The sequence below is a fragment of the Lemur catta genome, chromosome 16 (assembly GCF_020740605.2).
Source record: "Lemur catta isolate mLemCat1 chromosome 16, mLemCat1.pri, whole genome shotgun sequence".
NCBI classification, from domain to species: domain Eukaryota; kingdom Metazoa; phylum Chordata; class Mammalia; order Primates; family Lemuridae; genus Lemur; species Lemur catta.
Genome location: NC_059143.1, coordinates 23679007 through 23813309, shown reverse-complemented (window position 1 = coordinate 23813309; position 134303 = coordinate 23679007). Strand labels below are relative to the sequence as shown.

The 134303-nt window shown below is 38.9% G+C and overlaps 2 protein-coding genes, 1 long non-coding RNA gene and 2 pseudogenes across 4 annotated transcripts; 2 read left to right on the top strand and 3 right to left on the bottom strand.

Moving 5' to 3' along the window:
• Positions 1-27610: 27610 nt before the first annotated feature.
• LOC123621715 lies at positions 27611-27886 on the bottom strand (annotated as a pseudogene).
• Positions 27887-33404: 5518 nt separating this feature from the next.
• Positions 33405-35306, bottom strand: LOC123621614. Its single transcript, XR_006729199.1, has 3 exons — positions 35101-35306; positions 34579-34784; positions 33405-33527 (listed from the first exon to the last, which is right to left on the bottom strand). It is a non-coding gene; the product is annotated as an uncharacterized LOC123621614 (long non-coding RNA).
• Positions 35307-36119: 813 nt separating this feature from the next.
• On the top strand, positions 36120-131299 carry KLHL14 (kelch like family member 14). Its single transcript, XM_045527478.1, has 8 exons — positions 36120-37176; positions 65396-65517; positions 107618-107707; positions 115900-115978; positions 122817-123007; positions 123091-123249; positions 126962-127119; positions 129179-131299. Exons 1-8 carry the CDS (start codon positions 36227-36229, stop codon positions 129317-129319), a joined length of 1890 nt encoding a protein of 629 aa, XP_045383434.1. The 5' UTR covers positions 36120-36226; the 3' UTR covers positions 129320-131299.
• LOC123621613 lies at positions 113369-113869 on the bottom strand (annotated as a pseudogene). Its single transcript, XR_006729198.1, has one exon. The product of XR_006729198.1 is annotated as a 60S ribosomal protein L27a-like (transcript).
• On the top strand, positions 118945-119195 carry LOC123621919 (cytochrome c oxidase subunit 7B, mitochondrial-like). Its single transcript, XM_045528002.1, is given in 2 exon segments — positions 118945-119002; positions 119005-119195. Coding segments are annotated over 2 exon segments (249 nt in total).
• Positions 131300-134303: the final 3004 nt, after the last annotated feature.

Genomic DNA, 134303 nt, shown 5'->3' with positions numbered 1-134303 from the left:
AGGCAGACTCAGTCCACTCCGGGCACAAACCCAGAGGAGGCATGGCAAGCTCTTCAAGCAGTCTTTGAAGTTGTCCCTCACTCTGTTTGCATAAGGGCAGTGATGTCCCAGCCCTCCTCCCTCCCAGTGGAAGAGGAGGCTCCCAATGCAGGTTTCCCATAGAAATGGTCCTCAAAAGTGCTCTCCCTTCGGTCTGACTTCAGCCCAGGAAACTGAAGAGCAGGAGAGATGTGTTGAAGAGCTGCTTCAGCAGCTGAGCACACTCTGAGATTGTGGCTGGAGCGTGGCACAGCTGGCTCCTTCTTTCCTAGGCTTTTCAGGGCTGCACAGAACCTGAAAGCAGACAAGATTTCTCACTGCTCTGCCTCCCTACCTGACGCCCGTGGGGTAGGGAGAATCTACAACTGCAAAGCTATTACCCACTCCACATCCACCACTGAGGAAATGCCCCATGACCAGGTCACCACAGCTCCACTGTCCCCCAGCTTAAACCATAAAATTCTGAGATAACCTTAGTTTATCTACAGATGAAGAAATTTTATCTAATTGTGGAACAAGCCAAAGACGATGTTAGCTTTTAGGACAATGGCCTCCTTGTCCACGGGCATTTAAGTTGACCCCACACTCCATGTGACACTAGCATACAGGCAGCACAAATGAGCTAGGGTTCAGAAATGGGTGTGGAGAACGCTACTGAAGCCCAGGCAGCAGGAGTAGGTAGCAAGAATCAGAACACAAGCACATGTAGAAAAAGAGAAAATTCCTTTCAGAAACTTCTCAAGAGCCTATAATAATCCAGGCTCAGGTCTAGGCCAGAAAGTAGGAATTTGTCTTTTATGTGACGTTACTTTAGCATTTTTAGTAGTGTGTTATGAAAACCCAATGTGAAGAGGGAAGAAAACTGATTTTTTTTTCTTCATAATGGTATCTATTAGTTTCTGCCTCAGTCTTCTACTAATAGCAACTCATGGGGAGTAGTTAAAATAAGAATTAAGTTGAAATACATTCTGGACAATTCCACAATTGAGCATCCACTTGGTTTAATTCCCAACCACATATGTTGTTCCCATATGTACAAGCAAAAATGTTATTAACTTGATTCCCATATAGGAAATTCAAAGAGTCATATAGGAACTAATTTTTGCATGGTTTGGGGATAGTGATAATGTAAAATATTTGCTCCATGATGACTCATACTTAGCACAAGACAGAGAAGGATTTATATTTGCTCTCCCTAGACACCCAGTTTGCTGGTGTTTGAATCTATGTTACTAGGTGGACATCTCTGAGTGTATGCTTAGAAATATTTTCTGTAGAATTTTTATTTTCTTATGAGCTTGTGCTATTGCTGTCTATAGGCCCATTAAACAAAACAAGCAAAGAAAAAAATTGACTGACTGGGTTTTTAAAAAAAAATCAATGGTAATAGAAGATGTTGACTTTATACATTAAATAAAAATATTAATATATTACTTGCATTCTGAAAGGGAAAAATGTTTGGATAAAGTTCCTCAATAAAAAATCCAAGTTTGTAATGATGATGATGATGATGATGTCTACAACTAATAATTTTGCATCTATTATTTTTATATGATGAATATTTTGAACTCTAAGATGGGCATTATCATCCTTATTCTACACTTGAAGAAACTATGTCTTTTGAGATTAAGTACCTTACACAGGTTCACAGAGCTTATAAGAGCATTACATGGACGCAAACTCAAATCAACAAATGCTAAACCCTGGGTTTCAGTACCATATTTTACTGCCTAAAAATAAAGTGGCAGATTTAATCCCTAAGGAATATATAAACTCAGAAGTCCAGATTTGCAAACAGCTTGCAAATGCTGTATTTTAATGTTCTCACGGAATATCTAATTCTCTGCCCTATCCTTCATCTAATCCAAAAATCGTCCACTTGTGGACTCAAATAGACATGCCCATCCCTGCAACCAGCTCTGGCCCTAGTTCAGAGCCATGCGAAGGGCTGAGAGCCACAGAACCACTCAGCATCAAATTCACGCTTTCTGTTGACACCCTAGGCTTGCTATTCAGGCCTTTTGAATGGCTCCTAATCTCCTGTGGTTGAAGGGTTTTGACCCGGACTCATGACCCCATGTTTCAAAAAAACTCTTATTCACCCCCTGACCTTGTGTGTTCCGGAATCCTAACCTCAGTAGCTGATCCCTGCGGCCTGTCTCCCTGGATTCTGTACCTCGTACTTTCTAATCTCTCCCTCAGCTGACCTCTCTGGAATTAATCAATGATCCACCTGCCAGTACCTTTTGTGCCTAACCAACCAACTCCCAGTCCTGGCCCCTCTGGCTTTATCTCTGGTTTATTGTCTCCCAACCCCTGTTAGAACATGCTTTGAAGAAATGGTTTGATTTTCAAAGATCCAAAATCAGTTTGAAGCTTTATAAAACATGACCCTTGAAAGGAAGCCTCTGTATAAAACTCCAAAACTGAAGACATTAGCATGCTAATTACATGTCAACAGACCAGGAGTCAAAAGAAGAAGGTGAGCAGGAGGGAGTGTAGATCTCAAGGAGCTTTTGTATTTTCAAAAGCATAGTTACCTATGTCTGGCTTATCTCTCCTACTAAATTATGATCTCCTTGAAGGCAAAGATTTGAACTTCATTCCATTTTACACTCACACAATGTTTTACACTAGTCACGTGGTTCAGGTATATTTACCAAAGGGGAAAAAAAAATCCTTCAAGGTGTATCTGAACAGATTAAAGTGAATTACATACAATTCAAGGGAAAATCAAAAGAGAGCAAAACATTCTGCTTCTAATATACATTTGGGAACCAGTGGAAAATAATACTGAGACTTTGAAAATGAAGAAGGTGGCTGTGAGGATTTCAAAGTGGGCTGCCTTCCTTCTGCGTGAACAGAGGGACCCCACAACCGAACAAAGAGCTGTGGGCTGTGTTCTGTCCCGGAGCCCCCACACGTCTGCATTAGCGAGGTGAGCGCTCAGAGGGGGGACTTGAAAGAAGACTTGCATTGTTCGTGGAGCCTCTCAAGCATGGCAAGGGTGGAATTCCATCTGTTCAGTTCAGTTCGGTTCAGTGAGCCGGTTCACTTGTAATGGTTCACTGAGTTGTGACACCTAGTAGAAATTACAACCAATGTTTTTAAAAACCTGTATGTTATCATTTATGAAACTGTGTGGCTTGATCACTTTAAAGTTTCAACTCCTTGTGTTTCTGATCTGTTTCCAGGATATCTCTCTCCCGTGGTTTAAAAAAAAAAATAAGGTGAAAAAAGAACATTAAAAATGCCACTGAAAAAGAGGAATATATTTGTTGAGCTCTGTTTCGCACACTGGCTTAATGTGTGCATGATTTCAGGCAAACACAGGAAGTTACAAAGCTTTCACTCAGGGTTCACATTCACTTTGCCTCCTAACCTTGAGCTCTAGACCAGCAGAAAGAGCTACAAATGCCTAACAGTCTTTGCAGCAGCTTAGCAGATTCTCTACCTTGAGGAACAGGTAGAATTCCACTCTATTCGCTTGAATGACTTGCTGAACAATACCAAGTTATTAAGTTTTTCAGGCCCGAGAAGGTGATGGGGGAGGGCGCTCCATCTGATATCTGCCCAGTGGCGTCTTACGAAAGGTCTGTGTGCTCGCCGGGACCTTTGCAGGAGGCCAAGTACTGAGCAGCAATGATTACGATCTCAGTCAGATCATCATTTGCACTTACCTCGAGGAGAAACAAAGTGGTACAACGCGACAATGATACAAAGTGATGGAGGCTTATTTGCAGCGCACTTTGCAAACTGCACAGTGGGCGTGATGAAGGAGGACCTTTGTATGAAGTTCAACGAATAACAGAAGACATTCCCGCTACATTTTGAGTAACCTGCCAGATCTATTTCCCAAAGGCTAAAGGAAGCATACAACCTATTGAGAAGGAAAAAAAGAGAGAGAGGAATGCCGAAGGAGGATACCCACTGCATGCACTGGAGATCTGAAAAGAATGAAAGTAAATCTCTAAAGCAGAAATCTAAGGGACATGCAAACAGGCTGAGCCCATCAGGCACCAAGCCCAGTTGGTTGTGCCTCCATCATTATATACGACTGATGTTTTTGTCTCGTCTCATATCATATGCCCAGTTCACTCCAAAAAGTAGCTCCAGTATTTTCATCTGATCATTGCTCAGAAAAGGAAAAGTAGATAATGCACAACAGAAAGGCTTTCCCTGGGTCTCAACAGTAAAGAGTTTCCTATTGGAAATATCATTTTTTTAAGTAAAAGGATCTTGATTTATTTGCCAACAAAGGAAAGAAAATAATTCACAATAGAGAGCTCATTTAAATGATACTTTTGCTATTTTTTTTACTTCCTATAGATCTCTGGGATTACCATATTTATTCTTGAGTTTATTAATCATTTACCATACTACTCATCCTGAGACTGTTCCTTTGAACTGTATCCTTGCCTTTCTTCAACATCACTCCAGGTATCATCACAGCTACATTAAAGGGGGTGGGGTAAGATATGTTTGCTGCACGTAAACAATCTGATGTGTGCTTTGCTTTTTTAATGTCTACTCATATGTCGGGGAAAATTCCCTCCTCTGGATTTTTTGGCTGTTGCTTGCCGAACGTTTTTGTCTTGGCTGTGTCCATTTGCATTTGTCTCAGGCTCTAACTCTCTTAACTAGTCTCAACTAGTTTCATGCTTTGCATGAAAATCACTCCAACAAAAACAGTAAGCACTAGAAAAAATATATACTGTAATGAGGCCTGAATGTTTATTAATATCTATAATAAAAACATGCTTTCTCTCTAGAAATGAATATGGAAATAAAAGGAGAAAACTGACATACATACTAAAAAATAATAATAAGTTGCTTTGGAGGACTCTCTGGAAAGTAGTTATTTACGCAGCTGTGGGTTAAATCTTTGTTTGACTGTTGCAGAAACTAACCTGGGTGGCATGTAGAAAATCACAGCACGATTAAAGATTGCTGGCATGCTTGACTGGAAAAAAAAAAAAAAGAGGAAGGTCAAGGCTCACTAACTTCTTGGAATTTCTGGAAGACACAACTGACCGTGGAGACCAGAATAGAATGAACACTCTATTCTTTGAATTTGTTGTTGTTGTTGTTAAGAAAACTTTTGATAATGGTCTGTGTTAAATACTATGAAAAGTTTTTAACTGGGTAAACTCATTAAGATGTAGGGAAGAGGTTAGAAAATGTCCAATTGTTTCCTGGAAAATGAGTCCATTTTCCCATCCAAAAGGTAACAAATGTCAAAATGCATGTGTGCAAACTTCTAAAATAGAAAAAGAAAATAGGCACTTAATGGGACACCTCCTGTGTCCTAGGCATGTCACAGGCTTACTCTCATTGCATCTTCACTCAGCCCTGCAAGGTGGATGCGATTGTCCTCATTTACTACTTGAGGAGGCTGATGCTCAATGAGATTAAGTAGATTGCCTGAAGTCACCCAGCTGGTAAGTGAGTGGGGGACAGGATCCAAACTCAGGCCTAGCTGGAACCACCCCTCGTGCTCTTGCCATTGCACCACGCAGGATCCTAGGCACACTAACGCGGGTGTCTCTGGCCCTCGAATCTTCCAGCTGTCTTTCCCCACAAGACAGGCCTCTGCCTCTGAACCACCCTGAAGTCACTGCCTTCCAGCCTCTCCTTCCAGATCCCTCCTCAACAGATCCTGGATTTCTCCCTTCACAGTAAGGTACAAAAGTGCTATTACCACTCTGCAGGTATTTGGATTTCCCCCAAGTTTTGAGGCTTAAGCTGAAGGAATTTTGTTCTAAGAGGAAATTCTGGCATCTACAGGGAATGGAAGGGAAGGGAGGATTTCCTACTCCTTGTGACCTACTCCTGGCTCTGCACAAGACCTCCCTTGTGCAGGTATAACTTTAAATATGTGTGTGCAGTGCACCGTGCAGAGTTCAGCAACATCTTTTGGCTAACTAGCTGACATTTGGGTGCTTAATAAAAATGGACAGAGCCTGGGGGAGTCAATTACCAAAAGGGTACTGAGCTAGAACCTTGCTGGGAAGGAAGAGGAAAAACAAAAGAATAAAGTGGCTGGAGTTGAGGGAAAAGTGTAACAGGTGAGCTTCAGTCATGATTATATTAGTTCATGTCATAACCATTGTCCCTACAGCCACAAGATGCCTTTTAACGTTTTAAAGTCCAGACCCCTCAGCTAGTAAATTTTAGACACCAAACACACACACACACACACACACACACACACACACACAAACACATACCCACACAAACACATACACATCTCTAAAAAACAATCCTAAGTCCAATGTTTATAAACTTTTTAAAAATTAAAGCAAAATTAAAGTTATTTGACACAGAGTTTTTATAAACATCCCTTGAGATAATTTTTTACATCTTAGGGTATCACAAAATCAAAGTACCTTATGCTCCAGTGCTAGAAGCATTTTGGCCTTAAGAGAATAAATGGCCTGAGGAGTTTACCAGAGGGACTTGCTTGTAAGGGAGAGTCACTTCCTGCAGCTCTGCAGAAAGTCCCTTAAGGATCCCTGCCCCTGCCCCACAGGGCTCCTCGATGATATTCAACACAGCACTTTTAACCTTGCCCTGTTAGGCTCACACACGACATTTGGCCAAGATTGTTGAGATCTTCCTAAGAGAGTGTACTGAGAAATCAAAATGTTACCAATATTTTCTTATACTTCACACTAGTGAGTCTCACCATTTGCTTCAGGAAACTTTTACACTCTTAAAGAATATTGAGTGCTCCAAAGAGATTTTAGTTACATGGATTATGCCTGTTGATATTGACCTCAGTAGAAATGAAAAGGAGACATTTAAAAATGTTTATTAATTCATCCAAAGATAATAAACTTGTTACATGTTAAAATGAACCACGATTTTATGAAGAGTAACCATATCATCCCAAACAAAACTTAGTAAGAATTGTGGCATTAATTAGTATGTTTGCAAATAATTTTAATGTCTGGCTTAATAAGTGACAACCAGATTCTCATGTCTGTTTCTGCGTTCAATTTGTTGTAATATGCTGCTCTAGTAGAAGCATATGAACAAAATTCAGACTCACACAGACATGTAGTTAGAAGAGGGAGAACTGTCTTAGTAGCCATTTCAGATAATTTTGGATACCTTTTTTGATACTACATCAAAACTCAAGTGGTAGTTTTCTATAGATTAGTTGCAATATTAAATATGAAATCATATTAATTAACTTTTTTTACTCTGTTACATTAAAATCCATTGGAACATCTTGCATATTTCCTGAATCCTTTACTATTGTGTGATTTCTGTATTACCAAGCATCAGTGTTTGGAAAATATTGCTTCACTGAATTATGTAAAGCTTCTAAATGTTGACACATTATAAAATATCAAAAACTCATCCATTAATAATACCACCAATCTAATTAGAAAAATGTTTAAGTCAGGTTCATAGTGGTAAATACAGATTTGTCAAAATTTTAGTTTTCACTGGAACGTTCAAATTTTATCATGGGTAATAAATACTATCAGTTGTTTTCCTTGAAGTGGCAAGTTCACTTTATTCATTGTCAAGAAAATTTCTACCATATATTCAAGCTTGAATAATATCTGTTAGTTATTCTTTCCAGTAAAATCATGTTCCATGAAAAAGTGGCTAGTTTAGTTTGCAACTCAAATAATTGCCCGAGTGTTTTTCCTCAGTGCAACCATCATACTTCAGTGTACAGGAGGACTTCCCATTTTGTTACACAGACTATGAGAAAGATACGTATTCAATATTAAGATTTAATAAAATCAACCTTTTTATTGCTTCATCAAAGGTTTTTTTCAGTGCGACTGACAAATGTTTCAAGCAGAAGCATTTAAGAATACAATGATTACTAGTTCAGTTTGGTGTCACTGCCTTGATTTTCACTAAGGCACCACCAATTTTACCCACCATTGCTTTTCCACCATCACTATAAATGTCAATACAGTAAAAAGGGCAAATAAAATCTTTACACTATCATAAAAATAGTTTTGACCTCACGGATCCCCTGAAAGGATTTCAGGCACTTCAGAGGTCTAGGGACCACACGTTAAGAACCACAGTTCTACATAGATAATCGCTTGTGCCCGTAACTACAGGAAACATTAGGGCCTCATGGCTATTAGAAGCTCTGAATTCTTGCCTTTAAGCCTTCTCTGACTGGTTTATCTGTGGTATTATTTATAAGGTATCTATACTGTGTATGTGTCATCATGAAGGTCCGTCCAGGTGAGCGTGTTTTAACTGGGTGCTTTGTCTGCTGGCTATTTGCACTTGCCTGATTTCAGCTCCGTAGTCAACAGTTACCTGGGTTCTTACAGTTATCTGTCCTTCTTTTACATCCTGCCGACGTGGATTGCTGAACTAGTCAAGAGCAGATACTGTGCCTTATTCATCTTCAAAATCCTAGCACATGATACTTAGGTCAGGCGAGGTTGGGGTTCAGTGAAGTAAAGGATAATAGGATAGTTTTCTTCCAAGATGATATTGCTTATTTAGAAAAAGTATTAATAATAGATGGTGATGTGGAAATTATTGAAGACCCTAAGGTAGGATCATTTCTGGACAACATCACTTACTTGCTTTGTCAACTTTATTTTTTGTCTAAAAATCTGAATGCCACACTCATGTTACTAAATAAAAGACACGCGGGCTATCTGAATGTGCCTATCTATTATAGTTCCTCGTCTTTTAGAGTACCAGAATTCAAGAGATGGCAAGGGGGGCCAATGACCCCTAGTATAAATGTAAGTGTTCCTGTATGTGTGTGGATGTTTGCCTGCACTTGTGTGGTTTTTTTAGATTATGTTTATCTCTCAGATAGACAAACTTCCTTTTTAATTACTAGGGAACTGTGTATGAGTTTCCATTATACAAATTGGTAAAAGACCTTGGTATTTCCTCAAATTCTGTGTATGCCTTTAGCTGGACTAACTAAGGAAAGTCATATAAATAAATTTGTTTGAATTTGTCTAAATGTGTGCTTACAAAGAGTAATTCCCCAACTATAATTGTATTTCACTTTGTTTTTGGCAAAAAATTAATGCAGTTGGCCCTTGAACAACATGAGTTTGAACTGTGTAGATCCACTTACATGCAATTTTTTTCAATAAATATATTGAAAAACTTTTTGGAGATTTGCAACAATTTGAAAAAAAAAAATCTAACAGATGAAACAAGTAGCCTAGAATCATCAAAAAAACTAAGAATATGAAAGTCAGGCTGGGCGCGGTGGCTCACGCCTGTAATCTTAGCCCTCTGGAAGGCCAAGGCGGGTGGATCGCTCGAGGTCAGGAGTTTGAGACCAGCCTGAGCGAGACCCCGTCTCTACTAAAAATAGAAAGAAATTATCTGGCCAAATAAAAATATATATAGAAAAAAAAAATTAGCTGGGCATGGTGGCGCATGCCTGTAGTCCCAGCTACTCAGGAGGCTGAGGCAGTAGGATCGCTTAAGCCCAGGAGTTTGAGGTTGCTGTGAGCTAGGCTGACGCCATGACACTCACTCTAGCCTGGGCAACAAAGTGAGACTCTGTCTCAAAAAAAAGAAAGATTATGAAAGTCATTCTATAAAAAGGACACCTGCACCTGAATGTTTATAGCACCACAATTCACAATGGCAAAGATGTGGAAACAACCCAAATGCCCATCAATTCATGAATGGATTAGTAAAATGTGGTATATGTATACCATGGAGTATTACTCAGCTATAAGAAATAACAGGTGACATGGCATCTCTTTGGTTCTCCTGGAGAGAGTTGGAACCCCTTCTATTAAGTGAAGTATCCCAAGAATGGAAAAATAAGCACCATATGTACTCACCAGCAAATTTGTTTCCCTGATCATCACCTAAATGCACATTTGGGAATAATACCAATTGGGTATTGGACAGAGGTGGAGGATGGGGGGAGGGGATGGGTGTATACCTATTTGATGAGTGTGATGTGCACTGTCTAGGGAATGGACACGCCATGAGTGCATGAAATATATGTAAATTCGAGTCTGTTTTATCATTTACTACTGTACATAAATCTATTATAAATATACATAAATCTACTATAAAAAGTTAAAATTTATCAAAATTTACACACACAAACACTTATAGACTGTACATGGCACCATCAGTGTTGATATAAATGTAAACAAATGTAAAGATGCAGTATTAAATCATAATTGCCTAAATTGACTGTAGTACATACTGTATTATTGTAATAATTTTGTAGCCACTTTCTGTTGCTACTGGGATCAGCTTAAGTGTTGAGAGTATCCACTTAAAACACCACATGATGCTAATCATCTTCTTGTGAGCATTTTGTTTCTCCAGTAAATTGCATATCGCAGTAAAAAGTGATCTTTCATGGTTCTCACATATTTTTCATTGTGTTTAGAGCAATATCATAAACCTTGAATGATACCCTTGAATGATCCCCACAATATCATGAACCCATAAAAAATGCCTGTAGTGATGATGCTGGATGTGCTCCCAAGAAGCAGAGAAAGTCATGACATTACTAAAAATACAGTTGAGTTGCTTGATATGTACTGTAGATTGAGGTCTGCAGCTGTGGTTACCCACCATTTCAAGATAAATGAATCCAGCATTAAAGACCACTGTAAAAAAAATTAAAAAAGAAAGAAAGAAAGGAAATTTGTGAAGTCGTCACTGCAGCTACAACAGCAGGCACAAAACTTTTGCACGTTTTGTGAAATACCTTTTTATTTCATATTGAAAATGCAGCTTTAATGGGGGTGCAGGATTGCCATAAGAAAGGTACTCTATAGTCTCTAATATGATTCAAGAAAAAGCAAAATCATTATATGACAGCTTAAAGCAAAAGGAAGGTAAAGGATCTAAAGCTTGTGAATTTGATGTCAGCAAAGGATGGTTTGATAATTTCAAAAAGAGGTTTGGCTTTCCAGATGTCAAGATAACAGGAGAAGCAGCTTCTACTAACCAAGAGCCAGTAGACCAATTTTCCAAATGTCATTAAGAAAATAATTGAGGAGAAAGGATATCTGCCAGAATGGGTTTTTAACGCACAAAAAATGTCCTATTCTGGGGGGCAGGGGAAGTTGCAAAGGACATTTATTAATAAAGAAGAGAAGCAAGCATCAGGATTTAAGGCAGGAAGGGATAGACTAACTCTATGGTTTTGTGCAAATGCAGTTGGGTTCATCATCAGGACTGCCCTTATCTGTAAAGTTGCTAACCCTCAAACCTTTCAGGGAAAAGATAAACATCAGTTGTCAATCTTTTGGTTGTACAATAAGAAGGCCTAGACAGTGAGAAACCTTTTTCTGGATTGGTTTGATTGATGCTCTGTCTCTAATGTCAGGAAGTACCTTGTCAGTAAGGGACTGCCTTTTAAAATTCTTTTTCTATTGGACAATCCCCTCACAGCTGCCCAGAACCCCATGAGTTCAGCACCAAAGGTGTCAAAGTGGTCTACATACCCCCAAATCCAATATCTCTAATTCAGCCCTTAGATCAGGGGGTCATAAGGACCTTTAAGGCTCTTTACAAGAGGTAGGCTATGGAAGGGATTATCAACTCTATGGAAGACAAGCCCGATAGAGAGAACATCATAAAACTCTGGAAGAATTACACCATCGAAGCTGCCGTCATTGTTACAGAAAAATCTATGAAAGCCATCAAGCCTGAAATAACAAATTCCTCATGGAGAAAACTGTGTCCAGATGTTGTGCATGACTTCACAGGATTTATAACAGAGCTAATCAAGAGTATCATGGAAGAAATTGTGGATATGGCAAAAAAGAGGAGAGGGTAAAGGATTTCAAGATATAGGTCTTGGAGAAATTCAAGAACTAATAGACACCACATCAGAGGAATTGACAGAAGACAACTTGATGGAAATTAGTGTTGCTGAACCAGTGCAAGATGATGAGGAAGGAGGCTTAATAGAAGCACTGCCAGAAAACAAATTGACAGTAGACAATCTGGCAGAAGGGTTTTAATTATTCAAGGCTGCTTGTAACTTCTTTTATGACATGGACCCTTCTATGATATAAGCACTGAAACTAAAGCAAAAGGTAGAAGAAGGATTGGTAATGTAGGGAAGCATTTTTAGAGAAATGAAAACAAGAAATAGTCAAAGAGAAATTATGATGTATTTCCATAAAGTTATACTCACTGAATGTTCCTTCCTCTCCTGCCTCCCCTCACCTCTCTCAACTCTACCACACCTGAGAGAGCAAGACCAACCCCTCCTCTTCCTCCTCCTCTTCAGCCTACTCAACATGAAGACAATGAGGATGAAGACCTTTATGATGCTTCACTTCCACTTAATGAATAATAAATATATTTTCTGTTCCTTATGATTTTCTTAATAATATTTTTCCTCTAGCTTACTTTATTGTAAGAATACAGTAATTATAGTATATAATACATACAACATACAAAAGATGTGTTAATCAACTGTTTATGTTATCCGTAAGGCTTCCAGTCAACAGTAGGTTATTAGCAGTTAAGTTTTTGGGGAATTAAGAGTTACCTGTAGATTTTTGACTGTGCAGGGGAGATTGGTTCCCCTAACCACCCCCCACCATTGTTCAAGGGTCAACTGTATGTCAATCAGTATTTATGTATCTTTTTATGTTTTACAAACTATTTCATGTACACTGTAATTTTCTTTTATAATAATAAGAGCTATTGTACATGGAGGAATTTCTGTTTGCCAGTCACTAGGCTAGAAAATTAATACACATAATTTGGTTTGATGTTAAAAAGTCTATGAGGCAAGTATTATTATCACTCCCAATTTACAGATGATAAAACTGAGGTTTAGGGGGATAAATAACTTGGCTTATAGCTAGTAAATTACAGAGGTAGAACTTGAGCCTGATTTTCTAACTTCAAAGCTTGGATCTTTTCCACTAAAGCACACTTTTGGAAATTTAATTTTACATTACTCTTATTGAAAATACTCCAAATTCTTTATCAGAAGTTTGCTTCAAAACACTGTGGTTTGGGATTTGCTGTTTTTGGAAAGCTTATGAAAAGATTAAGAGTCTTAGGATTGATGTTATTTTTTAAGAGTCTCAGGCTAAGAGAAAATATTATCAAACCCTGAAATATTTGGTTAGGATGATGATCCTGGAAAAGGACTTGGTTAATGCCTTTAATAAACTTAGCATTTAGCTAGGTATTAGGGTTTTATAGAGGTTCTTTGCTTTGTTGTACTTTCCCCCATATATTAGCTATTTTTAATCTTTATTTTTAATATAATTTGTTAAATGCTATTTAAGCTATATTTAGTAAACTAATGAAGCATAGTATCCCAATTCCTATTACAGGTACAATAAAAATATATTTAAGAATTCTTTAAATCAATGCCAAAATGTTACAATTATGTGCTTGAAAAATTATATTCTCCCATATAATGATATTTAATAATAACACAAAGAAATAGTGGCCTCAAGAGTGTGACCCAATAACTATCATGGGTTCATGTTTTCTATTAAAATGAAGACAATAAGTCAATCCTTGCAGTGGCATCTGTAAGTCAGTAAATATTAAACTTTGTCAGATGTCTTAGTGTCAAATTTATAGTTAGAAAATTGAAACTTTTTTAATAAAATCATCTCTCTGTGCAAATGGAGTTGGCTTGAGATTCCCATCAACTTCCCCCTAATTCATTAGCAAATCATATAATACTTACATATTATTCATTCAGGTGTTCATTTATTCAGATATATTTATTTTACCAAGTATAGTTTCTAATGCTAGAGAAGCAGAGACATAGAGACAAAAAAAATATGTAGAATAAGACATGGCCCTGTAACAATTTGTGTTTATTATTCCTTTCCTGCAATTAAATTGTATTGACTCAGGCATATATTTGAATCTATTGCATAATCAAATGAAACTTTATATGTGTCAGCACTTTGAAGACTGAAAAAATTCTGTACAATTTAAGGTACTGTTGTTGTTAGTGCTATTTTAGTACAAATTGACTCATCTTATTGCCTGGCCCAGTTATCTATAGACTGAAGATGGATGAGATAAGAGTATAATAAGAAAATTAAATGTTTGAGAGCCAACATGTGAGAGTCTCTCTAGGATTTCACTTGAGTGGATGCATTAAGGAATATTAACCTTTAAGCATTCTTGGTGGATTGATTTGAAGATTATGCCTAGACTCACTCCAGAGCACTGGTTCTCAAACTTGAGCAGACCATCAGAACTACATAGAAGGCTTGTAAAAACACAATTTGCAGGCCCCAACTTCAGAGTTTCTGATTCAGTAGGTCTGGGGTGGGATTCAAAAATTTGCATTTCTAGCAAGTTCCCAGGCAATGCGGACGCTGCTGGTCCAGGGACCACACTTTGAGAATCCCTGTTCTAAGATAAGCAGGTTACACCAGATACTGGAATGTGAATTTTAGTAACAAATTATTTATGCATGTGAATCTGTTGCCATCCCATTCATCAATGTATCAGTAAAGGTAATTGTGTTAAAGGTTATATAACTGCTTCATAGTAGAATGAAGAAGAAAAGAAACACAGGGGGGAGCCTCCAATAAATGACTTCAAATAACTGAGCAAACATGAGTGAAGGAAACAGAGAATCTTACCTTGCTGTGTTTGCACATCATCTTATCTTAAAAGTCAATACAGCTTAGAAGTGCCATCACTACACAAAGATAAGGACTTAACAGCATCATATTTGGAAACAGAAGAAATAAAAAATATTAATGGGAGAAAGGAAATACAATCTTTTCTTCCTCAAGGTAAAAGGAACACTTTAAGCTTCGATTATCTTTAAGACACTGCATTTCATCCATATGTAACAGCGCTAGCCTTAAGTCTGATAAAGGTTAACTTCATGGAGCATGGAGGGCACCACTAAATGATCAATTACTTTAACAGGCAATCGAGATTCTTGTGTGTACAGCTGTCCTTGGGGCTGCCATCCTCTCTAGAGCCCCCTTGGCCAGTTGGGTGGCTGCAAACCTACCTCCTTCCTGCGGGCAACAGCCAAAGGTACACACAACTTTCTGAAATTGTAAGCAAGACCAGGAGTGCCCCTCTGACTCCTGAGCCCACAGAAACTTCACAAAATCACTACTAATATTCAGACACAGCTCTCACCCTCATGGTCAATTGTGATGCTTGGGAAATGTTGAATTAGGATCCTGAAGTGAATGTATAATCCTAAATAGGTTTCTGTACCAATTAGTAGTCTCATTCAGCTGTGTATTACAATGACCACCCATCCTGCTCAACAAGGGATAAAACATACATTTCATTCTTTCATGTAAAAGAGATCCGGTCACAGACAGTCCAGCACCACGTGGTTTCCTGAAATCATCTTTGTGACCCAGCAATCCCAGGTATCAGCTGTGTCTTTTTGGTCCAGGATGTACCGTGGGGGCTCCAGCATGTGCCACGGGGGCTCCAGCTCATATAGGCACATTGTAGGCAGCAGGTTGAAGGAAAGAAGAAAAACGCCATGCTCCCACCCTTTGGGACTTTGTAAGGCTCATGCAAAAGCCCCTCTTACATCTTGCTGTCAGGGAGGTTAGGGAATGTGAACTCGGCAGCAAGGAGCTCAGGTAAAAATTAAGTTTCTATTATTAGTACTAAAGAAAAAGAGAAATATGGAAAATGGATAAGCATATAGTAATCTTAGCCATCAGATCCAAGAACACTAAAACTCTTATTTTCTACCATAGAAAGTGTTAAAAGGCGCAGCATCTCAAAACACGCCAGTATTACGCTGTGATCTCACATTTTGGGGAACAGAAGAGCTACTTGGAGTACTTGTTAAAGTTCAGAATCCCGAAGTTGGCTCCCTAGCTCAGGGGTTAGAGCACTGGTCTTGTAAAGTTCAGAATCCTGGAGCCCTTGAGATTCTACATTAGCGCTGGCAGGTATGGTGATTGAGGAGGTGCCAAGGACCACACTTTGAGAATGGCTGCTTTACCGCTTCATTGCCATTTGGCTGTTGCTGCCTGGGAGGTGTCATTGATCACCCTTGGTAACGAAGTCTGTGTTCTGTCCTTTTAAAACTCTTTTACTCTCCGTAATAGACCTTGCAAATGGGTTGGACTTACTCCCCAACTGTTCGTTCCATCATCACAGCAAAGTTGCAACAATAACAACAGATGGATTTTAGCAATGCTTTGTAAGTCCTTCCTTGAAGGCGGGAGGCAGAGAGCCTCCCCAGGAGGAGTTAACCCGGGTTCAGAGCGCAACCCCTTTCGGTGACTTCGACGGCTGGAAGCAGCCCGGGTCAGCCACAACAGTCAATCTAACAGTGAGAGATTTATAGCCAAGTAGAATCTCAGGAGCTTTATTCCCCAGCCCCTGCTCGGCCTCCTCTTTAACACTCAGGTAAATGTCAAAAATGGACCTAGGGATTATAGCTGACAAGGGGTAAATGCCTTCATGTCGTCCTCCAAAGGTTAAGGTTTCCCAGACTTAGTTGGAAGCCCCAATCTCCAATAACCATTAATCCACTCTACGCTGGTAGGAGTGAGCATATTTATGACTACAGTCACTAAAGGGTGAAATAAAGATTAGTTTTTAGTTAGGAACGCAAAGCTTTTGAGATCAATACAAATTCACTGCTGAAATCAATCTAAAGTTTGGAATTTTTAAGTAAAGATTTACTAGGCTTCCTTGTACAGTTAATTTTCCAAAGGGAAAATCAGCTCAGAAATGTAACACAGTAATCAAATTGAGTAAACACTAGTCAGTTTGGGAACTGATCTTGGTTATGTACCTATCAAATAAGTGTGTAAAGCAATAAAAATGCCCATAATGTGGATTGTAAATTTGCCAATAAGCAGGTAAAACCAAAATACACATATAGGTTTACATGATAAGAATACTAGCAGCTACATTTGCCTATTTGAAAACATAAATAATCAATAGACATTAATAATGAAGTTATCCATGCATTTCCCTATTACTGTGCATATTAAGTGTTTCAATTATTTTTACTTAGTTTGATAGATAAATGTATAGCCATATTTTACGAAAGCCTTCAAAAAGGATATAGAATTGTGCTTGAAAACAAAAGCTACTGTTTGGATGAAAAAGCAAGTGGACTGGAAATACATAGCTTGTTATAGTCCTCTACTGTTCATGTTTGATGCATGTATACAATTTATTATGCAATTTCTTGAGATTTGACAAAGTAATTGTCTGGCAAACCACAGCTTTAATGATTTTTTTCTGTTTCATATGAAAAGGCTGTAGGTATTTTAGGAAAATGGCTTAATAGATCAGTGTCCATAAGTACTCTTTTGCTTGTTATATATCTGTAGGTTGTGGAGACCCAGAGACATTTTCAGAGGAGTGAGATTCCATGTAGTAAATTCATTTTCTTCAGCAGAGTAAGTGCAGGAAAGCTTACAGTAAGCTATAACTTCAGAAATTATTTAAGCTACCCTTGGGCCCTTATAGTGGAACTGCATATCTTCTCAGTAGGGTATGGAGGAGAGGGAACACGAGAGCACCTCCAATTCGAAGAAGATACAGAAAGGCAGGCACAGCCTCCAGTTAACTTCTGACTAGGCTATTGTAATAACAGGTTGGTGTTATCTGCAGTTGTTAGCGGGTGGAATTATCAATTAGACTCTAACTGACTCTGCAGCTAAGATTCCTTTGCCACTGTTTGCTGCCTGGATGCCAGAGTCAGACTCTTAAAGCGCATTTGTCTAAAACATACTCCTTCCATTCACTCTGTGCTTCCGGGCAGAGCTGTACAGGAATTTGGGTTCTGGGATTGATGTCGTCCTCTTTGAAACATTTAGAGGGCACAACGAAATATTTTTATTCACTTAATGTTGGCATCTGCCACCTGGTGCCACACTCTTGTGAAATATACAAAGCCACTGACCAAATATGAGTACCTATCCTTAAATAGTAAAATCCACATGGGCTATAGGAGACAGGTAATATTTTTTACTTCACTAAAGGAAAGCTATTACCTACATCCTAAAACAATATTTTAACAGGTCATACTCTCCCAGGATAGGTAAAGTAATTCTTAAGTTTTAGAAATTGGACATATACAGTAATTACACATACTCCATATATGTGTGTCTACAAATACATAGGCATGTATTATGTGAATATGTATATTTGTGTGTAGCATGCACAACACATATGTGTGTACACACATGTACATACATACATGCAGATCAAATCACCACGTCTACATCAGGATAGAGAACTAGACCACTTAAATTGTTGTTCAGATGTTTTGATCAATAACACACTGTCTTCCAAAATAATATCGCAATTTTTAAATTCCTTTGGTAAATTTCATTTTAGATAGAGGATTCATTTAGCAGCCATGATCCACCCTCAGATTCTGAGTGTGGATGTCAGGTAACCACTCGAATAATGCAATTTGGAGTGAGAGTAGCTAGGTTGCCATCATGAATCTGTATGATTTCAGAAAAAGCCAGATTAGAAGTTATGACACTGGAAGAGTTTCTGATTTTCTGCAGATTTCAGAACCACACTGATGAGAGACAGAGTGCTTAGATGATCAAATTTTCTAGCAGTGCCAGTTCTTCCACTGTACAAACCGCAAAACATTTGTTCTAAAAATCAATACATGAGCACAAAAGTCATCTTACATGTAACATTAAATGTTTTGTTGAATGATGAATGCATAGCAAGATCCATTTATATATCAGCACAACTGGAACAAGCAAGTCCCCAGTGGTGACAACCTAATTTCCTACGTGGCTCCAAGTAGTGAATTTGGCCCTTGGGGGCTATAGGATCCTTCTAGACCAGTAAGGGAGGGACCTATACAAACAGAAGAAGTTCTAAGAGCCCAGGACTTCTAAGGGGAAGAACTGTGAAAGTATTACTCTAAGAACTTCAAATCTTCATTTCACAAGAAAAGATTCCTGAAATACAAAGAATCTAAAGAAAAATCTATATTCAGTCCTACATCTTTGTGCATCGGAAAAATCCATCTATTTCCATGGCTACTTGTTACAGACTGGACAGGATTCTCAAAGAAGCATAGATGGGTTAGATATAGAGGCAGATACTCCTTCTATGGTGTTTAACATTACAAATTTTTAAAATTAGCAATACCACAAACATCGCAAAATCCAGAAAAATAACATAATGTTAACTAATTAGCTCCCTGGCACACCTCTATAATACTCTTTTCCCAGAAATTTTGTCTTTCACTGCACAATGACAAAGATTTTGTAATATCATTTTCTAGAGAAAAAAAAAAGAGAGAGAGAGAGAGAGAGAAATCAGCTAGTCTTTCTCCTAAGATGATTGATCAAAATTTGCTTTTCATTATCAATAGCTTAGAAAATTTCTTTCAGCTTCCCAACAAGTTTCCCTACGGTCTCCCTACAGTTTCATGTCTTGATGCTGTGTAAGTCAGCACTGTAGGAGGTCAGAATATTCCTGGTATATACCAGGGCAGCTGGCAACGACTTCACTCTACATGGAAGTAATCATGAACCACAGAAATACATCCTACTACATCAATGCACACTACATTCTCAAGTCCACTTCCCTTTAGTCATGTTTCCAAAATATTTACAACCCCTCCAAAGCCATCTGACATGAGGAGAAGTCAAAGTGGAAGATAAGAGCAGTCTTAGTTGATTGTAGCAAAATGTCTCATTTTTGCAAATTTTACACATAGCTAGAGCGCCCTCCCAGAGCCTTGGAAGGGGCCATGAGAGTGAAGGGCTTTCCAGGTGAATAGCCATCTCCAATCACTCAGTTCAGATATAGTTTATCTGTGGTCCCCCATAGCTGAATTGGGAAGCCCAATACCTCTGCTTATTTCAAGAGAATTCACCCAGGCCCTGCATTATGAACTGGGAGCCCACATCCCATGCACCAATTAGTGTTCCAAGAAAATAAAGATTCAGAATATGAACTTTTGTTTGGGGAAAATTCTGGGACTGTATAGAAAAACCATTCTCTGAACTGAGATGGTGCTGAGAGACCAAAGAATGACTCAGTCAAGTCCAGCCTGGTGAGTTAAATGAGTTTATTAGAGGTCACACACAGAGCATTCACTCCTGGGCAGCTTCAGACTTCTCCAGGGAGTAAAGTCCCTACTTCCCATTGGGGTGCCTTAAATTTCTTATTAGTGAATGACATGAAGTCTTCCCTGATGCCATTGTATGTACACAGGCTAAACATATTAAGCATGTGCAGCATATCTAGTGTGTGTCTTTATGCTACCCATGTTAAGTTAATGATATAATTTTCCTCTGGGTGGGGATTTTAGCAGTAAAATGAGCTAACGGGTATTATAGGACAGCAAAAGTGGTTACAAGCAGTCTCAGGTGGTTTACAAGGATGTGCTTACCGGTGGCCTCAGCACCTTGCAATTTTCCTTGGTATTTTCTGTGTTTATCTTAAGGCATTGTTTTCCTTAGATGTCAACTTTTCTGGTGAGGAACCTCTTTCTTTTCCCTCAGCTTTAGAGCTGGAAAGGACATTAGCAATCACACAATCCTCTTCCCACCCCACAGATGATTAAACTGAAATCCAAGGAAAATTAACATGTGGACAGACTTATTTCTCAGTTCACTTGTGAATCAAACTGACATTGAGCATTTTCCATGTATACAGCATTTTCCCACCAAATCCTCACAATTAGCTTATGGGACAAGTGAACTCCATTTTACCTATGAGAAAACTGAAACTCGGAGAAATTAAATGTCTTGCCTTCTCACAATTAGTAAATTGTGTAGTTGGGATTTTAACACAAACACTCTTTCCAGAGTTTCCAAAGTACACATTCTTTACATTCTTTTTTTCTTCTTTTTTTGTAAAGACAGTCTCACTCCATCACCCAGGCTGCAGAGTAGTAGCACGATCATAGCTCACTGCAGCCTCGAACTCCTGGGCTCAAATGATCCTCCCAGCTCAGCTTCCTGAGTAACTAGGTTTATAAGCACACACCACTGCACCCAGATAATTTTTAAAATTTTTGTAGAAATGGGGTCTCTCTTTGTTGCCCAGGCTGGTCTCAAACTCCTGGCCTCAGTGATCCTCCCACCTCAGCCTCCAAAAGTGCTGGGAGTACAGGTGTGAGTTGCTGTACCTGGTCCAGAATTCCCATTCTTGACCACTACACTATACCACTTCCAATTATCTACTTGGGCATGATATCCTTCCACTGAAGATAATGTAAATAATGTTCTTTTTTGCATTGTTTTATTGTTTTCCTTTTCCTTCTTTTTTTCTGTATTGTTTTATTACTTCACAAATTATTTTCACATTTCACAGCTCTTTTGATCATTACACTGCCCCTGAAAAAATAAATGTTGCAGGAATTAAATTTATCCAGTTTACAAATGAGAAAACTAAGGTTTTGAGACACTAGGATACTTAGATTACCAGTAATGGTGGAGGTGACACTCAAGTCCCTTTTCTTTCTATTCTAGATCCTATGTGATTTCTCTCTACTCCCACTAGGCACTGAACTGTTAGGTGAACTGAAGCTACAACTGCTCCTGTTATAAGACCTTCCAATGGCCATCAGGAACCATGGCTTACAGAAGTAGTATCAGGCTAGACTGGGATACTTTTTCTTATAGCTTTTTCGCAATAGGTCTGTATTTGAAGTCTCCCTCTAAGGTTCCAGTATCCTGACATTTCTTTTATCCTATTGAAGATGTTGGAATGAAATGCAAAGTATTCACTTTTTGCATGTTACACTAAAAGTATTTGAAGTATAACCCTAGTACATAGTAAATCTGAAAAGTGTTACTAAAAGATGTAGTTTATTCTTCCATTAGAGTATTTGCTTACATCGTGTGAAAGCTCAGTGTAGTCTATGGTCTCATCAACCCCAAAGTAGGGACCCTGTCATGCCTGGTCTTCCTTCATTTCATGTTTTTCCCATATAAACATGTTAGGTTATAATAAAGTTAACAAGTAATACATTAGGGTTGGAGACATTAGTATGAACTCATGTTTAGCTTAATATAGATATAGATGGTTACATATAGAAACATGTATAGATATGTATGCATACAGTATTTGTCTTTCAGCTCAAAGGATCAAAAAGAAACTGCACCCCAGTAGCAATGAGTACACCTAATGTACAGATCTTTATTTCTAATACCATTCTCCAATAACAGGAAGCAGCATTCCTTGGAGAATTAGTTGATTCTAAGCTTGGGGCATAAAATATACAAGATGAGCCCACAGTGTCTTGCTGTGCTAGAAAGTAAGGATGTGAAGAAAGAGAGAGAGAGAAGGAAGGAAGGAAGAAAGAAAAGGAAGGAGGAAGGAAGGAAGAAAATGATATAATTATTTCAAAGGGATACAGGATCCAACTGAAAGAGATCCCGATGGCCAAAGCTGCAATAGTTTGAGCAGGAAAATAAATGAAGTTGTATTGGATTATAACACAAAGTATAAAATAAATATCCATGAGTTCATATTAATGTAAACAAATGATCAAATAAATAAATAAATGGGGGAAATAGACAAATTTCCCTTGCAGAGGAACATCAAATAATTTATGCAGATATTCCACCCTTAAGGAACTGAAGTATTACTCTCCACTCCTTACTGGTGGGCTATGTGTAGTGACTTCTTTCCTAGAAGTACAGCATGGAAAGAGAATTTTTTTAAAAGAGTACCTTTACTGTGGAGAAAACTAGCAAACAGTATCTCAGCCAGGTCATCAAGTTTAACATCAGCGGTGATAAGTCATATTGATCACATGTATCCTTGATTTTGCATGATGAAAATAGGACTTTATCACTGTGATCCTTCTCTCAAAAACCCATAACCCCAGTCTAATCATGAGAAAAACATCAGACAACTTTCAGTTGAGGAACATTCTTCAAATTATCTAACTGTACTACTCAAAATCATCAAGGCCATTAAAAACAAGGACAGTCTGAGAAACTGTCCAGCCAAAAGGAACCTAAGAAAACATGACAACTAAATGTAATATGGTCCCCTGGATGGGATCCTGGAAGAGAAAAAGGACATTATATAAAAACTAAGGAAATCTAAATAACCTATGGGCTTGGGGTAATATTAATTTATCAATATTATTCATTAATTATAACAAATGCACCATATTAATGGAATATGTTAATAATAGAGGAAACTGGGTACCAGGTATATGGGAAATTTGTGTTATCCTCTTAATTTTCCTGTATCTAAATCTGTTCTAAAATTTAAAAAATTTATTCAAAAGTACTCCATATCTTAGAAAACAACTAAATCAATTTTTATATTAATAATAGTTTCAAAAAACAAACTTGGCACATACCAACAGCTACCCATGCTGAGAAATATTAACTTTGGGGAACAATGACAACAAATGTGGGGGGAGGGGGGATAGAGAGAGAATTTCACCTTCAAAATTAAATTAAGCTACACATGTAACCTAAAATCATTATACTTGAGTTTTCCCCCAAACACCTACAGTGCATGTTCATTAATGGGAAAATAAGCATTTACATATAAGATTCAACTGACAAATTTTACCCAGCTCAGAGATGCTATAGAATTTTGTGTCAATAGTATATACATTTCAGGTTTATGAAGACAGTTACAATGGAAAGCATGTCTTAAAGACGAGAACTCTAAAGATCTGCATTTTACACAATAAGAATGTTCTTGACATTCTTTCTGGAAGTATTTGGCTTTTTTTTTTTTTTTGACAACTGTTAGAAAGCCAAGGAAGTTGATACACATAAAATGGGATAAAGCAAAACCAAATATTCGAGCAGGTGGAATTTAAATCCCCACAGAAAACTTAAATCAGTCCTTATGTCGACTCCTGTTTTACTCTATTATTGAGCTCAATAAGATGTAAAGACAAAATGAAAAGCATCCCTGTAATCCTAGCACTCTGGGAGACCAAGGCAGGAGGATCGCTTGAAGTCCAGGAGCTCGAGACCAGCCTGAGCAAGAGTGAGACCCCATCCCTACTGAAAATAGAAAAAATTAGGTGGACATGGTATACATGCTTATAGTCCCAGCTACTTGGGAGGCTGAGGCAGGAGGATGGCTTGAGCCTAAGAGTTTGAGGTTGCAGTGAGCTATGATGATGCCACAGCACTCTAGCCAGGGCAACAGAGTGAGACTCTGTCTCAAAAAACAATAATAATAATAATAATAAAAAACATCCAAGTCAGATTCACCATGTTGTAGTAGCTGTGGCTACATGTCCCTGTTGGATTTTGAGAAAATATATTCTTTAATTAGTGGGTTGTCTTTAAACACATGGAATACTCATCAGAATTCTTTAATGATTTGTCTCCTCAGCCAATCAACTCCCAATATTTATCCAAACTTTCAGACAATACTGCAACAATATTATAATATTAACTCATAGAATTTGAACAATTTGGATAACTTTACTGAAATACCATGAAATATGGTATTATAAAATAAAAAATAGTAATAGGATAAGGTATACCAGAGTGGGCTGGAGGAATAAGGAAGACATGATAAAAGGGATAAGACAAAACAGCAAATGCTGATCTACTGAACTTGTCTTTTGCAGCAACATAGATGGAACTGGAGGCCATTATCTTAAGTGAAATAATTCAGAAACAGAAAGTCAAATACTGCAGATTCTCACTTACAAGTAGGAGCTAAATAATGTGTACAAGTGGACATAAGTGGAACAACAGACATTGGAGACTCAGAAAGGTAGGAAGGTGGGAGAGGTGTGAGGGATGAGAAACTACCTAATGAGTACAATGTACACTACTCAGGTGATGGTTACACAAAAAGTCCAGGCTTCACCACTATGCAACATATCCATGTAACAAAACTGCACTTGTACTTCCTAAATCTATAAAATTAAAAAAAAAATAAACAGAGCAACAGAGGAAGATTATTCTGAAAATGGAAAGTTGGAGAGATTTGCACTAATGTCAAAGAAACTGAGAGCAGTAACAAACACCTCAAGGTATGAACAGGTCACCTGTGAGGGAATCTAGCACTGCAGTCAAGGTGATATGTTCTTAGAATGATATAACATTTGATTATTGGGCATGTAGGTATTTGACTAAGAAACTTAAATAATTTCTTTCCATTAACTATAAAAAATTTCAATGGGCTGTTGAATATTCCAACACAGCCATACATATCTTCATTTTTAAGAATTAGTAAGAGAAAAGAAAAGACTATTTCCACAAATTTTAAAAATTTGAGAGTGGAGAAGATGATTTTAATAATTTGTGAATTTGGATGATAACTCTTTATGATAAAGATGCATTGTCTTGTTTGTAGGGAAAGAGTTCCACACCTTTCTTTAATGAGCATTCAGAATATGACATTTCTGCACTAAAACCAATATTTTCTAATAAACTCTAATTCTTTTAAAACTTTTGATGCATGTGAAATAATTTGTGAATATATATATAATATAATTTCTGTCAATGTACACAAAAAACTTTCACATTTTTTCATTTGCTGTTTATATCTGACTACTTCCACAAATATGACTGGGTAAATACTTCACGCCTCAAGGATGTAAACAGATAGAAAACCATACCATGCTTGTGGGTCAGCAGAATCAACATTGTTAAAATGTCTATACTATCCAAAGTGATCTACAGATCCAATGCAATTCCATTAAAATACCAACATCATTTTTCACAGATCTAGAAAAAATAATTCTACGCTTGGTATGGAACCAGAGAAGACTCCATATAGCCAAAGCAATCTTAAGCAAAAAGAACAAATTGGGAAGCATCGATTTACCAGACTTCAAGCTATACTCCAAGACTATGGTAACTAAAACAGCATGGTACTGGCACAAGAACAGAGACATAGACCAATGGAATAGAACTGAGAACCCAGATATAAAACCATCCTCATATAGCCATCTAATCTTTGACAAAGCAGAAAAAAACATACACTGGGGAAAAGAATCCTTATTCAGTAAATGGTGCTGGGAAAATTGGATAGCCACATGTAGAAGACTGAAACAGGATCTGCACCTTTCACCTCTCACAAAAATCAACTCACAGTGGATAACAGACTTAAACTTAAGTCATAAAAGTATAAGAATTCTAAAAGAAAATGTTGGAAAAACTCTTACAGACACTGGCCTAGGCAAAGAATTTATGAAGAAGACCCCAAAGGCAATCACAGCAACAACAAAAATAAATAAATGGGACCTGATCAAATTAAAAAGCTTCTGCACAGCCAAGGAAACTATCACGAGAGCAAACACACAGCCTACAGAATGGGAGAAAATATTCACATGTTACACATCCAATAAAGGGCTGATAACTAGACTCTATATAGAACTCAGGAAAATCAGCAATCAAAAATCAAACAATCCTATCAAAAAGTGGGCAAAGGACTGAACAGAAACTTTTCAAAAGAAGACAGACTAATGGCCAAAAAACATATGAAAAAATGCTCAACATCTCTAATCATCAGAGAAATGCAAATCAAAACTACAATGAGATATCACTTATCTCCAGTGAGAATGTCCTTTATCAAAAAGTCCCAAAACAATAAACGCTGGCATGGATACAGAGAGATAGGAACACTCCTACACTGCTGGTAGGACTGCAAACTAGTACAACCTCTGTGGAAAGTAATATGGAGGTACTTTAAAGAGATACAAGTAAAACTACCATTTGATCCAGCAATCCTATTACTGGGCATCTACCCAAAAGAACAAAAGACATTCTATAAAAAAGATATCTGCACTCAGATGTTCATAGCAGCACAATTCACAATTGCAAACATGTGGAAACAACCCAAGTGCCCACCAATACGTGAGTGAATTAATAAAATGTAGTATATATATATATATATATACCATGGAGTTCCACTCAGCCACAAAAAACAATGGTGTTTTAGCACCTCTTGTATTATCCTAGATAGAGCTGGAGCCCATTCTACTAAGTGAAGTATCACAAGAATGTAAAAACAAACACCACATGTACTCATCATCAAATTGGTATTAACTGATCAACACTTGTGTGCACATTCATCGGGTGTCTGGCTGGTGGGAGGGAGGAGGAGGGGATTGGTATATTCACACCTAATGGGTGCAATGTGCACCATCTGGGGGATGGACATGCTTGAAGCTCTGACTCAGGTGGGGCAAAGGCAATATATGTAACCTAAACATTTCTACCCCCTGTAATATGCTGAAATAAAACAAAATACCTCTGGCCTCCACCCTCTGAGCAGTTTTCAGGGGAAGAAGAATATGTTTCTTTTCCTTCTACTGTATAAACCTTCAGCTTATTCCAAAAATCACTAGGAAAGTTTCCAGTTATACTTTGAGGAATATTCACTCTAGTCACTTCTCAATACAGCTAAATGAGGGGAGTGCTGTCTCTTCCAAATATGGGAAAACTGAGACCTGAAAAAGAAAAGTGATTTGTCTAGAGTCACAGATAATGTCAGAGACAGAAGCCAAAGTGTAACATCTTCTTTCATCTCAGTCATTGTTATGACGGCCTGGTGCCAAAAAGCTACTTTTCAGAGTCAGGAATATATTCAGCAACCTATCATTAATAATAAATAGACTTGATTTTTTAATATCCCAAATGTGTTTATTGGGATGGTTTCCCCATGATCTTGATTCAGGGTGCTTTTAGTGTTGCTGTGTTTTGTGGGAACATCCTTCTGTAAGCTTTGCTTTTCCTCCTGTAAGCTGGCAGAATAGAGTGGTTCAGCCAACACACAAAACCACCCTTTGTGCATGGCTAAAGGCCATGGTGATTTTACAGCATTCTGGGCATTTCACATCCATGAAGTAGGAATTGGACTCCTGCACCAGGCACTTCTTGTGTTTCCTCCCCTCTTCTGAAGAGAGATGAAAGAGATCCTTTGCAAGAGGCACATTCTCCTGGGGAGGTCATTGCCTTTCAAAAGCATAAATGTCTTTAATTTTTAATTTCTTAGTTACCCAAGACATGTGCATAAAACATCAATGTCCTCAAAGGTCAAAGAGTGGTGATTTTTAAAACTATAGTTAAACAAAATGAATCACAATATCTAAAAAGCAAAGCCAAACATAGTGGTACTTCTGTTAAAGTGACAAGTTGCCTCTTGCATGGCATCATGAATCATTACAATCCTAAGAAAAGTAAATTTCTTTATTCTTTCCTCCACCCAGTATTTGTTGAACACTAGGCATAATCTGCAGGAGAGAAAAAAGGGAAAGAAAACTAAGAAGAGAATTCTCTAGCTACATCTATTTATTTTTTATTTAATAAACGTTCACATAGCACTCACTGTGTATCTGGCACTGTTCTAAGTGCTTTACAAACATTTACAAAAGTTTAAACATCATATAATCCTTTGAGATAGGTGCTATAATTATCCTTTTCTCAGATGAGGAAAGTGAGCAGAGACAGGTTACCCACCCAAGGTCACACAGGAAGTGGCGGAGCTAAGATTCAAACCTGGGGCTGGAGGCAGGGCTGAGGCTGCTTCCAGATTCCATTCACAGAATCACAACGCTATGCTATCTTTGTTTAGTAGTAGAATTAATATTTCCATAAAAGTAACTACTCTTTTCAAATTTTTGGAGGTTTTTTCTCACTAAGTTTCTATCAAGCTCTTAGCTACAGGTTGTAAATAATAATTTCACAATAATACAAAGATTTTATTAATTTTAAGACAGTAGATTAGGATAATCAGGAGATTGACTAACACCTTAGTTAAATGTCCAACACAGTGTCTAATGGTGACATGTCCCCCTTGTTCTTTCTGCTGTTTTTCTGATAAACTTGAAAATTCAAATTTAATAGTCCATCAACATATTTATTGAATAACTACTATGGGCAAGGCACAAAACTATGTTCCATGGGAGATTTTTGTCAAGCAGAAGGCTCCTTCTCCCCTGGAAGCTTATAATCTAGTTGAGATGATAAATCAGATTTCCCTAAATAAGCAATTAACAAAGCAGTAAATAACAAATGTCGAAAGAGTACTACAGATAATAAATACTATGAGGAAGTTAGGGAGGGGCCTGCTTCTTTCTACTTGACTAGTTCCTTATGCATACCCTTATAAGAGCAATTTTCAATTGTAATATTCACTTGCTGAGTCTAATTTACCAGCCTGCCTCCTCTACTAGAATGTAAGCCTCTTGAGGATGTGGTTTTATTCATCATTGTGTCCTCAACGTTTAGCATGTTGTTTGGTATATAATAAATACTTAATATGTACTTGATGAAGAATGAATGAATGTTTAAGGGAGGCAGGCATTTCTTTTGTGGTCAGTGTAGTAGAATGGTTAATCTCTGGAGTCAGGCTGTGTTGATATCAATCTCAGCTCTATCCTCAAAAAGTTGTATGATCCTAAAAAACTTACCTGACTCCTTTGCACTACACTTTTGCTTATCAGTAAAACAGTAATAATGGTACCTTTCCTTATTAGCTAATTTGGCTATGGAACAAATCAACCCCAAAACTAAGGACTTGAAAGAGCAGCTTTAGCTCAAGGTTCTGTGGATCAGTAATTTGGACTATGCCTGTTCTTCTGTCTTAGCTGGGCTCACTCATGCATCTGAGTTCAGTTACCAGTGGAGCTGGGGAACATCTTGTCCATGTGGTGGTTCATCTTCTACCAGGCTATCCTGGGCTTTTTCACATGGCAGATGGCAGGAATCCAAGAGGGAAGGTTGAAACACAGAAAGCCTCTTGAAGCCTAGACTCAGAATGGGCACAAAGTCATTTCTGGTACATTCTATCGATCAAGGCAAGTTACAAGGCCAGCTCACATTCAAGGTATGGGGAAACAGACCCCACTCTCAATGGGAAGAGCAACAAAGCCACAATGTGATGGAGGGTGTATACCAGGAGAGTTGGAGCCATTTTTGCAAATGGTAGAGAATGGTATCTGCCATACTCTCTCATAGGATTAACAAGAGGATTAAGAAAACAAAAGCATCTAAAGGATTTAGAATAGCATCCACTACACAAATAATGAACTCAGTAAGTAGTAGCAATTATTATTCTGCTTGAGATTGCCAGGAAAAGTTTCAAAGTGGAAAGAAATCTGAGTTTAATCTTGAGAGATAGGTAGGATTTCTAGGTGTGGAGAACCAAGGCCTCTCATAAGAATACAACCTAGGCAACTAACAGAAAAAAACTGCCCAGAAAAGCTAGAGCCAAATACTGGGAACCTGGAATGCTGGCCAAGGAGATGGACTTGACCCTGGAGCAATAGCAAACCATTGGCTTTTCACTAAATGTTAGCCAGTAGCACCATTTCTTGCCTTTTATTTTTATTTCAGATTTTTTTGTTCTTCAATAAGCTTCTCAATGCTGATGGTCTTGTGATATCTTTGGGGGCCATGTCTACCCAAGATTTAAAACAAAAACCTAGAAACCTATGAGTTTTGTCTGGGTTTTATCACTCACTGGCTTTGAAGGAGCCACATATGATCCTTCTTTACTCAATTTTATTCCCTATGTAAAGTGGAATAATTTCTGCCTTTATCCATCCATTTCACAATGATGGCAATCTTAAAGATCAGGCCACATTGAACTAGTATTTGCCAACTAAAAGAAACACAGGGGAGGCCAGGCTCTGATGTTTATCCAATTTGGTGACAACCCATAAAACCTAAGCAGAAAAGTCAAGAATGAGGAAAATAAAGATCCAGTGCGGCTGCCCCTTGATGTTAAGCAGCAAAACACTTTACGAACTGCTCTAAAGATAACCTCCAGTTCCTCCAGTCCAGCGAGATGGTCCTGAGCAACTGGAGCCCCTGGTCTCCCTGGTCTCTGCTACCTGGAAGCCTGGCCAGACCTCTCAGAGCTAATGGCAGCCCTTGTAGACTGCTTAGTGGCAACAGTTTCAGAATCTTTCCATTGTACATAGCTTAAATACAGATTCACTGATGAATAATTTTGATAATTCTATCGAAGTAGGAAGACGGCTTGAATTAGATGACTACGTGAGTATATTTAATTTTTTTTTTTTTAAAAAGACAATTCTGGCTTTTCTTATGCCATGTGAAATCCATCCTGCTGAGTGCTCTTGACTAGTCACGTCCTTCCTGCCATTTTAAAAACAATAGTGGCAGAGATGCAAGCTGCTGAGAGTGCTCAGCAGGACAGATCAAACACACAGATGCAATTTCTGTACGTTGAACAGTGAAGTAGGATAAAATTCAAATACTTACAATCGCTTAGTAGCTAGCATCTGATTGCTGCAAATTGAATCTTTCCTAACGGGATTTATTGTAAATAGTGTCATAGTATTTGTGAGTTCTGCCATAATTTCAGTCAAAGCCAGTACAAGATATTGGCAGTGTGAAATCTACATGACATGTATGTTGGTTTATGCATAGATTATGAAGGGACTTTTTGTCATCAATATCCTTTTTTTAATTGCCTACCAAATAACAACAATTGTAATTTTTCTCTGAAATTTTAAACACTATCTAATAAGGTAACTTTAAAATGCAGGGGGGGAAAAGTCTTATCCACTTCATTTCAACAGCTGTTTTAGAACTGCAAGCCCCAACCCTATTCTTCCTCTTCCACTCTAGTTGCTAAATAAGCATTAAAATTATAGGTAGTTAAATTTTTTGAAATGTAGCTTTTATATTGTTTGGAAGCAATAAAGAGCTTAGTAATCATAATTAGTGACCAATATACCCTATCAGTAAAAAAAAAAAAAAATCAGATTTGCAAGTAAGCTACTTTGAGGCCTACAAAACATACTTTAATTCCTTTATGATAAAATGGGAAGTTGGCCATTAATTTAAGGGATCAATAGTATTATTCACCTTTGGGCTTAATTCTAAATTCATAAAAGATCAACATCAAAAGCATAATATAAAAATTGTACTTTGCATGTATGAGAGTTTGATGACACTCCACATACTTGATAGCTTTAATTGCTAATGACACAGAACCCCGAAAAGGCCCTATCTTACAGTCACACAATCATCCCATTCAAGACTCACATAAAGGAAATTTTTTTTTAAAAAAGCAAACCAAATACTAACACTAGAAGATTTGGATAATCTATTCTTTTTCTTTCCCTTCCCCTAAACAACAACCAAAAAAAAAATCCTTTTCTATTATTTCATCGTGTATTTGGGATTTCCTATTATAAATATGAATATGAAAATGCATCATCTCAGCAGGATCTGAATAAAGAAGTCTTACTCTCAGATAACCTAAGACCTTGATAGAAAAAGACCTTTGTGAGGGGTAAGTGCTTCAGTCTGATGTTTCTTTATTTATTTAAGAGTAAATATCCTATATGCATGTTAATGTCCATCATGGTAAATGGGGAATTCCTTACGTCTGAATCTGAGAATTTCGGTTTTCCCCCCTCCCTTACACAGATGTCTTTCCATCTCTCAAAGGTGGTGTGAAAACACAGACTTTCAGTGGTGCCCTGATGTATATTTTAATAAGTTTACTAATCAGAGCACATATAAATTAGAATGGATCATATTCATATACTTAATAGCAATCAAAACTCAATTTAATTCATGTCCAGCTTTCTTTCATGTTCATTCTATTCAAGGGCATACCTGCCTTTTTCTGCTTCTTTTTTTTCTTTCTTTCTTGGACACCTCCAACCCCCATTGACAACTGAAATGCAGGGCTATAAATGTAAGGGCACAATACATCATGAGGTAAGTCTGGAGAACATGTCCTCTACCAAAATGCACATGAATCTCTGGTACAGCTAAAATTCCAGAAACATGCTGGGCTTCATTTTGCATGCTAAGCAGGGTCAAACATGTGAGCACTATGTGGTTGCCCTTATGTATCAGATGAGCTCCAAAGTGGAACGGTTACATTTGTGAAATTGCAGCTGGGTTTCCTAGGACTTCATTCTAGCTTCTGCAAATCAAATATTCCTAATTGAAACACAAATCTGACAATATGATAATGTTCCAACAAAAAAAGAAATGTGACTTCTGAACCCTTATCTGTCGAAGAGCTGACAGAGAACTGACAGAGGCGGTTGTTTAACCAGACAAAATGATAGACAAAATATGTTTTCAAACAAGATCATAAAGCTTGAATAGTGCAGGGAAACAAATGTAAAGTGAAGAGCTTACTCTATTCTGTCTACCAGCTCTCCTTCCTCCACCCCTGTTTTGTATCCTCAGCCATTCACCTCTTAGAGGCAAGGGCTAGCTAGTGTCTTCCAAGTCAGACCCAAACCCCAAACCCCAAGAGAGGATAAAGTGGCATCTTAGCATACTTTGAGATCAGACAGTCTCTGCATTCCACAGTGTTGGGGGGGGGGGGGGAGGGAAAAGCAGCATACCAATGTAGTGAAATCTGGAGACAACAGCATATATACAGACACAAAAAAAAGTTTGCATATTGCACAGAGCGCTTGAAGATCATAAATCTATGCATGAGAAAGATGTAGTGGAAATTTTGGGGGGGATTAGAGTTTATTTTTGTCATCTCTGTGAGACAGCTACTCATTCATCCAGATCACAGCTAAGAAAAAAGCTGGTCACAGAAATTAGCAGTTTCAGCTCAGCAGCGAAGTCGCCAGCCTGTGAAGGCAGAGAGAAATTGACTAATTAGCAATGCGCACTAAAACTTGACGGTTCTTTATAGAGAGAGAGAAGAGAGAGGGAGAGAGAGGGAGAGGGAGGGAGGGGGGCTCGCTTTTTCCCCTTCTTTCTTCCAAAGATGTTTGAAATCGCAGTCATTTACGCTCGACAATTTTTACAATAGCCTTGAGCCATAATTTTGCGAGTCTCTCCAGCATCCATCCCCCTGTATGGTCTCTCTCTACTGGCCAAGCACGACCGTTTCTCTCCCCAACCGTGGATTTCCTATTACTCTCGTTACGACTCACTGAGCCCCAGGCCCAAGGATAATGATGTGTTGTTTCTTGGTAGCATAATTTGTCACACGTACATTTTTTCTTCTTCTTCTCTTGCAGAAAGCTCTGCTCCCTCTCTCTCCCTCTCTCTCCTCTCTCTCTCCCTCTCTCTTTCTCTCTTTTCTCCCTCTCCTACATTTTCTTGCTGTTGCTAATTCATGGTGATCAAATGATGTACGACAAAATAAATTGTAAAGAGTGACTGCCTGGAGTTGGGAACCAGAAGGTGTTTTCCCCCCTCCCAAGGAGAGAGCAAACCTTTAAAAAGGAAGGACAATTGATTTTGGGGGGGAGCTTAAGTGAGCCTTGACTTTGCAGCTGGTTGAGAGCAGGTAAGTTTCTGGCCTTGTGTCTGCCTTGTGTGTATTTTGTTCTGTCTTTTGGGTTGTTGGAGGGGGGAGGGACGGGGACAGAGTCTTTCAGAGGGGTGGGGGGGTAGTTGTGTGGCAAACGCTCATAAAGAATAAAACTCCTATTGCAAGAAATAAACAGATGAGGGGGAAAGGCAAAGAAGGAGAACAAGAAGGAAGGGGAATAGGAAAGATGGGGGGGGGGAAGACAACGAAGCGGGGAGAGCGAAAGAGAGAGAGAGAGAGAGAGGTATGACCGGGTCCACTTAAAGGCAGAGACTGTAGGATGTTTCAGGCAAGCCAGAGCTGCGGGGGCGGGGGTGGGGTGCCGCCGGGGGAGGGAGCGCGAGGGAGGTTAGGGTCCACCTGGAACGGGATGGTAAAGTGAGTGGAGAGGAGCCCGGTCCCGTATAAATAGGAAGCCGGCGATCCAGGACTGGCGCCAGGCAGGGCAGAGCGAGCCGCAGTGGAAGGGGCAGGTCCGGGGGCTCCCTCTGAGCCGGGCGGCGGCGGCGGCGGCTCTCCCGGGCGGGCGGGCGGGATGTGAGCAGAGGGTCCCTTTCTGCTCAGCCCTGGAAGGTGCAATTACAGGTTAAGGACCCGGCGGATCGATTTCGCCTCGCCTCCCCCACCCTGCCCTCCTCCACCTAGATGCAGGCGGCTGAGACTTTTTACAGAAGTAGTTCCAGGGCCGGGGGAGTGGGGGTGCCTAGTGGGGGCCGCTGGGGGCTGTACCGAGGGGCTCGGAAGGAAGCTGCGGCTGCCGGTGACCCGGCTGGGTGGGACGCAGAGACCTCGCGCCCGACTGCGCACCCCCCCACCCCACCCATTGGACACCCCCACCCCTCCCCCAACACCTGTCTTCTAACTTGAACTTCTCATAGTTACTGGAGTTAAAGCGACTGCGCCTGGTGCCCGGGAAGAACGGCCGTCCACACGAATCCCTCCGGGCCTCCCAGCTCTCGCTCCAAATCCACCCTAGCGGCCTCCCTTCCTCCCTCGTCTTCCTCGGTGCCGCCCCGCGCTGGAAGGGGAGATAGATGTGTGAACTTCCGTGCTTTGAAATGCGAGAGGCGGGGGAGACGGGGCCGAGGGGGTGGGGTGGGGGTGGAAGGATTCTCCTGCCAGGTTTAAAGGCGTCTCTGGAAAATTAGCAAAACTGAGTGGTGGCGGGGAAGCCAACAGTTTGCGAAGCAGGGAAGCGGGCAGGGCCGGGGTGAGGGAAATGAGCTGGAATTGATAAGGACAGCTCCCGCCTCTGCCGAGTCCACGGAGCGGGTCCTCGCCGCGCCCCGCTGCACTTTCCCGGGAGAAGAAAGGGCTTTATCTCCTCCCTCAGACCATTAGCCTAGGAGTTTCTCGGGGCAGCACGGATAATCGAAGGGGTTCCCAGCTTTGGGGGAGAGCTAAGATTCGCCTACTCGCACGCCTGTCCGGCCCTCTTTCCTACCCCCCAAAACTGGGCCAACTGCGGAAAGCAAAGCTTCCGGCACAAGTTGGCCTGGCACCTTCGCCGTCGGTCGCCTCTGAGCTTTCGGGGCACCCCTGGCTCCCCACTCCCCGGCCTTTCCCTTCCTCCGGCCCGGCATGGACACGAGCTCACGAGGTGTCTCGGCCTCAGCCGCCACTTTGCCGTCGCTGCTGCCACCGCTGTAGCTGCCAAGAGCCGAGCTGAGGTGGTTTCAGGAAAGTGAGGGACCAAGTGTGTGGGAGGTGGCGAGAGGAGTAGCAGCAAGCAGAACCCACGCCTGGACCCCAGACAGGGCCCTTCTGGTGGCGCTCACGGATCCAGTGTCTTCAGACCTTCCTTCTAGGGTCGGGGTCTGGAGCAAGCCGGGAGGGAGCCAAGTTGAGCACTGATTCTTGTTCTTCGCCCTCCCCTCCCCTCCACACCCTTCCCCACCCTGACCACACCCCACCCCCTCCATCACCCTTCTCCCCTCCCTCCCATCCCCCACCCTTGTCTGCCAGGTTGGAGGAGGGTTTAAAGCCAGGTGCACCGAGTCAGCTCGCCATGTCCAGATCCGGGGACAGGACCTCCACCTTCGACCCCAGCCACAGCGACAACCTGCTGCACGGCCTCAACCTGCTGTGGAGGAAGCAGCTGTTTTGCGACGTGACCCTGACGGCCCAGGGCCAGCAGTTCCACTGCCACAAGGCCGTGCTGGCCTCCTGCTCACAGTACTTCCGATCGCTCTTCTCCAGCCACCCCCCTCTCGGGGGAGGGGTCGGCGGCCAGGACGGCCTGGGGGCCCCCAAGGACCAGCAGCAGCAGCCACAGCAGCAGCAGCCGTCACAGCAGCAGCAGCAGCCGCCGCAGGAGGAGCCCGGGACTCCTTCCTCCTCCCCCGACGACAAGCTGCTGACCAGCCCCCGGGCCATCAACAACCTGGTGCTGCAGGGCTGTTCGTCCATCGGGCTGCGCCTGGTGCTCGAGTACCTGTACACGGCCAACGTGACCCTGTCCCTGGACACGGTGGAGGAGGTGCTGTCGGTCAGCAAGATCCTGCACATCCCCCAGGTCACCAAGCTCTGCGTGCAGTTCCTCAACGACCAGATCTCGGTGCAGAACTACAAGCAGGTGTGCAAGATCGCCGCGCTGCACGGCCTAGAAGAGACCAAGAAGCTGGCCAACAAGTACCTGGTGGAGGATGTGCTGCTGCTCAACTTCGAGGAGATGCGCGCCCTGCTGGACTCGCTGCCGCCCCCCGTGGAGTCGGAGCTGGCGCTTTTCCAGATGTCCGTGCTGTGGCTGGAGCACGACCGCGAGACCCGCATGCAGTACGCGCCCGACCTCATGAAGCGCCTCCGCTTCGCCCTCATCCCGGCCCCGGAGCTGGTGGAGCGGGTCCAGTCGGTGGATTTCATGCGAACCGACCCAGTCTGCCAGAAGCTGCTGCTGGACGCCATGAACTACCACCTGATGCCCTTCAGGCAGCACTGCAGGCAGAGCCTGGCCAGCAGGTAGGAGACAACAAAGAGGAGGGCGGGGGTGGGGGGGAGCCCGAGAGGCCGGAGGGAGGGGAGGGGGCATGGAGGAGCGGGGAGAAGGGTGGGCTGGGCGGGAGGCGCCCGCAGACAGAAAACAAACGCAAACAGTTCAGACTGTGCGGGGAAAGTTGATTTCAGAGTCCCTGGAAGGTCAGCAGGGAACTGGCCTAGCAGCATCCCTGAGCGCTGGGAAGCCCAGGTTCTCGGTAACCCCAGAGCGGTAAACAGGGGAACTGTGGACGCAGACTGAAATTGAAAAGGCAGGTGGGGCCAAAGGCCGGAGCAGTTAGAGTGCAGCTTTGAACCAGCCCTCGCTCCACACCTCAGGATGGGCTTGCTCAAGGAAAAGGATCCTGTGAGAAGTCCGCACCCCACCCCTCCTCTTTCCTGCCTTGGGCGAGCAGAAGGGCCCAGGCGATGATGCTGGCAAAGGAGAGCTTTCATAGTCCCGTTGTCACACACTCAAGTTGTTTTTTCTTGACTGGCGTCTGCTCTCTTTGGAGGCCAGAGCTCCCAAATGCTTTGTCTATTAGGGTCGCTATCGGAAATGCTGGCATCAAGTGCCCAAACTTTTCTACCTTGTGGAAGGCTTTTCTTTTTCACTTTCAAAGGAGAGCAAAGCAAGAGGGATTTCAGGGTGATGGGGTGAATCTTGCCTAGTAACTCCCATGTCAAAGAGGCGTGCAGTTGAAAACTGGGATTCGGGGGGGAGTGGAAAGAGTCTTCTGGCTCCATCTGGTCTGTGTGCCTGTTCATGAGTCACAGGGAAGTTGGGGAGACGCTGTTGTTGCTAGTTAGAATGTGTCTGCGTCTGTGTTGCAAATAGGAGAAATGATGCCTTTTTTAAATGCTGCTGAGATAAAAAGGCTGGAGGAATTGACAATCGTGTTTTATTGGCTCCAATTTTAAAACCCTTTTTAATGAGCCCTAGCAAAGGGTTTCTTTCTCTTTTTAGAAAAGAGAAACAGTATCCTCTCAGTTTCTCATGATAAAACATCATGATTCCAGATGCCAGTCTACTCCAGCCTGAAGCACCAAAAGCGTAACATTAGGAAAGTACATGGTTTGAAAATCTAGCATGGCATTTTCCCATTCAGAATGATGTCTAAAGGATGGGTCTACCTTGCTCACTCAGCCTTATGAAATTAAATGTTTTGGGTGGTGTTTTTTTTTTTCATTATGTTCCTACCAAATCGAGGTAACTAAACTTTTAAGAAATGAGAAATACTCTCCACAGTTGTTTAGGCAGCACTAGTGTTAAGTCAAGGCCAACAGGAGGCATGAGAAATCTTGAACTTGTAGCAAATCCTGTAAGTTGATTTTTCTAATATCACCGGGAGATGAGTTAATGAATAGTGGTGTCAAAAAAAATGACAGTACAACAATAGCAAAAGCAATTGCAAATCCAAACCCCCATGTGCTTGAACAGTGAGCACAAGCATCCAAGTGAGAACAAGAACATGAAATGCATTTTTATTTTGTAAGAGTTTTTCATTTGTCTAAAGATCAAAATGGCAAGCTCAATGTGATGGGCCAATGTTACCACACCAATGGGCATTGGTGATTAATATGCTGTTATTCTAATTTTGATCACTTTTAAATGACCTACCAGTATACCTCATTTAGCATATATCATACATAGTCAATAATCCAGGCAACATATAGTCCTAAACATACATTTATTCATATTTTGAAGGATATGTATAAGCTAGTATAAAGTCAGAAACCCAGAGGGATAATAAAATTAAGATTTAACTTATTCTGAGAGTAATTTTGGCAGATGAGCTTTGTAAATTTTATTCAGTAAATAATTTCTGAAGCCCTCAATGCACTTTTATCTAATAAGTATGTCCTGAGATTCAATGTTAGAAGAGTTGATTTTTAAAATGCAAAATCTATTTCCCACCTTAGTCTGAATTCAGCACACCAGCTGGGGCCTGCTGGCTCTGTCCTGGTGGATGGCTGAGATACCAGGCTGCCTGGCTCCATGACGACACCTCCCAGCTTCACTGGGTCATATCATTTGAAGGATATGTAGTGGTGTCTGACCACTGAATGCTTACAAGTGTCATGGATGCTACAAGAATCTGATACTTCTGCAGTAGGAAGAAAACTGTATTTTCCTTTAAAAGAGGAAGATATATGAAAGAAAATAGTTTATATGAACCTACTGTTGATCTCAAAGTAATATAATTTAGATTTTGTTCCATGATTAGTAAATATAGCCTTTAAAATTTTAGGGACTAATCACATTATTCTAATTTTAATTCACAGGAAGAATGCCAAAATACCCATCAAGATCTTAACTTTAATGTAGACAAAAATGTCGTAAGTTGCAACCAACACTATTAAATCAGCCCATTTATTATAGCATCAGCATAATATAAAAAAATTTCCCTCAGCCTTACATGTAGTTTAACAGGGAGATAAATGTGTTAGCCAATTGTTTTTCAAATGACATCACTTTTATTCAAGACAATTAAATAAAAGGACATTGTATTTGTTACTTTTTGTCCACCTGTAGTTTTTAAAGTCTAAATATGAAAGAGTTCCTCAAATTCAGAGAGAGAGATGAAAAATTAAAACTGATCAATTTGTTGGAATGAGTACAAAATATAAGCAAATAGAATAACTTCAAAAGAGAATTTACTTGTTTAAGAATATATGTTATCTATAGAAAGTAAGAATATTAATATAATAACAGTAATATAAATGTGATTTTAAAGATTATCAAATAATTTTGAATTTTTAAGTCTAGAAAAATAAAGCAACCCAAGCATAAAGTCTTATATAAATACTCAAATTAATTTTACATTTTTGCTCTTGTTGCTTAGTTTTCCTGAATATGCCATTTACACTCAGATTCATATTCCATTTTAACAAACTAAACATTAGGACAACAAATAAAATAAACCAAGAAACTTGTTACCATTGTATTCAAATACGTACATAAGTAATTTAAGAGGACAGGACCTGACAAAGAATATAAAGTTTCAATTGGACAGGAGAAATAAATTTTAGTGATCCATGGTGACTATAGTTAATAATAATGTATCGTATATTTCAAAATTTCTAAAAGAGTAGATTTTAAACATTCTCAACACAAAAAATTATATGTAGGTGAAGTAATAGATATATTAATTAGCTTGATTTAATCTGTCTGCAATGTATACATATCTCAAAACATCACATCGTATGCCCAAAATATATACAATTTTTATTTCTTGTTAAATTTTTAAAAAAATTTTAAAGATGACAAGACAAGTAGACAGAAATTAAAATATTTTGAAGTCTTATTTCTTGGTTACTTTTTGTTTGTTTGTTTTACTGCAAAAAATATGAAACTTAAGAAATAAGTTCTTGGAAAAGTTCCTGGAAAAGTCAATATTAAAGTCTTCTAACACATGAAAATTTAACTTAATAAAGTGACATTATACGTAATGTTTAATACGTTAAAAAGCAAATATCAAATAACTTAGAGTCTAAGTTTAGCTTATATAACCCAGAAAGATTTTTTATTTTTTTAAATTCTAATATATAAATTTGTAATTATCCCAAACAAATCAAATTAGAATGGGTTAACTTCTTTTTTACATTTTCATTGCACCTCACACAATGTGACTTGTTAAATAAATGCTTATTGAAAGTTGAATGAATTAAGATTATGAAATAAGAAAGACTCATTGTTGCCCTTCATTAATGCATTACTCAATCTGCATTACTATGGCACATAGCAAAAGTCCATAGACCCTTTTCAAGATAAATACCTGAAGAATATCATTGAAAAACATTCATGAAAATAATTATATTTTTTTTAAACATTTAACTACCAGCTATTAAGTCCTGTGTAGAGTCCCATATTGAAGTGTAGTTTTCAGGAAATTATATTTCATAGACAATAGGAGACTACCTTATAAAGATTTTACTTTCTACAAAACATAGTCTATTTAAAGATTTCACATAAATTTATGTAAAAATTTATTTAAACATCAAGAGTACTGATTGCCTATTTGCTAAAATGACTTGCAATGATTAGAAAGCCATTAGATTTCCTAATACACAGTTTTCATTCCTGGCTTTGGTGCTTAGAAAGTGTTTCTTTAAATATAGGACAATAGTTTCTATTGGTTCTCTTTCTAAGAACTGAATAACAACCTTAACAAAGCAAACTAATTTTGTATCCATGCATTCTCTAAATTGTTATTTCCCTTTATATCAATTTGATACCCTCAGATTAGAAGTTGTTAGGTAGATAAAATTTTGTACTAGAAGTTATTCAACCATTCAGGATACAATTTGTTTATTATCTGAAACAGGACCATTGATTACAAAATTATATCACAGGTATGAGAGTCAAGTAGTTATACAAGCACAAGGCAATTAGAGTGGATATTAAGGCATTGTATTGGCATAGAGGACTCACTGACAAAAGTGGACATTTTCAAATTGTAATTTATGTTTGTTATTTTTTAATGAACATGTTGAGATTGACTGATTACCTTAGCAATTGCTAGGAATCTCAATTTTCTTAACTTAAAAACACAATAAAAAAATGTGTTGCCTTATATACAAGAGCTACTATATACCAGGTGATGTTCTAAGCACTTCACAAACATTATAATTCTTATAACAGCCCTAAAGGGAAGATACCATCATTCGATTCATTTTATAGATGGAAAAACTGGTGCACAGAGAAGTTAAGCATTATGCCCTTGATTGCACAGCTGAGCCCAGGCACTGTGGCACTTGGGTCTGTTGTCATCCACAGTGTGCTGCTTCTCATTATAACTCCTTTGATACTAAGGCTATAATCCAGTGGTTGACTGTAGAATTATATGTAGACTTAAGACTTTCCTTTTTAAAAAAAAATTGTGTGGGTTAAATATTAATATATCTGATTTTAAAAGAAGTTAGGACAGTTTTTACTGTAGGCCAAGGGTCAGCAATTTTTTTCTATAAAAAGTTTTGTATGAAAAGCCAAATAGTTATTTTTGGCTTTGGGGTTACAAGGTCTTTGTTGCAACTGCTCTACTCTTTTTCTGTAGAGAAAAAACAACCAGGACAATGTGTAAATAAAGAAGCATGGCTGTGGTACAGCAAAACTGTATTTGTGGGCACTGAAATTTTATATAATTTTCATATGTCATAAAATGTTATTCTTTTGATTTTTTTTCCACCATTTGAAAACATATAAACCATTCTTAGTTTGGGGGATGTACCAAAATAAGAGGTTTGGGGCTGTACCAAAATAAGAATGGGCTGGATTTATTCTGTGGGCCACAGTTTGCCAACCCCTGTTCTAGGCACTTGGGATATATCAGTGAACAAAATGGACGCCCCCCACCCCCAAATTTGCCCTTATTCTAGTGGAAAAAATCCTATAGGTTTTTAAGTTTTCATTCTTCCTTTTGGAAAGAACTCAAGTCTAAATAATTCTACCATGCCAAGTTAGAATTTCAAATTTCCAGAATAAGACTTAAGAATTTTCATAGTGATCCCAGGAAGCTAAATGGTGATTAATTAAAACAATGAATAAATTGCTCATTTTTTCAAACATACTGGATGTAGAACCTCTTAACATAGAATAGTCATTATTCAGAATAGGCTTAAATATTGTTTATATGGTACTTTAATGGTTTCCAGTAAGAACTCAGAGTAGGCAGATATGTTTAACATATTGTTTTCTGAGATTGTTGGACACATACCAAGTAAACTAATCTAGGCATATAAATGAGCACATGAACATTTTTCTAAATGCCGTTCTGTATCTCCAGCTGCTTTGATCAAAGGGCATGTGTTATCAGGATTCTTGACTTCTGAGTGAACCAACTGGATTGAGTATGCCTATAGATCCTTCCTGCCTTCTCCAAAGTGAATAACCTCTGGAGAAATACTTAACCCACTGTAGGTTTGCTTTGTGTGTCTATCTCCCCTACGAGACCATGACTTCTCTGAGTGTTTGTAACCAAGGCACTTAACTCAATGTCTGACCTTGATCCAAAAATGTGAATTTGTTATAAATCACTCTTTGTCTTAAATATAATTAAAATAGACACTTAGGATTTGGCTCCATTTAGCGTGCATTAACAAAGCGAATGTGAAATAAAAACGGAAGTAATTTTAAAGATGATTACACACACACATATACCTGTTGTTTGCCAATAATAATAGTAGCTATCACTAGTAGCACCTACCATGAGCTTGACATATTACTTACATTGTTTCTAATCCTTACAGCAGTCTTTCAGCCTTTTTTAAAGATTAGAAAACTGAGGCTCAGCCAAGAGAAGTAATTTGCCTGATTATCTGAATACTGTTGAGTTGGGGGATCCTTATCACCTGGAGAATACCTGTCCTTGTAAGTGTATATTGTATATTGAGTATATATTGCTACAAAAAGCAAACTCTGACCTACACCTTTCATATATTTATTTTACCACACCACAGAAATCATTAAAATTTCCTAGCTCTAACCTTTTTTCCAGCCACTCAAGCAATGAAGAAGAATGAGGGGAATATATTAGAAAGCCAGAATTCTATCCTGCTGGTCTACCACAATTAATTATTAGTTCTGAGATTAAAGGGCTAAATAATGTGGTTGCCGAGATTAGTCACTATGATATTGACTTACTAAAAATAGAGTGAACAAAAACATTTTAAATAAAAATAAGAGCTTTCAGATTAACTATGAAAAATCATTATGAAAATAAAACAAAACCTTGAAGCTTGAATTTGCACCAATATGTCCCCTGGATGTCTGTGTGCTAGAGTACTTACTAGAAGGGTATCAGATTTGTTTTTATTACAATTAAACACTATTCATGTTAGTGATACTTTCAGGTAATAAGTACAACAGGTAGAAGCTAGAATTATAAAAATGCCTATATCTTAATAATATAAAATAAGATTACTAGAGTCAGAAATTTATTGTTTATATTTTGTTTCAAGAAAATCATTTTAACAATTATGCCATAAATGTTTATTTCTTCTGTCATTCACTTAGAGTTTCAGAAAATATATTCATTTTCCATATCCTTTCCATTGACTTCCAGGATAACTCACGATGCATGAATTATTATACTAATGAATATTTCTTTAAAATGAAACAAAACAAAAACACTGTTTTGATATGGGCAGGAGAGTGAGTTAACCAGAGGAAGCACTATCAATTCTAATGCAGATGATGCAGTAAGTCTGTCTGTTTTACTGTAAATATCAAAAGGGCTTATCTATTCACAAATAGTAATAGAACTATTTGCAACATTAGAAATAAAACAGAGAACTACTGGGGAATGTCTATAATTGTGGAAAAAATGAAAAGAGAGAAAATAAATTATAGGGAAGTGAAAAAAGAAAAATAAGCAGTAAGAAAAACACAAGAAACTATGGGGAATCAAGCAAATTATTAAGAGATAAACTATCTGAAAAATGAAGAAAAACAGAACTAGCAGTAGAAGAAGATAGGCACAAAAATTCTAAAGATTGGAGATTAGGTGTTCACTATGTTGGACAGCTAAACACAAATTGAGAAGCATTTAAATTACGACATATCCAACCATATATAATTTGCAGAGTTCCACTAAAAAGCAAAAAAAAAGTCAGTCCTCAAAAGAAAAAAATATATTTCCACAAGCAAAAAGGTCAGTATGGTACCTCACCCCCTATAATTCCATTCAGTTCAATAATTATATATGTGTCATCTAAGCTGGAAATGGTGGCTCATGCCTGTAATCCTAGCACTCTGGGAGGCCGAGGCAGGAGGATCACTTGAGGTCAGGAGTTTAAGACCAGCCTGAGCAAGAGTCAGACCCCATCTCTACCAAAAACAGAAAAAATTAGCCCGACATGGTGGTACGTGCTTGTAGTCCCAGCTACTCGGGAGGCTCAGGCAGAAGGATCACTTGAGCTCAGGAATTTGAGGTTGCTGTGAGCTAGGCAGATGCTACCACACTCTAGCCTGGGTGACAGAGTGAGACTCTGTCTCAACAAAATAAAAATTAAAAAATAAATAAAAAATTAAAAATAATTATATGTGTAGTCTGAGTTAATAAAATGTTTTATTTTTAAAAATTATTCTTGTGTTAGGTAATGCAGTAGTTTCGGAAGTGTCAGAGTTCAAAGAGGACAGCCTGATATGCCAATAGGAGGAGATGAAAATATAACTGCATTTTTTGCAAAATTGCCTTAATTCCCAGTGTAGTTTGAGCTGGCAACAGACCGGAGACACAAGGAGACCTTCTCAACCTCGAACACCTTTTCTAAACCCATGCCTGTGACCACATCACACCTACTGTGGGAACTTAGGGTGATGCATTGTAATTTACCACCAACAAGAAGTTGCCCTGTAGACTATCTCCCAAATTTTTATTGAACTTATATGATGTATTAAGCTCTGGTTAGATTCTGAAATACAGAGGTGAACAAGACAGACACATTTCTGACTTCATGTAGTTTACAGTGAAAAGAGAAAGAGTAAATAATTTACATAAAATAATGACACTGGCAATACCTGCTAGAGTTGAGAAAGTGCCATATAGCAGAATACTTTATAACAGAGAGCTGTAACGTCCGAGTGGCCGAAGAAGACTTTCTCTGCAGAAAAGGTTTAAGATGAGCCTTGAAAGATGAGATACCAGGGAAAGCAAGGCATACAACTGGAGGAGGCAAAGCTGAGAAAAGAGCACCTGCAAAAGCTCCCAGGCAGAAAAGAATTTGGCACATTCTGGAAACTGAAAAAAGGTATATATGGCTACAGATGTCACAGGAGGGGCTGTCCAAGTCATAGAGGAAGTTGTAGGCCCTGCCAGGGATTCTCCACTACATAAATTCTACAGTGGAAAAGTCAAGATGGTTTTTAATTGAACCGAGAAAAGAAGCAATACTATTGTGGAAACACTGCTGCCCGTGAAATCATAAATCTACATGAGTGGTTCCACTTTAGCTGAGTCCCACATCAGGAAAATGGGTTAATAATTATAGTTCTAACTACCTCCCAGGGTTTAGGTAAAGATCAGCTGAGATCATAGAAAACACTAAACATAAAATGCTATTTTACTAATTTTAAAAGACACATTAAGCAAATGTGCCTGAATACACTTTTGCCCATCCAGAAAACTCTGGGACGTATCTGTGATGTCACTGACAGCACAGAAATAGAGACTTTTAACAATGAATTCGAAGGGACCCAAAGGTGAAACCAAGGGCATCAGAAGGAAGTGAGAACATTGGAATTTTTGGCACCTCTCAGCAATTTATATTTAATTCTTCAAAGGGAAAATGGCCTTTTGAATGTATAAAAGTCTTTCATTTCTTCCTTTCATAGAGCAGAGCCCCTGTTCTTTTTAATCTCATAAATTTAAGCTTAGAGGCTTCCTTTTCTGCTGTTCCCAGAGCCTTTCACGTATATATGTCTGGCTTCTCTGCTCCCAGAGCGCCCATGAGCGGGCTGGTGAATTGCACCTGCACGGGGACTTTGAACTTGCTCAGAGCTCAGCTGGGCCACCGTATGGAGACTAGCTCACTGGAGGCTGCAGAGAAGCGAACTGAAGAATTACAGTCGGTTTCACTTCCCTGCCTTATGTGCCTTCAGGTGCCTCTGAAGACAGGCAAGGCCAGTGAAATGGAGAGGAAGAAGAGAGAAAGCATCAATATCAGAGAAGAAAGAGTCCTTGAAAATGCAGAGGCATTGTTGAAAAATGTGGATAGATGGATATGGGGAGGGGGCGGTGTATACACAGTCACACTGCATATTGTTGGGTGCTAGCTTCAGATTTTCTGCATAGTGACTCCTGAGATGTGTTTTTATCAGATAAAGATCTATTCTGAATGTCTGGGTGGAAGTGGCATGGTCAAAAATTCACAGTCAGGCACTGAGTGAGGAATTATTGGGTCGGGAGGGTCAATTTGTCGCCAGAAAGAAAATAGTCATATTTGTAAATCCTGCTTAGAACAGAGCACCGGACCGATGTTTGGCCCTGATTTTCAGCACGCCTCAAAACCAGCCACACCAGAGCATCCTGTGCAAAAGGAAGGAATTAGAAGGAGTGGAAAATCTGAGTCAGAGAAGGAAACTTTGAAGAAAATACTTTAATGCTGTACGATGTACACTAGGACCTCAGCACTTCCTATTTCATATGCCTTAGCAGGAGTTCACTGATACAGTGAGAGATCCAGTCGGCATGGGTATATCACAGAGGCAGGAGTGGATGCCTAGTAGCACGGACCACTGTGGAGGATTGGTTACCATAGCAACTGTACCACCCCTGTCAGTGGCAGTTCCTGTAATCTCCCTCTCTAAAGGTTTTCACAAGCATTCACTCCAAAATGATGAGAAAGAAAGAGAGAGAGAGAAAGAGGAAGGTCATAGGAAGTGCAAATAGAAAGAATAAGATTATAATAAAAATATCTTAAACAGCTCTATTGCATAGTAATGAAGACATATAGGTCAGACAAATGTGATTTCAAATCCCACTTCCATCACTTACAAGCTGCCTCTCCTTGAGTAATTTACTTAACCTATTTTCGGATTCCTTACCTGTAAAATGTACATAATAATACCAACTTCATTAGGGCAATCCTAAATGTTGAAATAATGTATGTGGAACCCTTTGTATAGTCCCTGACTGTGGATACTTAATAACCAATAGCTTTAATTATAGGAATAGTTCTATTCATATTCAACAGCCTTTCTATTCACTTGTTAGTACTCTTAATTCCATACAAAAATGCCCATTTTCCACAAAATCAGAGGTGGATTTCTACAACCTAAGTCCTAGTACTATTCTGATAGTGATAATGCTGAAACATCATGCATTTTATCTACCATTTGTGTTTTAAGTTTATGTTTACTTTATCCATCTTTGAGGGACATGCGGAACCCAGGCTAATCGTAGAGTCTGTTCCATCCACTTGACCTATTCATACAATCAGAAAGCTAGAAAACCCATGGTTGACTCATGTTGAACAGCTTTATTGAGATGTAATTCACAATCTGTACAATTCACCCATTTAAAGTGTATAGTTCAATGGTTTTTAGTATATTTGCAGAGTTGTACAGCCATAACCACAATCAATTTTAGAACATTTTAGTCTTCCCCTATCAAAAAACCCATACCTGTTAGCAATCAGCAACTATTCCCCACCACCACCACCTTCATCCTCCCCACCCCCAGCCCCAGACAGTCACTATCATTCTGTCACCATAGATTTGCCTATTCTGGACATTTCATATAAATGGGATCATACAATCTGTGGGGGTTTTTTGACTTGTTTCTTTTATGTACCATAATGTTTTCAAGGCTCACCCATGTTGCAGCATGTAACAGTACTTCATTCTTTTTTAAGGTTGAATAATATTTCGTTGTACAGATATACCACATTTTATTTATCCATCAGTTCATGGACATTTGGGTTGTTTCCACTTTTTGTTATTGTGAATAATGTTGCCATGAGCATTCATATACAAGTGTTTGTGTGGACTTACGTTTTCATTTCTCTTGGATATAACATATGACTAGGAGTGGAATTGCTGGCTCATATGGTAATTCAGTTAATATTAAGCAAATATTTAACCTTTTGAGGAATTGCCAGGTGGTTTTACAAAGCAGCTGCACCATTTTGCATTCCCACCAGCGGTTTATGGTGGTTCCAATTTCTCCACATCTTTGCCAACACTTAGTATCTATCTTTTTCATTATAGCCATCCTAGTGGATGTGAAGTGCCGTCACATTGTGGCTTGCATTTCCCTAATGACTAATCATACTGAGCATCTTTGTATGTGCTCATTGGCCACTGGTATATATATTTTGAGAAATGTCTCTAGGCGCAGTGGCACACACCTATAGTCTTAGCTACTTGGGAAGCTGAGGTGGGAGGATTCCTTGAGCCTAGGAGTTCAAGTCAGGCTTAGGCAATGTAGTGAGACTCTGTCTCTTTAAAAAAAAAAAATAAAGTGTCTATTTAAATTCTTTGACCATTTTTTAGTTGTGCTATTTGTGTTTTTATTATTGAGTTATAATAATGCTTTAAGCATTTTTGGTAGGGCTTTTTATGGTACCTAGATCACAGGTGAGGCTACCTTCTGCAGGAATTGGGTATACTATTTGACAAAATGAAAAGAAAATGAATGCAGATGTACATTGGAAAGTTCTCTAGATACTTTTATATAACACATATGACTATTCTTAAAAATCTTGGTGTTTTGTGTGGCAGAGAAAAATATCTGTGATTTATTTGGGTATTGTTTGTTTTCCTCCTCATGTGATTATGTTAGCTTTGTTGACTTAGGCATTCTATTTCTCAAATGATAGTCTGGACTTGGATGAGCAAATCTTTTACTCAAAGAAAAAATATTCATTACTTAAGTTATTTACTTAAATTTTCCTAAAGTCACATAAGATATGTTTTTTTCAAACAATGTGTATACTGTAAGTGTTTCGGAGAAATAAGGTAGAATTCTTTGACTTCGAAGACAGTAGTAACTCATAAGAACCACTGTAGGAGCAGCAGCGATACTGTATGTCAAAAGAAAACAAACTAAAAGACAGAAGCTCTCAGTTTAATGGTGATGCTATGTGTTGCTTCTGGGCATCCGCTGGAAACAGGGAAGCACAGATTTTCAGTCATAGCCAAGATTCAACTGAGGGCTTCACCACACAAAGCACCAAGGCAGAGTCTGACATGTAAGAGCCAAATTCATCACGAGAATAACTTACCCAGTTCCATCTTCCCTTTGGAGTCTCCTTGCGATTTTCCTTAGGGGGAAAAAGTATCTGCTGCTTTTGACAAGAATTACTTTTACTACTCTTAGCAGGTTAGGTACTGTTACTTCACCAACTGTTCCTTCAAGTGTGTGCATATGGAAGAATGGAAAGCAGATTGTTTCCTAGGCTCAGTATTTATGCTTCGGGATAGAACAACTTCTATTTTAATTAGGAATCTCTATGAACAAATTCTTGCTTTCTGTGAAAAGATTTACATCTCTATTATTAATACGTAGAAAAGAGTGCCAGGTGATAGAAATTTTAATGTGGGTTTCTTTATCTGGATATTCAAGGGGACAAGGTGTTATCAAAAGTATGTAATAACTTTACAGATTTTAGAATGTATTACCAACAGATCCCAAGAAAGGGGATAACCTCTCTAAATTAGTCTTTTTTTTTTTTTTTTTTGTCTTTAGAAAGCATCTTCTTTCTTCAGCAGAAATCTTAGGCACATAAAAAAGTTACCTAATTCTAGTCAGTTACTTCAGAACACCTAGAATCCTGACAGACCTCAACTGTCGCTTAGGCATTCTCATATTCAAAATTTGGAAAGAGAGAAAGCAGACAATGCCAAACTGAGGTATTTAAACACCACCCTTGATGCACTCAAGTAAATTCAAGGCCTGGTAATTCTTCAGAATTTGGGATCAGAAAACTGAACCAGCAGCAAGTAGTCTATGCAAAAATTCATCCCAAGAAAGGGGGTACCCCAGTATAGGAAAGAGCCCCTCAAGCCTTCCATTCAGTGTGGTCAAACTGATAACCCAAGTTCCAGAAAACAGTAGTCTTTTTGACTTAGAAAGAATAATCTCACCTCAGAAAGATTTTTCTGGAGAATGCTTCACTGTTTTGTTTTGTTTTGTTTTGTTTTGTTGTGACAAGGAAACTCTAAAGTCTTGGAGCATGAGAAACATTTTTTTTTTATTTCTGAAAGAAATTCATGTCTATAGTTTCATAGATGCTAATTAGAATTTTCCACGAAAACTTATGGGAATTGCCTATCTATATAAGCTATATCCGTTCTTATCCCTTCTCATTGCCCCCCTATTACAACAATTACTACATATGTATGGCACCCTGAGCACCCAACAGAGGAGTAAATAAGGAGCCTGCCTCTGCATATTCCAAATTCTCCATACTGAGAATAGTTGATAGATTGCTGTAAAGCATAGCTATTGTGTGGTGAAATTAGGAAAATCTTTTCTCAAGACAGTCTTGCAAGGTTGACCAGAAGGGCTTCTTCTCAAGTGTCAGTTCCCAAAACAGAGCAAGAGACACACTGGTCTTTTTTAGCTCTATGTGCCTATTGGCTGGACAGTTCTATTAAACAGGGCTGTATTAGTCTTCTCGGGCTGCCCATAACAGAATATCGAAGATTGGGTGGCTTAACAGAAATTTGTTTATTTTCTCACGTTTCTGGAGGCTGGAAGTTCAAGACCAAGGCATCAGCAAGGTTGGCTTCTGGTGAGGCCTCTCTTCTTGCCTTGCTGACAGCCGCCTTCATGCTGTGTCCTCACGTGGCCTTTTCTCTGCACTCACCTGGAGAGAGAGATCTGCTCTCTCTTCCTCTTCTTACAGGGACAGCAGTCCTATTGGATTAGGGCCCTACACTTATGACCTCATTTAACCTTATTGCCTCCTTAAAGGCCCTATATCCAAATATAGTTATTTTGAGGGTTAGGACTTCAACATAAAAATTTGGGGAGAGAACAATTTCGTCCATAACAAGGGCCAAAACTAGGACATAGGGAATTAGAAAACATGTTAGGGAAATTAACTGAAATGTTGCTTTTCGACTAGATTTATACATGCAAATTTATATAGGCAGTTGAACAATTATCCAAGTCAGCAAGAGAAAAACAATGCAGATCTTCTTTCCTTGATCCCACAAAAATCTTGATTAGACCAGTAGTTTTCTGAAGAATCAATTATAGAGCTTTATAATAAAAGATATCTTCCCTAACCCCACCCCAGAGATTCAAAATAAATTGGTCTGGAATGTGGTCGCAGGAACCTGCATATTTAGCAGGCATCCCAGGTGGTTTTCCTATGAATGGATTTTGGATCACACTTTGAAAATCACAGGACTAAACAAACAATTGCTTCTGTTTTACAATTGGCTACATATCTATAGAAGATAGGAGAAGGTACTGATAGTAATTAATTGATAGATCTATTTGGGGAAAATTTGTTGCAAAATCAAAACAAATCTGACTAATTGGCATGAGAAAAAGAGAAATGAGTCATGAGTCATAGAGAAAATTATCAAAATTATCAGATTCTAGAAGATTATTTCCTAGTGATAAAATGTGGGTACCTACTGCATTGAAAAATTTGCAGAATAATTCAAGCCACACAGTATAGTGTCCACAATTCAGCTTCAGAGAATGTGGTAAACTTTCCAGAATAATTTGTTTCTGCATGTCAAAGACCTGACGATTGAAAAGAGTGTTACCCCAGATTAGCTGATTGGGTGGGTCTCAGAGGCTTCTGCAAATGCCCCTTCCAGAGGGGGATATTGGAAGGACTCATAGACACTCCAGAGTCCTCCAGCCAGGGCTCACTTTGGCACCGTTGCCTCTCCAGGGTTGGTGATGCAGCAAAGAAAGAAAGAACTGGCTCCCGACAATGAGGAAGAGGAAAAGCAGAAGAAGATAAGAGATTCCTATTTCACCCGCAGCAGCAGGGTGTCCCTAAGCTGGATCCCACAGGCCACACCTCATTGTCTCCACAGCACACACACACCCGCAGCCTGCCTCACTGCCTCACTGCCTCACTGCAGCTCTGCCCCCAAATGAGAATAACCCTCTTCCTTTAACTTAACCCCGGGATGATATCATAGAGTTTTTCTTCCCCTAAAAATAAGTGCTGGTCCCTTTTAGAAGATATCAGCTAAAACTCCCTTTTCTTGGAGGTGAACACCTATTTGTTGCCATGAATATTCCAGGAGAAGCCTGGAGGAATGTATCCTGCTACTAACTTTTCTCACTGTCTCCCTGCATGGCCACTCCTGCAGTGACTTTCCAACTGGAAAGACGCTGGTTGGCAGGAGGCTGGCTCCAGTTCCTCTGAATGAGCTTCATAGTTCCCCCATGAGGAATCTCCCCCCGGCATTAGAGTAATGGCTGAAATGGGGCTTTAGCTCACGAGGCTATTGTCCCTCCTTTTGTTCTGAACTCCTTTCTTCAGAATGTCATGTTGTTAAAATATTCACTTTTACCATTACATCTCAGATGCACATATATATATATATATATATTCTTCTGAATTTGAATTTTCATTATTATTCTGTGATCTGGCAACTTTTTGCACTTTTTCTTGTGCAGCAGGTACCAAAGTTTCCTTAGGTCAGAAAGTCACTCTTACCTCTTCCAAAAGCCAGCCAGATGGGAGGGAGAGAGAAAGAGAGAAGTCTCAGTAATGAGATTGGTTCTCAGGAGGCAGCATAGTCTAATAATTGAGCTTTATTAGGAGTTTAAATGCAGGCATTACTTACGACTCCATCACTAGCATGAGAGCAATGCTTTATCTCCTTTTGTCACTAGGCTCTGTAGAGCTTGAATGGCTCTTCTGCCACAGGCTGCACAGAACCACTTCTCTCTTGAACAGGAAGAAGAGCTTTCTTCTATCACACAAATACTGGCTGTCCCCACCCGTTAGCTCAGTAGCAAGCATCTGTGCTAGGGAGCAGTGCGACCCTGCATCCCACTTGCAGGCAGGAGGATTAGTCTGAGAGCGAATGCGTGCCACGCAACTTCCTCGCAGGGATGTGGGGAGGATTAATAAAATGCTATTTCCATTGCAATTTATGCTCTTCAGAAGAAAGGTGCTAAGTACTAGGTATTAGAATTAGGGATTATATAGGTAATCAAGCAAAGAAGATATTCAACTGCTTCTAGTTACTAGAGGAAGCTTTAATCTGGGAGGCGGGGAAATGCAGAGAGAATACAGTTGGCTAGAAACCATTGTCCCTCATGAAGCAAAGGGCCAAGAAGGGAGTGTCAAGTGCTATGTACAATATAAAGATAGACCCATCCTGGGCCCTGAGGCTTCGGATCTAAGCCTGGGGCAGGGAGAGGGTGCTACATTTCATTGATTCACATGAAGACCTTAAGGCTTTTTTGTTTTATCTGCCACTGCCATCTTAGCCAATCTACAGATTTGATGCCTAGAGGAATGTGGCAAAAGCATAAGTAAACTAGCCCATCCACATACTGGAGGACATGGTAACATGCTGAAATTAGTACCTGTCAGAGCAGAGTTGTGGGGGACCCCTGTGAGCTACTGGGGCTGGCATGAGAAGTGAAAGGGTGGGAAGATGGTCAGTTACAATTGCAATGTATAAAGCTACAGCCAGTAAAGATGTTGAACTTCACATGGTCACACATATAGGAAGTGGCAGAGTTGGAACGTGACTCAGGTTTTCAGATTTTCGAGCCCTGATTTCTTCCATTTGTTATTATGTGTCCCTAAGTATGGTTTGCCTAACACTGGTAGACTGTGAGACAATTCCAGATGGTCCTTAAGAATATATTTTAAAATTTATAATAGTTAGGTTAGGTATTACTGTATTTTAATGTGTACTAGAAATAAAACAACCCATGAAGCCCATGATTTCGTGAATATAATTGCTTAGAACAATGATTCCCAATACTGGCTGTACATTAGAAGCACTCAGAAAGCTTTAAAAAAAAATCCTGGGTCCCACCTTTGATCATTAAATCAGAATACCTGAGAAGTTCTGAGATTTTGTAAACAGTCCCCCAGCCTACAATGAAAACTACTAGGATAGGCCGGGATTTTTTAAAAAAGCATTTTATAAGTGAGCAGCTTTAAATAAAATATTTATCAAATAATATTATAGTATGTTGATATGGCAAAAATCACGAAGGTCCTATTTTGTGCTAATAACTGAAGTTCGGTAAACATTTTACTCTATCATGGGTAGCTCCCATTTTGTGAGACTACGCTAATCCTAAAGAGAAAAGCAGAGCTATCCAGCAAAAAATGATGGATGTGATGGTATAGCAAGAGAAAGACTAATTATTTGCACGTGCTGAAGTAGGGATAAGAGGCTGAAGGTTTGGGCCAGTGCACAGTAAAGGTAGCAGGTTAGATTTGAAGTTGTTCATTATGATTGTCCTTTCCCCAACATATCACCATCTGACTCTTCCACCTTGAAGTTCAGAAATGTGGCTTTTCCCTTTTCCCATTTGCCTTTTGTTATTTTTCGGATTTGTTTTTTTGTTTTTGTTTTTGTTTTTTGCTAAAGAGTCTCACTCTGTCACTGGGCTAGAGTGCAGTGGTGTCATCATAGCTCACTGCAACCTCAAACTCTTGGGCTAGAGCGATCCTTCTGCCTCAGGCTCCTAAGTAGCTGGGACTACAGGCATGCGCCACCATGCCTGGCTAATTTTTCTGTTTTGTAGAGACTGGGTCTGGCTCTTGCAGACTCCTAACCTCAAGCGATCCTCCCGCCTTGGCCTCCCAGAGTGCTAGGCTTACAGGCATGAGCCACCGTGCCCAGCCTCATTTGCCTTTTAACACTGAACGCTAAAACAAGTGACAAAAAAAAAAGGATGTAAAGAGCCTATAACATGTTCCTGGAGAGTGGGATTACAAGTGACTTTTAGTCTTTTCATCCATTTATTCTTTCATTCATCCTATCTTCATTCATACAAGCATGTATTGAGCACCTACTGTGTACTAACATAGTATCATATGATGATATGATCCAACAAATCTTAAAGTTACTTCCGCCTTAGGCAAATTAAATAATGCATATGACTAACCATTCTCCAGTCCCCACATAGCCAGACTCCAGTGGGAGGAAGAGTGTGGCTCCGAAGTTAGAAGACGGGGAGTAAGGCATTTTCAGCCACACCTGAGAGCCACAGAAGAGTTGTGTGAGAAAACTCTAGAGATGCTTCCTGCGTGAAATGAAGGAAATAAAACCCATCCTGAGGCACTGGAAAAGGTGCCCAAACCCCTTTTCCTCTATTCTTTCCTCTGTTAAATGGGGATAATGATACTTTGTGTTTACCTACCTCAGAGAGGCATTATCATGTCTATTTAAAGGCTCTTCCGATGAAAGCTGCTGTGTAATTACCAAGAACAGCTATGATAAAGAAACCTAAATACAACAGCAAATCAGCTGGAACAAATTCTCAAGGGAGTTTAACTTCTCTGGAAAGTTTTAAGAAAAGGGTAGCAGCTCTCCTTGGGGGAGTTTGGGTCCATTCTGGCTGGGTGTTTAGGGAAGCCTAGCTGACGTTCAAAGCCTCCGTCTGGCCAACGACGTGGAGAAGAGTAGTCATCCTCTGCTTGCTTTTTCCCCATGGTCTAAGCAGTTTCCATCTGAAATTCCTTTTTCAAATTTTTTTAGATCTTGACTCACAAACTCTTTTATCCCTGAAATGAAATTCAAGCAAGGCATTTACCTGACAGGGAGGGAAAGACATGGAGAAAAAAAAAAGAGAGGTTATAATACGGGGGAAATGTGTATTTTATATATGGTAGGCAATAGGGAATTTATTGATGGTTTTTAAGAAGAGGATTGAGGTCATTGATTATCAGTTTGGGGCTTTGCTGAAATTCATTTGACAAAATATGTAGGGTAGATTAGACTGGGCAGAGGCCCAGAAAGCAGGGGCACCACTTTACAGCAGCTAAGGGAAAACCAACCCAGCTGAATGCAGTGAAGTGAAGAGAAAGATACAAGGAACATTACAGTTATAGAATCTATAGAATATAACAAGAAAATGGGAGAAGAGTCAAGGATACCATAAAATTTGATGACTTGGGTATCGTAAGGTCATAAGGTTTGGAGATTACCTTAACAGAGATTGCTAGAAGCCAAGAGCGTGAGTAGGTTGAATTTATGAATGAGATCTGGATCAATACCATTGTAGGAAGCCCAGTGGTTTTATGTTTCTGTTAAACTTTGCTTATTCAATAAATAGTCCGGCTATTTATAAACAGTGTAACACATGGTATCTGAAAGGCTTCTAAGCAATAAAAATTCCAAAATTCCAAAGATAGATTTTCAAATGAGTGCTTTGTAAGGTTAATAATTACACATGATAATAATGGCTATCATTCATCAATTGATTACTATGGGAACTACATAAATATTTTTGCTATGTAACCCAGATGTCAGGTGGAGGCTTCTTAGGTCTGGTAAAGTTGCTACAAACCCTTCCAGCCTATGACCTGTGTAAACTCAACATTTTGCCATGGACTAAATGTTTGTGTCCTCCCCCCACACACACACAAAAATCATACGTTGAAACTCTAATCCCTAATGTAATACTATCTGGAGATGAGGCCTTTGGTAGATAATTAGGTTATGAGGATTGAGCTCTCATGATGGAATTAGTGACTTTATAAGATGAGACAGGTGAGGTAGCATGCTCATTCTCTCTTTCTATTACCTCCCTTGCCCCCCACCATGTGAAGACATAAATAGGAAGTGGGCCCTAACCAAGAACAGAATCTACTAGCACCCTGATCTTGCATTTCCCAGCCTCTAAAACTGTGAGAAATAAATTTCTGTTGTTTAAACTGCCCAGTCTATGGTATTTTTGTTATCGCAGCCTGAACTGACTCAGACACCCATCCTCGTGTCTGTGAATCCCTGGGGGCTTGTGATTTCCTGATCTCTCCCCTACAGCTCCCCAGATGTAGGGGAGCTGTACCACCAGATGTGAAATTGCCCATTTATTACTTTTATGAAATTCTAAGCTATCATGGGTTTAGTAAAGTCTACTGAAATTAGGAGGTCATGGAAAAGAGCTGTAACTTCTTTCAGCCTTCCCCAGCCTCTTCCTAAATTGATTACATTAAGAGCATCAGGTTTTTTGCACCCTTCACTATGCAGAGACATTCATCCTTTAAGATTTTAGCAGCGCGAAGGGCCTTTCTTTCGCTGGAGGGACTAGCTCTAGAAGGAGTTTTGGCTATAAGTAGAAACCATTTATTTTCCCATTACACCAAGATGACTTCATTTAGCCCTCACAACATTCTTGTAGGAAGATACCATTATTCCTGATGCAAGGGGTGCCCCTATGAAGGGAGGAAAGCCCCCTGAACTTGCCAAGTGGGTTCTTGGCTTCACATGAGAAAGAATTCACGTGTTAGCCAACTAGCTAGCTGCAGGAAAGTTTATTGAGAAAGACAGACAACAAATCCTACTCCACAGACAGAGCAGGGGTCCTCTCCCGAGCAGGAGGGGGACTCCCTATAGGACAATGGTAACATTTTTATGTGCTCAATAACCCTGCTGGGAAATAGCTGTAAGTGACTGGTATTATCTTGAGGTCAGGCCATACAGGTTAGTTATAAACTGCTGTCACAGAAAGGTAAACACATGCAATTTGTAAGGCATCTGGCTTAGTAATTTTTCTATCATCCAGGGTCCCAGGCCAGCGACTTGCTGGCAACTTCCTTGTTCAGGGTGGTCAGAGGCTGGTGTCAGCCAAAATGGCTGCACGCAGGCTCTCTTGACCTTCCTTTTCTATTTTATCCCTACATTATTCCCACTTTACAGGTGAGGCAACTGAGGCTTAGAGTCAGCCCACGGATATAAACATAAGAAATGATAGAAAGAGGATTTAAATCCAGGCCTAACTGACTCTTAACTTGAAATTAACCCAGCTTTTGAAAGAAAACATAATGATTATCTACCCCAGTTTACTTTGCCACTTCAAAACTGCTTAGTTTTTCCAGCAAATCTTTATGTTTCAAAAAATGGCCATGAACTGCTAAAGACCCAAGGTAGGTAATTACAGAGTAAAAATCCTTGTGATTTAGTATCATTTCAGAGAGAATGAGTTAAGATAATTAACATATCTAACCAGTGGAAATACAACTCTTTATTATTTTTAAGTATAAAAATGTGCATGGGTATAGAGGCCACCTGATTGTCAAACCTGCAATTTACACAAAGGAATAGCTACTACTGATGATGTGATGATGACAATGACAGTGACCACCACAATGATCATGATGATGAAGATGATGACGATCAGCATTTATTTAACACTGTTTTAAAGCTTTACATGTATTATTTCTTTTAATCCTGAAAATTAAAGAAGCCTAGGCCTTAGGTCTATGTTATCCCATTTTCCACATAAAGTTAAAGGGCAAAGAGGCTAGCCCAAGGCACTTTATCTCAGAAGAGCTGAAACCAGGCATCTCACCTTAACTGTGAGGCTACACCCTTAACAACTAGATGATTCTGCCTCAAGAATCATAATGGCTTCCACAGATGTCCCCACTAGGATGGAATTAAGTACCATGAGGAAAAGGGAATTTACTCCTCTTGTTCCCACTATCATCTCCAGTCCTTGGAACAGTACCTGGAACATAAGAGGAGCTCAGGGACCTTCACCCAAAATATGACTCCTTGGTATAAAGAGTATTTTGAATTAAAGGCCCTTAGAGATCAACAGGCATTGAAAGGGGCCTTCTCTCCATCTCCATGAAAACCAGAGGGACCCATGAAGAACTGTTGCCTTTCTATCCTCTCCCTGTTATCTCATCTATTGTAGGAAAGAAAATCAAGAATGCAACCAGACCTAGCCCAACCGATTTTAAAATAATGCTTGTCTCTCAGGTTAAGTTCATTTCCAAAGAGAATCATTTACAAGTCAGTCTGTTTCCCCCCATCCATTCATTCTCCCAAGTATCCATTTATCCTCCTTAGTGATCATTTATTGCCCCTCAACAGAATTACCTGTATTCCTCATCTCTTCACCCGTAATGAGGATACATAAGCTTCTGGACCCCATCGGGATATTGGGCAGTCACTCTGCAATTCTCTCCATGTGCACAGTAAATAAATGTGTAATCTCTTTCTCTTATTAATCTGCCTTATTGTGAGTTTACCTGTCAGCAAAACTTCCAAGGGCAAAGGGGACGTTTTCCTTTCTTCCCTACCGTAGAAACTCAATTAACAATTGCTAAATAATAAACAAATTGAAGCAAAATGTCTAAATCAGCAGAGAACATTTAAAAAAGTTAAAAATAGTCATACATAGATGTTTAAAATATTTTAATTAGAAGAAATATAGGATAGGAAAAACTTGGCTTAAAAACACTTGCTTTAAAAAAAAAAAAATCCATAGGCCAGAGCGGTGGCTCACACCTGTAATCCTAGCACTCTGGGAGGATCTCTTGAGCTCAGGAATTCAAGACCAGCCTGAGCAAGAGTGAGACCCCATCTCTACTAAAAATAGAAAAATTAGCCAGGTGTTGTGGCACATGCCTGTAGTCCCAGCTATTTGGGAGGCTGAGGCAGGAGGATCATTTGAGCCCAGGAGTTTGAGGTACTGTTAGGTAGTCTGACACCATGGCACTCTACTCAGGGCAACAGAGTGAGACTCTGTCTCAAAAAAAAAAAAAAAAAATCTATATTTGTAGTCAGTTAGAAGCTGAACAGGGACCCAACACTGCATTGTAACTGCTAAAAGCCTATTGCGATTTTAGGAAGACTTCAAAGGAAAATAGTATTCATCATATTACATCTCACATTTGTTATATTATATTCAACTCCGACCTTCACATGTTAGAAAGAAAAGTGACAGTTTACTTCAAAGAGATGACCAGGATGATAAGGAAAATGGAAACGTTTTCAGGAAAAAAAGGAAAATTTTCAAGATGGAGAGGAGAAGATGTATGACAACTACCTTCCAATATTTGAAGTGCCGCACGCTAGAGAAGCAGATACTTCGCTTTTTCTGTAGAAGACCTAGGTAGGTTCTTCAGCCCAGCATAAGGAGACAGAATATATCTCACACATCTGTCCAACAACTTTCAACAATAAAGTGCATTTGAATAGCTAAGGTCCATTCATTACAAATTTCCAAATAGATAAGAATAATTACTTATGAAAAAAACAATTAAAAGGACTTCTCAATTATGTAGAAAACTAGACCAAGTTAGTGGTCCTAAATCTGGCTGTGTGTTAGAATCAACTAGAAGGCTGTGAAACATTGTTGATTTTTAAAGCCTCATCCCATTGAATCATAAGCTCTGAGAACTAGGAACTGAGAATCTATATTAAGAATCAAAATTTCTAATCCCCTCAGATGATCCTGGTAAGTACCCAGGCTTGGAAATCACTAAGATTGCCTCAAAGTTCTCTTCTAATTCTATGATGCAATGATTCTTAGAACATTGCAGAATACCTTCTTTGATAAATAAACGAGAATCATTTGTAATACGTAAATGAATTGTGTCTAAATGCACATAGGTAGCTCTACAGTACTAGCAAATCAACTGATTTCTTAAATAGGTTAAACTTCTTACAATCTAGTTAATGAAAACTTTTCTCATATATCATGGAAAGGAAAACTTTATCTGGCCTGTTTCCCAATTATTGAAGTTCCAAATCACTGAAATATAAATAAATGAGACTTTACCATACTTAGAACATCAGTATGATGAAAAATTTGTTTACACCAAGAGGTTTTAGGTCATCCTTCAATCATTCATCCCCGGAACCAAAGTATGTATGCGCACCAGCACACACGCGTACTCACGCACACACACACTCAAATGTGACACATGGTAAATGTTGGGCAATTACTGAGATGGAACAAAGGAGACCTTCAAATTCCATCGCTTTTTTAACCTTACATTTTTCTATGCAAGAACCTCGGAACTCAAATCAAAAGCATTCAAATATTATTAATCATGATATACTGAGCTTTTTGTTTAAATTTCTCTAATTCTTTATCTTTTAAATACATTACTTTGGTCTAGGTGGTGCTACAATGAGGAATGAAAGAAGTATTTTAAAAATAATAAAAGCTATGAAGAGAACATATTAATTCTGGCTAAATTGGTTCCCTATGTAAAGAGCTTCTAAAAGTATATCATGTTGCTATATGAAGGAGCTCTAATTATTGCAATAAGGCTACATTTGTAGATTTTGACTAATCTAAAATTAAATCTGTGAAGCTCTGCTGGAATGATTTATTAATAGAAAAGAATTGAAACCCCCATCAGCACAGTTAGTTCAGGTTCTCCTAATTTTACTTTTCTACTTCACAAAGTATCTTTTGTTCATAATGTTCTCAAATTGAAGTTCACACACATCAAATAAATAGCATGATAATTAGGGGTTCAATATTCAATACACATTCATTATTATCTGTCATTATTGTCATTGTCACTATTATAATTGCACATTGTAAAAAGAATGGAAGCTTTTCCCCAGGAATTATTCACATGTATTACTTTCTAGGAGTAATTGAATAGTTGACATTGCATTTATATCAAAGTAAAATATGTGATGGTTTTTCTCATTTGTATTATTCTTAAGCAATAAGAAATGTAGAGTGATCTCTGTTAGATCCCTTTATTTGGATACAGAAAGCTTCATAGTTTTATATAATGTCCAAATGTATATTTTCTTGTAATAACTATGGGAACTTTCTCACCTCCCTGTAAAATGAAAAATTATACTTACCAATTGAGCCGGTTTGCGAGTCAATGGAGAAAATGGCAAGAAAGCCACTCTAATATGTTTTATTATTTGATGTGTTCCTTTCTCTGTACCATGCAATTTTTCACATGTTTTATCCTATTTTTTGGGTTTCTGTGTGGTTCATCTTCACAAAGCAGAGCTTTAAGATTTATTTAGAACTAAATTGTATTGATATTGGGTTGGAAAATTGAGTAACACAAGATTTGGAGACAAAATAAGTAGCATGCCATAACAAATTGAATGAATGATGATATAAATGGAACAATGCAAAAGATTTGGAATGTGTCTTCCCTCACTAAGAAGACCATACATTATGGCATCAAAGCATTGCCCCTTTGTAGAAAACACAGCCAATGAGGCTAGGTGGGATTTCCTTTACTTCCACGTAACTCTTCATCACGTTCCCTACAGAGGCCTGGATAGCTTAGGGATTTGCCTTGGTTATGTGGAGTCTTTCATTGCTGCTGTTCTAGCTAGCCCTTGTATCATGTCATTGTTGGCCTGGGTGCAGGTTTTTACCATGTACTAACTGTTCAGTGGCTTATGTATGGTAGTTTCAGTCCTGTTTGTAGAGGACAGATGGTAATGGCTGGCTTTTAGGGCAGAGGGGGCAAAGACTCTAGATCATCTCCTCATCTGCAGAGATGGTCCATCTAAGTCAGTGTGGAGAGTCACCAGTGGGATTGGTCCAGGGAAGTTGGCCTTATCAGTGAATAAAATGACCTTAGAAACACATTTGAGCCACGCATTTATCCCATTGCATCATTCATTAAACACATTTTTTAAGCAGTGCATTTATCTATGTATTAAAATGGAGACTTAATTACGTTGTTTTTGTCACAACCACTACTTCAATAAGCCCTTTCTTCTCTATCCTGTTGATATTGATCTATCTGCCCCCACCTGCAGTCTGGCAGCATGTAAACAAGGGACATCAGGACAGCCACAGAATCATTACTTCCAATTGAACAGGTCTATCTGCACATGGGAACTTACAGCAACCAAAAAGAGTATTTGCTTTCATCTTGACTTCTCTTACACACAGAGAGTGGTCGATTATTTGGACTAAAGATGACAGTAAAAAAAAAAAAAAAAAAAGATTGTATTAATATATCAGTTTTGTGGCCATGTATTTAAGAGATTACAATGCATGTGAATTATGTATGTTTTATTTCCAAATAAAAGGCAGGTACTTACTGCACTGATTTTTTTAATCCCTCTCACACAGCTACCCCAATCATTGAAATCCTCAAGGTACAGAGCTCTTTGATGTTATTCTGTTTTATTTGCCAACTCCTAGTCTATAAGGCATATGAGTCCAGTTCAAAGGTAGGTTAAATTCAAACAAGTTGTATTTGTTTGTTTCCTTGCACTAAACTATATCCACAGGGTGGCAAAATGAGCTTTGCAAGCTGCTATTCCATTAGTCATTCTTCTATAAGTACAGCTCCCTCTATCGGTAAGTCTCTAACACAGGAGTTTCTCCGGAAGGTATTTTCCCTACTGAGGCACATACAATGCATTTAATGGCACCAGTGTTTCATTAAAGGAATTCTCTCGTTCCCTTCCTTCACATGGCAATGTCATTAACCGTATTAAGTTAACTCTCCGAATGTTAGGTTCTTAACCAACAAACAATGCTTCTCCACAAGGGCATATTTCACCAAGCATCCTTGAATCAGAATGCGCTGCATACGTAATCATAGATTTCAGAGCCACACGGTGAGTTGTGATCATATGTAAGAGTAACCCGTTTACATTTATTGATTTTTTTTCCTTCAATCATTGTTGTTCCGTTTTTTCCACCGCCACCTTGAGCCTTCAGGTAAATGAAAAGTTCAATTATATGTAAAGCGACAGTTAAATCAGCAGGGCCCTTGTGGGGATCTGGGCCTCCTCTCCCTGCTTCAATCGCCAAGTGTGCTCAATCCATTACTGTTCCTGAGGATTGTACATCCATCAGGTCGAGTGTGCCGGCCAGGGTGCATCTTATAGCTTTTACTGCATATGAGACGTTGCAGGCCTGTTCTCAGGAACTGCCAGGCAGACTGGGAATCACAGTCACGCTTAATAGCAGCGAATTGCCAGCTCTTGATGGGTGGGTAGTCACTCCTTTCAGTGGTTGCCCCCTGGGGGAGAAGGTAGAAAAACAGAGGGAGGGAATTAGAGTGACTTTGCACAGTTGAGCAGGTTCATGCCGCTGGATCAGTGGCAAGCATTGGCAGGGCTCCACTCTGGGGAGGCTCACAACAACATCACAGTCTCATTTTTACCAATTGGTGCTGCTATATCGCCAGTGGTGCACAGGGGGAGAGCAGAGGGGAGGGTGAGCTGGGAGTGGGGGAAAGGGGAGAAGGCAGAAGTCTAAGTTAAATTAAACAAACAAACAAAAAATCACATTCAAACTGGTGAGCCCACCCCAGTTAGCCCTGTGCTACTAATTGTACCAAACTGGTATTTGAAGTTCCCTGGGTGATTAAAGAGTTGGCTCACAAACTCTCTGCATAACCTTAATTTTTTCAAGGTTCTTTGAGTGGAGAATGGCTTATAATAATGATTTTGACTAATACGATTTTTGACATGCAACTTTAATGCTTAACCTTAGTACAACTCCAGAGCATTTCATGTGTACTCAGCTGTAAAGAGTGATGATTTAAAGGGATAATATAAGAAAAAGGTCGTTCTAGAATGAACCTCTAACAAATTGCATAAAGGGAGCTTATTATTCTATGAGTATGGGGATGTGCAGCTCTTCTGATCATTTTTCTGCTTGGTTCAAAAAAAAAATTGTTGAGACATGAATGGGAGAAGAAACAGGAAAAAATGAAATAGAAATCTGCAAGCAAGGAACATTCTTTTGATGGTTATGATTTCGTTGCCACTAAAAAGACTCTACAATAATGTGGTTATTCATCTCCTCTTTTGTTTTGGGTGAAGAATTCGCTCTAACAAGAAAATGCTGCTATTGGTTGGAGGGCTGCCTCCCGGACCGGACCGGCTCCCCAGCAATTTGGTTCAGTATTACGATGATGAAAAGAAGACGTGGAAAATACTCACAAGTGAGTGCATTATTTATTTATTTACTCACTTTTTATTTCAGGTCCGAGCTGTCTTGATGAATTCGAAAACACGGTTAATCAAATTAGACATTTTATTGATTTGTTCCTCTTTGGAGGTTTGCTTGTGTATCACGGGGGATTTCGAGGAAAAGACTAAATTAACACTGCAGAGGTGGCCAATCTGGTCGTCAGATAGGCCTAAATTGAAACGGGACTGGTTTTTGTTTCTGTGTGTGCTGCAACTGTGGAGGGTGGAGCAGAAGGGGAGGAGCAAAGATCTTCCCTCCCCTCCAAAATTCTTCTGTTATTCTTTTTTATTGATTGAAAAGTGCAAGATTGGTTAATAGCACTAGTAAATGTTCTCACATCAAAATGGTTGAGTTCAGCGTCTCTGTACTAACATTTGGCATTCTTGCTCATTAATCTTTAGTCTAGGGAACAGGGTCTTTAGAGAAACGCCCCCTCATACTGCTGCATAGTTTGGATGGACACATATATATTTGTGGACTATCCCAGCCTCATGAAATTGTGCTTGCAAACTTCTACCCGGGATTCTCTTCCTCCCCTCCTTAAAGGGTGATTGTGTTTTACAGCAAACCTCTTGCCCTGGGCACTGAGATTTGGAACTTATTGTTATATCGGTTACGATTCCCACTCGGACTCAGTCATGGAATCAAAAATCATCGTTTCTTGAGCGCAGCAGGCTGTGTGCACCAGTCCCCTCGTGGGCACAGTGGCTGCGCTGGTCAATAAAACTAAATTTTAACTGTCAAAATTGCCCAGAGCTGTATAGATAAAATAATAAATGAGCAATTTTGATCCATAAATCAAAGCCATACATTTAAAACCGACGAAAGTGAAAGTCAGATTTTCTTCTTGCATGTGTCTTTTAAGCAGTTATGTATTTTATCGGATTTATTTTTTAAAAAATCATTTCCTTTTCTCTTCCTGAAAGCCCTTTAAAACAATGGAAACAGGGCAACAGTTTGCCTGTAAGAGCAGGAGAGGAGGAAAGACATGTGAGGCGGTGCTTGAAATAATACATTTTGAAGCTGGCTTACCCCAGCGAAACCTGCAGTAGCATTGTCCGGGAACTGCGACGAGAAAGCTCCCTGGACGCCCATACACTACGGTTGTAGTAAAGAAGTGGTGGAATAGTAGCAGCAAGATTAAGGAGAAAGGAGAAAGAAAAATAACTTAGCAATGTCTTCAAATGATTTTTATTTCTCTTTTTGACAAAAATACTATTGATAGTGGTTTAAACATCTGAATGAGTGACCAAGCTGTGTTTTAAAGATTCATCAGAAACTAAAGTGAAAGAAAAAAGCCAAAGAATCAATTTTTTGACACTTGATCAATAGAGAAAGCCTACACAGAATGAGACATGGAGACGAGGAGAAGGAGAGACAAAAGAGGACAAAAGATTCTCAAAAAGAGGTGACAGAAAAACAGAGAATAAGAGACAGGGAGACATTAGACCCAACCAATAAATGATGTGCATCCACAAATCCATCTGTTTTCCCAAATACACCAAGTTAAGTCCAATTCATTACTTGTTTCAAGCCCTTAATTAGCCCTTAAAATTAATTAAAGCATTGTGAATAATACCTTAGAAAAGGATTATGTTCATTTTAAACCTTGCTCAGAGATGGGCTGATTATCAAACCCATTGTCCAAACTGGGACACCTGTGAGCATGAAAGGGGAACCTATTAATTTCGCCAGGACAACAGGTATAGGCTGGAACATATATCCACCCTACTCAAAGTTTTCACATTGCCTGATTTAACTCCCTGCTTGGAGGGATCTAGGAAGAAAACATGAACTTTGAACCAGAAAGACAAGGGTGGAAACCCACACCTAGGACCTACAGTCATATAAATACTCTGAATCCTAGTGTCTTCATTTTGTGGGGGTCATTTGAGTAATTTTTTAAAATAAAATTGTGTTTATAAATCATCTAACATATAGGACGCACTCAATAAATTGCAGGGACTATTGGTGTTACAGTAACACTGATATTAATAAGAAGTAAAGATAAACAGGTATCTATTGACTCAATTCACCAGATCTGAAATGGAAGGAAATAAAGAAATTAACATAGATATAGAAAAGTTCTTATAACAGGAACATATTTAAAGATCTTGGACCCCTTTTCTATACTCAGACATACCCATAGCTTTGAAATAAATGTCTTCTCTACTTAACACTCTTCATTTCACTGGGACTTATACTTTTAGAAAACAGTTTATTTCCAGCTAGGCTGTGGCTACATGGCCCCAAATGAAGGCATATTTTTCACATTTGTTGAAGAAATGTAGACAGTTTATCTGGATAATTTCTGCTGTTGGTTTGTATTTTTTAATCAAGGCATCTTGTTTGGCAAAACTGAATAAATAAATCAGGTAACTGACAGAGTTCCATGCTGTTTGGGCCACAGCATAATAAATGAAGAAATATTTCTCATTGGAATAATAAAATATCTAGATTGTCCCCAAATCTAATAAAACTTTAGGGATTATAGTACTTCCCACTGTCATCCTTTGCCCCAGAAGAAGTGCAAAGCCAATTTGTCAGGAAGGTGAGGATAACAGTTAAGAGTCGGAGACACAGTCTACTTATTTATCGAATAAATACGTTTGGGGTCTACTTATTTATCAAATGACTTTCTTCATGCAAACTAACAGATTAATTTACAGAAACCTAAAACCCAAGGTTAGCTAGAGTTTCTGAATCTTAGCATACTTTTCCCGGTTAGCTTGAGCAAACATTTCTCAGCATGCTCCGCAAGACATGTTCCTCTTAGAGATGCCATTCCACAGGGAGGAGCACAGGTACCCACTCATGGATCTTTAGATCATATCCTGTTATGTTATTTATATGTTAGAAACACTATGTAAGGGGTATGCGTAAGTAATAACAAACTGAATGGAGTGGAGGTAAGAGTACCAGTGAAAAAGCAACTCTATATAACAGAAAGAAAACAAAATTCGAATAGTCAGAGAACCATTGGTTTGATCTACCCAAACAGCAAAGGGAACAATAATTCTTTGACCGTTTTGATAACATGCTGGCACAGACTGAATGTTTATCTTCCTTTTTGGAAAAACCATATAATATATAAAATTGATGTGAAGCATAGCAACAGAGCTCCTCAGCCTCTATCAGAAAAGTATTGGGAAATAACATGTAAAAATGACTGTAAATCCTTTCGTAAATGTGAAGTGTTAAGCAACAACACTCAGATTAGCATTGTTGTTCTCTTGCCTGTTCATAATAAAAGGGAAGTTGAGGTGCACTTTTGTTCATTTTTATTTTTCAGTACTGCTTTTCTTGCATCTCTCACTCCTGCATGCAGTCTCCCGTTTCATCTTAACTTATTAGAAAGCAGCACAGGAGACATGAATACTAAAATAGCCAATGCAAAAACCATGCCTCCTGCACTTTGCAGCCCTAAATCCCCTGCAGAGATCAAACAAAACAATTCCATTGGCTACTGCGTACTTTTTGTAACCAATTCCTTACACACCAAAGTTTTTATGAAGTCCACGTGTGCAAGCACCTCACATTTCTCGCCATGGGGCAGCAATGAAGAGCTCCCCATCCCCTCTGAATTTCCCATGCACCAGTTTCCTTGCTGATGGGTAAAGGTATTTCCCAGGAACTAGCTTCCTTTTTCCTACATTTCAGATAAGAGACTCTTTATTTGGTGCTTCTTTGTTGCTTTCTGTGAGCAATGACAGGAAAAAAGACTTGAAAATATAGATTTATCTTTCCATGTGCTAATGATGATGTCTCTTTAACAACATGAAGATGAAAATTACGGAGCTAAGTAGAAAATCTTGTTCCTTCCCTTGATCTCTCTAAGTTCCCTTTGTTAGATGTGGAGGAAATGCCTTTTCTTCCTCTTTGTTTTAGTTGATTTACAACTCTTTCCTCTACTTTATAGTGCAAGAGTTTGGGGGCTTTCTATTTGTCAGTCACAGAAAATAAAGGAAACTGTTGTATGGTGGCTTCCTAGATTGTCTCCTCTGGCCCATGGAGGACATTTAACTTGATGCCATCAAGGGTCCTGTAGCTGGTTGTCATCAATTTCTTTTAGAAGAGTCACAATGATCTGAAAGCTAACAGATTCTTCATACTTTTAAAAATATACATATATTTCCCATAAATGCTGAAGGAATAGTAATGAGAAAACAAATCTTATATTAGACATTGAACTTCAGTTCTAAAAGATAAATATAAGTTTGATCATACTCAATATCGGAGCAATGCAGACTGGTTTAATTGTTGATCATTCAGACAGTAATAAACCTGCAAGTTGGGCTTCTTTCCTGGGCCCTTCTGTTTCTTGATTTTAGTTCATTTCTGTTCTCTGAGAATATATTGGGAGGAAAGTCAAGTTAGTCAAAAGCTAATAATCATCTCTTATGATTATTTATTTTGGAGAAAATAAAACGTAAGTTCGATTAAGGGTTTTGTACCTGTGGGTTTCCCTTATTCGTATTACCTTTATTACCAAGAACCAAAACCCACAAATTATTTAACTTAATTTAATTGCTAGGCAGGTAGGTAGGTAGAGTTTGTATATAGTATATTTCTCATTGCAGCAGAACCTGAGAAAACAATGAGGTACTTCCAGAATGACTTTAAAAATACCTGCAAAAAATTTAGACTTATTTACAGACCTCATTTTGTCCTGTAGCAGGCAGTTATGGAATACCCACTGTGTGTTGGATGGTAGGGTGGGACGTGCATAAGGTAATCTCTTCTCTAATAACCTAAGGGAGCAATTGTACTGCAGTGTGCTAAGAGATAAATAGAGAACCCTAGGGTACTGTGGGAGTCCCAAAAAGGGGTCTTTCATCTAAACATGGGAGGTTAGGGAAGCTTTCCTCCAAGTGACCATCTGTAATTCTGAAAAATAAATGAGTAGGAATTATCTAGGAAAAGAGGTAGATGAGAAAGTATTTTAGTAAGAAGACCCAGTATTGGGAATGCCAAAAGCCAAGAGGGAATACAGAGCTTTCTAGAAACTGAAATAAATTTGTGTATCTATGGGAGAGTCTGAGATTGGAATAGTAAGTGATGGGGCCGGAGAATTAACCAAGAACCATATCATACGGGGACTATTTCAAGGAATTATCAAGTTGGGTTCAAGAATTAAGAATTACAAGTAGGGATACCCCTCTGACTTTTGTTTTCAGTGTTAGTGAAAACAGTGATGTAAATATTTTATACAATAACACTGTCAGTTCATCTCTCTTAGCTTGGAACTTTTTATTTCAGTTCTTGGAGCAATTGTTTCCATGACTTTGGACAAAGAAGGAGGAGAGAGAACTGTGTTTGGACTTTTTAAATACGTTAGCATCTAATTTTACCTTCAATGAGCTCAATTCTAATTTGAGATACATGGCTGCACATTGCTATATATCTTGAATTATTTGCTACTGTGTATTCATGCACCAGTGCATTAGTGGATTTTTCATAGATTTTTAAAAAAATATGTGTGGTGGTCCCTCCAAATACTGTATTTCAAGTAAGTTTGGTGCCTAGAAAAATTGGTTGACCTTATTTGACCATCTCCCATTTATTTCTTGTTTCTACCTCTCTCAAATATAGCAATTACTTTTTCTCAGGGAACAGCGTGTGCACAAATAATTCTGGTTCCTTCTTTACACACAAGCTGCAGTATTTGCTACTGATTCTGGCACGAAGGAGCTATGAGTCACATGGGCTGTTTAAATTTGCTCTGTGCTATTCCCAGGAAAATTGCAGACTAAGTCTGGCAAACCATTGACTATAAGTACTGAAAGATTAAATGATCGCCTTGCCCAGCCCTCTCATTTTACACACTCATTTCATTCATTTAACAAAAATAATTGGTATCTTCTATGTAACAAGGATTGTGCTAAGCACAGAGCATACAATGCTGAACCGAAACAAATGTCACCATGTTTGTAGTTTATAAACATGGTGATATTTACCATGTTTATATCAAGTTTATAGTTTAGTGGGGGAAACTAGCACTAATAAATAATCCCGGGTAGCAATATATAAAAACACAGGGTGAGAGTGATCTGAAGGAAGGGTATAAAATATATAAGATCTTGTAATGGAGAGACCTGATCTAATTTAGGAGTCATAAAGAATATCTCCCAAAAAGTGGCATTTGGGCTGAGAACTGAAGGATGAGAAAGAGTTAGGCAGGTGCCCAGGTGAAGATGTGAGAAGATTGCTCCAAGTTAGTTAACAGTAAGTGCAAAGACCCTGCAGAAGGCAGTTACATGGCTAAATTAAGAGTGAGGGGGACAGAGATATGAGATGTGGCTAAAGACACTAGCAGAAACCAAGCCATACAGCAACTTGTATGGCAGGTTCACGATATTTTGGGTTTTGGTTTTTATGTTAAGTGATGCAACGAGAGGAGGTGCTATCCCCAGAGTCACACAGTGACTAATGGCAGAGCAGGGAATGGAACACTGGTCCCTGTATTCCATCAAACAGTGCAGCCTCAGATACCACACCAATTTGTCTCACCAAAAAGAGCCATTAGTCAAAAGAGTCCAAGCAGATGGATGGGATTTAATCTGTGCTGACCCATTTCACCCATGAAAATCTAAATGGATCCATTGTACTTAGCCCCATGTCTGTAGAATAGAGCTAGAATAGGTTAATTGAAAAAACAACCTACTCTTAGAGGTCAAGAATATAATCATGGTTTATGGACTAAATTGCACATTATGATGTGTAAGTGACAAAATTTGCATGGAAGATTACTGACCAGCCATAATTCATTGCAACTTTCTTGACATTTTAACTCTGTTGGAAGCAAGAGAGTTTAATCTTGGAAGCAACATAGTGCTAAAATGAAACTACAAACACACACACACACACACACACACACACACACACACACACACACACAGAGTTACATCTTCAGGGACAGATAGATCTAAATTGAAGTACACCCCAGACATCTGTTGACTATGTGACTTTGGGAAGATGCTTACTCTCTGATCTTTTTGTCTCATCTGCAAATTGAGGATAATTATACTCACCGCATATAGTCATTCTGAGAATTAAATAAGATAATACAAATAAATCTCTGGGGCTTGGGGCTCAGTATCTGGAATAGAGTTGTTCCTCAATAAATTTTTCTGCTATTTTAGTTTACTTTGCATTCTTATATAACCAAATAAAGAAAACCAAAAGATTGAATCTTACCTTCCACTCATCTAAGGTTTGAGAAAGAAGACATATTCAGAATGAAATCTCTATTTCTAGCATGAAGTTTATGTGTATCAGTCAGGATCAGCTAGATCATCCTGTGGTAACAAACAACTCCAAAATCTCAGGGGCTTAACCTGACAAAAAGTTTATTTCTCACTCATGCTACACATCCAACACAGGTCGACAGAGGGCATCTGCTCAGCAGAGTCATTCAGGGACCAGGACATGTGGCTCCATCCTGACATGCATTTCCACCATCCACCAGCAGGGGGAAGAATGTGCTGCAGAGCCTTTCACCGGTGATTAAAAGTGACTTCTATCATTTCTGCTCAGTCACGGGACCACATCCCATTTCAAGGCGGCCGGAAAGTACAGTCTTATCTGGGTTCAGAAGGAGGAGAACCAGAGAATTTGCAAAGAGCCCAATGTGACTACCATAATCTGTCCTACCAGACATCAGATATTCAGTGTACTCTCCTTACAGTGCTCAAAGAGCCCTCCCCGTTTCCCCAAGGGGAGATCACCCCAATTCATCAAGCTCCTTGTAGAAGATCTCTGGGTGGTGGACAATCCTGTCAACATCAGGCTCATTTGAGACTCCTCTGGACCAGCAAACCCGTGGAAGAGACGAATTATCTGGTCCCTCACACGATGCCTGGTGGAACAGGGATGGGATCACCCCAGTAAATGCTTTCATTTGGGAAGAGCCTAGCCATTTAGCAATCCCACCAAACAGACATTTTGAAGGGCACCTATCCAAGGCATGGGTTGTGTTCCCTGATTTGGGCTCTACCCAATTCTGTCCTTTGGCCTCCAGTGGCCCCTGGCTCCTCCCTATGGGAGGTCCTTCTCTTTCCATTATCTTCCTTGCCAGTATCCGAAGTGAGCCTGAGGAACATGCTCTTCCTGGAGTAGAAGAGTTTCTAAGTATATTTGATGTCCGTAAACATGCACTTCCACCATCTATTGACATGCCAAACTCTACTGTTTGGCATATCACTATCCACAAACATTTAGGGGACCATGGTGGTTTTAGGTATTGTCAACAGCTTCTTTAGTCCAGGCTGGTGGATCTTTTGGCAATGAACTCTCTAAGAAACTTAGCTGTTTTCTTATGTTTCCATCCACTCCTTGGCCAGTGACTATGCCCACATATGTTTTCTGAAAAACTTAGATTGCTTTTTCCTTTGTTTTCTTGCCTCCATTTGTCTCTCTTTTTCATATTCTCTCTCAATCTCTCTAATACTTCCTCTATATTTATTTACCAGGCTTCAATAGGAAAGCTCCCCTTTTACTCTTTTCCTTGAGTTAGAATTTACTGGTGTCTCCTCCTCAATTAACACTTTATTCTAAGACATCTTAATTCAGTGAAATTACTGGGGAAACTGTATCTTTAATTTTTTCTCTCTGTCATCAAGCTGTTTTAATTTACCCTTTTTTGCTCAAAATTCTTTTCAATTTCATTTTTGTACCAGATGAAATTGAAAAATATCACTTCTTCCAAGGCCACACACCCCTAGACTTCTGGACTCTATTTCCTTTCAGTCCTGCTTATAAATGGGTGAATTTTTTTTCTGAAATCATCTCTTTTTTGTAGATCTTGCCAAGTGCAGCCAATAGCAGCCAATGCACACTACTATCAATATTCTGTTTTCCAATCTCTCTCCTTGGAGGAGGAAGTTCATTAAATAACTGATTCACTTTCCAAGTATGAGCAAGTAACAGTTTTACTAAGTGATGTTCCATAACATATGTGCATTTCCATCTTTCTACCCTCCCATCTCAGTTTCCTTGTCATCAGACACCAGGTCTTCTTGGAACGGGTGCCTGTATCAGTCAGATTAGGCAGCCTCAACAACAATCCCCAAATCTGAGTGGCTTATATGAGTAAAGATGTATTTCTTTTCACATCACATGTCTATGGCAGGCTAACTGGGGGTCTGTTCTGGTCTGTTCCACATCTTCTCATTCTGGTACTCAGGTAGATAGAAACTCAACTACTGGGCATACCACCATTGTCCAGGCAGAGAGAGGAAATTTCACACCAGCTCTTGAAATTTCTGCCCTGAATAACACATTATATTGGTAAAAACAAATCACTCAGCCATACCTAACTTCAAAGTGAGTGGAGAAGTATAATCCCCAAAGTCTCAAAAGGAGTTTAATCAAAATATTTGCTTAAAGCCCTAATAACTATAATAGTGCACCCTTATGTTCGACAAATATTTGGTTCACTCTTCTTGTCACATGCAAAATATTCTCACTTTTCTTACGATAAGTTATTAGTCAGAATAGATAGTTGTTCCACATATCTTTCTGTCACTTCCTGCATCAATATGACTCTATTGTCAGGACTGATATTCATTCCCAGAGATTAGATGCCTCTATATTAAGGGAAACATTTAGAAATACATTCCAAATATTATTATCATGCATCTGAGGTAGAATTTTTAAAATTTTTATTCCTCTCAGATAGTTTAAATGTCTCTGAGTTTATATAATTGTCATTGTTTCTACTATTTATCATATGTAAACTATAATACATCTACAATATAGTTATCAAATATGTATATAGATATAAATTATGTATTTATATACACATAAATCTCATAGAATAAGATAGTTTCAACATATAGACATCTTTATAAAGGGAATTGAGATGACTTTTAGCATGACTACAATAACAAAATAAACTCCAATAATTTCAGTGAGTGATTATTATACACAAACATCTCCATCAAAATCAAGGAGTAATGAAGGCAAAGTGCCAATAAGTAAACTGTTTCTTTTCCAATCCATGAGATGACTCTATGGTGACATCATTAACCTAACCTACATTTCATGAACATCCAGCCACTTAGAATTTTTGGTTTTGTGTATCATACACAAAATTTTATTTCATTTTCATGAATTGAAATGTAAATAACCCCCTCATGGAAAGTGGCTTCTGCATCAACTGCATAGCTCTAGGTAGTAGGAAACTGTGTGATGTGTTCCCATTCGCACAGGGACACTGCCATCCTCACCCTTCCTATTCCCCTATAGGCAAGAGAACAAGTAAGTGACCTCCATGAAATAATGACTCCGTTACTGGGGAATGTATGATCACTCTCCAATCAAACTTTTCTGTTCATTAAGTGCTTTTGATAGAGCAAATAGCTGTGCTTTATAGAAGATACCTTAAGGGCCTGGCCACATTTAGCTGGCATTAGGATGGTTTTGTGAAAGGGGAGTGCTGAGTAGACACTTTCTTACCTCCGTGTCTGGATGTCAAGGCAGACTACTGCTCCTAACAGTGTGTTCTAATTATTAATCCTACTGACATGCCTTGTTTGGTTATTAAGTCTTTATTTAAAAAAAAAAATTATGATTGAATTCCAGTTATTTTGCTAGAACAATAATCATTGTGAGTTTCAAAGACCAAAATGTTCCCACATTTTTATGTTAAGAACTGCAAAGCACTTTTAGAAAACCCTACTGCTAAGGCAATGATGTATCACTTTCACTTTCATTATATGTTTTTAATCAGAGCGTGACTTCACACTAGACAAAGCGATGCTTTATGCATGGTCTCACTTGTTTTTGCTAAAATCTTGTGACATGATTAATTTTACTTTAATGCTTTTGTCTTGTTGTAATGGTAAGGATGATGGGTATAAACCAGGCAAAAATACATGCTTTTCTATTATAATGCCTCTGAGCATTAAAAATATCTTAGATGAAAGGAAAAAAAAATCACAGGAGACTGGTCCGACTGGAATTAAATTTCTTGCTACCTGAACACAGAGTACATGAGATTAAAAAAAATGATTCAGTCATTGTTTTTAGTTTTATTTTTGGTATTTTTATAGCAATTTATTCATCTGTATGATTAGATCTGAAGAGGAGGAGAGAGATCGTAGCTCACGGATTTCTTGATCTCATTTGTTGCTTTGCAGCATTTACCTCCTCCACAGTGTTGAAGGGACAAAAATATTAACCAATTCTATGCAAAGTATATCTCCACCAGATCTAGGAGAAGCAAGCAATACTTCTCCATGGTGATCCTTGGCATTGGATGTAGGCTAGTTTTTCACTGTACTGATATTCAATCTAAAAGAATCGAGTATAATAAATATCCTTTGTCCAAATTACAGAGAAGCAGTAATGTAGATGACTTTAAGAAGAAAACAATAGACCATTCAACAAGTGAGACCTACCTTGTAAGCAGCTGTTGAAGTATCAATTCTACCATATTCGCCTTTTCTTTTTTCCTTGATAAATTATGGAGTTGCTTATCTGAATTACCAAGAGTGTGGCACATTCCTTTTTTCTACATAACCTGTCTGCTTGCTTTCCTTGCCTCCTCAATAAATCCTATTACAATATAAATACCGTCTAGCACAGTCCAATAGCACTTTATGCAGTGGTGGAAGTGCTTTCTGTCTGCGGAGTCTAACACGGTAGTCACTAGCCCCGTGTGGCTATTGAGCAAGCTACTTGTGGCTAGTACAACTGAGAAACTGAATTCCTAATTTTATTTCATTTTCATGAATTGAAATGTAAATAACCCCCTCATGGAAAGTGGCTTCTGCATCAACTGCATAGCTCTAGGTAGTAGGAAACTGTGTGATGTGTTCCCATTCGCACAGGGACACTGCCATCCTCACCCTTCCTATTCCCCTATAGGCAAGAGAACAAGTAAGTGACCTCCATGAAATAATAAAATGCAAAGAACACGCAATAAACCACATGTGAGCCTTGTTCTAGGTACTGGGATTTCACCTTTTGGCTTCTCATTCTTTCCTTCCACAAACCCCCACTTTCATCTAGGTTACCTGTTAGATTCATTTCCCAAGGTTGCCACAAAGCTCCACAAACTGGGTGGCTTAAAACAATAAAAATGTATTGTCTTACAGTTCTGGAGGCCATCCTCCCTCCAAAGGCTCCAGGGGAGAATACTTCCTTGCTTCTTCCTCGCTTCTGGTGGTTCCTGGCAGTCCTTGGCGTTTCTTGCTGACAGTTCATCACTGCAATCTCTGTCTCATCTTCACATGGGCTTCGTCTCTGTCACCTCTCTGTGTCTAAATCTTCCTCTCCTTTCTCTTACAAAGACAACTGTCATAGGTTTTAGGGCCCACCCTAAGCCAGTGTGACTTCATCTTAACTTGATTTTATCTACAAAGACCTTCTTTCCAAATAACGTCATGTTCACATGTACTGGGGGTAAGGACTTGACCTATCTTTTTATGGGGCACAATTCAACTCGCTACACCTAGCGAATGACACACATTAAGGAAAAAAAATGCAGCCAAATTCTAAGCACTTCATTTGCATGTGTTCATTTAATTCTCACAATGGCCCTATATGATAGCAGGCACCATTGTTATTCTACTTCAGATGAAGGAATGGATGCACAGAGACATTAAGTAGTTTGCTCAAGGTCACACAGATGGTAAATGGCAGAGCCAAAGTGTGTATCCAAATAAAGATCCCAAGCCGGCACTCTTTGCTGTTTCTCATTACAGTAGAAAGAGTCAAAGGTGAAGAAAGAGGCTACTTCAGCAATTTATGCAGAATAAAATTCAGTATCCTCTGCACAAATACAATACACTAATATCCTAAATATACATGTCTATTTGTTGAGCTTTCCATTATCCCCTTTGTTATTAATTGAAGATTAAAGAAAGAATATGGTATTGGGTTATTTTCTAGGTGAAAATTATTTCAGAATGAGATGATCACTTCCAGGGACTTACAACTCCTACCACTGCTTACTGTGTGCACTTCCCCACTTGCAAAAATTGTCATTGTAAGGTTTGTGTGCCAAGATATGATTTTCTAAAGAGGGGAAAACTGAGCATTTATTTATGCTCTCAGTTGTCTGTTTCATCCTGTACTAACGACACCGGGATACTCCTCAATCTGTGACATATTGGTAAATCGCAGATCTTTGTTTTCTGCTCATTCATAAATTTGTTTGAAGTTTTTCATTACTGTAATCATTAACTTTACCAAATATCAATAGCCGCTCTTGTGTGTACATGAACATTTTGTGGGATGAAATTACTTCTTCCACTTTAGAGCTTTCATTTTTTTAAAAAATGATAAAGCATCTTTTTTTGTCTTTATGCTTGTCAAAAACCCAAGTCATTTTCCCTGCCTCGACAATAATCAAAAGATGTATGTGCAGATGAATTAATCGGAAGTGTAATGGTTATTTGCTTTCAATTCTATCATTAAATTTGCAAAGGTTCGATATGCTATATTATGTTTGTCACAAATACACATAAATAGGTTTCTAGATCCAATTCAGAAAGCAAACCATGATGATTTTCATAACTTATGTGTATCTCTAACGTCCAGTTCATTTGCTTATCTCAGCATTGAGCTTCATCTTCCATGCCTTTCCCCAGCTGACTTCAGCCCTGAGCTGAAAAGCTTGAGTTACATGGGTACAAGACGAACCCAGGAAATTGGCATTACCAAGCACTTAGATGACGGAATAACCTTTCTTGATCTTTGAAAATTTTTGTTTTCCATACTTTGTTTAAAAAAAAACACAGAAGTATAAAGTACATAGCTTTTTAAAAAGCAGCATTTTTTCCCCTTTACCTAATAAAATTTAGTCATTTACAAATACGGTAGCCGATGCCTGATTCTATTATGGGCCGCACAAAACCAACGATGGGAGTTCAATTCCCTCTGCAGCTCAGCCTGGCTTCGTATAGAGGGAATTTCTTTTTCCAAGCCACAGGCTGCACCCCAACCAGCTCACTCGTTATAAGTGGACCTGACTGTTGATAACAGAAGTCCATTGAAAGAGAGGATGGAACAGTGCAAATCCATTAATACCACTGGGAAATAACAGGACATTTATTCTGCTGAAAGTGGGTTCACAGCATCATCCTCATGCACGTTGCTTCCTTAAGCAGAACTGATGGGGGCAGAAAGACCACGTAGCACCATCTGAGGTCTTCTCCGTTTCACTTGTTTGCAGTGTATAATATGTCACTTGAAAGAATGGGAACACACGAATATAAACATATTTTCCAGAATAATTTCTATGCCAAATTTTTCTTTTGAGAAAAATATGTTAGTATTAATAATATTTGTCTAAACAGAGGTCAGCAAACTTTTTCCGTGAAGGGCCAGATAGTAAATATTTTGGGCTTTACAGCCATAAGATCTCTGTTACAACTACTCAGCCCTCCCACTGCAGCACAAAAGCAGCCATAAACAATAATAAATAAATAACCATGACTGTGTTCCAGTAGAACTTTATTTATAAAAGTAGGCAGAAGGCTGGATTTTGCCAGGAGGACATAGTTTGCCAACCCTTGCACTCTAAGGACATAATTATTTTAATAATTCACAAAGCATCCCACCTAATAGTGAAACAATACTTATGGTAATAACTAATATTTACTGGACTGTCTAAGCCCCTTATGTGTGTTAATTCATTTAATTCTCAACATCAACCACACAACACAAGTTCCACTAGGATTTCCCATTTCATAGAGGCTAAAACTAAGGCACAAAGAGGTAAAATAACTTCAACACCAAGACTAAGAGGCAAAGTTAAGATTTAAACTCAGGTTGTCTCACTCCAGAATCACGTCCTAAAGTCACAAGCTATACTGACTCTCCAGGAATATTTTGTGACCTCCATCTTTAACTTTGGAGCCAGATCATGCTCTGAATATAAAAGAAACACTTTCTCTGTCAGTAACATGGGAGCAAATATTATTAATATGTCTACCTCATTGGCTAAATTAACTGCCCCATGCCTAGGTCACAGGATGCAGCCCATAGACACTGGGCAATACTGAACCCAGCAATTAACTCTCATTCTATGCCAGGGTCATACGCAAGTACCAAAAGGAACCAAACATTGGCCCACGGCCATGGGGTCCTCCAGTAGGGCGTATACTGGTTGTGCTGAGACAACATCAGCCTTTCAAAGACGTGTCCAGCTCTTAAATGTGTGGTTAGATTTTTCTGCTTACCTTTGAACTTGCAAGTATCTGTTATGGAAACTGAGTCTATCTGAGGACTCCATATGCAAAATAAATGAGGAGTGAAAAGTTAAGGAAGGGGAATTTTTATTTTAGCAACACCAAAATGGTCATGAACATTTTAATTGAGCACTTATTATGTGTCCAGCATTATGTTAAACACATTACAAGTATTTTTTAAATTTAGTGCTCATAAGGCAGATGTAACTATCCTGATGAGGATGAAAAAAAGCTAACACTTAGTAACTTGTCCAAACTTACGCAGTTAGTATATATATGAGTTAATACTCCAAGGCGTGAAATTTTTACTTCAAAATCTGGACGCTTAACCACTGGATGACACTCTGCATTGAGGTGCTCTCTCTCTGCTTCCAATAGCTTGAGGTTAACACAGATGAAGAACTTTGGTGTGCGAGACATTGTGCTCTGTGCCTGATGTAGATTATCTCATTAAATACTCAGAGTGACAATGTGAGGTCAGTATGATTACTACCCCCATTTTATTGATGAGAAAACTGAGATCAAGGCAGTGTTTAAGCTGGTTTGTGCTGGAGCTAAATTATGAGCCAAAGCAACTGGCTTCAGACCTGCCTCTTAAACGCGACACTGCGCTGCCTTCATCTGGTCGCTATGATGTTAAGGAGACGAGTGAACACGTACTGAAGGCTCTCCAGGATAATGGAGGTTTATGTGTTTATTTACTGGATAAATTGTGTCTTCATCACCACTCTGGGTAATATCCCTATGTAATCTTCACAGTGGGAAAGCACTTTGCAGTCTATCATTTATAGGTTCCCCCCAATAACCCTGTGAGATAAACAGGTCACCATTTATTATCACTATTTGACATATGAGGAAACTAAAGTTCAGAGCAGTTAAGTGACTTGTCAAGGTCACACAATAATTGATGAATTTGTGACTTAAACACTTGGCTTCTGACCTAATTTAGTTCAGTGTTCTTTCTGTTAGCCATGTTCTGTGAAACCTTATTAGGAGTTCTTTGACCTGTAACTGACATTATTTGATCTCTTTCTAACGGGATTTTTTCCCAACTGCATTATTTAGAAAAGTATTTATATATCAGAAGCTTATAAAACTCCCTAGCCCTTTTGAATGGAAAATAACCACTCCTTATTTGCAAATAATGCAGAGGTGAGAACACACACAACGGCATATTAAAATTGAGGCACACTTGGTGTATAACACAGGTTCCAACAGGAAACAAGAAACAGGCAACATTGTTTAATAATAAGAGAGCTGGCTGGGCATGGTGGCTCATGCCTGTAATCCCAGCATTTTGGGAGGCCGAGGTGGGAGGATCGATTGAGATCAGGAGTTCGAGACCAGCCTGGGCAACATAGTGAGACCCTATCTCTACCAAAAATAAAAAATTAGAAATAATTTTAAATAACAGCTACTTCAAGAGCTGTAGGCAAGAGGTGAGAACATCTCAGGAGTGTTGTACCTTTCCCTCCACCCCATGGTGCTAGGAACAGTGGGGCACTGTTATGACAAGGGGAGGGAGAAGCTACCAGAACCAGACTCAGAGAGGGCTATGTGGAGAGGGCCAACTAAAAGGACCTTAATTTGAATGAGAAAGGCAGCTCACAGGGACCAAGAAAAAGAAAGCCTGGGGAAGAATAACTTGACCTTCCTCTCCTACATCCCTCAGTCTTCTGAAAGCAAATCCAGCCAGAAGCCAGAGGTTCGAGAGCCACTAAATGTGGTCAGCACCATTGGAATCTGGAAGAACAGAGCTGGAACCTGGGGTGGAGAGTGGATCTGTGGGGGCAATAGATAGATGCCCAACATATTCGGGTTCACTGTTTGTGAAGACTACCTTTTATTCGAGATCAAACTCAACTACAGAACATGTCAAAATACAGACACGCTCTCAGTTCTTTGCAACTGTAATGTCTAGTTTGGCTTACCCAAGCTCCTCAAAACCTTAGCTGCTTTGTTTTTTCTGTTGCATTTAACGCGCACAATAACAGCAAACAAATTGGAGGAAGCAGCTAGCAAAGGTGGGTGACGTGTCACCACCTCACAAGCCTGTCCTCCAGGAAGGCAGTAACCAGTGTTATCCCAGGCCCACACCCCACAGTAGGAATGACCACGTGTGTTCATTTAATTTTTAAAAGATGGATGACTTTTCTCCTCCCCTGTGATTTTCTTGGCCAGTTGAAGGTAGTGTTCATGGTACAGTGTTGTGTTTTGCACACATTAATGGTTGCAGAGTGGAAATTAGTGGTCTGATTCACTTTTATGAGAAAGTGCAAGAGGTGTATCTGTAGTGAAGCTGAGACTATAGTGTCTTCTATAGTGTAGATCCCCCAGGGCTCCGTGCATTCTTTACCTGCAGGGCACAGCTGAGCTGGTGCATCGTTCCTCTCCACTGTGCCATGTTCCTTTTGGTGAAGTTTCTCTCTTTGTCTAATCATTGTTGCTCACAGCATATCGGGCTTGAGTCAGGCTTGAGTCTGTCTCTGATAAAGAAGAGTCAGTGCATATCTGAGGGATGGTCCCAGTGGTCACTGAATGCTCCATGCAATGCCATGGCCAGGAGGGTTCTGTGGGAGGGTCCCATCATCTACTGTTTTAGGTTGGATGGGTATTTGTGAGTTTAAATCGGGAGTGAGGTAAGTGGGTTCAGAGAGACCACTGGTAAAGGTTTCCCCAAAGTAATTTACCCTGGAGAATTAGATGTTCTAACCTTTTTCACCACCTAAAGATTTTCAGATGGCTACCTCAGGAAAGCCAGTCATGTGAAAAAGAAGAGTTTGGAGAAGAGTTTGATTAATCAGCCATTTGAAAAGAATGTATCAAGGCTGGGGGAAAGGATCCCCTTCCTTGAGTGAGCAGAAAACAGAAATGTAAATTTTATGTGACTCAAGCCTGAACAAATGTCCAGTAAGTGTAGATGTCAATAATGAATCATTTTTAATGAGTATGACTAACTTTAATAGAAATCTCATTTGAAAGTCACCCTTTCCTTTCTCGTATGCCTTGTTTCCATTAGGAGGAGCTTCCTCTCACCTCTCACCTCTGCACATTCCTGTGGCAGCATTTCAAATGTAGATTTTGCCCCTTTGTTGTCCTTTGCCTGCTAACCTTATCCTGAGGCATGGAATTGAGGCTGTGATTATTAGAGTACTCAAAAAAGGCCAGCCTCAGAGCACCGGCTCCTGGCCCCCCGGGGAGTAGAGAGCCTTCCTTTTAGAGAACACTTGGTTTGCATTTGCACTTGCATCTTGCTTTGCCATCTCACCATTCTCCCGTCGGTTTGGTACAATCAATGTGAAGAGGATGATCTTAAGATACACACGCTTTCAGGGGAGAAGAGGAAGGATATGAGGAAGAGGAGAGTAATGACTGTGATAAACTTATGTGAAGAAGGTTGATGAGCCTGGTATTGAAATCTTGAAGACTGTAGAATGTTTTATGCTGCAGCGACTTCTGGTCCAGAAAGAATCCATATTGTCCTTGTACTACTGGGGATACATCCTTCATCTCAATGAAACCCATACTTCGCCGGCTCAGCCATCTTCTTACTCAGTGACACAGCTTTGTGAAAAGCCCTCAGATACCTTCCTGGAAGCCTCTTTTTCTAGTTACTTTTAAAGTATTAGTGTTTGGCGAGATGTCATCCTGTGCCCTCTTCTCATCTTGAACACTCTTCCTTGTGACGGCGTCCATCATAGTTGATGGTCAACCACTAATCTGTGTTTCCTCCCAACAAAGTCTCTCTTGAGACAGGCTCCTGTAGTTCTGACTGCCTCCTGAACATCTCCACATGGCATTGAAATCATCACCTTGCCTTCGATCCCATGCTGTCTTTGTTGTTCTGTGCTGGGGCAATAACATCTTCATCTCTCCAACCTGAAATCCCAAGTGTCATCCCTGTCCCACCTGCCTTCCAACCGCTTCCTCAGCCTATCATTATTATCCTATTTTTACATTCTAACCCATTTCCTCATCTTTATTCACACTGTTGAGCCCTAACATAAAACCTTTCAATGAATTCCCAGAACACACAAGGTGAAACTGCTTAGCAAGGCTTCCAAAGCCTGCCTCCCCTGGTTCGCTTTCTGCTGTTTTTTCCATCCCATACATTTCCCTCTGGTTTTTCCAAACTACATGCAGACCCTTGAAATGTAATCTCTCTAACATCTAGGCCAGTATTCGTGCCCTTTCTTCTGCATGGAACATTCTTCAGTCTTGTCTAACTCGACACACCATCATGCTTTGTGGAAGGAATTTGGGATACAAATAAGACATGGCCCATATTCTTAAGGTCTGCACAATTTTCATAGGAAACGTAAATGAATCAGATCTGTATAATGCTATAGGCCAAGATAAAACTAGGTGCAGGGTGCTGAGGGGCACATAGCATCACACCCCCTCGGCCATGCATGTCCTGTGACCAAGCACCAAGGTAACTCCTGACTCACCTCTAACAACAGATTATTGCCACCTTCTCTGTGTTATCACAGTTCCCTGCCCACACTGATACCTTAGGAAGCTTATTGTTTTGTGTCATAGTTGTTTAAATGTCTGCCTTCCTAGACTGGAAGCAAGGATATTGTGCGTTTTTTATCCTTTAGCCTCTGTGTCAAGCACATGTAGTAATGATTGAAGAAATGAATGAATAGTGCCTGAACAAGAGCAGCTTAAGCAACCCTAGCAACCAATAAACTGACAGACATCAAAGTCAGTTTCTCTTCACATCTTATTCATACAGGCATCAACTTGGATGCATTACATCAAGTTGTCTGATATATATAAAATGTTATGTAGTGAGGCCTCAAAATGCTTATAGTTGTTAATAATGAGAGAAATACCCATTCATAAATTCATCATGATCTTTGACTCCTAAGTGGACTTACAGGATATAGACATACTTATAGTTCAAGTTCAAACCCTGTGGGCAAACTTTTAAAATGTAGTCTTTTCCTATAGATTATTAACCTATCATTGCAGAAAACAGGCATTATCTAAATAGCTACTGAAAGCATGTGTTTCAATCAAATTATACCACAGTATATTATAAATCCTGATGAAACTAGCAGGTAGTATTTCTACAAAATGTTCATGAAAGCTAGACTGTGCCAATATTGTGAGTATATCCTATACATCACTATAAAGATACACAAAGATTAAAAAGAGGATGGAGCTTTTCATAATGGCTACAAAATGCTGAAATTATTTTTTATAAACTCTGATTAGTGTTACAAATAGAAAGACATATGGAATTTAAAAATTGTCTTTCTGTGTAAAAGAAGCCCTCAGATTAAAATATATGACACCAAACCTAAATGGAAACCTGTATTCCAAATGCATTTTAGTCAGTAAAATACTACACCTCATCCTAACCTGTGTTTTGATGCTACTGCCCACTGATGTTTAGTATCTGGGCCCTCCTGCTAATCACAAGCAAATTAGCTTGCTCTGTGTGTCATTTACATGTTCAAAACCTTGGTTTAAATTCAGGGGGAAAAAATCACTGCCTACCTCACAAAAGGTGCCTGGGAAAGTCCTTCGTAGGCTGGAAAGCGACATACAAATGTGGTGCATTCTTATTGCACCAGACAGAGAGAGAATAATGTGAGCAAAGGCAGAATGTGACAATGCACTTTAAATTTAGGAAATTGCAAAGGCAGAATGTAACATTTCTCTTTAAATTTAGGAAATTTGGGAATTGCTGATCAGGTGTAAAGGATTATGAGAAAACCATTTGGACCCTATTCGATAGTCAGTGGGGAGTCACCAAAAATCTTTGAGCAGAGAAATAACATAATTAAATCTGTTTTTACAAAGCTAATTTAGGAAGAATTGGAAAAGGAGCGATTGGAAGCAAGTAACCATTTATTGCATAACCCGGGCAGGAGATAATAAGGGTCTGATTTACAGCAATGGCCATGAAAATGATGAAAGACTAGCAAATGTAAAACTCATACTATAAAAAAATAAATAGAGTAGGAGGTAAGAGATGGTCTGGCTTGGTAGGTCAAATTGAGTTGATGCCTTTGATCAAAAGGGAAAACCAAGAAGAGGTGCGTATATAGAGGAGGATGGAATGGGTTTAGTCTTGCCAAGTCAAGGTCTCCATATCCATCATATCCAGCCTTGTGCCCAGAACATTGTAAGCACCAGTGTTTGGTGGGTGTATCAATGAAGGATGGAAGAATTAAAGACTGAGAAATACTCAAAGGAGGTTCTTCAGAGAGGACTAGAAAATCCTGGTCCATATGACAGAGGAGAAAAGGGCAGAAATAAAAAGTCAGCATGTAAGCAAATAGCATCCTTGAGATCTAGATGGGAGAAGGAATGGAAGGGAAAGAGAACAAAGGACTCAACTCTAAGAAAGTAAGATGTGTATGCCCAATGCCTGGCATGAAGTAGCGTTCAATAAATAATTATTTGTTGAATACATGGATGAAGGAATACCAACTTTTCAGGGGTAGGTGAAGAAAGAGCAGCTGGGAGTCTTATAGTAGCCTTTTGTGTTCCTTGAAGTATTTTTCTGAATCATGGACTAATTTACAATTCAACATCTAGCTCCCATAAAGATATGTGAATGATATAGTCTAAATTTCAGGCAATTGTGAAAAATTTCTTCCCCATGTCCATTTCATTTCAACATGCTTTACTTTTAGTTCAATTTGCTTACTTAAATCTATCATCAAATTGCACTTGCAACAGATTATTCTTCCCTTAAGACTGCCCATAATTCATCAATGACAGGAATTTATAATACTTTCTCATGTACTAAAAGTGGGCCAAATAGGATCAAAATATTCAGTCCACTCACCTCATTTACTGTGGTACGATTATGATTATGTTGAGGAGAGGTTTTGAAGCTGTTAGTTCAACACCTTGCCCATCATCAGTAAAGCCCTGCAATTTGAAGAGAGAGGACATTTCAGTCTCAATCTGAGTTGGCCTTGCTCTTACAGACCCAGTCTAGACCAGCAAATGAAGACCCCAGGACAAATAAGAATACAAAAGTAAAATAAAATTAAAATTAAACTAAAGCTTTTAGGAGTCATAATGTAAAAAGCTTTTAATTTAAAAAATACTTATTTGAAAAAAAGATAAAAATATAAACTAGGTACAAAACAATATGAAAATAACAACCAATTTTAAAATACAAATTATATCAAGTGAAGGAGTAAAATTGTTAAAAGTCAAGCAAGCTAAAAACTTCTCTATTTATAATAATTTTAACTTTAATCATCCTATTCCCCCACCATAAAAAAATCAAACTTTTTTCATAACCGATACATGATCAATTTATTAATATTTGCATTTACCACCACCCTTTGGCTTTGCCCACTCTCCACAGCATTAAATAACCAAAGGACAGGCTGAAAGGGAGTAACAGAAGAAATAATAATACTGCAATAGTATATGAGCCAGACCACTGGTCACTGAATAATCACGAGTTGACTATATTTGTGAAATACAGTCATCATTTATCATTATAGTCCAAGAAATCTTGTTTCTCAGTTAATAAAAATTTTTCCCATAAAATTACTGATAAATGTCAGATGAGTGTAATTCAAAGAATGAGAACATAAAATTAGTGTCTGTTTTCAGAAGCACCATTAAGGCCTTTTAGTAATTTCACTGACTTTTTGAAATCTTCCAATTGAAGATCCACCTACGGAAATTTTTTATCTCATTACTGTTTAGTGGAAATGGACTTTGAGAAGCTCTTGTCAGCTCAAAGGCCTGATTGGTTTGAACACTGTTTTCCCCACAAAGGATGATCTCACTGACTTCTTGCTACAGTCATCTCTGACTATTAAGGATTCAGAAAGTTAACTGCTACTTGAGATGAGGAGCTGTAATTCGTAGAGGATCTAGGTTAAGATGACAAGAAAGATTAGAAGATATGTTGAAATCACTTAATCAAAAAAGATCATCCAGGCCGGGCGCGGTGGCTCACGCCTGTAATCCTAGCACTCTGGGAGGCCGAGGCGGGTGGATCACTCAAGGTCAGGAGTTCGAGACCAGCCTGAGCAAGACCCCGTCTCTACTAAAAATAGAAAGAAATTATCTGGCCAACTAAAAATATATATAGAAAAAATTAGCCGGGCATGGTGGCACATGCCTGTAGTTCCAGCTACTCGGGAGGCTGAGGCAGTAGGATCACCTGAGCCCAGGAGTTTGAGGTTGCTGTGAGCTAGACTGATGCCACGGCTCTCACTCTAGCCCAGGCAACAAAGTGAGACTCTGTCTCAAAAAAAAAAAAAAAAAAAGATCATCCATATTTAAATGTATGTGTGTTTGCAAAAAATCTGAGAGGGCACTTTAAGGGAAGGAAGAAGACATTTTTATCCTTTCACCTTTGTCATTAAAATGTTTGCTTCTTAACTTAAAGCAATTTACTATATAAAAAAGTGAATTCAATAAAAAATAAAAGATATGTTGAAGCTACTAAAGAAAAAAAAAACATCATCCATAGGTAAATGTCTATAAATACCTGAGAGACTACTTTAAGGTGAAGAAGACTTTATCCTATCAACTTCTTCTCTAAAATGTTCATTTCTTAAAGTAATTTAACATTTAAAAAAATGAATTTAATGATGTTTGACTCTTGAGTGAAATTATCCCCTAGAAAGAAAAAAAAAAAAAAAAGAGTATCACTTTTCCAACCACTTATATGCCATATGCAAGTTTACATTGAAACATGGATCAAAGTTGCTTATAAAAAGCAGTGGTAAATTTCATTTCATTACATCTCTGCTACATCAACACCACAAGACTTATCTGCAGCTCTTTCAAGATATTGGAAAATTTGACCTATTTTAAAAATCTATCTTAAACATATAGGATATCCCTGCTAAGTGTCTGTACATATGAGTTTCTAAAAGAGAAAACAAACTATCTTAAATTGCCATCAGGACTATAAAGTAGGCAGTTCAAAAGGAGGTTGCTGTGAACAAGTAGAGAAGCAGAGACAAATTTTCATCCAGCTCAAATATTTGGAATACTTAGGAAGAGTCAAGTAAAGAAAATAATTCCGATATTATTCTCCAACTCAGTGTAATCTACATCAGAAAAAAAAAAGGAGCACCAGAGTTTTAAAAGAGATCTCCCTAATTTTGGCCTCACTGTTGTTGAATTTTCCTCTTCAGTTTTTTTTTTTTTTTTTTTTGGCCTTGGAGCCCCATATCTGAGCATAGTTCTTGATGCTCTTTCTGGGGGGTAAGCGAAGAACAGTGTACACCATCTAGTGGCTCAGTTCAAAATTGCTGCAGTTAAAGAAAGGCAAGTTTGAACAGGAAGCAGCAATGGGCATCCACAGCCACGGCAATTAACAGACTCAATTCTTTTTTCAGCATTTCTCCAAGTGCCTGAGAAACACTGAAGTGGTTGCCATGAATTCCAGGGAGAAGCTCTTACAGCACATAAAAAGATTCAATCTAGGAAGTTAATTTAAATAGCCCACAGTTAAAATCCTACTTTATTTCAACTATGTATCTATAATTACCCTACTTTAATGAGAACTTTTTACTTGCCTGCTTAGTATCAGAATTAATATTACCACTGTAACACTTGGTTATATCGTGCAGTTAGCAACTTGGATGAAAGAGGAAATAGATTCTATTTGTGATCATGTGCTAAGTGAATTGCTTCTTTAAATCATTAACATCCAGGCTGTGGTTGCCAGTCTATAAACTCCTGGAGAGCCACGGAGCTCACACATGGGGTTCTTGAATCCACGGTCACAGGACACATTCTCTGTAATTGAATATATAATGCTTTCTACATACACCAAATTCACCACTGCAGTTCAAATTTAATCAGTAAAAGAGTATCACTAAATTATCAATAATTTGTTATGCAATTTTTATCAATAAATATGAGTATATCACTTTCATCCAGGAATCCGTAAAAACGTATTTACATTTATACATTTATATGTAGATTACATCAAAGATAGATTTTTAAGAAACTTTAATAGTCTTGATTTCTGCAGTCCCATGTCTAGGAATTGGTTCTAAGGAAATAATTTTTCACATGTTCAAAGATATTTGTTTCAATGCTGTTCATAACAGCGAAATATTGGAATCAACCTTAAGTGTTTGACAATTAGATATTGTTGAATAAGTATTAGTTTAGCCATACCAAAAAAGTAGCACACCACTGTTAAAAACTACTAATCAAGATTTATATTTATTAAAATGAAAATACCTTATCATATATTTCCAGGTAAAAAGAGCAGATTACAAAAGCATATATGCCATAATCCACTTATATATAATATAGTGGTGAGTAGGCAAAGAAAAAAGAAATCTAAGAGGATTTTTTTTTAATCCCAAGAGAAATAAATAATTTATTTTACCAAGCATAATAGAAAAAGAAGAGTCAACGATAACCCCAAAGTTTTTGTCCTGAGTAAGTGGCAGGAGAAAGTTGACACTGACACAAGGGAAAGGAGAGTATTTGGAGGGGGAAGCCAGGGGTTTGGCTTGGGGCCTGGGAAGTTGGAGAGCCCTATTTCATACCCAAGTGAAGCTGTATTGATATTCTTAGTCATGCAGCTGAAAGATCACCAAAGTAATGAGTGTGAATGGAGGTGAGGAAAGACTTCAAGGACAGGCTCTTGAGGGTGCCAAAGTTTGCAGATTGAGGAGGTGAGGAGGAAGCAGCAAGGAGAATGAGCAGAGAACAACCATCAGGTCAAAGGAGAATCCAGAGAGAATGGGCTCCTGGAAGAACACGTTTGAAGGCGGGATCTACTACGTCAGATGCGGCAGATAGATCACGTGAGCTGAGCACCGAGAAGTGACGTCAGCAACATGGAGGTTAATTTAACAACACCTGTTTCAGTGGAATGACAAAGCCAAAAACCTAATTGAAAAGGGTGGAAGTGAAAATGGAAGGAGAAAAACTGGAAACTTTAAGTAAAGACAAACTTATTCGAGGACTATTTATGTAAAGGGAAAAAGAGGAAGGATAGGTAGGAAGAAGAGGATATTGATTCAAGGAATGTCTTTTTTTTTTTAAGGTGAGCAATGTAACAGCATGTTTCTCTGCTGATAGGAGAGATCTCATAGAGAGGGAAAAGTTAATGATGCAAGACATGATAAAACTGCTGGAAAAAATATCCTTGAGTAGTTGAGAGGGAATAGGACCTAGCACACAAATAGAGGGCTTGAGTCTAGAAATAAGAATGGATGGTCCATCCATAGTAACAAAAGGAAAAGCACGGTGTAGGTGCATACTGACACAGATAATTTTGCAGGTATAAGGCTTAGAGCCTGTGGGAGTTCTTTTCTGTTTTCTTGGTGAAATAGAAAACAAGGTTATCAGCTAAAAGTAAGTCTGGGAGCAGATGTTAGAAAGTTGAGGAGTAAGAACAATGTGTGAAATAGTCACTTAGGACAGAGGTGAGCAAACTTTTTCTGTAAAGAGCAAAATAGTAAGTATTTTAGATTTTGAAGGCCATTAGGTCTCCGCCACAACTATTCAACTCTGCCATTGTAGCACAAAAGCAACCACAGACAATATATAAGCAGTTGGGTGTGACTATGTTCCAATGAAATTTTATTTACAAAAACAAGTGGTGGGCCAGATATGACCCATGAGCCACAGATTAACTCTTGATTTAGGAGAACAGGATAATGAATGGTCTAGGAAAACATAAAAGGAATTTCAAATGAGGCCTGTTCACATATTGGTATAAATTTCTCCAGCCACATTCAGGCATGTGAGTGCTAGCATGGGGCTGAATATTGCCAAGATATGAGTTTGCTGTGCAACTGTGAAGAATGGAGAAAGCAGCAAGAGTTGAGTGTGTATGCCAGGAAATTGTTACAAAGATGAGCTATGAAATCTAAGCTGAATCAGGGGAATTAAGGACCCAAGGGTATGAGGTATAAAGAAGGTGAAAAAGAAGCAGGCTTAATGAACTTAGGTAGGTCTTGCTTCTCACCTGTGATGCTCAGATACTCTTCCCGTGGAAAGAGCATGGTTCATTAGCTATTTTTTTTTTTTAGGAATAAGAGCTAAAGAGTCATTCAAACTTTGTTGAGTGACAGTGCATACCCTGCACCATTCTGCAGGGTAAATGTAATGTTACTCCCCATTTTACCATGAAAGGAAAGAGAATCCAAATCAATTTGGAAGTGGTATTTGAATGATAGTCTTGTTTACAGTGATACCTAGTTTCTTAGTTACTAGGATTACTCCTTTTATTACTTTTCTGCCTTTTATTACCTAAAAATTTACTTGCATATTACCTCTCCACAAATACTACATCTACCCATTGCTATATGTTAGTTAATGATCTTTTTTTTCCTTTGCTGTCCGACTCCCCTATTTTCTTTGCCTTTTACCCTTTACATGAAGCTATGTTTACTTTTTCTGGGCTGACACTTGAAGATGTTTATATTTTCGTATTTCCCCCCTAGGGACCTTTGTCTCTTTTGTTGGATGTCTACACGTTAAGATGATGGCTTTTTATTTTAGCACAGTGTACACAGGTGATGAAAGAATATTAGCAAGGTCTAAGGAGAGGGCCTATTCCCTGTTCACACAGTTCAGGCTTTACTCTCCTTTAGTCTCCTCTTTAAACCCTTCCAAGCCTCTCTCCCTAGAGCAGAAGAGTCTTTGGGATTCAGGCATCTCCACCACCTTGTTTCTTGCTATGTTTCCACTTTAAGTCCCATTGTTCCTCAAACCTCCAAACCTCCCCTACACACCAGCCCCCTAAAGCTGCCTAAGAGTTCCCCAGCCAGCATGCCTTTGTGCACACAGATGGCATTGACTCAAATTCCCCAAGCCCCTTTCCCTCTGTCCTTTGCCCACCCTTCCTTCAAGGGCCCAGCAAAAATCTGCATATAGCTATTACCTTTCAAGACAACTAAAATAAAAATTCACCCCTCTCGTGCCTCATCTTTCTCTGTATATTGAACCTCTATGCCATCACTAGCTACAGTCAGCTTTGTGTTAAATTTACATGTGCATGTAAAGTTTTCCTCCATTGGATGTCAGCCCCTGATAGAGACTATGCTTATGTTCTTTTCTGTTTCTCATGTAGCATATAGTAGGTGTGTGATATATGTTAGTTAAAAATTAAATGAAATCCCTTATCCTTCACATGCAATGTTGCTAGGAACTGATTTTAAAACACTTTAGGTATCACCAACATAACTCTTGAAAATGTGGGTACCTGCGTCACTGCGTCCTATCCATGTTTCCAGATGTGAGATCCTGTGGGAACCATATATTCCTGCCCCAATAAGCCAAAATTGTGTTTTCATTCTGTTGTATATCTAACCCACTCTTGAACAATTACATGCTTTTGTTAAGTAGTTAATATCTCTAGTGAAGGAACTTTGCTTATTTGGAGAGGTTTTGTCCGTTGTAAAATTAAACAATGTAAGAATATTTGGTGGAGGAACTAGACAAAGGGGACAATAAAAGAACTACCTTTTATATTTGTCTGTAATGAGCCTTGTGCTTTACGTTAAGTTATCTAATTTAATTGGATTCTCCCAATAGCCCTGTGAGGTAGATATTATAGTCAACATTATACTGATGAAGAAAATCAAGACTTCTCAATTCACACAGTTAAATTATATCAAACCTGGTCTGTATCACAATATACTGTCTTCTGTTTTAAAAAGCAACTTGTATACAAATCTCCAATATAGAACCAAGTAGCCACGCCCACATACTTATTGAATTACTATTGAATTACTATTTCAACTTAAACCAAATTGCTTTACTTTCTGCATTTGAAAGTTAAAATATTGTTTGCAAATAACAGAACTGCAATTCAATATAACTTAAACTATTTTGTCTTTAGTTTAACAAATACTTATTGAGCACCTCCTACGTGCAATGTACTTTTTAGGCACTAGGAAATCACTAGTGAGCAAAACAGTCCTTATCTTGCCTATGCAGTTAATATGCTAGTATAAAACAGATTATAAACAAACTCAAAAAATCTATATACTGGTAGGCATTATGAAGTATTATGGAGATCACCAAAGTGGGGTAAGGAAGCGAGAGAATGACAGGGGAGAGCTTTCTAAATGGGATCGTTAGAAAAGGACTCTATCCAGCAGACTCCTGCATTAGATGAAGGAGCAAACCAGGAAGAACACGTGAGGCAGAGAGAAAACCAAGTGCAAAGTGCCTGAATCAGGACCATGTTTGGAGTGTTGGGAAGACGGCAAAGAGGCCAGCGTGGCTGGAGCACGGTTGGTGAGGCAGAGTGGTAGGAAAGGTAGCCAGGGCCAGGCTGTATGGTTCTTGCAAGACATTCTGGAAAGTTTAATGTTTATTCCCAGGGTAATGAGAAGTAAGGAAAAGACTGAACAGAAGCAAATGTCATCATCTGCCTCAGGTTTTAGAAGGACTATTCTCAGTATTTTGTGAAGAATATGCCACAAAAGGACACGAAGGAAAGTCAGGAGACCAGGTAGGAGGCTATTGGAAAGGTCCAGAGGAGAAAGGGGATTTATTCACCCACATAACCAGGAGGGCAGGGCAGTCTGGGCCTCAGGATGGCTAAGAAACAAAATTTCAAAATCCGATCAGGATGCTTTCTCCTTTTTTCTCACCATATGAGCTCCTTCTTTTCTCAGACCTGCTTCTCCCTTGCTGCAAGCAGCCCCACGATCTGTGGTCAGGAAAGGAAGAGTCCTCCTTTCAGCTCCAGTATGCAAAGCCCTTGGAAGGGCCTGGTTGGATCATGCAACCATCTCTAGACCACTCACTCACGTGTCCACTGCTGTGCGTGTGGGCCCGGCTTTGTGGCCCAGGAATGAGGTGCCCTAATGGTAGCTAGAAGGGGCAACAGGCTGAAAAAAGTTTGCATTTCCTTTGCTTTTTGAAAGCAGAGGACCCTGTGAAGACAGTAGAAGGATGTAATGACTGGGGAGAGACTGAAGATGGCACATTGCTACCTGCCTGAGCCAAGCCCCAATAACTTCTCTTTTCTCTAGATTTCTTTGATGCAAAGCTCCTACACCATTGCATTATTCCTTCCAAATGGTCTCATATATGTCAGTGTTAGTGTTTCAAATAGGTTGCAAATTTCCTGAGGGAATAAAAAGGGCCGTAGTGTCATAGTGTCAACATGACGCTCTAGCAAATCTGATGAATGAGCTTCACATATGGGGCCAACTAAAAACCACTTGATTTTTTTCCAGCCACTGATTTTTCAAACCTTCTTTGTTGGATGTTTCATCTCGTCCTGTGGTTGGATCTTAGAAGGTTCTTGAAGCAGCCCCAGTCATTTTGGGATGTTAAAACCTCACTTTTCAAACTACATTTGAAGTTTCTCTGTCACCTGTTGTATCAGGGGTCCCCAAGACCACCCCCAGGTTCAGTGATTCATGATGAGGACCAACAGGATCATTGTGTAGCCATATTTACAGCTGTGCTTTATTACAGCAAAAAGATACACAGCAAAATCAGCAGAGGCAAAATGTGCATGGGGCAAAGTGCAGAGAAGACCCAGCCTAAGCTTGCAAAAGTCCTGTCCCTCTGGAGTCACACAGAATGCACTTATTACCTCTTCTGACAGCACGTTTGCAATACTGTGTACCGGGGAAGCTCATTCGAGATGAGGCCCAGGGTTCTTACTAGGGGCTGGTCAGGTCGGCGTCTTTTAGAACGTCCCAAAATTCCAGGCTACCAGGGAAAAAAGCATGTGTTCAGCATAAATCAACATTGCTTGTATAAACAATTTGGATACACAGAGCTACTCTTATCAGTTAAGGAACACTCCTGAAATCCAAGTTCTCAGATGGCAGCCAAAGGCCAGCTGAGCAAGCAGGCCTCTGTGTGGCAGCAGCCTCAGGCCTGCCCTGTTAACTCTTTCCTGCACACCTGTGCTGACAGGTGAGCAAGCAAGGCTGAGCCGCCCTGGAGGAAATCAGCCGACCTGAGGATTCTGGTTCCACCAAGGATGGAGCTAACGGAAGGGGAAGCAAAGAGACAAAAGCTTGTAATTGGCTGGTGTTTCTAGAACCTGGCTTTCCTGCTCTTTATTTAGGAAGCAACTGCTGTGAAGCTGTTTTGTGATGAAGTTGCCCCTATGGGTTCTATTGTGAGCCTCTTTCTGAAGACTTCCCACGGCCGCATGGGCTATCCACCACATAGCTTGTATTAGGGTCGCTTTGATTTGGCAATTAACCACCTTGTTGGGTGAAGGGGGGCCTTTTCAAGACACCTCTGGCTGAGCAAGTTTCCATAGCACCAGCCTAGCCCACAGGACAGTACTGGGTGCTGTAGCCCCACCAAATCCAGAGGGGAGGCCGCTCTACCCCAGCCCCCACCTCACGTTCCCATGACAGACAGCTCCCCCAAGCCTCTTTTCTTCAAGTGTCTCTCTGTGCCTGCCAAGCTCCAGGAGGCACGGACACATCTGACCCAAGAATTCTACTACACACTGCTTTGTCTTTGGAGTAGAGAGTGGAAGGAGCATTCTCTTCTCCTTATGTCGATGGAAAACTCACAGTATTCTCACAATCACTCTCTTGAAAATAGAAACCTATTCACTAATTGTCTTCTACACCCTTGTATACATAGTCTGAACACATGTATGTGTGCATGTGCACATGTATACACACATACAACCAGTCCAAACTAGTTTAGGGGCAACTTTTATCAAGTTCTGCATAGACAGATTGGTATACATCTTTAGATTAGCTTTAGCATTAGGGCCTCAGCCTAATTCTAAGACAGAAGAAGTGCCAAATATTCACACTCATTCATAAATATATTCATAAATGAATATTTCTTAATATTCAATGACTTTCTAGTTTTGCCAGTAAATAAAAAAATGGTGCCAAAAAGGAGAAAAGGGATTCATTGTATTACTCTACATATTTCTGTCTTCTGGCTTGCACAGCTTCAGTTCTTCACTTTTTCCCAGCAACAGAGATTGCAGAACTGTCTTGAAAGATGTTCTGGGTCCTTCTGCATTGCTATGACCATCCACCTGGGCTCATGTCCTAAGATCATACATGGACTGCGCTTTAATTTCCCTTATATATATTGGGCTGTTGACTCAGTGTAATGCTGATCTCCTGGCCCAACTGCTCCGGTAGTTACTAGACATAACACATGCACATGCACACACCACAAAATGGCCATCAGAGGACTGTATAACAAATCCTTCTGAATCTTTGCAGTGAAATATTCTTTAAAGTCAAATAAGTGCAACAGCACCAATAACACACTGAACCAGCTGGAGCAAATGCAAAGAAGGATGATCTAAAAGGAACAAAAGTGTTGCTCACAGTTCTTATAATGCTACTAACTGCTTCCAGAACATCAGGTGGCCCCACGTGTCAAGAGAGACTTCATTAGAGCAGAGGCCACGCTGCTGGATTGTCCTCAAATCAGTCCAGAAGGGAACAGGAGTAGGAGGGTGGGCTAGCTGCCTAAAAGCACAGTATAGAAAAAAGCCCATACCTTTTATTTGTACCATTTCCCCCAAATACATTTTCTTGGGCCTTAATAAAATAGTTGATCATGTAATAATATGATCAAAATATGAGAAAATTTTAGAAATTTATCTAATTCTAATAATCTGTTTTTAGGAAATAAGCTGATTAGAATAAAATTAGTATCACAGGGCCTAGTCCAAGGCCTGGCACTTAACAGGAGCTTAACAAATAATTGTTGAATCAATGTTCTTTTTCCTGCTAATGACTTTTGCTGCTGTAAGAGCTTGGGAAAATCTCTTTTCAGCCTTATGATTTAGGTTAAGCGTCACTCTCTCCCTGAAGTTTTAGTCCTTTCCTCCCTGGTGCATATACTGCTCTTCTGCTGTGCTCTGTATCCTCTTCCTCTGTTCACATGTTCTCTCTCTTTTTATGTCTCCACTGTGAGTTCTGGAATACAGGAATGGGGCCCCATTAATCTATATATGCTCAGAGTTTAACACAATAGCTAATAGGTACTCAAAATATATTTTTGAATGAAACGAATGAACAAATGAGCTGATAAACAAATGATTCGTAAACAGACCTTTTGATACCTCCTATGTTTTAAAGTGAGCCACTAGTGTTCACTTTCCAATAACGAGTACATGTAATCAGCATCAGAAAATACTTCTAATAAATCCTCTTCATATAAACCACACCCATTTTACTTCCCTTTGCCCTCAATAATTTGGGGCAACTAAAGGGCCATTATCTAAGAGAATTTAAACTTTTTAACAATTAGTTTTGTTATCCTGTTGCCATATCATCCACGTTATAAATAGCCCTGATTTTCTTGGCCTTTCTCAAGGATTTTATTTTCAAATGTTTAAATATTGTGTTGCTCTACTACCTGAATTCATTTAGAGGGTTTACTATTTTTTAAATGATACTTTCTGGGTGTAGAACAACGAAAAGCAACATTTCTGACTTTCCCAGAAAGATGTGATCACATTGTGTTGGCACTTGGGGAAAAAAAAAGTCATTAAAGTGCTAACATGTTTCATTAATGTGTCTCTGAAAAATATAACACTATATAAAACATAAAAAAAAAAACCAACTAATCTTTTAAAGAGATGGCAGCTTTCATTCCTGAAGATTTTTACTTTCCAAAAGCGAAAGTGAAACAATAACAAGTGCTAACTAGCATGCCAGGAAATATCCAAAATAAAACAGTTGATATAATAAAACAGTAATAATTTAGGAGCATGTTAGTGGAAATATTCTAATCAAAATAAACATGAGACTAAGAAGGTCAGTTTTGCTGAAATAGCTAATAGAAGTCCTATTTTAAATCACCTTAGTCTTACTGGTTATTAGCACTTCCCCAAGTTAAATGTTCAGAGCTGAAACTGTAAATCAGCAAGGATTTATAGAAAACCTTTGCCCTTGGCACAATTAGGTACTATGATAGTTCCGGAAAGAAATATATGGCCAGTCTTTGAAGAGCTTACAAACCTCCCTTGCTTAAAACTGACATGTGTGCGTGAGGTGACATCTATCCTAGAAGCCATAGAATCCTTACCTGAGGCACATTTTTTTCCCTTTCTTCTCTTTGCTTCCTTCACTTCCTACTTCCTTCACATCTTCTGGTATCCATCAGATTTTTGTATACTTCCCAAAGCTAAATCCCACGGTCTCTCTTAGCAGGCATTCACTCATGCATGCTACTGCCATTTATTGATTCGTTAATATTTCTAATTACTGTGTTAGGCATAAATGCTATAGGGATGCCAGAGTCCAGTACTATCTGCTGGGTTCTGTGCTAGACATAAAGCTATAGAAATGACACTATCTGGCCCCAAGGAGCTCGGAGATTCTTTGGGGGTGACAAGCAAAAGACAGGCAATTTTAATACCCTGTGTCATGACTGAGCAAGTGATAGAGTGAAGGCAAGCATTTGGTCCAATAGCTACACAGAGGAAGGAGTACTGAAACATCCTCATTGTCAGGAAAATGCCCCCCTAGATACAACTTTGAACTATGAAAGAGAAACAAGCTCTCTTGGTTCTTGCACAGCCTCCAAAACTTAACACATATGCGCTCTTTTCCAGATTTATACATCTTGAACTCACTTAAATAACTTCATCTCCTGTGACTATAAGAATCTGTCTCACTGTGTGCTGGACAAGCTGGGGGAGAGGGAGAAAGCTCTGGCAACCTTTGAGTTAATTCAAAACCTCTGCCAGCTCCACTGAGTTCAGACCATACAGATCTCTTAGAGGATTTAATTTTCCAGACTCACTGTCCATAATGATCAAATCATCCCCAAATATACAAAAGTTTCCATTTATCTGTAGGTTGCAGGCATTATAAACTCAAATATAACAGAAAAAAATGTAACAGAGCCTTTTCTATGTATTATTATTCAATAGTATCTGTCAAGCACCTGCTAATGTGTAGAATATTTTTCTGTGCATCTGTTTCTATCTGAAAAAATGCATTAGCTAAGTTGCTAGATCTTTGCAGAAGGACTGAATTGGTAAGATTAAACTAACTAGCAAATTTCTGAACATTTATGTTTCTCAATTGCATTTACTATAAAATTGAAGAAATTGTTTAAAAAAAAAAAACCTTTAGGATTCCATGGGAAGGAATATTCAATATTACTAAAATGGGGTATCTTTCTTTCAGGTTATATTTGTTTTCAACAGCATGTAATTGCTATCTGAATTTGCTTCAATGAGTAAATATTTCACAAATATATATTCTAGCAATACCATGCTTCCAAAATAGCAATAATTTTGCCCATTTAGACAACTCCCTAGAAAAGAATACCATAAAAGCAGAAATAATATAATTATAGATAACAAATTATATCAAGAAATCAAAATCCAACAGAAAAATGTATAAAATACAAATGGCTTTTAAATGTATAAGAATCCTCAACCTCTATCATAAATAAATGCAGATTTAGATTTTAACTAGATACCAATTGTTCATTTACCTTATTGGCAAAGATACAAATGTAAAAAGGGGTACAATGTGATGACATTCATCACAATGTAAAATGCACCCATTCTTTGGCCCAGAAATTTCACTTAGAAGAATGAATGCTACTGATAAACTCCTATGTGTGTGTGTTAGGTGTCTACAAGGACGCTCAACACAGCACTGCTTGTAAGAGCAACAAACTCCAATCCTCATCCTTTTTGTCCATCCCTGGTGTCCCCTCTGGCCAAGCCTGCATCCTCTCGTCTAGAACACAGAAGGAGCCTCCTACCTGATCTCCTTATTTTCCTTCCTCTACTCCTATAACATCAATAGTAGCCAGATGATATTTTTAAAACATAAATCAGATTATGTCATTCTACCACTTAAACCCCTCCAGCGCCTTTCCATCACGCTTAGAATAAACTCCACACTGCTTATTCTGGCTCATGAAGATGCACATACAAGCCCCTGCCTGCCTCCTGCCTTCATCCTGTGCCTCTTCAGCCCTCACCCTGCTGCTTGGGCTTCCTCTCTGCTTCTCGGGCATGGCCAACTCATTCTCATTTCTGGACCAACCACTCCAACTAGAGGAATAAGCAGACACTCTCTCTAGCACAGCGTCCCATTGCATTTCTCTTTACATGGTCTATCAGCATCTGGCTGTGTTCCCCTCTGTTATTTATTTGTCTATGTTCTTCTTCCTCCCTGTGACATAACCTCTATGAGAGCAAGGACATTGTTTGCTTTGCTCACTGCTGTATTATTAGCAACCAGAAAAGCATCTGCATGTAATGAGTGTTTAGTGAATGTTTGTGCAATAAATTAATAAATGGCCATCAGAAAGGGATGGGATAAATTATGGGATGCCTATCAAATAGAACATTGTGCAGCCACTTAAAATAATGTGGTGGAAGAGAATTTCAGTGTTCTCTTCTGACCATGCCTGCAACATTGCACTGATCTGCCCTTGGTCTCTCCCTCCACCTCATCTCAGGTCCCTTTGTACCTGGTCTTCCTGCTGTTTTTAAAACATTCCAGACCTGTGCCTCAAGGCACTTGCTATTCTTGCACCTACACCCTGCACAGCTCCTATGTTCACATCAGTCAATTCTCTACTCAAAAGTCATCTACTCAGAAAGTCCTTCCCTGACCACTATCGAAATTCACCATCTTTGTCACTCCCTCTCCCTTAACCCTGCTTTATTTATCTTCGTTGCACTTGTCATTTAGACAAAAGAGCCTACCTATTTGAGCACATGTTTATTATATGCTTCCCCTGCTTAGCACGTTCCCAGTTGCTCTTCACCATGACCTCCCAGCAACTACAGCATTGCCTGGCATGGAGTAGCAACAGAGTAAATATTTGATTAATGAAGAAATGAATGTATTTTTAAGTGCAAAACAAGCAAGATACTAAAGAGTGTGCCCATGGTATGCTTATATAATGTGTCTGGAAAGAAAACCCAAGAACACAGTAGCAGTGATATCCTCTGTGGTAGAAAACTGAAAGGCTGGGTTTCAGGAATAGGATGGAGACTTATTGGTCCTATATATCCTTTTTTAAAATTATTAATAAGAATGTATTTTTACCATGGAAGTTAATTACTTTTTCAAAACAAGAAGTTTTTTTATATTTGACAGTTTTGCAAACTTAACACATTTGAGGCCAAAAGAAAATCAAGGCCCCCATAAATGTTACATCTAAGTGATAAACATTCGACAACCATCTATTTAGCAATCCTATGTTCTTGGCAAAGCCCTGTGCAATCTCTTGTTTGAATGTTCATGAAAATTTGTGGGTTGCAAAGGATACCTAAACTTTCTGCTGGGAGAGGTTTACATTTCTTAGATATAAAATGTGGGAATGATATAAAATGTGGGAATGTGTGGATCTCTACTAGAATAAGGCCTCCATAAATACCAACGAGCCCCCTGAACGTAAGCTGGAAAAAGGGCCACAGTGACCAAGATATTTCGAACCTGCTTTCAAGGTTGAAATGTGGCCTCGCTGTTTAACAAAAACAGCAACAACAAAAAAACCCTCTTCTGATAGACTCCACCTATCCATAACTGGCTAATTTTCTCAGTGTTTTTTTCTGGCTGCATCAAATAAACGTACCCAACTTTAAGAAAACCAACTATTTGAATACCCAGATTTATAGAAAAAAATGTAAAGGCATATTTACTTGCTTGATTTAAGGATTTCTTTAAATATCAAACTAATAAACACATTTCAAACATAATTCAATATAAAAAATTATACACAAATTTCAAGAACACCATCGTTGAACACTTAGGAACTCAGTAATTACTTGCTGGTTGGATGCACATATCTATTGAAAATCAGTAGAGTGAAATGGATAAGAGTGTGGATTGGGGTCCAGATATCCTTGTGTTTGGATTCCATCTCTGCCACTCATTAGCTAGGTATGACCTTCAACAAGTGACTTCACATGTCAAGGCCTCAGTATTTCTTATAGAAATAAAATGAATGAATAATGCTACCTTTATAATAGTTATATTAAATGAAACATGTAAGTAAATGTAGGTAAATATAATATTAGTGTATTTCATTATGTACTATAATATCATATGTTAATCATATATTATATTTTATCATGTATTATAATATTATTTCTTATTCCTTCACTTAATTTCTGCTTGCCTGAATGAGAGCAAATGAATGGGAAAAACAAAACACAAGTGTTGTTATATTTTCAGAAACATACTATAGGTAAATACATCAATATAATTATGTATTTAATTTACATATACCTGTGGCACATAGTAAATGTTTACTAATGATGGTTATTATTGTAAAAAGTAACACAAAATCCCTTTAAGGTTTGACTCTCCATTTTCACATCCACAAAGACCAATTTTGTGCATGACATTCCAGGACATTTTATGGCACTGGTATAGGGAAGGTAAGAGACTCTGTGTAACTGAGATTTTTATGACCTTAAAATGATGGGAAAGCAATTAACAGGTACATAAGTTAATTGTGGCACAGATTCAGCTTGTAACAATTGCTAACATCTATTTTGTGTGTGCCGATCAGTCATTCTGCAGAGTAAATACTGTGACTTAATATCCTCTCCAAGTTTATTTTATAGTATTACCTGATTCCTACTTGCTTAATTAAAAATGTGAAATGTGGATGTTTTATTTAATTTCCCAGACTAAAATTGAATTTCGGGAGTTTGGAGGGGGAAAGGCAAAAATGGTACAAATTGCTTCACATTTAGAGATGAAACGAAGGTGCTCCCTCAGATGACTATGAATAAAAGTTTCTCCTTTTTCAGTTTTCCGGCTTTTTTTCCTTTTGTGCAAGCACTACTCGTTTGTTAATCGAGTTAACTACTCGTTAATAAAGTTGAGAATTCTTGCAAAGGGCCTTATAAACACGTGTTATTAGATTTTAAATCTGATTTGAAAGTGCCTCTCTCCTATTCCCTCTGAGTAAAGTGACCTTTTTAAATGGAGGGAAGTGGGTTTGGATGACAGTCATGATAAATGCGGTCATGTTCACTCAATAAAATAAGGCCCAGTGCATTTGAGGATAAATCAGTGAAATGTACAGCCCCACCTGTCTGTCTCCATCATTCATTTCCACTGTCACTTTCACAGTGGCTGATGGATCACAGTTGCTGTAAAATTAGACAGCCTTTAATCTCATTTCATTCTGATTAGCTTCTCTCTCCCCTTTCCCTCTAACTCACTGACTGACACGCTAAAAACTCACACTGGGCTGTATGTGAACACAGAGTACAAACCTCCTCCGCTACCTGCTTGTGAGGGCGAGGCGGCTGTCCACCTCTGGAGAAATCTGGGAGGGAGCCGGCATGTATCTGTTGTTATTTAAAAGAGAATCAATAAGTGCAGTACCCGGTGCCATTTTAAATGATTGTTTGCTCTTGCTCATTGCCCTATTTATTTTGCTTTCCTTCAGGTTTAATCAGAAGTCAAAGAAATTAGGTCTTTTGCAAAATCCAAACATTGATTGAATATAGATTTTTTTAAATAAATTTGGGAGCGTTTTACATTCAGAATCATTTCAGAGAGTTATTTGTGTATATTTATAGCCCCTCAATTCACCATAATAATTCAGAACAGACAATAATTCAGGAAGGAGAATACTGAAATGCTCAGCTAAGAAATATAGCAAACAAGGTTTGAAAACAGGGGTAAAAATGTATAAGTACATGAACATACCTTTAGGTAACCTTTAAATTAGAACTTCCTCAACCTTCTTTTCTCTTATTTTGAAGAGTTTAATAGTTAGCTTAGTGCAATAGTTTCATTTGTTTGCATAAAGCATAACAATAGGGGTAATCAAATGAAAAAGAAGCTTAAAAATAAATCATGTATTATTTTCTTCACTTAATTTCTGCTTGCATGAATGAGAGCAAATGAATGGCAAGAACAAAACACAAGTGTCATTTTGTTTTCAGAGATTATTATGAAGCTGGACTTCTGGTTAAAAAAAAAAGATAATGCAATTTTTCATTATTTATAAGATTTGGGCATTAAACTGACCAAAGGTTTAAAATAAATATTTGAAGGGTGGTGGTCATAGAATAAGTTGGTTGTACATACAGATGACAATGAATGCTGAGTAAGTTTACACTGATCGGAAGACATTATGATCAGCTAGAGTAGTGCCAGGTTGTTCACAATATAATAAGGGGTAGCCTAGTTTTGCTTTTGGTATTTTCGAACCAGCATCATAATCCAAACAATGATGAATTAACTTAAAAAAAAAAAAGACCTTTAAAACATATCAACCTTAGTTCCTCCATGAACCTGACAGATACTCTGCCCCAGTGAATTCTGAGCAGTGAAGCTTACGGGATCTGTATGGTTAAAAGCATTTCTCAAAGAGGCAAACTGAGGACTGAGGAGCTGACGGACATTCCTGAGATGACTCTCTAAGTCAAGTGACCTAGATTCATGGACCACACAAACCACTGCCCACCCAGTTTCTACATTTTCCCCCAAATCAGCGGTTTCCATACCAACACCTTGTGGATATAAGTACAAAAACAATGTAAGACTATTTACAGTAAAAATAAATAAATAAATAAATATGTTAATTAAATAATCAAAACCCCTAAAATCCTTTGGTAAGAAGCTTAAAGTATCTGATTTACTGTTTCAGAAGCTGTGTTACAAGTCTCGGAGCTATGCCCGTTTCTTATTATTTTTATTTACATATGTTAGCCAGCATAAGTGCTTTCCGAGAAAAATAAAAGATAATAAAAACAAAATGAAGTGAGAGATATATATCACCCAAAATAAATCAAGTATGAGATAGGTTCTCTCCCTCTCCCTCTCTCTCTCTCTCTCTCTGCATTGGCAAAAGAGCACAAAGTAAGAGTTGGCCCTGACTCATATTGATTTCCCACTGCACTGGTTTCTTAAGTGCTCTGTTGATCCGTGTCAAGCAATAAGTTCCCTGCCTGAACATGCACATCACCTCCCCATTTGTCCTCACCTAGATTTAAGGTGCCCATATGATGAGCTGAACAAGGACATCATTTTTCCTACTGGTGTCACTGGGCCCAAAGCACTGCATGTGATACGAGCACTAACGCTGCACACGTTTACATTTTCCATATGATATTATAGTAGCAGAGACTAACTAACACTGCACAACACAGAAGGTGACAGGAACGTCCTAGTCTGGGGCTTTGTGTCTCCCCAAAGGAAATATAAATGGGACCAAAATACAGAGAAACGTGGCTTTAGTGGGTTTCTGAACAACGCCCCCTCCTCCCAGCCACCTCATTTGGGCAGGGAGAAGGGAGAGAGGAGGATGGATATTTGTGACGTTCCTGACAGTTTTCCTCTTTGTTACAGAAGAGCTGCTAAGCAGATAGATAGAAAATGTGTGATTGTGCCGCTAATGACATTGTACAGGAAATTAAGCGTATACATTTGGAGGAGGCATTAAATCAGCAGGACCTTAATTTAAAAACTTAAAACTGTATGGAAATTCAACTTGCTCATTGCTGTGGAATAGAAAGCTTCCAAGCACCCCGAGTCTGTTTGTGGAGAGATTGCCAGCAATCCAAGTTTGGCCAGAACATCTTAATGGCTCCGAGTGTATTCAGGGTTACTTCTTCCAGGACATAACCCCAGCCCTGACCCTTGGGGAGTGTCAGTCGTTCGGAACGCCATCCCCATCGTCAGGCAGGTGAGGAGAACCTAAGAATCGAAAGCAGCGTGGCAGGTTGTTCTTGACTAATTTGTGGAATAACATTATGTAAAATTCATCAAAAGGGGCTGGGTTTGAAACCACTGGGAACACACCACTGAGCCGCTGGTGGGTAGTTTCTCTGCTGCCTGCGCAGTCTTCCTTCTGACTCGGTCTCACATTTCATACACTTCGGCGAAGCAAATAACTAGAGAGCCAAGGTAGCAAGTCCTAAGATGGAAAATTTCAGACGTCTTTGTTTTTTTTTCTTGATTCCAGTTATGCCATACAACAGCGCCCACCACTGCGTCGTGGAGGTGGAAAACTTCTTGTTCGTGCTGGGCGGAGAGGACCAATGGAATCCGAATGGTAACTATCGAGCAACTTAACCGGGGGTGCCCAACAACGATGCGTGTGATGGAGGGCGTCAGTAGCTGTCCATTTTGTAATTAGCGTGGAAAATGCAATTCTGTGCAACAGGGACAAATGAAGTAGTCAGGAAATGGGGCTGACAATTGGAGGGAGGGTCGATCCTGGAGCTAACTGGGGACATCTGTAGCGGAGCGTTCACTCATCGACTGTCTGGGGATTTGGCTTTGCAACGATGCCCCAGACCCTCTCTTTATCTATCCCCTGAGGAATGCCACAAGCATGAGCACGAACTCCCTAGAGGAAGGGAGCGAGCGGCAGCTGTTTAGAATCCTCACCACCTTCTCCACCACTTTCCTCCCATTTCATCGACACAATAGTGCAGTCGCAATAAATATTATCTCCAGTCGTACCGCACATAACTTCAGCTGAAGTCATTTTGCAGCAAGTACTCCTTGTGATTCATTCTAGTTGCTACACCTTCTCCCAGTGCTTCTTCCATAGATTATCACCAATAATGTGATTATATCCTAAATTTGTGACAAAGAGAAATTAAACCTTTTAACACACTTCCCAAGCCAAACACGAGGAGAACACGGTGCCTTGCAGAGTATGCAGAATTATCAAGATATTTTTGGAAAGCTTGCACACGAAGGAGGAGTTGCAGTTGTAGCCTTCTGTGTTACAGAGATAATTATGACTGAGAAACCATAAAACAGCTTGCAGGTACACATTTTTACTTTAAAACCCCAGAACATCCAGCTGAAATTACATATACTGCATATATTTTATTGTGAATGCTCTCTTTCAGCATCTGCACCAAGGCAAATTATAGAAAATTGTTACATCTGTTCACTCTAGAAAATCTTAAAGGAAAACAAGCCAGGCCACCCTCCAAGAACATTGCTTTTAAGAGGGAGACATTCTTTCTCAAGACCTTCAGCTTTGTTGTTTCACATTTCCCAGTGTTGGAAAGAGGACAGTTCCTAGGCTTTGTGAAAAACAGAAGCAGGAATGATATTTAATATCTTTCCTTTAACTTACTTCTGTAATGACAGATTCCATATGTTACCAGAAAACCCTGACACCCACACACACAATCCATGGTAAGCTCTTCCCTTACTGTAAGCTCTTCCCTTACTGTTCGGTTCCTCCTTCCTCAGAAGTGATTTTAACTGGATGGAGTGTTTGTGAGCAACACCCATTTGGTGCACAGCCATTGGGTGTATTTAAGGAAAGAACCTGCAGAACATTCTTTTTGAGGTCTAGATTAAAACTAAAACCTGACAAGAGAAGGCTGGAAGGTCCTGTTTTGGACTCTTAGGCTACCCTGCTTCCCAGGTGGAATAGGCCTCTGTTAAAATACCAGTCTTGGGACCACAACTCAGTTTTCAAAAAACACTGTCAACCGCCCTCTTCAGCCCTAATCAGCAACACAGAAAATCTGCTCCCTAATTTGATGGCAAAAATATGTAACCTATAACTTCTTGCTGTTCAACTTCTAATCAAAGACACATCTAATAGAATTGGGCGGGAGGGATAGGGGAGAGATTAAAGGACACATTCTTTCCTCTAGAGCAGCGGTCCCCCAAATTTTTGGCACCAGGGACCAATTTCATGCAAGACAATTATTCCCCGGACAGGGGCAGCGGGGCTGGAGCAGCAGGGTGCTGGGGGCAGCGGGTAGAGGGGGAGCTCGGGTGGTGATGTGAGCGATGGGGAGTGGCTGTAAATACAGACGAAGCTTCTCGCTTGCCCACTGCTCACCTCCTGCTGTGTGCCCTCCCGCACCCCCCAAGTTTCATGGAAGACAATTTTTCTACTGACGTGGAGGGAGGGAAGTTCTGTGGCTGAGTCCCTCACAGGCCATGGACCAGTCAGTACCGGTCCAATTCCCAGGGGGTTTGGGGACCACAGCTCTGGAGAATCAAGGCTGCGCTGTTGGACTACACTGATTTTCTTTCTCCCACCCCTGAGAGGAACAGCAATTGGGCTGAAAGCCCTCAATGAATAAGCTATGAAAAGACTATAAAAAGCACACAATTGTGTTTGCTGTGGGGATGGCCTTCACTCTCACCACTCAGCGGGCTTCATGTGAAGACCCACATGACAAATCTGCTCAGACCAAGCCACTGAGGCCGGGTGTGCTTTTGAAAATTATTACTGATGTTAGTCCTGTGGGTGAATGGTCTCTTCTCTTTGCTTTAGTCCCTAGAAGTTTCAGAATTAAATTTTTTTCTTTTTTTTATTCTTATTTCAGCATATTGTGGGAGTACAAAAGTTTAGGTTATGTATATTGCCCTTGCCCTCCCACCCCCTCCCCGAGTCAGAGCTTCAAACGTGTCCGTCCCCCAGACAGTGCGCATCGCACTCATTACGTAGGGATACACCCATCCCCTCCCCCACCCACATCTCCTTGACACCTGATCAATGTTATTCCTAAACCCAGAATTAAATTTTAGTAAAACTTTAATTAGTACATTTTAATTTTACTTTTAGGCTCAATATAGGCCTGGGAGCTCTCTCTTTCTGTAAGGTCCCTTTTTGGAATTTTGGGAGCTTCCGCATGGAAGGCGGAGTCCTCCTGTCCCTGACCTGTTTGGCATGAGAAGTCATTTTGCATAGATCTGGGTGAAGGCTGTTGGACCATTGGCTTGAGTCTCTTATCCTAAATAAAGGAGAACTGGTTACACTTTGAGGCAAGTGGGCCAGCCTGTTGGACCCCATGCCAGTCAGACTGTCACTGGCTAAAGCTTTCCCGCAGGTAGGGAATGAGGTCAGGCACTGAGGTGGCCTGTTCACCTGAGGGAACAGTCATGACCATGGGAAGCCCACACTCACAGCAGCTGGGAAATGGGTGCACCAGTCTGGCAGAGGGATCTGGGCTAGGTCCCAGGAGCATCTACCATAATCTCTTAAATATTTTCCATGTAGCTTCGTATTCCATCCATCTAGTCAACCATAGTTGACTTCTTTAGTATTAGTAATAGCATTTATGGAGTACTCGTTATTTGCCAGGGACTTTGCTAAGCACTCACCTGAATCATTTCACATAATCCTCACAACCATCCGTGAGCCATGTTTCATGACAGCTGTAGTTTTACTATGAGGAGACTAAACCTGAGAGGTTAAAGAACTTGCCAGAATACAGCTTGCAAGAAGCTGAGCTGATTCCAACCTAGGTTTGTCTGACTACTGTACTACACTGCCTTTCACATAAACGTATGTGTGTAGTTAGATATGTACAACAATTATGTTTTAGCTATTGATCTTGTGAAATTAAGTCAGTATTGGATCACAATGGAAAGTGGTTCTCACTCACAAGGAATTCCCCATTTAGAAAACTGTGAAGGAAGTCACCCATCTTAAAAATACGGGATTCTGGGCTGGGCATGGTGGCTCATGCCTGTAATCCTAGCACTCTGGGAGGCCGAGGCGGGTGGATCCTTTGAGCTAAGGAGTTCGAGACCAGCCTGAGCAAGAGCAAGATCCCGCCTCTACTAAAAATAGAAAGAAATTAGCTGTACAATTAAAAATATATAGAAAAAATTATCCAGGCATGGTGGCACATGCCTGTCGTCCCAGCACCTCGGGAGGCTGAGGAAGAAGGATTGCTTGAGCCCACGAGTTTGAGGTTGCTATGAGCTAGGCTGATGCTATGGTACTCTAGCCCAGGTAACAGAGTGAGACTCTGTCTCAAAAAAAAAAAAAAAAAAAAAAGGAAAAAGAAACATTCCTATACGTGGTGGGTAGGTTCTACATTCCTATGAACATCATTAATCTTCAGATGCATTTGGGAATGAACTTTGGAACTTGACTATCTAAGGTGATTTTTTTTTCTACAGGCAAGTGATTACAAATTCCACAAAAACTCACTTATAAATCAATGTTAGATAATCCTTCCTTGAGTTGGAGCCTCTCCATGTGAAATCCAGGTCATCCTCACCCTGTGGCACTCTTATCTCTTCCTTTGCATTCCCAGATAAAACTCAATTTGCCACTCAACCTGACCATCCAGACTCTCCCACATGATCCCTGCAACTCATGATCTCACAGCAGCAAAATCCCTATAATCCTTAAACTCTCCTCTGAATGGTTCCTTCTACTTCTTTTCTCCTAAACCTGGCTGTCTTCTGAAAGCACTGCTTTCCCAGCCACCCTTTCTAATGGGGGCTGGTATCCTCCCCTCTTCCCACACACTTCGTATTATTAGAGGCAGGTGGCTTTTCTCCTTCCTCTTGGTTGCCACTCCCAAACCCTTAAGACCCCAGGTGCTTTGAAGGCTATCTTCAGATGATATCAGCTGCTGCCTCTGCCTCTTTATGTGCAGCGATCCTCTGTTTTGCTGGTGATGCCACCTCTTTCACTTGGCCATACCACCTTCTCCCTGTCCATCATCCCCTCGTGTCCTTACTTCCCTCCTTACTGGGCTTGGACTCTATGCCTCATCCCAATAATCACTCTAGTGCGCACACCTGCAGCCCTCGTGTCTGTCTCTCTCCTCCTGGCAATACTCGTCCTGGTTAAACCCAACTCACTTCTACCTCTCCCCTGCCCCTAAGCATGGAGAAAATCACACAGCCACACTGGCTACCAGTCAACTCCACTAAATTTTCATGGTGAATGCACTCTCCCACCCTCCAAGATAACTATTTCACACCTGCTTTCTCTCTTCAAATGCCCCCTTCTCCAAATCCCCCTCACTCTCAGCTGACGGCTTTGCTTCTTAGTTCAATGAGAATGGACGCAAACAGAAAATAAACTCTTCACCTCACTACTACCAAATCTATTCAGTTATTTCTATTGCTACCCATATATTCTGTCTGCTCCAATCTAAGGTCTATTCCTCATTCCCTCTTGCCTGCTCAAGGACTTCCTAGTATTTCTGAATTTCTTAAAAAGCAACAAAGCAAACCTTCCTTCACTGCTGCATCCTCCAGCTATAATCTTTTTATTGCAAAAGTCCTGAAAAGCACTGTCTGTCCTCTTACCTCTGCTTTCTTACATCTTAGTTCCTTCTGAGTAGTCCCCATTCAGGCTTTCAGCCCCACCGGTTCACTGAAGCAACGCTTGTCAATGCCACCAACGGCCTCCATGTTGCCAAATCCCATGGTCAATTCTCAGTTGCTCACTCCCTTCTTTCTGAAACACAATTTGACTTGGCTTCCAAAATACCACGCTTTTCCTCTTATCTCTGACAGTTCCTTTCCTTTACAGGTTTTTCTTCTTCTACTCCAGTGCACATTCTCAGGACCCATTATCTTTCATTTTATAACCCTCTTCCTAAACAGTTTCATCCAGTCCTGTAGTGTTAAATAATAACTCAGGACTAATGACTCCAAAATTTGCACCTGTAGCCTCATTTAGCCAGTGGCCTGCCAGAAACTTTCTGTTTGAGATCCTGTAGGTCTCTCAAGGTTAAGTCCAAAACAGAGCTCATAACTTCTCTCCCCCATTCCCAACCTACTCCTTCTTGGTCTTCCCCACCTCAGCAAATTGCATGACATTCCATCCAATTACTCAGGCTAAAAACCTAGCAGCTATCCTTAATGACTCACTTTTTCTCCTTCCAATATTCAGTCCCTCAGGAAATTTTATTAGACTGTGCCTGTACAACAGATATCTCTCCACCTCCACCTTCATTCAAGCCACCACCAGCTCTTTTTTTTTAGCATTTGTCAGCATTTAATGAACCTCCCTCCATATGGCTTCAAGCCACCAAGACACAAGCTCCCCCAACACCCTTAATCTTCTCTTCAGTTCTTCTGCTGAAAAACTTGGCCTTCACAATGACAGGCTGCTTTGGGAGCTTTCCCTTCCCCAGAACTTTGTAGTAGCCCGATCGCACCACATCAATAATGGAGCAGCTCCAGTCTTGTTTTTGGCAGCATTTACCCGTGTCTGCTCACTGACCAATGTCCACAATTTATCAAGGTTGACAGTTGGGCAAAAACTCTGGTTCCTCTTTAAGTGGTAATGCCTCATACCAACCTTCCCAAAGTAACCTGGGTGATATTTGTCAAAGTTGATCCTGTGGTGATGCATGCCACCAGCATTACCCCAGCCTCCTGGGTGATTCCAGTGCTTGCCGATGCGGCTGTGGCCGTGGCCGTGGCTTACATGGCCTCGAAGCTTCCGAGTCTTCCTCAGTCTGGATGGCATGGCAGCGGCTGAGACGGAAAAGGGCCACCACCAGCTCTTGCCTTGACTTTTACAATGGCCTCCTAACAGTGCCCCTGTTTCTGCAGTCGCCCCTTACAGTCTGCTCCTAAAATGGCAGCCAGAGCTAGGCATTAGATTAGACCATGTTCCCCACGTGCTCAAAACCCTCCAGTGGGTTCAAAATCCTACTTCATTCAGTCCACGAGGCACACTGTGTTCTGCACTTTGACACTTCTCTGACTTCTGTCCACTCACACTAGCATTCATGCTGTTTTTGAACTCATCACCAGCCCAGGACTTCACACTCACCTGCCCCCATGCCTGAGAGGCTCATTCTGCAGATACTTGCATGGCTTGCAGAAGGCTTCTGTGAGCAGGTGACCATTCTACTTAAACTGGCCTCCCCTCTATCACTCCTGGCTTTATTTTTCTTTATAGCCTTTACCTCCACTTAATTGTATCATATTATAATGTTTATTATATTATATGTTTGCTTATTCATTTACAAGGACAAAGACCATATCTTTCTTTTTTTTTTTCTTTTTTTTTTTGAGACAGTCTCACTCTGTTGCCCAGGCTAGAGTGCTGTGGCATTAGCCTAGCTCACAGCAACCTCAAACTCCTGGGCTAAAGCAATCCTCCTGCCTCAGCCTCCCGAGTAGCTGGGACTACAGGCATGCACCACCATGCCAGGATACTTTTTTCTATATATATTTTTAGTTGTCTAGGTAATTTCTTTCTGTTTTTAGTAGCGACAGGGTCTCGCTCTTGCTCAGGCTGGTCTCGAACTCCTGAGCTCAAACAATCCATCTGCCTTGGCCTCCCAGAGTGCTAGGATTATAGGTGTGAGCCACTGCGCCCGGCCCGTATCTTTCTTATATATATTTCCAGAGCCTGGAATACATAAGATGCAAAGTAGGTGCTCAGTATATATTTTTACAAGTAACAATTGTGTCATTTGTCCACGCGTGTGTGAGCATGTGCACACACACTCCTGTTTACTCCCGTGGTGAAGTTTGGCACCCATATCTCAATGTTTACTTACGCATGTATGAACGAAGGCAGACTTTTAGAGTTAAAGCCTCGGGTGCTTTAGGTGATTATCATCTCAGGTGCTACACAGAAAATGGAATAGATTCTTTGTTCTTCCATTTCTTGCGTTGATGTCAATATGTATATAAAATAAGCTCCATTTTAATGCCTTGGAGGCATCACCCTGCTTCTTGGGCTCCGCAGAGGGGATGCACCACTGAAGCAGCTCGGAGGACCCATGCTTCCCAACTCAGCAAATGTACCTGTGTGTATGTGACAGCGACTGTGCTTCCCCAAACATGCACACAGAACTTACACGACGTGTGGAACAAAACTGACTTCCCAACTCAGACTCTTACTGTATAGACTACTGTTATTTCAGTAGGGAGAGAGCAGACTCCACCACTGAGTTCTTGGGTTGTTAGAAAAAGGCTGTAAGAATGGTAAAGGTTGTGCATGTATAGGGGCAGGGGGCATCTGGGAAATCTCTGTACCTTCCTCTCAATTTGCTGTGAACTTAGAACTCCTCTAAAAAAAAGTCTTTAAAAAATGTTTTGCAGGAAAAAAAGGCAAGACAATTTTTTTAAATGGCTCTAACCAGAGATACTATATAAGGTAGTCTCTGGAACTGATAATTTATAGACAGTAGCTTCTTATATTTAAAATATTAAGACACTAAAACATCCCAGAAGTTTTTACCCTAACACTATGATAAAAGCCAGTTTGGTAAATATACTTGCTTTTATTGCTATGGTTGATTTAGTCTAATCCCAAATTGTTCCAAAAGCAGAAAAAGGAAAGAGACGGAAAAAGGAAAACCATTTGAGGTGGCATATTTATTCTGCTACTGACCAATCACTACTCATGCTGTTAGTTGCTCCTTCTACTCAGTTCATCTATTTGTTAAACCTGAGAATGGAGACATCTTATAAAATACTGTTAAATGTGCAAATCAACAAAGGGATCTAAGTTTAAGTGTCTCAAATGTATTTTTACAGGAAAACACAGTACAAATTTTGTCAGCCGATATGATCCCCGATTTAATAGCTGGATTCAACTTCCACCCATGCAAGAAAGGTAAGTGTTTATTTCTCGTGTCTGAAATGATTGTGACTGTTTTATAGAAAGCATGGGTGCTAGATGGTTTTGATGGTAAGGAATGGTAAATAGAGCCAATGGAAGACATAGGAGGCGAAATACCAATCTTGACCTGGCCAATTTAGATTAACTACCTTGTTAATTCAATAGAGAAAAATAATTGAGTCAATTATTTGTCCTAATATAAGAAGAAAAAAATTATGTGCCTTGTCTTCCTTGACAACATTGATTGGTATTTTGCAAACAGAGCTAAAATTCTACTGACCATACCGCTCTTCTTGGTGATAATACATTTAAATCCTAAAATTGAAATACCAAACACCATTCTCACAATGATATGCATTTTGAGGCAGAACTTTCAATATTAAATTATTCAATATTAAATTCAATATTCATTTTCAATATTGCTTTAAATTATAGTAAATTTTGTCTCACTAGCTCAAGTCACTTAGATTTGCCTTCCCTAATGTCTTCCCATCATACATTCAAGAACAGGTCATTTGTTAACTTCAAAAAAAAAAAGTCTTGCAAAGTGTCATCTCATTTTTTACATACAGAGTGGTTATCTCATGCAACTCTCCTAGCTACCAAAGGACAAGATGACTAGTATATTTACACATATTTTGTCTCTCCTGGCTGTTATGTGATGCCATGTCTTTATATGCATATGCAAATTCACATACTAGATTTTAAACCGTTGTTTTCAAATGTTTGGGCATCTTCTTAAGCAAATTTTCCGATATAATAGTGACCATGAACTGCAAGCTATTGCATCTTCTCCTTTGATGTATGAAAGAAGGAATCGGCAGCATTTCTTCTCTTTCCTATTTCCTACATGACCCCTCATGTTAACATCCTTTTTTTTAACATTCAAGTAGATTACACTGAGATTAAATTAGACCCTTCACCATAAATTCCAAGTTAAAAGGAAATTTTCAAACAATACCATTTGTTCAAAAATGTACATTACTGCAGCAAGATGGCATGAAGCTATGCTCTAAAGAAACTCAGTGTCTAACTTTCTATTCCATGCAATGTAAACATAGTAAAACTCTCAGGATACTAAAAGCTGTACACCAAAATGACGAGACGAGACACGATACATTAAGGACCATAGCCGCTTGTAGGAATGTCTAGTTCAAAAGTATCTCCAGTAATAATTCTAAGTCAATGAATAGCCTGACAAACTTCTCAGTGCATCAGAAGCTTCCTGGTGCCTTTCTCCACTGCACCCTGTTTCTCTCTCTTGGGAAATTATTTCCTGGTTGCTGTTACTGTAGCTGCATCACTTTGCCCTTTAACCAAAACCATTCAAAAAAAAAGTTTTATTTAAAACGACTATCAATACATGTTTGAAATGTCATCATCTCATCACCACGGTCCCCTTTGCTGGGGGCTGTGCACCACGATAATTAACCTTCACGCCTTCGGCTTGGGAGGCATAACTCACGTCGCGGTCAATTATCTCACTGTAGAGCCCCTAAGGATGGGAAATATTGCTGCAAAACCTAATTAGTAATTTTTTTAAAAATGTGTATTGTTTACTTGATAGTCTATAATGACTTCCTCTGAGGCGCTATGGCCTATCAGGGTCCTACTTAGACAATTTTTAGCAGCTCATTGACCTGATAAAAAGACCTGCCATGGTCTGTTGGCGCCCGGCAGCCACCGTTGACAGGATGGACTGTTTAACGTTTCTCTCTAAGTCATTATGGTATATCATGTCAGGTCCCTAGTAAAAGAAGTTTTTTTTTAGATTTAAAACAATCAACTCGATAGACCAAATAAAGAGCTCCTTACAGAGCTGAGTGGGGAAAAGCAGATCTCACAAATGCCCCGTCAATCTTGTAGTTCCATCTCCCTATGCGTTGGCTGACCCAGGCAGCAATCCATAACTTAAAATGAAATTTTCCTGTCGTTGCCAAGCTCCCATTCAAAATAGCAAAATATGATCAAGTTACCAGTGTGGATTAATTGGTGTTTAAGAAACAAACAAACAAATCTAAAATATGTGTGACACTCTTCAGATCAGAAAAGTTTCTTAGAACATTTAATTGAGTTAATTTTACATTGTGTAGATCTTGAATCAAACCAGAAATCAAACCGCCTACCCCTTTTCATTATTCTGCTACCAAACTGCTGAGAGATTGTGATGCTGAGAAGTCAGCAAACTGCTTGAGAATAACAGAAACACATTGGAAGCCACCTCTGGGGTAACTCACTCTTACAGAGCTGTCTGGACAAATTTCTAGGATATCCTAGCAAGTCAAAGCCTCCAAAGGAATATAAAAAAAGTACAGAATACCCTCCCAGTTCAGCAGGGACATGGGCACATGGCCACCAGGCTTACTCAACTATGGGTCAGTTCATGAATTGCATGCCTGCTAGCTATGAATTTACCGGCAGAAACAATTAGATGAAAATATAAAGTTAAATGTAGTGCTGATGAATTGTTTTGGTGTCAGATTTAGAATTTGATTCTTCGGTAAGGAGAGGGCAAATTGAAAACTTAGATCAATAAAAATGCTTTGGTAACTTTCAATGTTTTTTCAGTAAAAAACAGACATTTTAAGTATTATTCAAAATATAAAAAGAAAAAGCAGTTTGGGAAGCAACAACAAAGCCTCTGTTCTGTTCTGCAGAGTAAATGAAAGACTAGAAGTTAATATATCAAAAATTGCTTCCAAATTTTACTGTTTTGTTTCCTAGCAGTATTATAAGAAACAAAAGGAAACAACATTCTGTTTGAAAAATCTGTTGTTTTAAACCCTATAACAAAAGTCAAAAATTCAAGCCAGGATAAGGGTATAGTAATTCAGTCTCAGGCTTTAGGATATAAACTGACCACCCTAAGAGGCAGAAACGACTTACAGGCAAGGGTACCTGATGTGAGCTTGCACCAAATCAGCCACTGGAGTTGCCGCAGATCTATCTTGAGCTTCATGATGTTTCCCTTGGCCAAAAACGCACAGAGTTGTCTCCAAGTTCGAAACATTCAGCAAATAACGCAAGGCAGAGCCACCAGAAACAGACACCCACTTTTCATGACAAATATGGCAATGCTATACTATCTAGTGGAGCCACTTTCTGCATTGCTGTATGGACATACGCAGCAACACAAATTGGAATAGAATGGAACCTGTCCCACTGCCAGTCACCCGAAAAGAATGGTGAGATCAGTAATCATCCCAGCTAGGGTAATACTGAATTGTTTCAAAACCAACTGATAACTGTATACCGATTAAAATATGGCATTATTAAAGAAATAAATTATAATACATTTGAAACCTAAAAAAAAAAGACTTGTAAAGATCTTTCAAGCAGGGCTCAAAGTGTATTTTTATGAGTGTATATATTTTTATGAGTATATTTTTACTAGTCTTTTTAACTTATCTCAAAAACAACACTGAATATTGCCTCTGGCCGTAGGGGGAGGAGAGGCTGGAGGAAGGAGAGATGAATAATTTGAAATGGAAACACTGTAATCCCATTAAGGAATCTTTAATAATCTTGAACTTACTTTCCCCTCAAAATATGATAGCCTGAACCAGGTATGCTGTTCATGTGGGGAGGAGGGGCAGGGAGCATTACCAAGAGAGACCTGGTGGTAAAATTTTAGCCACCAGCAAATATTCACGGTTGTTGACAGACCATTAACAACCTGGGTTTCTATCATGCATTTCAGAAACTCTCACTGTGGGCATGCAAGGAAATAAGTCAAAGACTCAGAATCTTCACTATTGCAATTTCTACATAAAAATGCACTTTTAGTCAAGAAGTGAAACCTAACTGAGTTTTTCCCATTTAGATCCTAACAGTGACACTGTGTGGATAAAGCTAGGAGTACACATGAGCATCACATTAAGAATGTCTTGACTAAAAAAGAGAGCAAGTTCTGACGGTCTGATTTGGTGTCACAGTGACAATGGAACCAAATCAGAAAAAGTGAGAAAACTGAAATTTAGACCAGACTAAAGGAGTTTACCAAAGGGAGATCTTCCTCTTATTCTTTGTAATCTAAACTCAATGAAATAGAGTTTCATACTTGTCATGAATAATTGGCATTTTCTCTTCTAGACTAATACTGCATAGAAATCACCATTACCACCTTACAACCCACATGGTACAAATTATTTAAAGGTGGCCCATTAATGAAATAGGTAAATTAATTATTTCAGAGGCCCCAAGACCTGTTATAGAATTATATGGAAGAGTTGTACTGACCTACCTCTGGGTCAATGGTGCAAATAAAATAAGAGTTATTTTAAGACTCTTTTTCTGTAGACATGTGTCAGCCTTTTCTTTTTTTTTCTTTTTTTGTTTTGAGACAGAGTCTCACTCTGTTGCCTGGGCTAAAGTGCCATGGCGTCAGCCTGGCTCACAGCAACCTCAAACCCCTGGGCTCAAGGGATCCTTCTGCCTCAGCCTCCTGAGTAGCTGGGACTACAGGCATGTGCTACCATGCCCGGCTAATTTTTTCTATATATTTTTAGTTGTCCAGATAATTTCTTTCTATTTTTAGTAGAGACAGGGTCTCGTTCTTGCTCAGGCTGGTCTCGAACTCCTGAGCTCAAACAATCCACCCCCCTCGGCCTCCCGGAGTGCTAGGATTACAGGCGTGAGCCACCGTGCCTGGCCTGTCCATCTTTTCAATGAAACATTTTAGCTTGAGAGAGTAAAAGCACCAGTAAACTAACTTTGCCCTATCACGCTCAGTGAAAGAGCAATTGAAATCTGGTTAGAGAAATGGAAGGAACCAATGGTCCATCTGCATGCACTTAATGTTGTAACTATTTTTAAATCTAATTTTATATGTAGATGAGTTTTTACTCCCCTATACCAGGAAATTCAAACTTTTTTTAGATCAGAGATCCCTTTGATGATCTAATTAAAAGCTATGAAACATCTTTCTCCAAAAAAATGCACATGTGCAAAAACATGTGCATATATTTTATTACAATTTCAGAGCTTCATGGACCCCTCAGAAGGCATGAACCCAGATTAACAACTTTCACTTTATGAAATCTGTCTCATCTTCTCTTTATTTTCCTTCCTACTTTTCTCCCTCCCCCTTTTTTCATTATTGTTGTTCTTCATCATGCTTTTGAATTTTCCGTAGCACATCTCTTTCAAAAAACATCAAGAAAATCTAGTTAAAATAAATATAGATAAAACATTACTAGAAAATTATCAATGATGGCTATTTAGGACAATTTCAGAACTATCAAAAAAAATCTGAATACTCTGCCATCTATAACAAATACCATACCTATTATAGTAATAAATCATCTAAACAAATATTATTTAGTAGTCACAAGTATTATTGAGAAAAGTTGACATGTAAACATCTTGATGGTCAATTTTTTAAGACTTTTTATCCAGGTGATAGTAAATGATAGTTCCTAGGCATGAACCAAATGCTGGACACTATGACAAGCACTTATATGTATTCCCAAGTAACCCTGTGAGCAATCAGAGGCTGAGAGATGTTGAGAAACATGTTGAAGGTCACATACCTAGTAAGTCACATAGCCAGGTAGTCTGACTCTAGAATGCAAACCATTAACCAAGATGGCACATACTGCTTCCCAGATGTTTTGACACTTCATAAACACAACCTGAAAAATCCCCAAACAATAAAGGTTTGCCTGATAAAATGCTCTATAACTCCTCATCTTGCAATTGACATTGCACAAGAATATTGGCATCAATTTTAATAAAGAGCATTAAATTATCAAATATAAATTATGTTCTCTCAGGGACTTGGCACTTAACAATGATGTTTATTCAATATTGGACCCTTTGTTATCCTTGCAAAGTGTATTATTCCAGAGCAATTATTCCAGAGCATTAATGGGAAAAGGAAACAAAGAGGCAAAGGCTTGCTTGAAGTTTCAACCTAGTCCTCCTAACTCCCAATGTTTGAGTCCTCTTTGAACCTTATTCTCCCTCAGCTCTCACATTTTATTAGCTACCAAATCTTACATCTTTTTTTAAAAGACCTTTGCATCACCCCTCTCCTTTCATCCACTAAAACTCTAATTCAGGTCCTGTATCTCTCACTCCTAAATTATGGTCTTAGAATTGGTCTTGCTGCCTCCAAATCTTTTCAACACAGCTTGCATATTTTTGCCTTTGGTGGCACAGTAGAATCATATAGCCAATAGCCTCTCTTGAAAAGAAACTAAAAAATATCCTATAGCCTTGTAATAATCATCACCAAAAACTCCTTAAATGAATTTCCTGTACTTGGTTATATAAGAGCAAAATCTGAACATTATATGAAGTTCACAAAACTTATTCTATTTGCAGTAGTACTGGGGGGAAAAAAGAAAAAATGATAATTGAAGAAAAATTTTGATGATGTAGTTCTCTTATAAATTGGGAACAATGACCCTTGAAGGACCATAAAGAAAGTGAATGTCAAGATAATTTATTATTGTTACATTATCTACCTCGTTTTTCACTTTGCCTTACAGAGCTATGATATCCTTACAAGGTACCAAATATCCCAAACATTAATGAACACTTTTACAGTGTATAAAAGCAAGATAAAAAGAGCTGAAACAAACAATTGTTGAATTTCTCCTTTGCTATTATTTGAATATCGAAACTGTTAACCAGAATGGGCAATGTATATGACTGTATAGAAGGTCTCAGATTTAGAAGGTGTATGTGTAATTTTTAAAGGTTTCAGCGCTTTCTGATGCAGGACATGCCTCCTTTCCCTGACTAACTAGGGTAGTGCTTATCCTATTTGAAGAAGTAAAATTTCATAGCTCCTTCTGTGATTTACTGTGAGTTGTTTTCATTGTAGAAGAGCCAGTTTCTATGCATGTCGGTTGGACAAACATTTATACGTTATTGGCGGAAGGAATGAAACCGGCTACTTGTCCAGCGTGGAGTGCTATAACCTAGAAACAAACGAATGGCGTTACGTGTCCTCTTTGCCACAGCCTCTGGCCGCCCATGCAGGAGCAGTACACAATGGGAAAATATACATTTCAGGCAAGTCACTCCTCCACTTTGTCTGCTGCAAAGTTCAGATCCAAGGCACTTTCCTTACTTGTGTGCATATGTTTAATTCACAGGCGGTGTACACAATGGAGAATATGTCCCATGGCTATATTGCTATGACCCCGTGATGGACGTCTGGGCTCGAAAACAAGATATGAACACGAAACGCGCAATCCACACTTTGGCTGTCATGAATGATCGCTTGTATGCAATTGGAGGCAATCATTTGAAAGGTCTTGTTTTTTTTTTTTTTCTTTTTAATCACAATAACATTTGCATCTCATGTTTCTTGCTAAGGGGTTTTTTCCTTAAATAATCATAGTTAACCAAGTAAAAATCATGTTGACCAAATAAAATCTACTCTGTGTAAATTAGCAGTATCCTTGAACAAGCATTTATTTTGGCTTTTCTGCAGATAAGATTATTTTTAAGTTACCATACACATTAAAGAAATGAATAATGATGTCTATAGAAAATAAGAAACAGGAGCATTAATAACTGAAAGGCACAATTTGTCGTAACAGTGAATTCAGTGAAATAAATTATTCCTTATCACCAAAGTTGTAGTAATGAATTTTTCCCAGAAAATTGTTTTTTGCAGCAATCATAAAGAACTTTAGTCATAGCTGTACAAAAGCTATTATGTTATTTTTCTTAAAGAAAATATTTGGTAGAATTTCATGTCTAAATTTAGAATTTTTTTGAGAATTGAATATTAAACCATCTATGATTCTGAAATCGTATTGTTTTTTAAATAAAAAACTTAAAGCATAGCATTTTTAGAGCCATGTTTTGGCTCCTTTCCTCCTCCAAATATGTATATGACTACAACTTTTTGTAGTTGATGTGCACATATATAACTCTATGTGCATATATATAACACTGAAGTCAACAGAAAATCAGAGACCTGTGATAATGAGAACATTATTGAACTGCTTTGGGCCTCAGTTTCCTCATCTGAATATGAAGAAACTGGTCTAGTTGATCCCCAAAATTTTCTCCAGCTCTGATATTCCATGATCCTTGAAACTGATCTAAATGGGACACAGGCTATCCAGGTATAGTAGCTACGGCACATCTGTGCATTTATTTTATAATAGTAAATATAATACATCTTTAAACATGGGTTAGACATAGTTTTTGTCCTATTTTTCCTAATACATGTTTGCCCCTAAACATAATAAAGACTACACAGGTGTAATTTTTATGTAGATATTTTCAAGATCAAGTTAATGTTCAGAAATGCCAATACCCTAGTATATGTCTGTTGCTCATCTTAATGCTCTCCCCAATGGGAGAGGATTTTCTTTACTACTGTAACTCTTCCCTCTTTATTCTTCTTTTTTTTTTTTGTGAGGCAGAGTCTCACTCTGTAGCTCAGACTAGAGTGCCTCATTGTAGCTCACTGTAAGCTCAAACTTACAGGGCTCAAGCAATCCCCCTGCCTCATCCTCCCAAGTAGCTAGGACTACAGGTGCATGCCATCATACCTGGCTAATTTTTCTATTTTTGTTAGAGACAGGGTCTCGCTATGTGGCTCAGGCTGGTCTCAAACTCCTGGCCTTAAGAGATCCTCCTGCCTCAGCCTCCCAAAGTGCTGGGATTATAAGCATGAGCCACCGTACCCAGCCCCTTTTATTCTTTATCTCTTTCCCTGGTGCTCCTTCACTTCAAGCTATACACTGTTTCTTTACCTCAACATGTTTTTTATTAACTTTGTGGCTTTCTACATTAAAACGTGATTTCTTCTCATTTCTTTTGCACAAGATATTGCCTAAATGTTTTAGGATCTTCTAACATTTAAGGTTATATTTGGACAAAAAGACTCAGGTAATGAAAACCTAAAAGAGAAATAGCACACACATGTCATAATCAGGTTAGCTCAGGAAGACATCAAGGCAAGGAAAGGATATGGACTTTGCATCTAAGCCTAGGTTTGAATCCTAGTTATGTACTTACTAGCTGTGTGGTCTTACTCAAGACACTTAACCTCATGTCTAGAAGAGAGGGATAATTATCCTCTCCTTGATGGTTTTTGTGAGGATTACAGTCAACACATATAACTTATATAATCAGCACAGAGAAGGCATACATATCCTCAAATGATGCCTCTAGAACTTCAGAACCTGGAATTTTCCCAAGTGCCCATTCTACGTGTATATGCTTCAAAAATTATTATCAATAATCTTAATGGTAAGGGAAAGCAATATACCACAGGTTTGCAGTGCGTACATTGTTCTGTTGTTCCAGCATCTCTGTGATTTATTGTATGTAAGAAGTTAGCAGCCTGAAATAACCTTCCTCTTCAAGAATGAAAATTATTTTACTTTTTATTCATCTCCTCAATTATTTTAAAGTGTCCAGCATGTTAGCTAATTTAGTATACACACTGTAATTGTCAGCTAGCAAATATCCATAGCATGTGGTTAGCTAGAGAAAAAGTCATAAAGGATTTGGTCTGTTCAATGATCATGAATCTCTCACTAGGGGATTTTCATCCCCTAAATTAAAGGCAGGGCCCCAGTAGGGGCCAGTACCTAAGTTATTCCCAGTGATCTCCTAGTCACTGTCCCATTCACTGAGAAGCTGTATCAGAAGTGGGAGGAGAAGCCCTTCAGTGAAAGGGACTCAGCCCCTATTCTAAACCTTGATCCATAGTAGATATTGGAAACCATTTACATCATCAGAGCTGTTTATAGACATAGTCAGACTTCAGAAAATGGTAAAAGATGCTGAACAACATATTTTTAATTAATCGAAACATTTTAAGAGAGTTGAATATTTGCTTAAGAAAAGCAATGCAGTTTAGTGCGTAGGAGTCTGAGCTCTGAAGCCTATTCGGCTGGTTTCATATCTCAGCCCTTCTGTTATACCTACTGGCTTGTGACTTACTTAAGTCATTACCTTTCTCTTGTCCCTCAGTTCCCTTATCTATAAAATGAAAATAATGATAGAGGCTATCTCATAGAGTGTTGGAGAGAATTAAATGAGTCCATTTAAATAAAGCACTTAGAAAACAAAACTAGCATGTAGTAAGCACTCTATAAGATGCTTGCTTTATTATTATTTTAAACCCTTTTTAGTAACATTTTAATAAACCATTTGTTATAAGATCTACCAACACAGAATCAATCTTTACTAATGACATCTGCTCAGGCATTCTTGCTTCGAATTAATCCAAAACACCCAGAGTTTATTTGGGTTTTTTTAGGTCTTCCTGACATGTCTCCCAATTTCACCAGTGAATTTATACATTTGTGTCTTCAAAGACACAATTGTCTACTTGGCTGTAGATGGGTTTTTGTTTGGTTCATTGGTTGGTTTTGTTTTTTTGTTTTTTGTTTTTGTTTAGTTTTCTTATGATTTATTTCTTTTTCTTCAAAGTTGAATTATAATATAATTCAATATAAGTATATATTTTTGATTAAGGACTTCAGTTAGTTCCATTTGATACCTAAAGATCTTACTGAACTACATAGTCTCTCTGGAACAATAAACTTTTTAAAAGTTAATTTAAAACTGTAAGGTATGGCAACAAGATGAAAAGAGAACAAAATGGAGATTCATAAAACACATTCTCCAATTCCCTCCATTGTAGTTAAGTAAAAATAGTCAGTTCCTGATTCAGAAACCTCATTTTTGCTTTCAGAATAATATGAACATACACAGATATTAAAAACCCATCAAAGCCAACCTCACTTCTGCACAGCAAAAGAAACAATCAACAGAGTGAAAAGACAGACAACCTATGGGAGAAAGTATTTCATATTTGCAAACCATATATCCAATAAGGTGTTAATATCTAAAATAGTAATATATAAGGAACTTAAACAACTCCACAGAAAGAAAGCAAATAACCTGATCAGTTTTTAAAAGAAGCTCTAGCCTTAAATTAGGACCCTCATAGTTTATTCTTTTGTGGTTCCATTTTGCTCTGTCACTTAGGTTTCTCCCACCTTGATGTAATGCTTGTGGAATGCTATGACCCGAAAGGTGACCAGTGGAATATTCTTCAAACTCCCATTCTGGAGGGTCGAAGTGGTCCTGGCTGTGCAGTGCTTGATGACAGCATTTACCTTGTGGGGGGATACAGCTGGAGTATGGTATGTGTCCACATTTACCACATCCTTTCCAATTGTTTGTGTTTACTTTTGCTGTTTCCCTCCAAATGTGTTACCCTCCACACATGTGCCCTTGCAGAGCGTCCTGCTTATATGCAAGCAGTCAGTGACTTTAAGTAATAAAATAAAATCAACCTTGTTGCTGTTGAACTGGCTTGCTATGTGATCAACTGCATCACAAGATGTGGTAGGTCCCCGGTTCTTTCCTATCCCCATGTTTTTGTGATTCTGGCTTTCCCACTAAAAGTCAAACTGAAGTGATTTTACAAATGTTCTGCTGAAATCAAATAATAGAGTCTGAAAAGTTTCTGACCAGTAAGACATGGAAAATGGAAATTCAATCTCTAATATCCACAGATTCTACTTAGGATGCATGATTTAACATTGCTTTCCCCCCCCCCCATTTATCATGAAAATTTCTAAACATACACAAAAACTGAGATTACAGTGGGTCCTCATTAACGTATCTTCCAGCTTCAACATCCATTAACATTTTGCCATCTATCCCTCCTTTTAAAAATTTTGGCTGAACTTTGAAGCAAATACCAGACATCATATTACTCTCCCCTAAATGCTTCACTATTTCTCTTAAAAAATCATATACTTAAGTAAATACACTATCATTATCACAGCAAAAAAAGACAATAATTCCTCTATACACAATTTTCAAATTTCCCATATTCACTTGGGAAAAAAAGATATATTCTTCAAATTGACATGTTCAAATCAGGATCCAACAAGTTCCACTTGTATTTGGTCATTATGTCTCATAGATCTCTTGCAATCTAGAACATTACTCTGCTCCACTTTTTGTTCTATGCCAGAGACTTCCTGATAAAAGAGGGTCAGTTATCATATAGAATACTCTACATTCTGGAATTGGTTAATGACTTCCTTGTAGCATCATTTAAAATGGTCCTCCATATGCATATTTTCTAAAGACTGAAAGTTAAAGTTAAAGATAAGGGCTTAAGTTCAGCACTTTCTTTTCTTTGTTCTTTCTTTTGTTTTTGTTTTTTTCTCTCTTTTCTTTCTTAGCAAAAACACCTGAGAAGGTGGCTTAGTATATCACATTAGGAGACACATCAGGTCTAGTGATCACATATTCACTTTTAAAATGATGGACATTTTTGTATTTTCCTCTTTCTCTATATTAGTTTAATTTGGTAGTTTAATAATATTAGTTTTATTTCTTTTACATCAAAAAAAGATTGTGCTATAAAGTTTTGGGAAGGTTTGAGAAGTTGTCAGTTATATGAAGACAAATATGTGTTGAAATTTATTAATATAACTAGATATGTGTGTACACATGCTTGTTTGCTGGTACAGATTGTTAGCTGCAAGTGTATACATGTTTGGAAGCAGACACTAGCACTACACTCTCAGAAAAATGATTATTAGGTGGGTTGGCTTTTTTGTTTGTTGCCTATGATAAAAACAAAGCTGCCGTGGTTTGGGCAGGGAAATGTTACACAAGCACTAACCCTTAAAGCTGACAAAGGAAACAGGATGAAAGACATTTTTTATTTCTTATGTAGCCTCTTGAAAATAAATGAATCAATGTGTGAAGGATTTGACAAGCTTTCATTTCCAGTTTACTTTAAATTGGTTTTCACTCCCAGCTGTGATTCTTCCCAGGAGCAAAATAAAAATGGAGGAGTGAGGCAACAATCTAAAATCTAATTTACTTCAATTATTTGACTATTTAAGGTAAATTTATTTTTTATTTTTTTTAGCTTAAACCAATTGGATAACTTCAATTTTTGGTCAATTATTTGAAAGAATTTGTTGAGCATCTAGGATGTTCTAAGTATTTATTCGACTTTTATATTTAGTCACCAAAAAAAGATTTTTGAAACCTTGTCAGTCTCAAATTTTCCCTTGGAATAAAGTAGTTTAAAATCCACTGCTTGCTTTTGGAATTTTTTTAACAAAAGCAAAGAATAGATTTTTTTTTTCCCAATGTAAATGTAATCAATAGCATTGCAATTGCACTTCTCTATACTTTGTTTTCTAACTGCATCCTGCTCTGACTTTTCAGGGGGCCTACAAGTCATCTACAATATGCTATTGTCCAGAAAAAGGAACCTGGACAGAACTTGAAGGAGATGTAGCAGAACCACTTGCAGGCCCTGCCTGTGCAACAGTCATCCTGCCTGCCTGTGTGCCGTACAACAAATAACACCAGGAAACCCTGGGATGAACAGTATCGCATTCTAGGAAGCAATGGCAGGTGACATCATTATCAGTATAGGAACAATGCATTCTAATGGTACAACCACCAAAACCCACCCTTGGTTTCTGATGATTTATAAATAACTACAAAAGAAAGAGACCTGTTCTTGAATAGAGACTGTGTCTGTAACTCAGATGACACCAAACTTCCTGTGATGACAGACTCTTCAATTTCAGACTGGTTTTAACCTGTCACAGCTTTACAAAAACTCCTCCTGTGGATCTTAACTTGCAAAAGGAGAAAGATAAAATACAGAAGACTGGCCCCAGAGAGACCTAAGATCAGTGTTGTGCATTGTGGTCTACCTGCATGTGGTCTATGTTGAAGTTTTGGGGATATTGTGTTCACGAATGATTTAAAATCGGAACCACCAAAATACTTACACTGCATTACAGAAATTGCCACCTGATTCTACATTCCTAACCTTTGGCTACTTCACAGACTCTGTAGGCAACACAGTTATTGAAAATCATATAAGATTAAAGAGGGGCATTTTCATTTCTATACAACTTCATTTTATATACCTTCTGCCCTACCAGCATCTCATGCGATCATAGAAGAGAAAGATGTTGGCTCTTGTAGCAATTGCTTTCTGCCCTATAGGTTCTAAGCTAGGCAGAGTCATCATTTCTGTGTCCTCAATTTTACCTGAAAGATTAAAACAAAATACACTATGTCACTGTTCAGTTTACAGAGCTTTGTGCTTTCCCATTTTTTTGTAGAATGTAAGTAAATGCACATGTTGTTTGCTTCAAAAGACAGTACTGACAAATTCGGTCACACAATATTTTAGAGATTCTGTGAGATGACACGTCTGACCCAAACTTAATTCATAATGAAATGAGAGAGTGCTTTCAGGAATGCAAGGATGAAAAGAAAAAATAATTTCTCTTAAGTACAATCCCAGTTTTCCTTCTGTTTCTGAAACACAGAACTTACAAGAGCCACAGGAACCAATTATAGTAAAATACTTCTCTCCTTCCTCATCTTTGGGTGGCTGTAGACAATTGAGTTAAAATCATCATTCCCCCAACTCACCATATTTTGTTTGTTATCACCAGAGATGCCCAAACTCAGTTAAGTGAGCAATTGCTAGTTGTCATTAGGAGCATAGTAATTTAGGAGCAGAAGGTCAGGAGAGCATGAGATAGTTTCAGTGTGGCCAAGAAAAAGAACAAAACTGGCAGGAACATGAATTTCATTTTCAGGTTCTTCAGAGTTTAAACAACAACTGTTAGAAGTAAATAAAAGTCTGCAATATTTTTTAATCACCCAGAAATGATGTTGAATCCATCAACAAATGTATCATTCGAAACAAGAATAAGGGGAAGCCACAGATTAAAAATGCCTTTGTGATAGGTTTCATAGTGGAGAACATCAAGATGGGTGTACTGCAATCCAATGCCGTTTCTACAGTAAAGTGCAATCTTCATCGTTTTTGTATTTATTTGTATGTTCAGATCCAAAGGATCCGTTGTAAAAAATATATATATAAATATATATATATATCCAGTGCAATCAACTTCCATTTCTTTTTCCTTGAAAACATATGAATATATAGAAAGAAAGAAAAGTTACAGTACTGAGTGGTAAAATCCCAGCTGACATCACAAAGAGAACAAGGTCTGCTGCAGAACCATTTGTTGTCAACTGTCACTGTTTCTTAAAAAAAGTCACAGTTTATACAAGAACATTTGCTTTCCTTAGACTTGTTCTTCATTTTATTTTTTATTTCTAGCCAAAATAAATAAAAGCATCTATGAGAACTATAAGTAAAGCTTTCTGTATTTCAGAAAGACACAAACTACTAGAAAGTGAAAAGTGAATAAATAAGTCACAGAGGATGTAAATTTTGTACATTATTAGAATGTGTAAATGAAGCTTGCTTGGAAGGGGAAAACTTTAAATAAAAACTTTATGTACTAATTCAACTGTGTCTCATATCCTACTTATATAGCATATGTAATAAGTCTCTACATTGAATTGTTTGAAGGTTTGTAAAATGTCAATGCCAAATATTTTTTATTCTGCAAAATATGCTTTACAAGTTCATTTAGCTTCCTCACAATATGTAAATGTATACAGTACAGACCATGTTAAAAATTATGGAATGCTTCTGGAAAAATGTTGTGAGTTAAAAATCATATGAGCTGAATCTGATTTTTCCACTACAAGAGTGTTGCAATAAGATATAACTTATCCAAGATCTAATAACTGAATATTTATCAATATTATTATAAGCACATTAGTGTTAAAAAAAATACTTGCAACCTTTCTAAAAAAGAAGTGATTCACACATTTAATTAAATTAATTTTCTAAATACATAGTATTTAATTGTATTCTCTTTTAAAAATCTAACCAAGAAGTTGTACAGGACAATTGGAGGGGCAAGGGAGACAGAGAGAGATCTAAGGCATGTAGCTGAAGGGGCAGGTGGGCAGCCCTCCAAGCAAAGAGCTATGCAAGGTCAGAAGCCAGTTTCAGAAGCCTGCAAGCTGGGAAGAATTTACTTTAATGCTTCCTAGCCAAATTTAACATTAGTGATGATTAAATTCACAATTAAAGGATCTTTGGATCTGATGTTAATGTTATCATCTTCCCTCTTAGCATTGCTTTAGCTGTATCCCAGAGATTTTAATAGCTTATGTTGTTTTGTTCATTCAATTCAAAAAAAAATTTTAATATACATCTTGATTTCATTGTTGACTCAAGGATTATTTCATAGCAGGTTGTTTAATTTCCACATGTGTAATTTTTAGAGCTCCTTTTGGAATCGATTTCTAGTTTTATTCCATTGTGCTCTGAGATACATAGTATGATTTCAGTTTTTTTTTAATTTTCTGAGACTTATTTTGTGGCCTAACATATGATATATCTTGGAAAATGTTCCATGTGCTGATGAGAAGAATGTATGTTCTGCAGTTTCGGGTAGAATGTTGTGCAAGTATCTGTTATGTCCATTTGTTCTAGAGTCCAGTGTTTCTTTGTTGATTTTCTGCATCAATGATCTGTCTAGTTCTGTCAGTAGAGTGTTGAAGTCCCCAGCTATTATGATGTTCCTGTTTATTTCTCTCTCTTTTTTTTTTATCGAGACAGAATCTCACTCTGTTGCCCAGGCTAGAGTGCAGTGGCATCATCGTAGCTCACTGCAACCTCAAACTCCTGGGCTCAAATTATCCTCCTGCCTCAGCCCCTCAAAGTGCTAGGATTACAAGAATGAGCCACCATGCCTGGCCTGTTTATTTCTTTCCTTAAGTCTAGTAGTATTTATTTTACGAATCTGGGAGCTCCTGTGTTGGGTGCACATATATTTAGGGTTGTTATATCTTCTTGTTAAGTCAATTCCTTTATCATTATGTAATGACCATCTTTGTCTTTTTTTGCTATTTTTGATTTAAAATCTATATTATCTGATATAAGAATAGCTACTCCTGATCACTTTTGGTTTCCATTGGTGTGGAATATTTTTTTCCATCCCTTTACCTTGAGTCTATGAGCATCTTTATGAGTTAAATGGGTTTCTTGGTGGCAGCATATATTTGGGTTGTGGGTTTTTTATCCTTTTCACCAACCTGTATCTTTTGAGTGGGGCATTTAGGCCATTTATGTTCAATGTTAATATTGATATGTAAGATATTGTACCAGTCATCATGTTGATTACTACCTGGTTGCTTGTTTTCTCACTTGTGTTACTGTTTTGTAAAAGCTGTGAGTTTTTACTTTCAGTTGTTTCTACACTAGTGAATACTAATTGTTCTGTTCAATGTATAGAACACTTTTAAGGATGTCTTGTAGGGCAAGTCTAGTGGTGATAAATTCCCTTAGTGTTTGTTTGTCTGGGTAAGACTTTATTTTCTCTTCATTTATGAGGCTTAGTTTTGCAGGATACAAAATTCTTGACTGACACTTAGTCTGTTTAAGAAGACTACAGATAGGACCCTATTCCCTTCTGGCTTATAACGTTTCCTCTGAGAAGTCTTCTGTTAGTTTGACGGATTTTCCTTTGTAAATTACTTGATGCTTTCATCTCACAGCTTGTAGAATTTTCTCTTTCACTTTGACTTTGGCCAATCTGGTGATTATGTGTCTCAGAGATGTCCCATTTAAAATGAATCTTTCAGGTGTTTGGTGACCTTCTTGTATCTGGATGTCTAAATCTCTGACAATACCAGGGAAGTTTTCCTCAATTATTCCCTCAAATAGGTATTCCATGCTTTTTGCTTTTTCTGCTTCTCCCTCAGGGATACCTATAATTCTGATGTTTGGTCATCTCACATAGTTCTATGATTCTTCTTGATTCTTTCTTTTTCATTTTTGACTGAGTTAATTCAAAAGCCTTGTCTTCCAGCTCTGAAATTTTTATGCTTGGTTCAGTTTATGAAATTTCTTATTCTTGGCTTAGTATGTTGTTCATTGCATTTTTTATTTCCCTAAATGATTCTTTCATTTCCAGAAGTTCTGTTATTTTTTTAACTATCTCTTTAGTGAATTTTTCATTCATGTCCTGAATTTTTCTTTTTTCTTTCTGTGTTGGTTTTTGACTTTCTCATTGGTCTCATTGAGCTTGCTTGTGATACATATTTTGAATTCCATACCTGACATTTCATAATTTTCCTTTTGGTTGGAGTCCATTGTTGAAGAGCTAGTGTTATCCTTTGGGGATGTCAAATCAGCCTGTTTTTCACATTGCCAGAGTTCTTATGCTGGTTCCTTTTCATCTAGAATCTCTTACCTCACTGCAAAGCAGATAGCTTTGCAGTACACATGTTCTCCTCTGCTGGGAACTCTGTTGCTCAGTGAAAAGAGGAAGAGGTACACTACATTTTGGTTCATGCCAGTGGTACCTACAGTGGTGTTGTTGGCAATTTGGGTCAGTTGTAACTCAGACCCCTAAGAGAGTGTTCAGATGCCAGTGTTGCTGGACTAGGT

Excerpts from the sequence above, each read along its gene's own strand:
- KLHL14 (XM_045527478.1), top strand. The coding sequence starts at position 36,227 with ATGTCCAGATCCGGGGACAGGACCTCCACCTTCGACCCCAGCCACAGC. Across the intron at positions 37,177-65,395 it reads AGGCAGAGCCTGGCCAGCAG|AATTCGCTCTAACAAGAAAA; the intron begins GTAGGAGACAAC and ends TTTTGGGTGAAG. Across the intron at positions 107,708-115,899 it reads GGACCAATGGAATCCGAATG|GAAAACACAGTACAAATTTT; the intron begins GTAACTATCGAG and ends GTATTTTTACAG.